The sequence below is a fragment of the Mesoplodon densirostris genome, chromosome 1, assembly GCF_025265405.1.
Source record: "Mesoplodon densirostris isolate mMesDen1 chromosome 1, mMesDen1 primary haplotype, whole genome shotgun sequence".
NCBI lineage: Eukaryota > Metazoa > Chordata > Mammalia > Artiodactyla > Ziphiidae > Mesoplodon > Mesoplodon densirostris.
The window spans coordinates 121,315,611-121,459,789 of record NC_082661.1 but is presented as its reverse complement, the minus strand read 5'-3'; the positions used below and the strand labels follow the sequence as shown (position 1 = coordinate 121,459,789).

The 144,179-nt window shown below is 41.9% G+C and overlaps 1 protein-coding gene across 13 annotated transcripts; it reads left to right on the top strand.

The window, feature by feature from the left end:
* The first annotated feature begins 46,025 nt into the window (after positions 1–46,025).
* Positions 46,026–116,587, top strand: RHOBTB1 (Rho related BTB domain containing 1). Of its 13 annotated transcripts, none has more exons than XR_009533407.1 (12): positions 46,593–46,835; positions 48,897–48,947; positions 77,480–77,681; positions 78,201–78,304; positions 94,786–94,971; positions 97,543–98,522; positions 100,213–100,331; positions 107,387–107,537; positions 108,946–109,030; positions 111,043–111,131; positions 112,114–112,386; positions 113,353–113,511. XR_009533407.1 is itself a non-coding variant. In XM_060108753.1 (12 exons), the coding sequence occupies exons 3-12, from the start codon at positions 77,490–77,492 to the stop codon at positions 114,446–114,448; spliced, it is 2,031 nt and encodes a 676-aa protein (XP_059964736.1). In that variant the 5' UTR covers positions 46,593–46,835; positions 48,897–48,947; positions 77,480–77,489; the 3' UTR covers positions 114,449–114,532. The 13 variants fall into 13 exon arrangements, 12 of the variants coding, with proteins under 12 accessions (XP_059964707.1, XP_059964781.1, XP_059964727.1 ...); XM_060108753.1 differs by lacking the exons at positions 112,114–112,386; positions 113,353–113,511 and adding exons at positions 113,798–113,903; positions 114,430–114,532; XM_060108724.1 differs by lacking the exons at positions 46,593–46,835; positions 108,946–109,030; positions 112,114–112,386; positions 113,353–113,511 and adding exons at positions 46,026–46,099; positions 113,798–113,903; positions 114,430–116,587.
* Positions 116,588–144,179: the final 27,592 nt, after the last annotated feature.

Below are 144,179 nucleotides of genomic sequence, written 5' to 3'. Positions count from 1 at the left end.
TTCCAATTAAAATGGAATTAATCTGTCAAATAAAAGACCATGATACAATAGAAATTCTGTGTACTATGTCTCGTGCACCCTTTCTTCCTTCCCACTGCTCCACCCCATGATGAAATATAAGAGTGAAGAGGGGGCTTCCCTGGTGGCGCAGTGGTTGAGAGTCCGCCTGCCGATGCAGGGGACGCGGGTTCGTGCCCCGGTCCGGGAAGATCCCACATGCTGTGCAGAGCAGCTGGGCCCGTGAGCCATGGCCGCTGAGCCTGCGTGTCCTGAGCCTGTGCTCTGCAACGGGAGAGGCCACAGCAGTGAGAGGCCCGTGTACCGCAAAAAAAAAAAAAAAAAAAGAGTGAAGAGGGTGGGAAAGAGGGCACTCCTTCACTTATGAGTTTCAACCATGGAATAACAGCATTCAAGAGGCAGGTGATCTACGTGCATTCCATGTCTGTAATTTACTAACTGTGAGACCTCAGGCATTTACTTCACCCTCCTGGGGCCACCATTTCCTCAATAGTAATATTACTAATCTAATAGTACTGACCTCCCTCGAGTTGTTGAGGAAGTAAAACAGAGGTTCTCTCTCAACTGGGGGCGATTTTGCCCTCCAAGGAGTCGTTTGGCAATGTCTGGAGATAGTTTGGGCTGTGACAACTGGAGGGGGTGGGTATGCCACTGGCAGCTGGGGAGTAGAGGCCAGGGATGTTTCAAATCTTCTTAAGATGCACAGGACAACCCTCCCCACTCCAAAAAGTCATCCAGCCCCAAAGGTCGGTAGTACCAAGACTGAGAAAGCCCGGAGCAAAGTGAAGTGGTGTATGCAATGAGCACAGTGTCTGACACACAACAGGCCCACAGTAAATATCAGTATAGTTACATTGTTATTGTTGTCATTATTTATTTGCGAAGGAACTCCAAGTAACCTGCCTGGTATCAGGACTGAATAAGCAATTCGGGAAGCCAATCCCAGCACAGTCAGTCGTGCCTGTCAGCTACGTCATCTACTTGGGGTGGCCAATTTTTAGGGACAGACTGACCCACTTAATACTTGACTAGCGTAGCAGGCTCATAAATAGGATTATACCAAAGTTCAAGGGCTATCATTTAATTTTTACCTTCTTAGAAATTCGAAGAAAATAGGAAAGACAAATAATAACTTACAGTAACAGGTGACTTTTACTTTTTAACTTCTGCTGTTAGGAATGGCTCAGGAGTCTCCTGACGATCATTTACTTTATAAAATAAACTGATGTTTGGACAAATAGCTAGGAAATATGGTCTTCTGATTAATATAAGATCCCGATTAACTGTTTTTTGTTTTTTTTTTTTTGCGGTACGCTGGCCTCTCATTGCTGTGGCCTCTCTCGTTGCGGAGCACAGGCTCCGGACGCGCAGGCCCAGCGGCCATGGCTCACGGGCCCAGCCGCTCCGCGGCATGTGGGATCTTCCCGGACCAGGGCACGGACCCATGTCCCCTGCATCAGCAGGCGGACTCTTAACCACTGTGCCACCAGGGAAGGCCCTGATTAACTGTTTACATGGTACATGAACATTATCAATTTCAAAACCAGTTGAATGCAACCATATAGTTTTAGCTTTGAGGGCAGGGGAACTCTTGCTTAATGCAAGATTATTTAGGTCAAAAAGACTTGAGTTTGAATTTCAGCTTTATAACCATCAAGCTGTGTGACTTTGAATAATTTGCCTAACTTCTCTGAGCTCAGTTTCCTCATCTGTTTAATAGGCATAAAATTACCTCATAGGATTGTTGAGGGAATTAAATAAGACATCCAGCATTTGACATATATTAGCAGTGAATAAATGGTAGCAGTTATTATTTTCATTATTATTATTTCTTCTGGGAACCTTGCATTGCTTTGCATGGCCATCAGTTCTCATTCTAAAGAATGATAACTATGATATATAGGTACTTTTTTTAATTAACAGAGGAAGCTCAAATTATTTCCATTACCTCAATAAACAAAATCTTAGACTTGCTTCAATAAAACTGATTTAAGATGAAAAAAGAAAACATACATATTATACATGGAATTTTCCAGTGAGAATATTTTTAAGGAAACAGTGGATTTCCTAAATTAAAGAACAAATGGGGCTTCCCTGGTGGCGCAGTGGTTGAGAGTCCACCTGCCGATGCAGGGGACACGGGTTCGTGCCCCGGTCTGGGAGGATCCCACGTGCTGTGGAGCGGCTGGGCCCGTGAGCCATGGCTGCTGAGCCTGTGCGTCCGGAGCCTGTGCTCCACAACGGGAGAGGCCACGGCGGTGAGAGGCCCGCGTACCGCAAAAAAAAAAAAAAAAAAAAAAGAACAAATGATGTGCACATCTTTGTCTCATATTTTAATACAGTTGATAATCCACTTTTTAATTAGCCACCTAATTATAATTCAATAGAAATTTCCCTAGGTGAATGTAGTAACCTACTTCAGAGAGAGAAATGGTGATGTGAGTAGGCGATCCTACTGTGAATTTTGACACTTTTTCAGGTCCAATTTGTTCCAAACCTAAACCACCCAGGAGAAATGGGGAGAGCTCTGTTGCATAACCTAATAATTCAGACTGCCAGGAAGGGTGACTATAAGGCTGAATTCACCTTCCGTCAGTATTTTTATTTCTCCATTTCTTTGTTCCCTGAAGGAGACTCAACTATTTTTTTTCTTCCCATCATTCGTATGTTTTAAATTTGAAAAAAAAAAACACAATTAATCCAAATTATGGCTTCCTTCATTTTTCTTGCTGGTTTGCATTCTTCTTAACTCTTCAAGTTTCCACAGCTTCCAACTGAAAGGTCTTGATATTTTGGGGTTTTTTTGTTTTTTTGGGTTTCCAGGGCCAAAAGGTACTTGAGGAGACAATTTCAACATCATAATAGGCATCTGTTTGATTCCACAACCCAGACCCTGTGTTAAGGAAGAAGATTTTTTTTAATCTATTCCTTAGCAATAGATATTCAAAGTTCCCAAGCCTTAAAATTTTATCATTGGTTATCCATCAACTTAGTTTAAAATGTTTTCAGACTTAACATTTGGTGCTGAGGAAATGGACTGCTTTATTGAATTCTCTCTTCCAACCAGTTTTAGCTTTGTGTAGTTACAACTTCAGTGTCTTTGCATATAACTCTCAACTGTCTCCCAATTCCTGGCTCATACTCATTAAATTTATGCAGAGAGGAGAGCTGAAATTTTCATTTTAATTATCTCCTTGCTTCCACCCTTGCACCCTATGGTCTATTTTCTTTTCTTTTCTTTCTTAATTTTTATTTTATATTGGAGTGGAGCTGATTAACAGTGTTGTGTTATTTTCAGGTGTACAGCAAAGTGACTGAGTTAGATATATACACGTATCTATTCTTTTTCAAATTCTTTTCCCATTTAGGTTATTACAGAATATTGAGCAGCGTTCCCTGAGCTATACAGTAGGCCCTTGTGGGTTATCTATTTTTTAAATATAGCAGTCTGTACATGCCAATCCCAAACTCCCAATCTGTCAATAAAGTATAAGTCGGGTCATTTTGTTCCCTGACTCAAAACTCTCCAGTGGTTCCCTGTTACAATCAGAGTAAAAGGTAGAGCCTAACAGTGGTCCTCAGGCCATCTATGTTTCAGCCCACCCTGACCACTCTCTCCTCCTGCCCCCATCCCTACACTTACTCCACTCCAATCACTACAGCTCGCTAGAGTTCTGCCAGCACAGCAGGCATGTTCCTGCCTCCATGCTATGTCCCATGTGGGACACTCTTCCCAGGGAATCCACATGACCTGCTCTCCTATCTCCTTCAAGTCTTCCCTCAAATGTCAACTTCGCAGTAAGATCTTCACTGACCACCCTTCTAAACATGCAACCCCTCCCCACCAATTCCTATTTTCCTCCCCTGATGTGTTTCTCAGCATGATAATCACCACTATCTGATAAATTATATAACTGACTCATTTATTGCTCATTTATTTACTGTCTGTCTCCCTCCACTAGAATGTAAGCTCTATGTGGGCAGTGATTTTGGTTAGTTTTGGCTGGTGTCAGGCACTTGATATTAGTTAACTTGAACTGAAGTAGAACTGTTGCCTTACTGACCTTATTTTGTTTCCCTCAAAGCCTTAATTTTGCCTCCCTGGCTTTTTCTTCTGGTGCTCTGCCCTATGATAGTTCCTTTAGGAAAACTTCAATGCCCCTAACCCCGAGTTGGATTTAGGAAACAGAGGAAACGGTTTCACTGTGTTTCCTTTTGATCTCTGATAAGCTTCAACTGGGATAAGTATGCATTTTAGCCATGTTCCTTTCCCTGTTACTTTTCCTATTAGACAAGAAGACTGTTATCAGCAAAAGGGTAAATTGACTGGGATAGATTAGATTCCTGATCAGAACACTCCTGGGTGAATCCTGATGCAAAAAAGAGATACTGATGAAAATGCCAAGTGCTAAAAATAGTTAAATGAAAGAAAACGTGATGGTTATTTTCCTTTGGACCTAGGTAGACTTTTTCTAGCACACACATTCCTAGCATAAATATTAGAACCTTAAACCTGATTCGAGCAAATACATACCTCCTGATGACAAGAAAGCCATAAATATAGTTCATGACCAAAGATTAGTCGCTGTGTATCATTGCTGATGACACATGATACATAGGGGAGATTTGGCAATATTTCAGATTTCTCCAGTCAGCCATTTGTCATTTCATAGTGGAAGATGAGGAGGTATTTCTGTATTAACGGCCGCTATAAAAAGGAAGTGAGTAAAGAAATGCCCGATGTGTTTTATCATTGAGAGTCAAAGGGACACTTGACAATGTTAAAAATGTGCTGAATGGATTACAGGTTTCGTACAAGTTGGTCTTCTAAATAATAAGATTCCATTAAAAAAGAAGAAGAAAAGGTAGAAGAGTGAGGGAAATATGTTTTATATTGCTTAGTTCTCCCTTGTGCCCTTGAACGACATTTCTGAACTTGAGCTGAGAAACAGGAGCTTGATTTATCTCTAAAGCCTGTAACGTTTTGAGCAGCATGATATCCTTGAAACCCTGCTGCTTCAGGCCATGCTGCTGAAGCACAGAACGTTTACATCTCAGATGAGTCCGATGCAATATGCAGAGACCCGACGTACCTCCCCACTAATTTAACATTGCTTCCCGATTTCAATCCATAATTTAGAATAAACCAAGCCAGAGAGCATGTTCATCACTTCCACCTGATTGAAAAATTCACACCGATGTCCCCTTCATAACTACTATGTCTATGCAAGTGAAAGACCTAAGTCCCTTCGGGAAAGAACTTTAAAAATGGGATTGGGGATGTGAACAGCCAAGAACTTTGTCTCAGAAATGTTGGGACTGAAAAGTTTCTAACATAACCAGTAATTTCTGCGATGCTCTGCAGAATTCCAAAGACACCAATAAAAATTAAATAGAAAGCCTCAGCTTGGTTACGTGTATACTTCGATAGGCAAAGAGATATATTTAAGGCAGAGGGTGTTGAATCTGAATTAGTACAAATATTATTAATTTAATGTTCATACTGTATTTTATGGTTTATAGACTGCTTAGCAATAATTTCATATATTTTCCCTCACAGCACCACTGTAAAATATATCAGCATTTTCCCCATTTTAATAAGTGATCTATTTCTTTCCTGTGCATATTGGTTAACTGATAAATGATTAATTTGTGTCTACATGAACTTCACCGTGAAGAGTATTTATTTTAGTGTGAGTTGGTATTTATTTTACCCTCAAAACATTACAGTATCCAGTTATATATGCATGTTTTAAAGGCAGTAAAGCAGCCACCAGTAGTTAATGCAACATTAAGTCAGAGACTTTAAATCCACAGTAAATTCTGCATTAGGGTATTTAAATCAACCGCCCCCCTTTCTCCCCTCTCTGGTCCATGTGGGTCATAAATGGTCCTTCTACAAAATGACCACATGGCACCTGTCCAGTGACAGTGAAAAGATATGCTGAGACTTTCAGAGTTTAAAATCTTAACTGTAAAATAAAGAACCTAAAGGCTTATAACTACATCTGGCAAGAGTGGAAGAGCAAGCAAATCTGATCAGTGACTTCTGCCCAGGGAATAACTGTGACTGTGTGGCTTCTATCTGGCTCTATTCCTTCTGCCTTCTTTATTTTTCTGCCTTCATTTCTTCCTTTCCTCTTCTTTATCAATTTTTTCCATCAGTGTGATGACTGTTGTGGCTGCTTATACGGAGAAGAAACTAATCACATCTAAGTGATATACTAAAGGTTTAATAAAAAGGGAAACATCTCTGGCAACACTATCGTTTGCATTATTTCTCCATAATGCACTTTGCTATACTATCCCTGTAACTGCCCCCTCACTGTGTGCAGCACTTACAGTCCAAGGTTCTCAAAAAGCTTCCTAAGCACTGACTCAGCTAGACCCCTCTACCATCATTCCGCTGTGCTTATCTTATAATTTAGAGGACAACGCACCACAAAGTTCAGTCATTTGATTGTAAGTCAAATTTTTTTAATTAATTAGAAACGTGCTTTCTTCTCATGATAATTTATAGTATGTAATTCTTCTTCACTTATTGATCTCAGGACTCTTATATTTAGCCAATAAAACTAAGAGTCTAAAAAATTCCTTGCAGAGGGTCCCTGCCCTAATTTCACATGCAAAAGTTTCTGATCAAGTGTAACTACTGGCGTGTTAGCTGTCAAAGGCAGATGATTCACAACACATTGTGTGTGCTGAGTATTTAAACTCTTCCCAGAAACTGTCTCTTTCAAAATTAAAACGTATTTCTTTTTATAAATTTATTTATTTTATTTATTTGGCTGCGCTGGGTCTTTGCTGCTGCGTGCGGGCTTTCTCTAGTTGCGGCGAGCGGGGGCTACTCTTTGTTGCAGTACATGGGCTTCTCATTGTGGTGGCTTCTCATTGTGGCGCACGGGCTCTAGGCACGCGGGCTTCAGTAGTTGCAGCACGCAGGCTCAGTAGTTGTGGCACACGGGCTTAGCTGCTCTGCGGCATGTGGGATCTTCCCGGACCAGGGCTCAAACCTGTATCCTCTGCATTGGCAGGCAGATTCTCAACCACTGCTCCACCACGGAAGCCCCTAAAATGTATTTTTTTTTTTTTTTTTTTTTTGGCGGTACGCAGGCCTCTCACTGTTGCGGCCTCTCCTGTTGTGGAGCACAGGCTCCAGACACACAGGCTCAGCGGCCATGGCTCACGGGCCCAGCTGCTCCGCGGCATGTGGGATCCTCCCAGCCAGGGGCACGAACCCGTGTCCCCTGCATCGGCAGGTGGACTCTCAACCACTGCACCACCAGGGAAGCCCTAAAATGTATTGCTGAAACTAAGAGAGCACCTAAAGATTCAGGAAGTGCTATGATATGAATTTTATGCAAGTATTTTTATTATTAAAAATGTTGTACCTACTGAAATATAAACTCCATTACATCAGATCTACCAGTAAGAGTGTATTATGAAGTAATATTTTTTAATTTGTGTCATTCATTATGGGATCTATTATACAGTACCTATTTAATCAAGGCATAGAAGTTTTGAAAATGAATTTTTTAAAAAAACAGGAGCATTACTACAGAGGAATGTCATTGAAATACTATCCCCATGCTACTTGCTTAGACATCAGTTATTAAACGAATCAGCACCTCAGTGTGCAGGTTTCTAACTCAGACTTAGATACAGTTGACCTTTAAATGGACACTGTGGATTACTTTCATATAATGAAGACAGAGAGAGAAATTGGGAGGTTTTAGCCATCTTACTCTGCTATAAAAATGGAAAAAAATACACATATAATTAAAAGAAATATTTCAAAATATGGGAGTAATATACAGAGTATACAAATTTCAACCTTCTAAAAATCCCTCCAACTAATAAAATACCCAAATGAAATGCCATTATAGCTTCCCTCACATACTGCAGTTCCAATATCTAATACCACAAGGCTTTTTCCAGTCCAAGACTATTTATTTATTTGTTTGTTTGTTTGTTTATGGCTGCATTGGGTCTTTGTTGCTGTGCACAGGCTTTCTCTAGTTGCAGTGAGCGGGGGCTACTCTTTGTTGCAGTGCGTGGGCTTCTCATTGCGGTGGCTTCTCCTGTTGTGGGGAACGAGCTCTAGGCACGGAGGCTTCAGTAGTTGTGGCATGTGGGCTCAGTAGCTGTGGCTCGTGGGCTCTAGAGCTCAGGCTCAGTAGTTGTGGCACATGGGCTTAGTTGCTCCATGGCACGTGGGATCTTCCGGGGCCAGGGCTCGAGCCCGTGTCCCCTGCATTGGCAGGCGGATTCTTAACCACTGTGCCACCAGGGAAGCCTCCAAGACTTTTTCAACAGCAGTTATTCTTCCCATTTACATTTATTTGACCCATACTGCTGCTTCTAAATTGGACGTATCATTTTCCTCTGAGAACTCCATGTCCTTACACAGCCTTACAGGAGAACCATGAATTTACGTCACTTTCTGGTTCAAAAATGGACTAAGTGGGTGGAGAGCCAGGTAAGACTCCCTTACACTTGCTCATTCTCCACCACCCTTCACAGAACATGAGACACGAATGTGCATCCCATTATTGTAAATGTTGAACTGGGCTTGATTCCCAGGTTCTCAGTCTTGTAACCCCAGGACCCACTATTACGGTATTTCTGTTTTCACTGATTGTCATCTTTTTATATAATTCTGTTAGTTTCTGTGAAAAAGAACCATTTCGAGGAAGGATTCTTATATGGAAAAACTGAAAACTAATGTTCATGCTGAGTAAAAACACTGTGCTCCTTTTCAAAAAGAGAACTTACCAAGTATTCATGATTTTTCGGAAGTGCATTTGGAGAAGTTGCTGAAACTTAATCTTGGTTCCAGATAAAGTCAGCCCAGCATTTATACAATTATTACCTAGCATTTCCATGCAAACTAATAAACGGTATTTCAGCCTAAATTTTCAGCTTTAGTGTACACTGAACTTAAAAACTCTTACAAGGAAACATTCTTGTCCATCAGAAGTTGGTACTGAAAAAGGAAATTCAAAGCAGCAAATATGGGCAGGGCCTTTCCAGCACCAATAGGGCAAGAAGATCCCGGCCCAAGAACATGGGTCTCTAGACCATGTGGCAAATGTATCCCTAGAAAGAGAAAAATCCATTAGGTTTCCATGGCTTTGAATCATCAGCCATTTATACCTTCCAACTTATTCCCCTGGTTCTGAAGTCAGATCCACTTGGTAACCAGTTTATTGATTATAATAATTCTTCACATATATTTATATCTACATCTATATCTGTACCTACAGGGGGAAAATACAGCAGTCAATATAACTCATTAGCTTGACAGATATATTTCTTACTGTAAAGTAATATATTGACATTCTGCTGTAAAAAGCTTTTTAATTAACGTGAATATAGTCAATGACCTCATTTTAAAGTCATGTAACTCTTGGCCACACATACGGAGGTAGAAGTTCCACTTCTGGAAATTGAGGCTTGAGGGAGATAGACATTTCTCATCCCATATATTTGTTTATAAAATACAGCCACTCCCATACATATTATCACAATGCCTTCTCCACCTCACCGGAAAGGGAACTAATGCTTGTAAGAAATGACAGTGAGTCTAACGCTGTCCTTAGAGAAATAAACTTCCTCATTCAGGTTCACCCAGTCAGTAGGTAAACAGAGGTGAGAATAAAACTCAGGTCTGGGACTTCCCCGGTGGTGCAGTGGTTAAGAATCCACCTGCCAATGTAGGGGACATGGGTTCGAGCCCTGGTCTGGGAAGATCCCACGTGCCACAGAGCAACTAAGCCCATGCACCACAACTACTGAGCCTGCACTCTAGAGCCTGTGAGCCACAACTACTGAGCCTGCGTGTCACAACTACTGAAGCCCACGCACCTAGGGCCTGTGCTCCGCAACAAGGGAAGCCACCGCAATGAGAAGCACACGCACCGCAACAAAGAGTAGCCCCTGCTCACCGCAACTAGAGAAAGCCCGCGTGCAACAACAAAGACCCAACACAGCCAAAAAAAAAAAAAAACTCAGGTCTGACAGATGTCCTTTCAACTAAACATATGTCTTTACTTACCTTCTACTACTAGCAACAAGTTCCATGTCTGCTAGAGAATGAACACTGGTCCTATGGGCTATTCTAAACAACTCTAAACCCAGATCTCACCCAACAACTGGGTGTTCTGTAAGTCAGGGGTCCCCAACCCCCAGGCCATGGACCAGTACTGGCCTGTTAGGAACCAGGCCACACAGCAGGTAGTGAGCGGCGGGCGAGCGAGCGAAGCTTCATCTATATTTACAGCCGCTCCCCATTGCTCGCATTACCGCCTGAGCTCCGCCTCCTGTCAGATCAGCAGCGGCATTAGATTCTCATAGGAACGCGAACCCTACCGTGAACTGCGCATGCGAGGGATCTAGGTTGCTCGCTCCTTATGAGAATCTAATGCCTGATGATCTGAGGTGGAGCTGAGGCGGTGATGCCAGCACTGGGGAACGGCCGGGGAACGGCCGCAAACACGGATTATCATTAGCAGAGAGGTGTGACTGCACAGAGACCATAATAAGTCAATTGCTTCCAGACTCGTATCAACACCCTATCAGTGAGTAGCAAGTAGCAATTAAGCAGCATCTGGTGGCAGGCTTTAAGTCAGAATCCGACACTTAGTTTAGTCTGCCCATTATTTCATTTACCACTTCCATCTGCGCCTTTTCCCCACAATGAGCACTGTCTCAGCCACAGTTATGGTAAGCCAACAAGCCAACCCTAGCCAAAATGAATAAAACACAAACGTCGCTGGAGAGCTTCTCTGTAAAGGGGGAAAGACCCAATGATGAGACAGCAGAAGACTCTAAGACTGCCAACAAAAAGAAAGCTGCGTTTAAAAGAAAATACCAAGAGTCCTACTTAAATTACGGGTTCACCGCAACAGGTAATTCACATTCTCCAAGCCTGCTTTGTATAATATGTGGTGACGGGCTACCCAAGGAAGCCATGAAACCTTCAAAACTGCTGCTCCACATGGAGACCAAGCATCCTGCATTAAACGACAAGACTTGGGCTTCCCTGGTGGCGCAGTGGTTGGGAATCTGCCTGCCAATGCAGGGGACACGGGGTCGAGCCCTGGTCTGGGAAGATCCCACATGCCGCGGAGCAACTAAGCCCGTGAGCCACAACTACTGAGCCTGCGTATCTGGAGCCTGTGCTCCGCAACGGGAGAGGCCACGACAGTGAGAGGCCCGCGCACCGCAATGAAGAGTGGCCCCCGCTTGCCGCAACTGGAGAAAGCCCTCGCACAGAAACGAAGACACAACACAGCCAAAAATAAATAAATTAAAAAAAAAACAAAAACGACAAGCCTTTGTGGAGTTTTTCAAAAGAAAAAAATGTGAACGCAAAGAACAGAAGCAATTACTGAAGGCCACCACTTCATCAAATGTGTCTGCACCAAGAGCATTATTCTTAGTGGCTAAATGCATTGCTAAAGCTAAGAAGCCCTTTACTATTGGTGAATAGTTGATCCTGCTTGCTGCTAGGGACATTTGTCGTGAACTTTTAGGAGAGGCTGCAGTTCAAAAGGTGGCACGTGTTCATCCTTCGGTTAGCACCGTAACTAGACAAATTGATGCAACAGCAGCAGAGGATGAGACACAATTGTCAGAGAGGATTAATGAGTCACCGTGGTACGCAATCCAGGTTGACGAGTCTACCGATGTTGGCAACAATGCTTCGTTTTCTGTGATGTATTTTTCAGGAGGATGTGCACAAGGATATGTTATGTGCACTTTTGTTGCCAACCAACACCACAGCTGCAGAACTATTCAAGTCTTTGAATGATTGATTACATATCAGGAAAACCGAACTGGTCATTTTGTGTAGGTATATGCATGGAGAGAGCGGCTGCCATGACTGGACGGCTTTCTGGGTTCACTACTCAGGTCAAAGAGGTCGCTTCTGAATGTGAGTATACGCACTGTGTCATCCATAGAGAAATGCTGGCTAGCCAAAAAATGTCACCTGAACTTAACGTTTTGGAGGATGCAATTAAAATTATCAACCACGTTAAAGTACACGCCCTTAACTCACGTCTGTTCGTGCAGCTCTGTGAGGAGACAGACGCAGAGCATACATGTCCTCTCTTATACACAAGAGTGGGATGGCTTTCTAAAGGCAGATCACTGGCCAGAGTTTTTGAGTTACGAGAGCCACTCCAGAGATTTCTTTTAGAAAAACAGTCACCACTGGCAGCACATTTCAGTGACACAGAATGGGTCACAAAACTTGCTTACTTGTGTGACATAGTCAACCTGCTCAGTGAACTCAATCTGTCACTTCAGGGGAGAACAACCACTGTGTTCAAGTCCACAGATAAAGTGGCTGAATTCAAAGCCAAACTGGAATTATGAGGGTGATGAGTGAACGTTGGGATTTTTGACACGTTTGAAACATTAGCAGAGATTTTGAAAGAGACTGAGCCAGGGCCTTCTTTCTCCCAGCTGGTGCATGATCACCTATCCCAGCTTTCAAAAGAGCTTGAGGGCCTCCCTGGTGGCGCAGTGGTTGAGAATCCGCCTGCCGATGCAGGGGATACGGGTTCGTGCCCCGATCTGGGAGGATCCCATATGCCGCGGAGCGGCTGGGCCCGTGAGCCATGGCCGCTGGGCCTGCGCATCCGGAGCCAGTGCTCCGCAACGGGAGAGGCCACAACAGTGAGAGGCCCGCATACCGCAAAAAGAAAAAAAAAAAAAAAAAAAAGAGCTTGAGCATTACTTCCCAACCATAAAAGACCCCTAACTGGGAAGGAATGGATCCACGACTCATTTGTGAATAAGCCAGGTGAATCGGCTTTGTCCGTGCTAGACGAAGATCAACTGCTTGAGATCGCAAATGATGGTGGCCTTAAAAGTTTGTCTGAGACAACTTCAGATCTCTATATGTTCTGGATTAAAGTCAAGGCAGGATTTCCTGAGATGGCCACAAAAGCACTGAAAAGCCTGCTTCCATTTCCAACATCCTATCTCTGTGAAGCAGGGTTTTCTGCAGTGACAGAGACCAAAACAAGATTACAGAGTAGACTGGACATAAGCAACACACGTCAGGTGTCACTGTCTCCCGTCACCGCCAGGCAAGACCATCTAGCTGCAGGAGAACAAGCTCAGGGCTCCCACTGATTCTGCATTAGGGTGAGTTGTATAATTATTTCATTTCATATTACAATGTAATAATAACAAAGTGCACAATAAATGCAATGCGCTTGAATCATCCAGAAACCATCCCCCCACCCCCAGTCCATGGAAAAACTGTCTTCCACACAACCGGTCCCTGGTGCCAAAAAGGTTGGGGACCACTGCTGTAAGTGGTACTCTTATCTCCGTGGAAATTGGAGAAACCCTGTCTGATCATTCACCTGTATGTATATTTTGGAATCTGATTTTTTTTAATTAATTAATTTATTTATTTTTGGCTGCATTCGGTCTTTGTTGCTGCACGCGGGCTTTCTCTAGTTGTGGCGAACGGGGGCTACTCTTCCTTGCAGTGCGCGGGCTTCTCATTGCAGTGGCTTCTCTTGTTGCAGAGCACAGGCTCTAGGTGCGCGGGCTTCAGTAGTTGTGACACATGGGCTCAGTAGTTGTGGCGCACGGGCTTAGTTGCTCTGTTGCATGTGGGATCTTCCCGGACCAGGGATCAAACCTGTGTCCCCTGCATTGGCAGGTGGATTCTTAACCACTGTGCCACCAGGGAAGTCCCTGGAATCTGATTTTAAACTAAACACTGTGAACACAACGACATGTATTCGTAGTGAACTTAAGAGTTTACTGTACGCTCCTTATCAGGGAATTGGAAAAGCAAAGAGAAACAATAGTTATTATACTAAGCAGTTTCATAACTGTCTTTCATTGTCTATTCATATCTCATTATTTGGTCTGGCTATAGAATTAGTTATGAGTCCAATTCCAGTGATCACATTTTGTTAATTGATCACATTTGTTTGCTTCCAAGTATACATTTATATTATTTACCAAAAACTAATCCGAAAAAAGGTCTTAAATCTGTTTAATTGGAGCTGGTAGGAGTGAGGGTACTACTAACTAATTATAAGCTTAGTGATGCACAGCTAAAATATTCTGGATTTTGACCATGCAGGTTGGGTATTAGGAGTCTTACAGTCAGCCCTCTGTATCCGCAGGTTCCGAATCCACAGACCCTGCATCCCCAGATGATTCAACCAACCGCATATCGAAAATATTCAGGAAAAAAGAATTCCAGAAAGTTCCAAAAAACAAAACTGGAATTTGCCATGCCAGCAACTATTTTCATAACATTTACATTGTACTCACAACTATTTACACAGCATTTACGCTGCATTATGTATTATAAGTAATCTAGAGATGATTTAAAGTACACAGGAGGATGTGCAGAGGTTATATGCAAATACAATACCATTTTATATAAAGGACTTGAGCATTCTTGGATTTTGGTATCTGTGGGGTCCTGGAATCAATCCCCTTGCTAATACTGAGGGATGACTGTATGTCAGGTTATGGAGATAGACGTAAAATTTTGGAGATTATTTTTTCATCTTAGAAAATAATAGGTATCAAATGTCATTTATTAAATCATTCTGATTTAATTTAATGAGGTCATCTTTCCAACTTCCAATAATTTTGCCTAAACTAGTTCAAATATTAGAAACTTTTCTTTAAAACAAAGGTCATCACCGAAGACTGAAATTGTATAACCTAAACAGGAACTCATTTCAGTGTTTACCATACCTCCCCACTTTGAGTAAATTCTTCCCAATATCTAACTCAGTTCTCTCCCAAAATGTTCTCTGCAAGCAATGTAATACTGAATCATCTTCCTTCATCTGGATTTTTCATGCTTTTAATGCTTGGTTTGAATCCGTATTCTTTTCGCATTCTCCCTGGACTCGGGTTTCCTCCAGACCAGTATTTCTATTAAGAAATTAGTTTCCTCTGTGTTACTGACAGCATCATTTCAGTTGCCAGGGTTGTTTCTTTGGAATAGAAGACCCAAAGGGTGTGGCCCTCCTCACTGTATTGATAGTTCCAGTGTTTCTATGATACAACCCCCAAATAATTTTTTCAGCATTCCTTCAGAAATGAGGCACTCATTAAAAACAAAAACAAACAAAAGAGGGCTATCTTCAAAAAGAGGTCTAAGCTTCAAGAAGAGGGTGGGGCTTCCCTGGTGGCGCAGTGTTTGAGAGTCCGCCTGCCGATGCAGGGGACACGGGTTCGTGCCCCGGTCCGGGAAGATCCTACATGCCTCGGAGTGGCTGGGCCCGTGAGCCATGGCCGCTGAGCCTGCACGTCCGGAGCCTGTGCTCCGCAACGGGAGAGGCCACAGCAGTAACAGGCCCGCGTACCGCAAAAAAAAAAAAAAAGAAGAGGGTGAACGCTTTTCTTTCCTGGATGCTATTTGGAATGCAGACAGGAAGATGAACTAAATGACCTCTTGATGATCCCACAGCCCTACGATTTCGTGATAATCTTACCTTCCAGCACCTCATTTTCTCCAAACACTAAAATCTGCCCTAAGATATGAGAGTGTTTAACTGATGAAAACCTTTTTATGGAGGAAAGATTCTGCCTGTTTCCTTGGAAGTAATTTCCTTAACAATTGCTTACATTTATATTCAAGGCAGCCCATCTCTAATCATTAAATCCAAAGAAAGTCATAAAAGAAAAATTAGCAGACATACTATGTAACGGTACGCAATTTATTTCTTGACTTTTCCCTTTGTTGCTCTTCATTAGAAACATTTATTCTTATAGGCGTGGTTAAAGGATTCATGAACTCTACTTTGTTAAACCTAAAAATTGTCCTTGCTTTCTACACCACGGTGATTGTTAAACAGGAGAGCTTTGTGAACACCAGTGGACATTTTACTTCCAAGGCTGCCTTCTGAGCAGGGTTGCCATAGAGCAAATTACACCTGACAAGGCTGTTTGGGGAAGATGAGCTGCAGTTAGATTAGGCAATCCCTGAGCCTGCCATTCAATCCACTGGTTTTGCACACCAAGCCAATGATGCTACTTGGAAGCACAATTAGGTTACTAGCTCTTATTACTTTGTAATCAGCTATTTGTGGGCCAGCAGAAAACTTTAAAAATAATTCCTACAAATGAAAAGTGAAAAACAGACCTCTTACATATCAGATGGATGACCTGCTTGACTCTAGATTCAGGTGCTATTGGTATTATTTATTACATTATTACTACTAATAATGGGGACGGTAGGACTGCTGCATAAAAACTCTCTACACTGAGCTCATCTCTGGCGGGGCTTTACATATTTTTATTGACTTGTGACAACAGTTCTTTGAAGTTTTACCAAAATAAAAGTGGTGAGTTACTCATATATTCTGGGATCTTTTTTCAGATACTGACTTTGTGTGTCCATGAATATTTTTACAATGAGCTGTTCAGTATTCGGCTCATTATTTTTTGTTGTTGTTTGGTCCAACTGCAGTTTGGATGATATAGAATGAACAGAGAAAACCGTAGCATTAATCTTGAACTGTAAAAGCCCTATTTGTATTGTGACACAAATATAAATGTAAAGCAAGCAGGAAAAAACACTAAGTAAGCTCTTTTCTGAGCTCAGTATTGTTAGAAAATATTTAACTCTTATGTTCTTGGGTAGTTTTTCTATTGTGTGTACTGTCAGTGCAAAAAAGAATTATGCTAGAGTCAAAAATGGTTATGAACTTTTACGGTAAACTATTTTTATGAAAATTTTACCAGTTTCTCAGGTAAATGTGCAGCACTGAATTTAATTACCAAGATCCATGAAATATAAAATTAACATTCAATACAGGTCTGAATTGTATGGATCAGCATATATTTTATATAAGGCAGTAAAAGAAAAAAAGATATGTTATTAGGCTCCCCTGGTGGCGCAGTGGTTGAGAGTCTGCCTGCCGATGCAGGGGACACAGGTTCGTGCCCCGGTCCGGGAGGATCCCACATGCCATGGAGTGGCTGGGCCCGTGAGCCATGGCCGCTGAGCCTGCACGTCCAGAGCCTGTGCTCCGCAAAAGGAGAGGCCACAGCAGTGAGAGGCCCGTGTACAGCAAAAAAAAAAAAATATATATATATATATATATATATATATACATTTTATCATTAATATTCCTGTCCCTTGAATAAACACACGTCTTGTGGATGGAATAGAGGGTTTATACACCTAAAGAAGGTAGCATTTAGTTGTGTCTACCACTCATATCACCTAAGCCCCACTGTATCTGAAACTGGAAAGCATTTTCTATGCAATCAGCCTGACTGGACCAACAAAACCTATTTTTTTTAATTGCAGCACTGAGAGAAAGGTTGATATTAATTATAATAGGCAAAGGACCACTGACCACAATGACATTCTGCTAAATGACAAACCACAGTCCATAGCCTTGAATAACCCCTCTGCCAGGTATCACCTGAGACCACACTGAAATGCAGTTTCCAGGGGATGGTTTTACCCAGTTGGCCTTATATGTATCAATCAAGCAGTTGCCTCAGTTTGCCAGTTCTCTCCTTGCTGACATCAGAACTGAGATGGTTAAAAATGTCTGAAGGTCTGTAGCCTGCTCTCTAGGGCTTTCACCTTGGGATGGCAGGAGGGATTATAAGGTCTCTATTATTCCATGTCCACAACTCCTAAGACTGCAGCTTAAAAGTGACCCCAAAAGCTACATCTATGTCACTGTGTCATAAATGGTTAGTTGTTTGCTAACGAAAGACCTAAAGACTCTCAAGGTTGAGGGGGACCTTAAAGGTCATGAATGACTATCCTACACTCTTCTGATGACTGAAGTGATGTTCAAACACCACTGACTATAGGAATCTCTTGGCCTCCCAACTTCAGACTGTTCTAGTTGATAGAAAGTCCTTAAATCAAACTATGTGTCTCCCTGTAAATTCCCCTTAGTGGTCCTAGATGTAACCTTTAGCACTCATGAAATGTTTACTTCCCCTTTGATGTCCTGACAAGCTCCTTTCCAATACTTCCTCATTCTCTTGGGTTTCCTTCCTTCAAAGTCCTCGTTACTTTCCTCTGCACCATGCTCCAATTTTTTGAAACATTTTGCACACATGGAGTATAATCTGACCTGCACAGGATGAAACACACTCAGCAATAGCTTTATTCTAAGCACTGTCTTTCTGTAAACACGGAACTGCTTTTATGGCAACTATATCCAAGTGGCACTTTAAATTCCTAAGTGCTACTCACATATCTAAGCCAAGTCAAACGCACCCCATCCTGTACCTGCGTAGTTGGCTTTCTGCCTTTCTGTTCTGGCCCCTATAACGGACTTCACATTTACTGCCATCAATGTCACCTCATCAAATTTGTTCCATCCTGTCAACTTCAATTTTTTTTTTTCCACTTGGAATGGGGAGTGTATTCTAATTCTGTCATCTCACTAAGTGAAATCTTAACGTGCGTCACTGGCAAATCTGACTAGCATACTTTCTATTTACTATAATACCTGGTTTTTTAAAGTGTTGACAAGACTGAGAACAGGGGCCTCACCATCTGACTGTCCTTCCAGACAGACACTGATCATTTCATTATTATCCTCTGCGTGGGGCTATTCAACAAGTTGCCAACACCCTTGACTTCTCGCTCCTACCTCCTCATCCTAGCCACAAGGATGCTGTGGTGCCGCCTTGGCACACATCCTGTAGAAATCCAGGTGCACTGAATTATCCCCACTGGTTAGTCCAGTCACCCTTTCAGAGAAGGGAAGGATGCTTATCTACATGATCTCTTCCTTGGTGAAGCTTTTGGAGCGCAGCTAGAAGCCTCACCACACTGATTTCAGGCTCAATGGTACGTAGGTTTTGAGAAGCCACCTCCCTCCCCCTTTTGAAAATCAGGTCCCCGTGTGCCAGTCCTTCGCTGTGTCTACATCTCCTGCTTCCCACAGTTCCTCAAGGATGGTCAGCAGTGGTTCAGCAGGTTTCATCTGCAGCAGGGACCTCACCTCACACAATGTCCCTAGAACCTGCCTCACTGTCTAGAACATCAGAGACGTCCTGTTCTTTTTAAGAATCTAAACACTCAGAATTTGGTATTTTGACCTAAATGGGAAGGAAACCCAAAAAAGAGGGGATACATGTATATGCATAGCTGATTTATTTTGCTGTACAGCAGAAACTAACACAACATTGTAAAGCGAAAATTAACTTTTAAAAATTCTGGAATTTTGGTTGTTAGATTCATGCTTTAAAACTCAGCAATAGGGCTTCCCTAGTGGCGGAGTGGTTGAGAGTCCACCTGCCGATGCAGGGGACACGGGTTCATGCCCCGGTCCGGGAAGATCCCACATGCCGCAGGGCGGCTGGGCCCGTGAGCCATGGCCGCTGAGCCTGTGCGTCCGGAGCCTGTACTCCGCAACGGGAGAGGCCACAACAGTGAGAGGCCCACGTACCGCAAAAAAAAAAAAAAATTCTAATGTGTAAAATGAATTTTTTCTTCAGACAGTTATATATATTTATTGCAGAGGGTTTTTAGGACCTGGCCCCTCTTCTACTAGTACAATCTAACCTGCACCTCTCCCTTCATCAACCCCTTAAGGGAAATTTAAGCCAGAAGGAAGAGAGAATTTCAGGAGAAACAGCTTCTAAAAACAACAAGTAAATGATGACCAAACCTCAGATTTCAGTGAAGCCCTGGCCATTGAGATTATTCAAAAGAATAATAGGAATGCTAACAATGCTAACATCACCTCTTTGCCCCAAGATTGCAATCATTTCTAAGGGATGAAAAAAAAAAATGGGACAAGGTTCCCACCAAGCAGAATCCTTGAAAGCATCTAGAACGTAGGCATCCTCTTACATTCTCTTTCTTCATCTTCTCTTCCCTCTTAGCAACAGTCGTCTATCATTTCCATTCCAAAGACACAAAGAAAACAGAAATCTTACAAATCTGTTCTCTTTCTCATCTACCCATGTTACCATCCCCTCTAAGCTGCAGGTCCATCTTTTATTGGAACAATGTGTTCCTTGAACTTGAAGAGCAGACAAAGAAAAACATGTGTATCCTGAGGTTTGCTGTGTTTTTTTTTTAACTGGTCTCAGATCATTTGGGGGTTTTCCTTTATATCTGCTATTCCCTTGTCTGCACAACTCTTCACTTGGATTTTCCCAAGGCCGATTCATACCATTCAAGCCTCCCATCAAGAGTCACTCCCTAAGGAGTTCCCTGGTGGTCTAGTGGTTAAGACTCCACGCTCCTACTGCAGGGGACCCGGATTCGATCCTGGTCAGGGAACTAAATCCTGCATGCTGCAACTAAGATCCCACATGCCACAACTAAGACCTGACGCAATCAAATAAAAAAATAAATATTAAAAAAAAAGAGTCACTCCCTTCTCAGAGGACTGACTTCCTTAACCAGCACATCTGAAACTACGACACCACATTGTTCCCTCTCCTCTTACCTTCCTTCATTTTTCTTAAAAGCACGATTGCTGCCTAGAATTAAAGACATGCTCTATTTGTTTGCTGTCTTTCTCCCCTACTAGAATATCAGCCCTCTAAGAACAGGGATGTGACCTTGTTCGTATCAGAGTCCCAGTGCCTGGAACACTGCTGCTACATGGAAGTTTCTCAGTAAACATATGCTTAATGAATGAAGCAATAAATGGATTATTTAAAGCAGAGATGCAGAGACACTGGAAAGAAGGTCATATAAAAACCACCACAGCAGAATGATGTGCAGCCACATGGCAGAAATTGTTTTAAAGTAACTTTTGTTTTATTTTTTTAGATGATAATATAATCAGAATTGCTCTGACCATCTGAAAACCACTTCATAGACAAAAATGTGGAGAGGTAAAATTTTAAAGAAATTACTCATAATCCTAATACCGAAAACAATGACGTTAAGAGCTTTAGGGTATGTTTAGAATTTTTGCAAGCTCCTCAATCTTTTCAAGGCATTTTTCCTTTTGAAATTTATATGCTATAGAATTCTTCTAATCTGTTCCCTGAACTTTTAAAAATCTGTTCTCATAAATTTACCATACTTCTCTGATATTTTTCAGAACTTCTATCCCATCACAGTTTTTAAAACTCTATTTTTATCGTTCTTTAAGATTCCTGTTACTTCCACCTGTTCAACCGGCTCTCCCTTATGAGTCAGAATTTGATTTTTTTGAGCTATCAGTTCCTCCATTCATTTCCTCCAATATTTGGACAATGAAATTGCCAAGAAGGCAGGTCAATGACCTATCTGATGTCCTGAGTTTAGCTGAAAATGTATTCCAGGATAGCTGGTTAGAGACCACCATCAATACCATATGTCATAAAACACTTGTCTCATTTAGTCTTCAGACTTTATTCTACCATTAAGGATATACCATAAGAATGAAGGTAATGGAAAAATGCTCAAAAGAGACTTCCTAAGAAATCTATATTCATTCATTCAACACTTAATTATTGGGGACCTGTTTGAAGCTCTTGAGATACCAAAATGAAAGCAAAGAATATACTACTTGGGAAAAGCACACCAATAATTCTTCTACAAATATTTATTGAACACCTATTATGTGCCAGACACTATGCTAGGCATATAAGCAGGGAGGAATCATAATATCAATGATCAGACACACCTGGATTTAAATCTCAATTATATTCTAGCTTATAAATTGCTGAATAATTTACTTTATCTAGAAACTAAGAATAACAACACACACTTAAAGGACTACTGTTAGGCTTGAGAAGTTAAATCATCCAAGGTACTGGTGATATAAAGATGAGCAAAATAAATTCCCTTTTCTCGGGATGCTTGAAGTCTAGTAGATAATATACATAAAAACTAAGCATTTCGATAATACTTATTGAATAAAATCAAATCTAATACAGGACAAAATGTGATACTATAATACTAATTAACTTTCCTACTGAATGGTAAGTTTCTTTGCACACCTAGAACCCCTAATATAGTATCTTTTGAGTAATGGAATACTCAACAAATGTTAAACGGATCAACAAGTAGCTATTTTATAAGTGACTCTTGCACAATATCACCCTAAAGTCATGAAATTTTCTCTTAAGGCAGAACATTTACTTCCAGAAGCCTCACTTTAGTATTATTTAAATTCTCCTTTAAGATTTAGAAATGAAAGCAGATTAATTTCTGCCTATACAGTAGGATTACAGTAGATCCTGTCCCTAATTTTTCAAGTTTTATATAAAGAAGGTTGAAAGCCCTGAGGGTATTTTAAGTTGTATCTCCCATGTAAAAATCACAAGTTGATTTTCGCTCTTCACTTCAAATTCTTCTGTCTAGAAATAAGTAACAATTTGGCAACTTCGGAAATGTTTGCATATTTTCCTCGGTACAAAATGACTTTATAAAGAAAGACTGAAAGAGCCGGGGTTTCTGGTTGTTGGAGCACTGAAAGGTAAAAAGTACAAACAGTGACTAACACGTTAGTCATAACAAGCAGCTGTTCCTTAACAGGACAAGAAATAACATGTTTAAAATTCTGCAGGAAAGTCAGGATAGACAGAATGAAGGATTTTTATCAGCTGAGAGTGACTCTAAATTAGGTGACCCTAGAAAAGCATGTGATGTAAAGATTTCTTAGGATGATACAGCTATCCTTGAAGTAATTTTAATTAGCTTTTCATTAAGCTTTCCTTAATAAAAGGCAGACAAGATGACTTTCCAACGTCTTAAATTTCTAGCAGAAGCATGAGAGACTTTGCTCATTTTCCATGTGTCCCCTAGAGGGCAGCGGTGGCCCAAAACACAGGAAAGGATTTTCTGTCAGTCTCATCCGCTGGTGACAACCTCCACGCCAGTCCCTTTACCATCTCTCACTGGTCTGCCTTCTGTAAGCAAGCTGGCAGTGCTATGTTTATTTCTGAGTATCTAACTAGTAAAATTATCAAATACTAGAAAAGAACGTTGCATGGAGTATATTTTTACAGAGACTGGAAGGAAAGAACATTATATGAAGATTGTTATTTTATGTTTGTGTATATCACTTCACACACACACATACCCTAGCTGGTCCTTTTTATGCATTTCCATGCATTTTGGAGTAGAGAATGGTGTTAAACATTTGGGGGGAAAAATAAGATGGGTCAAGACAAAGAAATCAAAGTTTTTTTCCTTTAGTTGGCTTGAAACAATCCATAGTTATTACTGAATGCCTATTCATTCATTCATTCACTCAGGAGTTAGCTACGTGTAAGAACCATCGTATTAGATGCTACATTTGGTAATGTGTGAAATAAAGCAACTACAGCAGGGAGCTTATAAATAAGAAAGCGATGCTAAATCACATGATACAGAGAAAAATGACACAGGAGTGTACCCAACTAGCAGCAATGTGCCATAAAAATCTTTGCTCCCCTAACACATGGTGTGGATTTCTTTTGGAGGCCCATGGGTCTGAAATCCTTGCCCAGTCCAACAGAGCACAAAACTTTCTATTTAAAAGGTGATGATGAAACACAGGAAGCTTCCTAAATGGGAAGGGAGAGCCTGAGTGTGTGCGCTGAGGTTTTCTTTTTTAGTTAATATTGCTTGCTTAAATATTTTATTCTGCTCATAGATATTTTTATGCAAAGGGTGCAACTTTCAAAAGAGACTTTTTGCAAGGCTGCCCTAAAAGTCTCTTATCATGCTTGTGGAATTTATCTTCCGGGATCTTTTTTATTGTATTAAGATTACTTGCTGATTAAATTTCTTCATTCACTTTCATTTTATGAAATTGGGAGCAAGATGCAAACCTCAAGTCTGTGAAGAAAAAGATTAACGATGTCAGAATTATAATTCAGTCAATATGTGCTGAGACATTTGGGTTTTCTGTATGAGCAGAGGGTAATGAAAACGGTCTACCTGTACGGCAATGAGTGGCTCTGAGGACATTCCTGCCATAACTTTGGGTCAAACCAAATGACATGGTTTGTGTGATTGCTTGTTTATACAGACTGCTTTGGCTGGAAGTTACACATATTTGCAATACTTCCTGGGGGACTTCTGCCATCACATCTGAATCCATGGTCTGCACTACAATCGAAGACTTTGAGACATGAGAAAATGGACTTCCAGTCCTAACGATATAGCAGATGGTCTAACTCACCATTTATGATGGTCCAACTCTAGATTAGGAATGATGTATTTGTTTAAGTACATTGAAACCTGTGGATAGCTTAAGTGATATTGCTTTGAAGAGGGCAAGTAGCAGAATCATAGCGCTGTCAGTTATGTACAGGTTATGTTTAGGAATCCAGGACCAACCCAGCAAGGGGACAAAATTGTTACAAGTGGACAAGAAACCATTGCATTTTTTTAATTATTTCTATTTGGCCAAAATTGACTAAGCCATATTTTATTTCCAGGGCTGCAGTAAATAACCTTAAATCTTCATCAAAGGACGGGTGAGTGTCTAAGTACTTGTCAAGTGTAAAACTTCTTTAGAAGAAAACAGAAAATGAGGACTGTTTGAGAAAGACTTAACCATTTACTCTAGACATTTTATGAAGGGGAAAAAAAACACTATATAATTTGCTTCTTCCTGAAGATGTGGAAATTTCCCCTAAAAGGTAAAAAAAAAAAAAAAAAATTGTTTGTAGAAAGAGTAGGTATTAGAGCTAATTTGCCCTCCTGATTTTATTTTGCATTTGTAGTTTGAGATGAGCCTATAAAGTGGCTACTCTTAGACATTAATCATTTCTCTCTCCACTACCATTTCTGAGTGCTATATTTAAAAGGAAAATAGAACCATTGTGTGTATTTTGATGTATTATCTGTTGTAGAAAAGTGTCTCTTTTCCTGTTCAGAAGGGTTATATTGGAGGTCAGAGATAGCCAGATGATTTTAATGTCGGTTCCAACAAAAACTACAGATCACTAACTGCAAATAATTCATCGGCAGACATTTTCTACCATGTGGCTCATTTTGAAAGTTTCTTCTCATAACACTCCTACCACTGGATCTCAGGTGCAGAAAAATGACCAGTTCCTTTAAAAATATTATAAACAATCACAACATTTAATAGCACTGCAATAACATATTAATAGAATAACCTATTTTACTTTTATAGCTTTTCTTTTTAAAGTTTAAATTTGTAGCTTTATTAAATTTATAGCTTTATTAAAAGCACTTCCACACATGGCAACTCATTTAAACTTCACGCTGATCCTAGATGGGTGTAGTTAAATCCATTCCAGAGAACTTGCGGGGCTTTCCCAAGGTCGCATAGCTAGGAAATGGCTGAGCTCATTCTCAGGCAAGGTCTCCCCACTTTGAGTCTAGATCTAAGTGACATTCTAGTGACTCTGTATTTACAATCATTGCATTCATTTTATCATACAAGGCAGCCTACTTATAGCTGACGTAACATAGTGCTATTATCATGTGGCGGGCAGCAGACTCAAAGCACAGGTCTCCTTTTTAGAGAGGAGGAAGCAGAGCCCCAGCACGTCTAAACGCATCCAGAATCACACAGCTAGTGAGCCGTGGAGCCAGGGACACACCAGGTGAGTCCGAATCCAAAGCCACACTGCCTGCCAGAAAAGCACTTTCTTTCCAGGGCGGCTATTATTCTAGACGGGGCTTTCACACTTCCCTAGTTGTTCTATTCTAAAACTGTCGGCGGGGCGGTTCTGTGCTGACTTCTGCCTTGATGTTGTACATTTTCATTGAATCTGAGGTTTTCTACATGTTCCAAATGATTGGTGTGGGCCCTCTGTTTAAAGTGTAACTTGCAAGGCATGGCACCTCCCAAACATCAACAGAGGACCAACTGAAGTAATGCCGGAAGCCTAGCCCTCTTAAAGTGACAGCCACCCCTCCCGTTCCTGTGGTTAGCTGAGTACAGAACAGAGTTAGTGACCCTCCCCTACCCACAAACCCAACCCCAAGTCACAAAAGATACGGAAGAGCTGTAGAAAGAAGTTTGAAAAAGACTCCGCAAGCCTGCTCTCACCACTGTGGCCGTGATGGGGATTGCATCTTCCTGAAGCCGTAATAACAAGTTCAAGGGTATTAGAGGTGGTAAGCAATGCAGCAGGCCAGTGGGGGGACGGCAGGGGAGGTAGCTAAGCTTCCAGCACTGCCCAGAAGGCCACAGAAAATGCAGTCCCACTGTAGCCATTACAAGTGCTTCATGACTTGGGCTGTGATTGCCCATAAGTAAGAATGTGTCGGATGGATGGTGGGGACGTGGTCCAAAAGTAATATCATTTACAACTCTCTCATGAATATTTCCAGTTTAACTATTTGGCCCAACTGAATAGTTCAAACTCTCAGATACTATGAATATGACTTTCGGAAAAAGCAGTCATTTATTTGATGCAACGTGCTGTGTTGCAAACACAGATCATTAAATTTCCCATTCTCTAAGGGGGTACTTTGTTCCTGTGGGCAGCTTATTTACAACTGGCAAAACCACATGCCTGACTGTGGACGTCAGACTCTTGTTGGATTACTTAGATAAACATACTATTTGATTAAATTCACCAGCGTAATCAATAGGGGTTCTGGCTGTCTCATTAATTACATTCTACGGAAATTCTATGGATGCATCATTTAATTAGATTTTTCACTTAGTACTTATCAGAGTATAGGAAACGTCATCACAGTTTCTTTGCACATAGTAATGAAATCACTGGTACATTACCAAGATTAAATCATGAAAGAATATCTACCCTTCTGTTTTCCTTCCTGCTAAAATTATTCAAGCTTCTTACAGCACCACCTGTGATAGGCGGGACATGCAGAATTTCAAAGCTTTCCACAACACTTACCAATCTCCATGTCGAAAAAAATTAGTATTTCCAGTCTACTATTTATCATTATGGCATTTTAGACCCTAATAGCTAATTCTTAAGAACATTAATAACATCTACCTTTATTTAGTGCTCAATATGTGCAGTGAATGTGTTAAGTGCTCCACTTACATGATCTCACTTAATCTTCAGAGGAACACATTGAGGTTTCTGTCCATTATACAGATGTAGAAACTGAGGCACCAGTCACATAGATGGTAAAGGACAGAGTCAGGACTGAAATCCAGATGTGACTCATACCAAGGCCCATCTAATCTAACCCACTTATTTCACAGATCCAGCAACAAGCCCCGGGGGGTGGGTAACCTGTCTTTCCAAAGGGCACACAGCTGGAGAGTGGCATACAAAACTAGGATTCAGGCTTCCATCTGTTACCTTTATTGCCATGAGCCATCACTACAGACCTGAGCTACTCAACTTTTAATTTGTTTCATTTCTATTTCAGCATAGAGCAGCCAGGCTCAGAGACATGTAAGCAATATCCATTAGCACTGCTGCCTGTGATGTGTAGAGCAATCACATTTTTAATGGACTCTGTCTGAGTCCTTCCTTGCCTGCATAGCTCTTAAGGAGGTCTGGAGTTAATTTATTGCTCACTTGGAGTCAGCACTTGGCATAGTTCCTCCAATGGTAGAGTTGGATGTCTGTGGATTTTGCTTTCTCCCATACCCCTGGAAACTTTTCCCAGAGAACATCATACTGTAGCTCCCTGTTCCAAGAACCAAGAACTGTGACTGCTTCATAAAGAGCCTTCTACTCTGAACAGCACAGATGTGGCCATGGCTTTTCCTTGCATTAAATAACTCGGATGAAAATTTTTATCATGAATGAGTGTTGAATTTTATCAATTGTTTTATCTGCATCTATCGAGATCATGTGGTTTTCTCTTCTACTAATGTGGTGATTTACATTATTGATTTCCTTAATAGTAAACCAACCTTGCATTCTTGATCACTTGGTCTTGATGGATCATCCTTTGTTCAGTTGCTGGATTTTCTAATATTTTGTTCGGGACATATGGCTCTATGCTCCTGACATCCTTCTCAGGGTTTCTCATATTACGCTGGCCTCACCTTGGTCCGAGTGGTGGTCACATAGGTATTTGCATACATTAAAAGTCATTGAACTTAAGATGTTAGACATTTTACTGTGTGTAAATTGCACTTCATTTAAGTACAATTTTAAAAAATCGTTCACATGGCTTTACCTTGTCCTCGAGCCAAATTGATGAGAATGGCCTTCAAGGCTTCTGTCTGCTTGGACAGCTGAGTAACCACTGTTGCTGCACCTTACACTGTGGCTGCAGAAGACTTCGCTTAGTTACTCTAACCATCACATTATTTCACGCTCTCAGAACTTTGCTACTGCTCTTCCTCTGGCACAGAATGACTCCCCCATACGACTCTTTCTCCACCTGGGAGAATTCCTTTCATCTTTCAAGGCTTAACACAAATGCCGTTCCTTCTAGGACATTTCCTGGAAGAGGCTGACACCACCACCCCCAGCCCAGCCCAGCCACTGGCAGATGAGTCAATCCCTTCTCCGTGCTGCCACTGCACTAGGCACACAGTGTTCTAGCACACAAAACAGATGCTGTGTGTGAATGTTTCTGTCTCCTCTGTTAGGCTAAATGATTTTCTGAGTCTCCTTCTCATCTTTGGGTATCTATGGCCCAACAGCACGCAACAGGAGGACTTGGAAACACTGAAAGAATGAATGCTTCCTCCAATACAAAGCTGGGGGAAGGGAAAGAGTATAATATGGTAAAGTTGTTACCACTTTATAAAACCAATAAACAAACAGATGAATGTCTCCTCCAAAACAATTTTGAGAGGAGGGGGAAAGATATGGTATAATTATGTCTATGTATTGTTGCATTAAAAATTAACTCAAGGGACTTCCCTGGCAGTCCAGTAGTTAAGACTCTGTGCTTCCACGGCAGGGGGCCGGGTTGAATCCCTGATCTGGGAGCTAAGGTCCCACATGCTGTGCAGCGCAGCCAAAAAAAAAAAAATTAACTCAAAACTTGTAGGCTTAACACAACAACTATTTCACTTATTTGCTCCCCATTCTGCAGCTTAGGTAGGACTCTGTAGGTGTACCTGCTCCTCATGGCATCGTTTTGGGGTGCCTCAGCTGGGGCTGGAGGAGCCACTTCCAAGACAGCTTCATTCAGCTGGCTGGCTGTCAGCTGGGAGCTCAGCTGAGGTTGTCTGCTAGGGCCTGCCTGTTTATGGATACATGGGGCCTCTCCACGTGGCTAGGCTACGCTTTTTAAGAACGGCAGTCCCAGCGCAGTCCAACTTCTTACATTGTAAGTAGTTTCCTACGAAGTCTGCAAGCAGAAGCTGCCAGGCCTTCTTAAGGCTTAGGCCCAGAAGTTCAACCACACTCTACTGGCTAACGCAGATCCCAGGGCCAGCCTTCCACGAGGGACCTCCCTCGTGGAATACTGAGAGGCAGGGTCCACTGGGGACCACCAAAGTAACATGCGACCACAATGAGAACATCACCATATAAATTGTAAAACTGAAGTCATTTTTACTTCAAACTCCTACTCTTTCCCCTCTGTTGATGGTTGATATTTTGTGAGATGTTTTTGAAAAAAAATTTAGAAGTTCATATCTACACAATCGTTTAATTCCCAGTTTTGCCTTATAGATCCAGTCATGCTTACTCATCAAATAAAAAGAAAAAACTTAGCTCCTCCGACCTGTGCAATATCAAGGTCCCAAACCCTTTAAAAACTAAAACCTGTTGGGTTTCTTTTGCAAGAGACCAGCTCAGAAATGTTGATTTCTAAAGGAAATGAGAGTTTAGCAATTTTATACTGGACAAATCTTCAGAAAATTTACAATCACATAAGTGTTCTTTACAACACACTGTGCTCAAAATTCAATGTTTTCAGGCTTCGATTGTATGCTTATAAAATGGTATCAAGTTCCCTGTGATTTCCTCATTTAGAGGTGCTTGACTTTCCCACCTCCCTAAATTTGGCATTAGCCTTCTTGTGCCCTGTACTCAGTCTTTTAACCACATGTTCTGAGAACCCAATTACTGACTTTGTAATCCGATTAACGGTGGGGGTCTGTGTCTGTCCTGGCAGAGAAAATACACTCACAAGTGATATCTGCTCGCAGTTAAGTCCTTCCACTTCGCAGAGGTATTGTATAGTGGTTATGAATTTGGGTTTGAATCTAGACTTAGAATTTTAATCCTTAAATTGCCCTTTCAAGGGATATGATCTTGCACAAATGACTTAGCTCTCTATACCTCAGCTTTCCCATCTGTACAGTGGAGAGGAGACTAGTACCTCAGATGGCTGCCATGAGGATTACATGATTTGATAAAGCTTGCAAAGCACTGAATAGAGTGTGTCAGGCATGGAGTAAACATTCAGTACATGTTATTGTTGTTATTATTATGACCAGTGGACAAACTGTTAAGAATACTCTTTCAGTTTTTCAGAAATAGATTACTCAGTTTGTGATTATCCTAAAACCTTGGGCTCCATCCCCTTACTTATTCTGTGGACTTGCTCTTTAGCATTTTCATTATCAATTAGCAATTGATTCAGGTTGGTTTTGAGGATGGGAGAAGGACAGAAGGTGAACTGACTTCTAAGGCTTAGTGGTGGTTACGCCATTGCACCAAATTGTTTGGGAACAGCTGTAGTCACTCCGAAGAGGATTACCAGCCTATTAACAGATGAGGTCCTCATGACAGTATTTCAGTGTGTTCACTGATAAAAATTAATGGCTAAAAATGGTTATGAATTTAATAACATGTTTAAACAAAAAATACCTCGTCTACCATGAGAGTACATATTAATTTTCAAAGTAGTGACATTCTTTTTTCAAACAACAAACAAGCTTGGTGTACACATGGGTTTTTGTTTCCTTTGCAATCAAACGCTGGACCCTTTTGAGGATCTATCATTAATAGGTTATAGATGACAAATTTAGACTGAGAATGCTTTCCAATACTGGGTCTGCTGCTACCGTGCTACCTTAACTACTTACAGTGTTTTATAATCAGCATTGCTGGTATATACTGAACTGGCATTTTAAATGAATATATTTGTGCTGTGTAATGATGGCTGGCAGTTATCTGTGGTTTGGAGTAACCCAGGACAGTTACTCCTTGACTAACTGACCACAATGACCCACATGTCCGCCCAATCAGGGAGGAGCCTCCGTGCTGTTTAGAAGGACTGATCCGCGCGGTACACTTGTGGTATTATTAACATTGATGTTCACAGTGTGTGTTTGAGGAACACTGTGGGTTGTTGATAGGTATTCTAAGACCACAAAGAACGGATCCTGGTCAAATAAGCACAGGTAGCTCAACATAGACTATTTCCCACTGAGAAATGCACAATTAAGTTTCACCTATAAATGCCCTGAGAAGTCTTGTAGTAAGAAAAATAACTTTGCTTAAGAGGATAAAATGTAAAGTATTTCTCCAACTGACTCTACCGTTTATAAAGAAGGACTTCTCTCCTTCATTAACAGAGTTTCACCCAGCGCCGGTCCAACAGAATCAACTTTGGGAAATGCTACTTGACTATTTTATCTCCTTCTGTTTATTAGTAAATTCACTACTAGATAATTCCAAAAATTCTTTGGTCTGCTTTCCTTCAATTCAGTTTTGCTCCCCTCTCCTCACCCTTTCCGACCCACTAAATTGCCAGATTTAGCAAATGAAAATACAGGATCCCCAGTTAAATCTGAATTTCAGAAAAACAATGAATAACTTTTTTAATGTAGGTCCCAAACGTTGCATGGGACAGCTGAATGTAATTGGGGGTCCTGTATTTTATCTAGCAACCCTGACCCCAAGCCGAATGAGAGCCATCAGTAATTAATGAAACTGTCAGCTTAATTTAGTAACAAGTATATGGAAAGAATTCATTCAATGTCTGTTGAATATGTTTTTTGAATCTTTCATAATAACAAAAGTGTGAAGCGCTTTTTGAGATCACCAAGTCTTTGATCTCTTTATCATAATTTCAACATGAAAAGTGTATTCACTCTGGACTGCCATGAACTCTGGTACTCCAGTCTGAGCACTTTCATTTTAGAGATGAGGAAATTGGGCCCTGAGAGAAGTGACTTGACTTGCCCAAGGAAATTCTCCCGCAAGGAGTTGATAACGGCCAGTCTCGAGTTCTCGTTACCTAACTCTCCAGCCAATGGTCTGAACCCCCAACCAGGCTGTCTTCATTGTTGTACACTGTATTTGGTAGAGCCAGAAAATATCAATTAAAAAACAAAAAGGTGATGAACGGGTTAATAAATGTTCTGAATAATAGAGTTAGCTAAGTTTACCATTTTAACTGATAAAATCACAATAAAATTGAATACATTAAAATACATTTAAAGCTTAAATTATACTGAACATAACTTAAATTTTTATCACTCATAAGGCACATGAGTATGTCCCAGTATCCCAGTCCCCCATTTTTGTATAATATGCAAGAATACAAATTTAAAGAGAATTCCAGGTATCTTTCGGGTGCCTATGTGTTTCTATTTGTAAACTATTGTTCAGGATATGTACACTTTTTTCCAATCCATTTGCCACCTCAAATGTGTTACTGGGAAGAAACATCAAGCTCAGCAATAATCAAACAGTACGAAAGTCATGCTTATAAGAACAGTTGTGATGGGTTCCTTTCCATAGAAAGCGGAAGAATTATTTACACGCACAGATGGTATATCATCTTTACTATTAAAAAGAGGTATTATTTGGACCGAGGTATAGAAAACATGCTGCACCGTGCCCAACACATAGTGGATGCTACCTAAATATTAACTAGTATAATTACAGATTAAAAAGTCAGGTGGGGGCTTCCCTGGTGGCACAGTGGTTAAGAATCTGCCTGCCAATGCAGGGGACATGGGTTCGAGCCCTGGTCCGGAAAGATCCCACATGCCTCGGAGCAGCTAAGCCCGTGCGCCACAACTAATGAGCCTGCACTCTAGAGCCCACAAGCCACAACTACTGAGCCCGCGTGCCACAACTACTGAAGCCTGTGCGCCTAGAGCCCGTGCTCTGCAACAAGAGAAGCTACTGCAATGAGAAGCCTGTGCACCGCAACAAAGAGTAGCTCCCGCCCGCTGCAGCTAGAGAAAGCCCGCGTGCAGCAACGAAGATCCAACACAGCCATAAATAAATTAATTAAAATTTTTTAAAAAGTCAGGTGGTCATGGATTCAACTAGAGTTTATCATACTAAGTGAAGTAAGTCAGAAAGAGAAAGACAAATACCATATGATATCACTCATATGTGAAATCTAAAATATGACACAAATGAACCTATCTGTGTAACAGAAGTAGAATCAGGGACATAGAGAATAGACATAGACTGGGGGTTGCCAAGGGGGAGAGGGGTGGGGGAGGGATGGATTGGGAGTTTGGGATTAGCAGATGCAAACTATTATATATAGGATGGATAAACAACAAGGTCCTACTGTAGAGCACAGGGAACTATATTCATTATCCTGTGATAAACCATAATGGAAAACAATATGAAAAAGAATATATATATATGTATAACTGATTTACTTTGCTGTACAGCAATAATTAATACAACACTGTAATTTAACTGTACTTCAATAAAAGTAAATTAAAATAATTATCAATATCTCAAAAAGAAAGTCAGGTAGTGATCATGGTATTTATTACTATTATTCATGCACACTAGTACCTTACCTGTTTATTATACTTTACTCTTTGCAGAATATTTGCATGATCTCAAAGTGCCCTTTCATGGATGATCAATGTAATGTTGGCAGTGGTTACAGTGGAACAAATAAAGCCATAAAGGATAATTTTCCATTAAAACTGCAGCTCTGTCTTAAGTCATATAGGTGGCCTTGTATAACTAAGGAAACTTGTGAAAGTTTTATCATTCACCTTTATTATAAACCAGTTACTTTGGGCTTTCTCGCCCACAGAGACACGACACTTTCACCAGAACTCCAGGCTCCTCTAAAGTTGATCTGTGATGGGAAGTGAGATTTTGTCCCTGGCCCCAGGAGTTATCGGCTTATGTTTACAAGCTAAAGGACTAGACTCCTGCAATGTTGATCACGATGTGTTTAACTGCTTATATCACTCACATGTGATTCAGTTAACTACTTGTTCATAAAGCGGGAAGTTTACGAAGTAGTAAATCAGAGGTCCTGTGAAATATTAAGATAAATAGAATATTTACAGAGCTAAGGAGTGATTGCAGTAGTATGCACGAGACATGGTCTTGACTCCAGAGCAAGGAGTCAGATCCTCAGTTCTTTTAGACAAGGAACCATGATGAAAGCAGAAGTGATGACAATTTAGAAAAAGCCTCACGATTCAGCTTTTTTCTGGGGACTGACTGGTAGGTCTCCTTCCAGGTCATTGGTGTTTCTAAAAAAATTTGTATTCCTTTTAAGGTGGTATCTATACATAAATTAGTGTACTATGCACTCAATTACTTCAGAATATTTACTTTCATGTGGTCAGAAGATCTGAGTTAGGATTCTGGGTTAGACAGAATTCAGGTTCCCCATCTGCTAACACACAGCAAGTCACTTAACCTCTAGTAAACTTCATTTCCCCATCTCTCAAATTTTGAGATAATAATTCTCAAGGTTGTCATGAAGATTAAGTGACATGTATATTAGAGATGCTTGGTAAGCAGAAAAATGTGATATGAATATAGGTGGAATTAGTTTTCTGAAATGAGCTGTGTGTGCATGTGTGTGTAGTCCATTTATTTTTCTAGTTTCCACATGTAGTTTAGCTCACTTCTAGGGAAATGAAGCAATTACAAGTCACTGGCACAGCAAAAACCTCAAATCTTAAAAACTAAACCTTCTACCTTATGGATAGAATTTGGTGTAGGCTATTCTGTATACTATTTATACAGTCAGCATTTGGGGCTGAGTTGTGGGAATGATATAGTTCCTATAAGACTGATCTTTGCTACGCCCAAATCCAAGGATACCCTGTGCTGTACAAGATTTTTAAATGGCTTCAGGATGAGTCATTTTACACTTACCAGTATGTATAAAGCTTCACATTTTACAAGACATTTTCCACAAACATTATTTCATTTAGTCTTAACAACTTTTTAGAAAGTTATTATTCTCATCTTCATCTTATATATGGAAATTTGAAATGCAATGGATGAAGGAACTAGCACAGAATTACATGACTAGTTAGTGGGATGGCCAAAACACAATTCCATTTTCCTACCTTTTCCACTACTCTATCCCCCTTTAATGTGTTTCCGTTTGGGGTTTTTCGGGGGTTTTTGTTTTTTGTTTTTTAACTTGTGTCATGAAGAGAAATACAGTTTTGTATTTTTTGTATGAAACAGTTGGTCAGGCAAGATAGCCTTAAACATGCTATGACACATAAATCTTGTCATTTATTTGTAATTAGGTAAAGTTGAAGCCTAATACAACACCTTTTGTAATATTAGGAACATAGCTTATTTTGAACAAATGTCCCTTTCAAATGCAGACTTTTTTCCCAGTACAGAGCCCCATTTTTACTTTTTTTAAAAAAGCAAAGATAATGTGCATTAGACTACTGTGTTTTTCTTCTTTCTAGAGGTGTGACATACCGGGGTTACGATTAGCAACGCCATACTAAACAAAGCCAGACAGAGGCCCATAAAAGCTGTTTGCTACCTCCTTTTTCACATGCTGAGCTAGACCCGTGGAATACCACCTTGGTAAGAGAGATTCTGACAGGAAGATGAATGTAGTTAGAATTGCCCAGCCCGCAAAACCACATTTTTACCAAACTTGCCCCACCATAACAGAAAACCTAATGAAGGGATCCATACAGAAAGGATTTTATGCAAACCTGCACAAATACATTTAACATGCTATAATCAAAGGATACTTTTTTGTCTATTTCCAACACATGGCCTATATCCACTGGTGCCCAGTAATACAGGAACTCCAATGTAAAAAGCATTTTCACCTTCATAAAACTGACAACTAAAAAGCACACTGTATTTAGCACTTCTGTCTTTAAATAGGTAACCAAGGAAATGCCAAGACTGGATCCACCAGATTACCCTGAGTGTTCTCCTATAAAAATACATATATTTTTTTCAATCATACTTTCAAAAAAAAAAAAAAAAGCTTCTCCTAGAAGCTGCATCAAGGACTAGTTAATTTACACTTGTAGCTTTTAGGTAAAAGCCAATCTCCTTCAGCTGATTCCCAAAGCCAAGATTAGCTCGGATTTCCCCAGAAAATAGGAACTCCAGGGACCACAAGGGCTGGTTTGAGTAACACCTGAGATAAATTCCCAAGTAGTCAAAACCCCACACAGCTAGGCTCCTGGAACTAAAGGGTCTTCACTCTAGCCAATTGAAAGCGATTTGGGCAAAGCCTGCCTGTGGTATTTGGGACAGAAAGGGTTCATGATGGTACGTAATTGCATGTGGCTATCAATGACACGAAAGCTGGCGAGGGGGCCCCAGAAACAATGCTCAACAGGCTGCAGAGCAGTCTGACATCTGGGAGAAGCACCTACTCCGGCAGAAGTACTAAAGGTCCTGAATACAAGAAAGAGTTTCAGGAGAAACAGAGGGCCCGGGAGGATCAGGTCATTTTCTTTTAGATCCCGCAATACTTTGCATTCATCTAGAGCCCCGAACAGGGGCTGTCTTACCTTCCTGCCACCGTTCGCTGGAGCCGCATACAGCCCCTCCTGCCAGCTAGGTCCAGACAGACGCCACTGCCTGCAAGTGGGAGCCAGAGCCCCGGTCCTCCCGGGCAGCCAGCAAGCAAGACGATTTGTACGGGACGAGGAAGTCGCCCCTCAGCCAATGCTGAAGTCCGGTGCCCACGGGCCTCACTCTGTTCTCCGGTCCAGAAGCATGTCTTCAAAAGCCAGAAAACCCGAAAACATGAGACAGCATGCCACTCACTAGGTCTCCAGCCACCATCTCTTTAGAGTACCGCAAAGTTGTTGGCTGTTCCACATTAACATGAGGAGACTGCTCCAATAGCTGTTTTTCAACATCGCTCTACCAAACACATCTCTCCTTAAAAGAGGGGCATGTCTTCAAACGCTGGTAATGCTTGTCCATGAAATTTCTCAGTAACACCTGGAACTCGCCACCCAGGATAACATCCTCTCAACAGCCAAGTACAGCATCCTACCGGGCATCCAAGGAGAAGGAAACAGACGAAGCAAAGACGGCCTCACTCAGGCTTCTGCTGCAGGCGTAGCTGCGTCGAGCGCGCACACACATCGCCGGAAGGGGCGTCTGCGACTGCGCGGAGACGAGACGCCCACTACTTGCCCTGCGGCCACGTGTGGGGCGGGCTCTGCGTGTTGGTTACCGACAGCTGAAAACCGAGTTCATTAAATAAACCTGAAAGACCCTCTCCATAGGAGTTTTATGTAAATACTTGAGAATACTTACTGTAAATACCTGAGAATATTCTCTATAAAACGGATGGCAATAGAAGTGTTGAACAATAGTGACTGACCTGAAAACGGACTTATCTTAAGGTACCATTTAATTTGTATCTGCAAATTCTGTGAGCCCAGAATATTTTTTATGTTTATTTTTATTTATTTATTTGTTCTTATTAGTCATCCATTTTATACACATCAGTGTATACATGTCAATCCCAATCTCCCAATTCACCATACCACCACCGCCACCCCCTGCTGCTTTCCTCCATATGTTTATTCTCTACTTCTGTGTCTCAATTTCTGCTAGGCAAACCGGTTCATCTGTACCATTTTCTAGGTTCCACATATATGCGTTAATATACGATATTTGTTTTTCTCTTTCTGACTTACTTCACTCTGTATGACAGTCTCTAGATCCATCCATGTCTCTACAAATGACCTAATTTCTTTCCTTTTTATGGCTAATATTCCACTGTATATATGTACCACATCATCTTTATCCATTCATCTGTCGATGAGCATTTAGATTGATTCCATGACCTGGCTATTGTAAATAGTGCTGCAATGAACATTGGGGTGCATGTGTCTTTTTGAATTATGGTTTTCTCTGGGTATATGGCCAGTAGTGGGACTGATGGGTCATATGGTAATTCTATTTTTAGTTCTTTAAGGAACCTCCATACTGTTCTCCATAGTGGCTGTATCAATTTACATTCCCACCAACAGTGCAAGAGGGTTCCCTTTTCTCCACACCCTCTCCAGCATTTACTGTTTGTAGATTTTCTGACGATGCCCATTCTAACTGGTGTGAGGTGATACCTCATTGTAGTTTTGATTTGCATTTCTCTAATAATTAGTGATGTTGAGCAGCTTTTCATGTGCCTCTTGGCCATCTGTATGTCTTCTTTGGAGAAATGTCTGTTTAGGTCTTCTGCCCATTTTTGGATTGGGTTGTTTGTTTTTTTGATACTGAGCTGCGTGAGCTATTTATATATCTTGGAGATTAATCCTCTGTCCGATGATTCACTAGCAAATATTTTCTCCAATTCTAAGGGTTGTCTTTTCATCTTGTGTATGGTGTCCTTTGCTGTGCAAAAGCTTTGAAGTTTCATTAGGTCCCATTTGTTTATTTTTGTTTTTATTTCCATTACTCTAGGAGGTGGATCAAAAAATATCTTGCTGTGGCTTATGTCAAAGAGTGTTCTTCCTATGTTTTCCTCTAAGAGTTTTATAGTGCCCGGTCTTATATTTAGGTCTCTAATCCATTTTGAGTTTATTTTTTTGTATGGTGTTAGGAAGTGTTCTAATTTCATTCTTTTACATGTAGCTGTCCAGTTTTCCCAGCACCACTTATTGAAGAGACTGTCTTTTCTCTATTGTATATCCTTGCCTCCTTTGTCATGGATTAGTTGACCATAGGGGTGTGGGTTTATCTCTGGGCTTTCTATCCTCTTCCATTGATCTATATTTCTGTTTTTGTGCCAGTACCATATTGTCTTCATTACTGTAGCTTTGTAGTGTAGTCTGAAGTCAGGGAGTCTGATTCCTCCAGCTCCGTTTTTTTCCCTCAAGACCGCTTTGGCTATTCAGGGTCTTTTGTGTTTCCATAAAAATTTTAAAACTTGTTGTTCTAGTTCTGTGAGAAATGCCATTGGTAATTTGATAGGGATTGCACTGAATCTGTAGATTGCTTTGGGTACTATAGTCATTTTCACAATATTGATTCTTCCAATCCAAGAACATGGTATATCTCTCCATCTGTTGGTATCATCTTTAATTTCTTTCATCAGTGTCTTATATTTTCTCCATACAGGTCTTTTGTCTCCCTAGGTAGGTTTATTCCTAGGTATTTTATTCTTTTTGTTGCAATGGTAAATGGGAGCGTTTCTTTCATTTCTCTTTCAGATTTTTCACGACTAGTGTATAGGAATGCAAGGGATTTCACTACATTAATTTTGTATCCTGCAACTTTACCAAATTCATTCATTAGCTCTAGTAGTTTTCTGGTGGCATCTTTAGGATTCTCTATGTATCACATCATGTCATCTGCAAACAGTGACAGTTTACTTCTTCTTTCCCAATTTGTATTCCTTTTATTTCTTTTTCTTCTTTGATTGCCATGGCTAGGACTTCCAAAACTATGTTTAATAATAGTGGTGAGAGTGGACATCCTTGTCTTTTTCCTGATCTTAGAGGAAATGCTTTTAGTTTTTCACCATTGAGAATAATGTTTGCTGTGGGTTTGTCGTATATGGCCTTTATTATGTTGAAGTAGGTTCCCTCTATGCCCACTTTCTGGAGAGTTTTTATCATAAATGGGTGTTGAATTTTGTCAAAAGCTTTTTCTGCATCTATTGAGATGATCATATGCTTTTTATTCTTCAGTTTGTTAATATGGTGTATCATGTTGATTGATTTGCATATATTGAAGAATCCTTGCATCCCTGGGATAAATCCCACTTGATCATGGTGTATGATCCTTTTAATGTGTTGTTGGATTCTGTTTGCTAGTATTTTGTTGAGGATTTTTGCATCTAAATTCATCAGTGATATTGGTCTGTAATTTTCTTTTTTGTACTATCTTTGATATTGGTATCAGGGTGATAGTGGCCTCATAGAACGAGTTTGAGAGTGTTCCTTCCTCCTCAATTTTTTGGAAGAATTTGAGAAGGATGGGTGTTAGCTCTTCTCTAAATGTTTGATAGAATTCACCTGTAAAGCCATCTGGTCCTGGACTTTTGTTTGTTGGAAGATTTTTAATCACAGTTCCAATTACATCCCTTGTGATTGGTCTGTTCATATTTTCTGTTTCTTCCTGGTTCAGTCTTGGAAGGTTATCCCTTTCTAAGAATTTGTCCGTTTCTTCCAGGTTTTCCATTTTATTGGCATAGAGTTGCTTATAGTAGCCTCTTAGGATGCTTTGTATTTCTGCAGTGTCTGTTGTAACTTATCCTTTTTCATTTCTAATTTTAGTGATTTGAGTCCTCTCCCTCCTTTCCTTGATGAGTCTGGCTAATGGTTTATCAATTTTGTTGATCTTGTCAAAGAACAAGCTTTTAGTTTTATTGATCTTTGCTATTGTTTTCTTTGTTTCTATTTCATTTATTTCTGCTCTGATCTTTATGATTTCTTTCCTTCTGCTAACTTTGGGTTTTGTTTGTCCTTCTTTCTCTAGTTCCTTTAGGTGTAACGTTAGATGGTTTATTTGAGATTTTTCTTGTTTCTTGAGGTAGGCTTGTATAGCTATAAACTTCCCTCTTAGATCTGCTTTTGATGCATCCCTTAGGTTTTGGATCATCGTGTTTTCATTGTCATTTGTCTCTAGGTGTTTTTTGATTTCCTCTTTGATTTCTTCAGTGACCTCCTGCTTATTTAGTAACGTTTTGTTTAGCCTCCATGTGTTTGTGTATTTTACGTTTTGTTCCCTGTAATTGATTTCTAATCTCATAGCATTGTGGCCAGAAAAGATGCTTGATATGATTTCAATTTTCTTAAATTTACTGAGGCTTGATTTGTGACCCAAGATGTGATCTCTCCTGGAGAACATTCCATGTGCACTTGAGAAAAAAGTGTAATCTGCTGTTTTTGGATGGAATGTCCTATAAATATCAATGAAATCTATCTGATCTATTGTGTCATTTAAAGCTTGTGTTTCCTTATTAATTTTCTGTTTGGATGTTCTGTCCATTGGGGTAAGTGAGGTGTTCAAGTCCCCCATTATTATTGTGTTACTGTCGATTTCCTCTTTTAGAGCTGTTAGCCATTGCCTTATGTAATGAGGTGCTCCTATGTTGGGTGCATATATATTTATAATTGTTATATCTTCTTCTTGGATTGACCCCTGGATTGTTATGTAGTGTCCTTCCTTGCCTCTTGTAACATTCTTTATTTTAAAATCTATCTTATCTGATGTGAGTATTGCTACTCCAGCCTTCTTTTGATTTCCATTTGCACGGAATACCTTTTTCCATCCCCTCACTTTCAGTCTGTATGTGTTCCTAGGTCTGAAGTGGGTCTCTTGTAGACAGCATATATATGGGTCTTGCTTTTGTATCCATTCAGCAAGCCTGTGTCTTTTGGTTGGAGCATTTAATCCATTCACGTTTAAGGTAATTATCGATATGTATGTTCCTATGACCATTTTCTTAATTGTTTGGGGTTTGTTTTTCTAGGTCCTTTTCTTCCCTTGTGTCTCCCACTTAGAGAAGTTCCTTTAGCATTTGTTGTACAGCTGGTTTGGTGGTGCTGAATTCTCTTAGCTTTTGCTTGTCTGTAAAGCTTTTGATTTCTCCATCAAATCTGAATGAGATCCTTGCCAGGTAGAGTAATCTTGGTTGTAGGTTCTTCCCTTTCATCACTTTAAGTATATCATGCCACTCCCTTCTGGCTTGTAGAGTTTCTGCTGAGAAATCAGCTGTTAACCTATGGGAGTTCCCTTGTATGTTATTTATCATTTTTCCCTTGCTGCTTTCCATAATTTTTCTTTGTCTTTAATTTTTGCCAATTTGATTACTATGTGTCTCAGTGTGTTTCCCCCTGGGTTTATCCTGTATGGGACTCTCTGTGCTTCCTGGACTTGGGTAGCTATTTCCTCTTCCTTGTTAGGGAAGTTTTCGACTATAATCTCTTCAAATATTTTCTCCTTTCTCTCTCTTTCTTTTCCCTCTGGGACCCCTATAATGCGAATGTTGTTGTGTTTAATGTTGTCCCAGAGGTCTCTTAGGCTGTCTTCATTTCTTTTCATTCTTTTTTCTTTATTCTGTTCTGCAGCTGTGAATTCCACCATTCTGTCTTCCTGGTCACTTATCCGTTCTTCTGCCTCAGTTATTCTGCTATTGATTCCTTCTAGCATATTTTTCATTTCAGTTACTGTATTGTTCATCTCTGTTTGTTTGTTCTTTAATTCTTCTAGAGCTTTGTTAAACATTTCTTTCATCTTCTCCATCTTTGCCTCCATTCTTTTTCCGAGGTCCTGGATCATCTTCACTGTCATTATTCTGAATTCTTTTTCTGGAAGATTGCCTATCTCCATTTCATTTAGTTGTTTTTGTGGGGTTTTATCTTGTTCCTTCTTCTGGTACATAGCCCTCTGCCTTTTCATCCTGTCTATCTTTTTCTGAATGTGGTTTTTCTTCCACAGGCTGCAGGATTGTAGTTCTTCTTGCTTCTGCTCCAGGATATATTTTTGAAGGAAAAAAAAATCTCAAAACTCAGTAGTTAAGAAAATCCAATTACAAAGTAGGCCAAAGAGATGAACCGATATTTCAGCAAAAAGAGACATGGGACGTGAGATGTTCAACATCATTAGTCATTAGGGAAATCCAGATTAAAACCACAATGACTTGTCCCTACAAAGCTATTGAACAATTGAAAACAAATTTTTTTTAATACTGATAATACCAAATACTGGTGAGATCTTGGAGAAACTAGATTTCTCATACAGTACTGGTGGGAATGTAAAATGGTACAGCCACTCTGGAACATAGTTTGACAGTTTCTTAGCATATGACCCAGCAGTGGCATTCTTGGGCATTCATCCCAAAGAAATAAAAAACTTAAGTTCACACAAATACCTACAATGCAATGTTTACAGAAGTATTATTCTTAATGGCAAAATACTGGAAGCCACTCAAAAGTCCGTCAATGGGAAAACGGATGAACAAATTCTGGTATATCCATCCAATAGAAATTTACTTAGCAATAAAAAGAAATGAACTACTGATATATGCAACAGCCTGGATGAACCTCAAGAGCATTCTGCCTAGTAAAAAAAAATTTTCCTTCAATCTCAAAACGTTACATACTGTATGCTCTTATTAACGTAAGCCTCAAAATGTCAAAATTCTAGAGATGGAGAAAAGATTAATGGTTGGTGGGGGGATGCAAATACCAAGATTTAGCATGAAGGAGTTCTTTTATGATGATGAAACTTCTGTATCCTGATTGTGAGAAATTTTTTTTAATCCTGTAACTTCGGTAAATAATTACCATAAAAGGTAGTCAAAAGTTTTTACACCACTTTTGTGCAGTACAATCCTGAGTGTTTAAATACACAGTGTTGGTTTAATTAAGCTTAAGTACCAAATTTTTCTTTTATTTTTGGCTGCATTGGGTCTTTGTTGCTGCGCTTGGGCTTTCTCTAGTTGCGGCGAGCGGGGGCTACTCTTCGTTGCGGTGTGCAGGCTTCTCATTGCAGTGGTGTCTCTTATTGTGGAGCGCAGGCTCTAGGTGTGTGGCTTCAGTAGTTGCAGCACACGGTGTCAGTAGTTGTGGTGCACAGGCTTCAGTAGTTGCAGCACGTGGGCTCAGTAGTTGTGGCTCGTGGGCTCTAGAATGCAGGCTCTGTAGTTGTGGCGCACAGGCTTAGTTGCTCCACGGCATGTGGGATCTTCCTGGACCAGGGCTCGAACCCGTGTCCCCTGCACTGGCAGGCGGATTCTTAACGGCTGCACCACGAGGGAAGTCCCACCAATTTTTATATTTATTAAAAGTGAATGGTATTGATTTTATTAGCAAGCCACAATTTTAGTATACACATGTGGATTATTTTGTGGTAATAACAAGAACAGGGCAATAACAAGATTCATGGCAGTGCTTCAGAGGACTATTTGCTATTGTTCTTTTCCTTTCCTGTTGGCAAAATATAGTCTGTACTCATTTTGTCCAACTTTTCTAGAATCCTGAGTTTTATGTGTAAAATTTGGGGGCTACATAGCACCATTGTGGCAACCTCTTTCTCAGATCACTGCCCTGGTTGGGAAGGACTTCCTTAAATCATGACCTTTCCTCTGCCACACCTGAATTATTGTTTACACCAATTTATTTTCCTGGACATTCTTCCGGTCATTTTCCCTCAGACGTAGGCATCCAACTGGGTAATTCCATAATGATTGTTAATTCTTTGTCCCCTGGAGAAGAAGCATCCTTTGGAAGGCCTATCTGAGCCTCAGTGCCCCCTAGGGGTGGAGGGCAACATCTGAACAGTTGCCTACCAACTGGGGTCTTTGTATAGGTGTCCTTCTGGTCCTACCACCTACCTGCTGCTTAAACAAGCCATTTAATTCTTTTTAATTTATAACTGGGGAAATGAAAGAAATTGAGAAGAGGCAGGATGTCAAAAAGCCAATTAGTGGTAAAATAAGGCCTTAGCACAGGCTGACCCAGGTGCAAATGCAACTCTCAAAATCTCAGGAAACTGCCTCTGTGTGCCTCAGTTTTCTCATCTATAAAATGGTTATGTTAACAATGGCATCTACCTCATCCACTGTTGTGAGGCTTAATTGAGACAATGTGTTTGAAATCTCCTAGCCTAACGAATTGCCTGCCACATATGAAGGCCATAATACATGTTGATTCCTATTTCTTTTGAGGTTTTACACTATTTCTTAGCACCTCTGGGCAGTTTGAAGAGAAATGGCTTGCAGTAAAGAGAACTGATTGCTAGGAGTGAACAGGGTTAATTAACTTTTCCCAAGAAAGAAATGTGTTCCTGAAAAAAATGTATAATATATTGATTAAACCTTTCAAAATGGAGTCACTTTTAAACAGACTAAGCAAAGTCTGTTTTGTGCCAAGTAAATGATCACCCCCTCATGTATCTGTGTTGAAGTTCTTAGAGTAGACGCCCATACTTGACTTTTCATTATCCTCTCCTCTGGGTACCAAAGATTAGGGACTAATAATTCCATTCCCAACAGACAGTTCAGTGAGGCTGGCTTAAACAAAGCAGGTTGCCCTTAATAACCTTCCTTGTAAAAACACTGAATTTCACTATATTCTGGGGTCTCTGGGAAATTCAGACTTGGTCCCCAAAGGGAATATAAACTAGTGAGGAAGAGTAGGAATATCCAATGTAGTAAAACTCATCTGGGGAGCCTAGGAAGGGAGAGCAAGTATTCCATCTGGGAATCTGAAGATGGTTTCTTGGAAGAAACTGAGGGACAGAGGGGTATGTTTGCATGTATAATTGTTTTCTAATGTTCTGTTTCTTGAGGGATAACACAAAGAGACAGCCTTTGCAATAGAATGTGGGTCCCTCTTTCTCAGCCCTGCAAACCTTCAGGAACCCATTAGCTGAGAACTCCTTGAGGACTAAGGACACACTGTTGCCATCTTTGTATCCCCAGCCCTTAGTACACAGACAGCCTCCTCGGTGAAGGTTTATTAAATGAACAAGCCCCTTAAGGTAGCTGAACACATCAATACCTTTATCTCCTAATTGCCTCTTTATAAGCTGGGAATAAGGAGGTTTAAAACACAGTAATTTTAATAGGCTGACTGAAAGCACGTTGAGGGCCGGCACCAGGTTGGTTGTGTTCGCTGTCACCTCCTTAGAGCTTGACAGGGTACCTGACACACTGTATGTAGACACTAAATAAGTACCTTTTACGTGCGTGCATGAAAACTGCCCCTGGTCCTGTCCTCAAAGCTCAGAGTCAGCCTGGAAGAGTAAGAAAGAGCTCACGAGGAAGGACAGACTGTCGTGGGCATCCAAGAATTCTGACAACCCACGAGCGGCCAGAAGTCAATTTCATTTCCTCACTCAGCCACTTGTAGGCGGTTGTAAATCGCCTACTTACTCGGGTGGGGGGGTGCAGCCCATGTGACCTTACCGCCCCCTGCGGGGACCCCCACGAGCCAAGTCACAGAGGAAGGTAACCCAGAGCGGGGAGCCGGCCAACACGTGCAGCGCCCAGGGGAGGAGGAGGCTGGCCTAACGCAGCCCTTAGTCAGCAGCTGGGCTCGGTTTTGAAACAAAAGCCCATGTCCTCCCTCGGAGTCCGCGGCCGGTCAGCTCCTAGGGGGAAGAAAACCATGCCGCCCAGCCGGTTAGTGGCCCAACTTACTTTTCCGGAGCCTAGGACAAAGGGCCAGCATTTGTACGGGAATGGGTGGAGTGCTGGGGACAGAGGACGGGGTGGGGTGGAGGTTGGGGGTGGGGGGCGCTGGTCGTCCTGCCCCTCCCTTCCCGGCCGCTAGCGAGCTGGACTGGGGTCTGCCAGGCCCTGCGCACGTCAGCCCCGGGCAGTCTGCCTCCGAGCCCGGGCCCCCCCCGGGTCCGCGTCAAGCGGAGGCACCTTTGCAACCCGCGCCCCAGCACACAGACACACCAGGCCCTGGTTTCATGAATGAAATCCAACCGTGTGGCTATAAATAGCCGCGAAGGCTGCTAACGTCACGGAGCGAGCGGCGGCAGCCAAGGCGGCGGAGCTGGGTGCCGAGCGCTCTGTTCCGCCCGGCCGGCCAGCCAGCCTGAGAGCCGGGTGGGGGCGGGAGGAAAAGGGGAGGGCTGGGGGGCGGCGGCGGAAAGGGGCGAGCCCCTCCGGCCCGGCACCGGGAAGAGCGGCCGCGGCGCCGGGCGAGCCCGGGAGGCGAGGCATTGCCATGCTGCCTTTGTGCAAAGTTGGGCGGCGGGCGGCGCGCCGCGCGCAGGGGCCCCGCACACCCGCGACCGCGCGCAGTCGTGGCTGCTGCTGAGTGGCGGGGGCCAGCGCCCCCCCCCCCCGCCCCCCGCTCCCCCAGCCCTTGAAGGCGGAGAGAGCTGGCGTCTCGCTCGGCTTCAGGGTAGGTTCTGTGTCGTGAGTGCGCTATGCTGTGAAACTTCTTCTCCGAGCGGCCGCCGCGGAGCCCCGCTCCACCCGCCCCGGCCCCGGCGGGTGGCCTGTGGGAGCCCCGGGCCGCGCGCCACGCGTCAGGCAGCGTCCCGAGCGAGAGTCGTGGGACCGAGCTGCTCTGGGAGCCGCCCTCGCCTGTCTCGCGAGGCCGGGAGCCCCGCCATCAGAGGCAAGCAGAAGAGATTCCTAGGAGCGCCCGTCCAGCCGCACCCCTAACTTGGAGCTGAGAAAATGCACAACAGGCACCCTTAGCAGGCGGGCGGGGCGGGGTGCCGCGCAGACCAGAGGGATCTTTTCCTTGGAAGGACGGTGGTGGGGCTGCAGAGGGGGATATCCGAGCCCTTTGGGCGCTTGCACCCCCCTGACCGGTCAACCCAGAGTTCGGCTCTCCCCACCACCAGCCGGTGTCCATGGAGTCTGTTGTGAGTTGCTGTGACAACAGTAGGAGCTGCCATGAGGGGCTGGCAAAACACCTTACCTTGTCTCTGCGCGCTCAGCTTTCGGGGAGAAAAACGGGGGGTGGGGATATGCAGACAGGGAATCCAGCCCCTACTACAGAAGACGAAGTGGAAGGAAGGCCCAACTATGTAAAAATGGACCACCAGATCCTGTCGCTCTGCCGTTTCTACCCTCAGCAGTATCAAACATCTCAACTGAGAAGCAGTGTCAATATTTAGACTTGGACGAGCCAGAAACTTAGAGGGGAGCGCCAGGCGCAGGGTTCTGACTTGGTTTTGCACGTCAGCACACGAGCTTTGCCTTTCGAGCTGACTGCACACGTTTGCTGGGGGTGGGGGCGGGGAAAGGCACGAAGATCGGTATATACACAAAGGCACCCAGACCTAGGAAGACCTAGGAAGACCTAGGAAGTTAGGACCAGAGGAGTCGCCTTGACTTTGAACTTCCCCCAACCCGTGCTGTTCACGCAGCTCTGTTGAACCCCAGCCAGACGCTCAGCTTGAGGTTTCACTAGTTTGGGGCTCCCCACCACCAACCGGGGCAGTGCTGCATATTCTACACCGTATTGTGGATCCTCTCCAAGCTGCAGAAGTATGTTATCAGTAGTTTTCATCTCTAACTGTGCTCTCTCTATCAGCAGATATAAATAGCCAATAGGTTGTGTGTGCAGCAAACGCTGGGCTTTTCTAAACATACAGATAAGTTTGTTTAAAAACACTCTTCAGAAATTTGGAATTATATGTCATTTCCGGTAACTCTGTAGATGCCCAAGAGGGTCACTGATTGCTAGAAAAGAAACACAAGTTCTTTTCAATGTAAATAATGTCTACACACCGCTCCACAGGTGAAGTGGGCAGCAAATTATTATTCAACTGGGTTTCCTCTGAGATGCCTGGATTGTATTTGGACGTATTCGTGGGAAGGGGATTTAACTTGTTCATCCCAGCGTGGAAGACTTTGAAAACTCAGTCGGAAGCAATGAAATCATAGTACTCTAAGCTTGCCCCGTTGATTGTTGTTTTGAGAGGAGCGTAAATTTAAGTACACAGGGGCTATGTGTGATCAGAGAGGTGAAAATAGAAACATAGGTAGTTTGATGTCACTGGCACAACAGCATAACTTATTAACTATACAAGTGTAATCAAATAGTAAAAACCAGAATCATTTGGACTTTTACTTATGATAATATGGTCCCAAAAAATGCTATTTTGGAGGAATAGCATGTCCGCTTCGTTGACTTCCATATTGTTAAATGCCTGTAAGGTTTTCCTTGTTCCTATTCCTGAGTTTGTGGTTAAATGCTTTTTTCTGTATCATCCCCAAAGGCTCAGAAACAGACTTTCAGAAATGCTGCAAAAAGTTAACCTAGCTATTTCAGGATGTATATGACCCCAAGAAATGCCATTTTAACACTGACACTTGGCAAAAGTAAAGCAGATTCTGCCCTTTTGGGGGGAAAAAAGGAAAACAATGTATGTTAAAAATGTCAGTGGCTCCCCATGTGCTCCTAGCAAGCAGTAGGATTTATAAAGTATTTCTCTCTTTTGTGTAGGTAAGTCCAGCTGTGAGCAGGGTGTTGTGTTCTTCACTTCCAGCAAGCCAGGTCAGTGTTCTTTGTGCAAACCCATGACCATAAATTGCTGACATCCTGTGTCTAATTCTGAGCATGCATTTCAGAACAAGTTTCTTAGTCATCTGTCTTAAAACAGTTTGTCTTTGTCATGTTTTTATTGACTCAATTATATCACAATTTCAATGATTATTAAAATTATTCTATTTACTCTGAGCCAAATGGTACTGAAATGGGCCTTGAATCAGTTTGTTCTTTATAAGACTTTTCATTTTCACTTTGGGGATCCAAGTGGTGCCAAAATAGCTGAAGATACTGGGGATTTGGGTGCTTGATAATTAAGATTTTACATCTATGCTAATCTTAGCTCTCTAAAGCTGAAAGAAAATTGATACAATAATACTTGACATTTTTGAGCATGAACCAAAGTTCAGGTAACGTGCCGCATTCTTTATACTATGTTCTCAATCTGCATCAAAAAAATCCCTGTTAGGTGTAACTACTCCCTTGGTCGCCAAAGGACAGGTGAGGAATTGAAAGTTCAGAGAGGTTAGGTAATAGGTTCAATTCCTGCTTCTCTAGTAAATGGAAGAAATAATATTTTTTTTCAAGTGCTCTCTTACTCCAAAACCTAAATTCTCTAATTGGAAAAATCTTATCTCCAGTAGAGAAACTGGGACCACGAAAGGTTAAGCGACTTGCCTAAGATAACTTGATAATTACAGCTTATGTAGTAACATTCAGTGGCACAGCTGTTACAAAAGAATAAATTCCATTCTCTTAAGTATTGTAAAACAGCAAAATATGAAATATTCATATGTACTTTCTGGCATGGCCCTGTCAAAAATTTAAGAAAGTTTTTACCATGGGGTCTCTGGTTTTAAGGATCTCACAAACAGATTTAAAAGACAAGATATTAAACTTTCATGTAGGAAAAGTGAGAAAATAAATCAAGATCTTACATGCCAGAAGTTTGAACTGAGGGTCAATGGTACATTTACGAGAAGTTCGGTGTTTTCCACCCTGTCGGACTACTTTGCAATTCTATGTATGCATGGAAAAAAATTTCCAAGCACATTTTTGTCAGGATAGATAATAAAAGGGTGAGAGATTGAAGAAAGACAGAATGTAGAATTTCAAACCAAGAGGGAGACATGCATTCATTTAGAACTGCTAAATTACAGTATCTCAAACTCAAGGTGTTATTGCTTCAAAAGCATTGAAACAAAATTGTGAGCTGTCTGAATCTTCACAGCATCAATGAGAAAGCATTACAATTTGGCATACTAGATTCCTTCTGAAACCTCAGTTTGTCTGATATGTGCCACGTAGATAGATTTGGATACCTAATAGTTAAATACCAACTAAAGTTCTGAAAATGGCCAGTATTTAAAGATTAAGCAGGACATTTTCAGTTTTTGCCGGGGTTGACAACCCTCTCCTTCCCCCCTTTCATACTCCCCTCCTACTTTTTGTAGAATAATTTGTAACAGTTGTTAATCCTTCTCAGAGGGTATTATATAAAGGGATAATAAAAAATAAAATGGGGAATAAATTACTAGAGAAAGCTTTACTATATCATCTTTTTTAATGTACTGAAAAACCCCAACTCAAGCTAATAATCCTAAAAGCTTAACTAGTTAAGAGATACTTTTAAGCATTTAAGGGGTTGTTATAAGCTGTCCTATTACACCTTTGTCCTGTGAAAGTTGTTATATAGTGTATCATTACAAAATAGATCATAAGAGCACTGTTAGACTGGGAAGATCCCATTACAGGTTAAGGCCTCATTATCAACTGATATTTGCTTAGCTATGACCATGGTATGTCGTAAATTATCCATATAACAACTATAAACCTATAATTACTTAAAGAGTAAAATTATACTCTGAATCATATAATGTTAGCACCAAAAGAAGCTTCAGAATGAACATGGTGTCTCTAGTAGTAATTTAATTAGCAATCATTTGTTTGCTTTTTTGAACTTCAGAGGCTTTGGTTAATACGCTTGACTTATCTTAAAACATGCCTGGAAATATTTGACACTTTACTATGTTTTTTTTTGCTCAGGAAATTTACCTGTAGAAAACAGGATTTTTTTCATTAACCTTTCTATTGGTCTTCCTTTTAGAAAACAGGCAGTTCAACCTCATTATGTGAAGGATAGGGTTCAAAGAGTACATGCGATTTGAATCTGGTTCTTGTGTTCATCTTCTTTTGTTCACCCAGGCTTCCCACCAACCTGGCAACACCAAAACAAAATTTGGACAGGGAAGGAAAAATAAGTCACAAAAAGTGTGGTGTATGTAGAAAGGGGGAGGGGGTGGGAGAGTGTTTGGGTGTTGGGGGAGGGGATGGGGAAAGGGAGAGCTTTGACAGGAAGGGCAAGAAGCAGTCACTCAAACGGATGGGATGTGTATGGATTGGTTATTGATATGTCAGCATCAAAACTGTTTGGGTTTTTTTTGGTGGGGCTTATAAACAAAGTAAAGTCACCTCCTCCTAGAATCTTTTGTTCTTTGTGTGCATTGGGCAGAAACTGGGAAATAGGCAAAAAAAAAAAAAAAAAAAGCCACTAAAATGAAATGTGGGTCTGACAGGCACTCTTCCAGATGTCCCAGGACACTCCTGTCTTCAGACACTCCCTCCAGCTGTCCTGTCAAATACATCAGCAATTCTCTTATAAGGTTTTATCCACTGAGGGTGAATTAGAAGGTTTTAGAACGAAAGAAAGAGAGAGATGCCAGTAGGGCCAGAAGAAGCATGATTACATTTCTCCACTCTGCACCTGAGTTTGTTATTGCATAGACACAGATTAATGGCAAGTCCCCAGTGCTAATGAGGTACAGTCTCAGGCTCCATACCTCTGTGGAGAAATTTCCTTTGAATTGTTACCCAGTGGCAGTCCAGACCCCTAATGACCACTGGAATAACAATAACCAGTACTTATTATGCTCCTACTAGATGCCAGACTCTTTACTGCATTACAGCTAATATTCATTGTTAATTCCAATTTTACAGAAGCCTAAGGGAAGCTCAGATATATTAAGTCAGAGAACTAATTAAAGGTAGAGCTTGGATTTGTACTCAGATCTGTCTGGGTACAAGAACCTGAATATATATTTGTTTTAAATATATCCTAGGGGGAAAAACACTTTAAAAACATTAAACTCCAGGTTATTCTTGCAGATGGTAGGGTACAGGAGTTAAGTAATTATTCTTATAGGGTTTTGTGAATTTGGGGGTTTTTTTGTTGTTGTTTTTTTTTGTTTTATATTTGGTAACTTGAACCACACAGCAGTCTTGTCTGGACAGACTTGTTAACTCTTCAGGTCATTTCTAATATATTTTGATGGAAGTCACAATTGTAAGCAGTTGAGTCATGGAGGGTTGAATCATGGACCCAGAAAGGTTCTTAAGGATACTTAATCCAACCTCATGTAGGTGAAAAAACTCTGCCACCAAGACAAGCAATGTAACTCACCACTCTTACAGTTCATAAGTGGCACAGCTGGAACTGAACCCAGGTTTCCAAGGCCCAGCCCAGGGCTCAATTCTATTACATAACACTGCCTGAAATGTGCCAAGTCTTCTGAAGCCTCCAACTTAGCCCAAATTACAGCTATCAAGTTTGAAATACATCTGAAACCTAATATACATCCGGAAATGGGTGATAAGAGGATTCCAGCAATATAAAAATAAGGTGGGTACTAGGAGAAGCCTCACTTATCTTCACTGACACCAATATAGACCAGTCTTGCCTCGTATTCGAAACATAACAGCTCCATACTCTTTTTTTTTTTTTTTTTTTTGCGGTACGCAGGCCTCTCACTGTTGTGGCCTCTCCCGTTGTGGAGCACAGGCTCCGGACGCACAGGCTCAGTGGCCATGGCTCATGGGCCCAGCCGCTCCGCGGCATGTGGGATCTTCCCGGACCGGGCTATGAACCCGTGTCCCCTGCATCGGCAGGCGGACTCTCAACCACTGCGTCACCAGGGAAGCCCACAGCTCCATACTCTTGATCCCTTCCAAGCTGTCTTTGTTGAGATACCTGTTTTCATCAAGTGTGGAGCTTTTTAATTTTGTCTGTGGAGTTCTGGCTTTTTATTAACTATGTGATGTGGGTGACATACTTCTTTGAACCTTATTTTGCTCATCTGTAAAATGCTAACAGTATCACCTCTGTCAGAGGATTATGAGGATGCTATGGAATCACACATGTAAAACAGATAGTAGGTGCTCAATAAGGGTGAGTTCCCTTCCTCGCCTTGCTAAAGTATCTTAACGGAAAATGTTATAACACATAAGGGCATTCATGTCATTTTGCTGCTAAATGTTCTTCAGTCATTTGGAGTCTGATATTGCAAGGGATGATTACAGTGACCTTTTTTCTTGGGTAAAAATGGGCCCAGTCGTGTCTCAGTACCAGTGGCATCTCTGAGTACCAGTGGCGTGGGCACGCCTGGGTACAATTACATTTGTCTTCTTCATGCTCTAGGGTTGCCAGGGTTTACTTGCATTATTTTATTGCTTCGGTTTCTGCCTCAGACTAGTACCAAGCTCCTCTTGGAGATTTGTGGCTCTCGTTTCCTTCCGGACACTGTTTAAGTATCTAACGTGTTTTCCACATAGACCTTTGCATCTCAAAGCATCCACTATGTTTTCAGCCAAATAACTAAGAAATGTTTCCAGAGAATAGTGTTACCAGTAAAACATTTTTGCTTTCAATTTCAAAACATGTGAGAGTTTCCTCCCATCATTTCAATTAACTCTAGTATTGAATCTTTCCTGTGCATTGGCCCTGTCTTTTCTCTTTGCCCTGGGTTGCTGACTGCTTTATTGATTGGGAAAAACATAACCACTACAATTTCCCCCTTTCACCCTCAGCACTTGATAGCTACCCTGGCCTGAATTACATCCCTGGGAAGTGTTTCATCACACTCCTCTCTCCAGCTACCACACTTTGTCATGTGGCACTTGCTGCCCTGCTTTGGGTTTTAGGAACCAAGCCTTTGGCAATGTGTCCTATTCATCATATACATACAGGAAAGCTACTGATAACGATTACTTTCTTACTTGTACTTTTCCCCCGTTTTTGACATTAAGAATCCAAGTGGCCTAGAATAGCCTTTATTTTCCTAGTGGCTCAGTTCCCCTTTTCAGTATTTGACAAATGTGACAAATGGCAAGATGTATGTCCTTTTCTTCAGGCTTAGGTGTAGCAATTAGTTGTTTTCCCCAGTGCTATGGCTCAATGGGTGCGAGATGCTTACAGATCACCAACTGCTAGATTGTGACTAGTCTCGAATCGGTTATATAAGTTTCAGTTCATAACAAGAAGTTTATTTTTAAAGCAGCGCTTCTCAAACTTCAATGTACATACACATCACCTGGGCATCTCGATAAAAAGCAGATTCTGATTCAGAAGTTCTAGGATGAGACCTGAGATGATGCGTTTCCCAGGGCTTCTCACTGATGCCAGTGCTACTGGTCCGAGGACCGCATTTTGAGTAGTGAAATATACTGTACTCTCTAAAGTATAGTCATTACTCTATCCTATGCTGAAACTCATGCCTTGGAGGCTGTAAGGCTCCCATCTTATTTTGTTTGCTTCTTTCTTAAATTGTAATAGAGAGTCATGGAATCTTAAACTTGAAAGGGATATGCTGGTAAATCAACCAGCACTCTGGGGAAAAAAGGAATGCATTTCTGTGCATACATAAGTTGATTATAAATTTTACTGACAAAGGATGTATGTAGCATACAATTTATAAATCATAATAAGATAAAGAATACTCTTTGTTGTGAACTCCATCTAGCTAATTGGGTCTCACAAAACGCTTGTTGGTTTTTGAGAACTCACCTATGGTACAACTGATGAGTGTAATTCCCATATAAACGTTGGCTGATGTTTTCCCTTATGTTAATGAGTAAGATAAAAGTGAGATAACGAAGACAGATGTCAGAACTGTATGCATTCATCAAATATATGAATGACTTCTTTGCTGAACCAGATAATAGCCTTTAAATACTATAAAGATATTTCCTTAAATGTACTATTCATTATGTAACAGCTAAACATATTACACACTTTTAAATTTAATCTGCATTATTAACATTTTAAAATCATTTTATTAAGTCAAGACAATCAACAGAACAATAAAGCAAGCCCTGATGTGAAGCGGTTGCCAATTTCACTGGTATAAATACTCCCATCATGGCCAATTTGAAGCCACCATTGTGACTGAGTTGGAATTGGAAAGAGATGGTACAGTAGCACACTGTTATATAGCATTTCCACCATACAGATAAAATTTGCACAAATAACCTCAAAATATAGATAACAGTAAAATAAATACAAAGTGGTGAGTTCTGAGTATTTAGTACCTTTGTTTTTAGTATACTTTATTGAATTGAAACTTTATCTACTTTAATTTTCAATACTGACCCTATTTTAACAGGCTTGCAAAAGTCCTGAAAATTTAACAGTTGGTTCGTGGGCCAGTAGAGGCTGGCTCCAGCACACCACTGGATATGGATCATCTGGTCCCAGTGATTCTCAACCTCTGCTGTACACTGGAATACCCCCAAGAATTTATAACCTACAGTTTTAGTAAATTCATGTTAGGGCCCAGGAATCTGAATTTTTAAAACATTTTTATTGAACTGTATCTTATTTAAAGAAAAATACACAAATCATAAGTATATAACTTAAAGAATTATCACAAACTGACCACACACCTTCACCTAATCTAACCAACACCTAAATATAGAAACAGAACATCACCAGCACCCAGAATCCCTTCTTAAGCCCCTATTCAATCACTACCCAATCAAGGCAACCACTGCCTTGACTTCTAATACCAGGGATTAGTTTTGCCTGGTTGTGAACTTTTATATAAATGCAATCTCTTTTGTGTCTGGCCTCTTCCCCTCAATATTATGTTTGGAAGATTCATTATAATGTATGCAGCAGTAGTTCATCCATTGTTTTTTAAAGAAATTCTTCAATTTTATCTTTTTTTAATTTTTATTTTATTTATTTATTTGGCTGCACCAGGTCTTAGTTGCAGCACATGGGATCTTTTTTGCAGCATGCAGGCTCTTAGTTGCAGCATGCATGTGGGATCTCGTTCCCCGTCCAGGGATCGAACCCGGGCCCCTGCATTGGGAACGTGAAGTCTTACCCACTGGACCAGCAGGGAAGTCCCAGTTCATCCATTTTTAGTGCTATATAATATTCCATTGTGTGAACAGGCCTCAATTTATTATTTCTATATCCATCATACTGTTGATGGTTTGTTTCCAGTTGTTGGCTACTACAAATAGTGCTACCGAGGACATTCTTGTGCAGGCAGCAGTATTTGAAACAAAACAAATTCCTCCAGTGATTCGAATGAGCAGCTGATTTCTTGACTGCCTTCTCTATAATTTCCCCTCCTGTCTTTTATTTCTCATATGATGTGACCAACGCTATTGCTTGTTTCATGTGAATGTACTTTTAACACCTTAGGCCGTGAAGCTGTGTGCTTCCATTCATTACAGCATGTTCTCCTGGCTCTTTTCAATATAGGTTCACCAACACTCCCTTTCATCAAGACATCTGCTCTTGTGCACTCTAAATAGAGATGAGATTTGGCCTCACATCAATAGCATGGAGGAATATTAGACATGGTGGAGATGGAGCCAAGGCTAAATTTGGCAGCCGATCGTTAAGGCTCCTGGAAAGAGGCTTCAAGGAAGGGAAATTGTTTCCCTTTGTGTGTATCAAACAAAAATCAACAGCAAACCTTTGGAATATTTCCGATTCTAAATTTTTAAAAAATTGATTTATTTGAAGTAGACCAGGGACTCTCTTCTGACACGAGAACTGACATCTCTCAAAGTCTCATGACTTGATCTGGAAAGAGTACAGAAGGAGGTGTTCCCCTGGGCTTGTTCTACACCTAGTGTGCAGCTGGTGTAGCCTTGCTGCATTGTTCTAGGCTGAGTGGCTGTGTAATTTGTGTCTTTGGGCCTATTGAGATATTAGTTCCTTTGATAGAAGTCAAAGGAGCTGAATGACCAGGAGCTCCAAGATGATGCTGTTGATGGAGTAGGGTGGGTGCTCAGAATGGAAAGAAAGGTGCCAACAGCAGCAAGGCTGTTTCCTGCCATATGAAAGACACGTCACTTACAGCTTTCATGATATGCAGAGAAAAAGTAAAGAATAGACACTAATTCCACTTAATGAAAGAAGAATGTATTCCCACACACATAAATATCATAGTCCCTGGTTTTCCTACCTCCCCACCCTCACTTTTTTGTAAAATGTCTTTGTTATAAAATAACATATATTCATTATAGAAAAGATGGAATATGTATGTAGATAAGAAAAAAATTAAATCAGTTATAATCCCAGTTGGCATTAATATTTTAATGTATCTCTATCCCAAATATTTTTGTGTATATTTAGTTCCATAATTTTTTTTAGGTACATGATTTTTAAGGAATGGTGTTGCTCATGAACCTCTAACTAAAATAGTAAATGTACTCCTATAACATATTTTTAACTGCTATATACTCTCCCATTATATGGACACTTCTTAAAAATCCCTCCCCTGTGGTTGGATTTCTAAAATTGTTTCCAATATTTTGTTTCCACAGTAATATGATGAACACTCCCTTAATGGAATCTTTTTCTAATCCTAAATATTTTTTTAGGAGTAAAGTCTTATAATTGGATGAAAGTTATGGACATTTTAAAGTCTTTGAGTGCCAGTGGCACTCCAAAATAATGGTACCATCTTCCACTCCCACAAACAGCGCCTCATCCTGCTTTTAAATAATGTACAATCTTTCATGTAATAATTCCTACCTGCAGTTGGAGGGTATAAGAACATGGCCTGAAAATACTAGCTAGAATCCACACATTGCTGGCAGCCAATAACCTCGAATAAAATAAGAGATTTTTAAGGTTTTTGTCCACCAGCATTTTTGCGTTTATTGTCTAATGTTGCTAAGAAATCCTGGGGGGCAGGTAGTGGTGGGGGAATAGTTTTCTTCATTTGCCTGAATGAGAGCATAAGCTAATCCTAACCGACATGTTATAGTCTCATAAATGATTAAATGCAATTGTTTGATTGTCATCATATCTGAAGGTTTCACAGCAGGTGGTCTTTCTGGTGCTACAGACGCTAACCCAAGTGACATCTTTAGAGAATACTTGGAATGAACAATTTATGACAGAGGACTATAGAGACTTCTCTATACAAGGACGGATTTTTAAGGGCATCTAGTCTGCAGACTTGACATGAGCTTTCTCAGACGAGCACTTTGACATCTCTTTAAAGACTTGACCAATATTTTAATTATCAATTCTTGACAAAGCTTCCTGATCCAGCCCTTAGCTAAGGCTCACCCACATCAGGACTACAGACCCTCTGAAAACAATGTATAGTGTCCTTTGTTGCTTTATATATATTTTTTGACTTTAAAAAAGGATATTGAAGTATAACATGCATAGAGAAGTGTGTCTAGATCACAAGTGTACAATTTGATGAATTTTTGCAAACGGAACATACGTCTGTAACCAACACCTAGATCAAGAACCCCACTTCTGGTCACCACCCCACTGCACCCTCAGTATGTCTGAACCGCTTCAAATTTTATGTCCTGGGTAAGTCACTCATTTACAGAATTTGATTTTTTTTTTTTTGCGGTACGCGGGCCTCTCACTGTTGCGCCCTCTCCCGTTGCGGAGCACAGGCTCCGGACACGCAGGCTCAGCGGCCATGGCTCACGGGCCCAGCCGCTCCGCGGCATGTGGGATCTTCCCTGACTGGGGCACGAACCCGTGTCCCCTGCATCTGCAGGTGGACTCTCAACCACTGCGCCACCAGGGAAGCCCCCAGAATTTGATTTTTGACTGAACCCTTCCTTAATATGAGCTAGCTGCAGTCAGCTTTGATCGAACTATCTCCCTTGTAACTGAGAATATGTAGAATCTGCCTTTCCAAGTAAAGATTATAACATTAAATTCATGCACTGAGTGTGCAACAATATTTGTGTTTGTGATTTGCAGGTATACAAATAACAGGCATACAAACGAACTTGGAACTTTTTTTCTTAATGAATATAAAGCTGATTGTACTACACTTATCCAACTTAAAAAAATCTTAACTACAATTGATGGCCACAGAATAGTTCATGGGCTGAGTTCCCAACAATTTCTTAAAATTGCTCATTTTCGTTACCATAAGTATTCCCTTTAAACACTCAAAATTTAAAAGCCAAGAATTTTTCGTCTCTTTGAGATAGAATCATATATTAAGTATCCTGGTTGTCCACAGCTGTCTGTTTTGGCTCAATTGCTATGTCTGATATTCAGCAAGATATCATTTAGGTTCCTATGTTCTTTTGAGTCGAGAGGTTGAGTCAGAAAAAAACAGGTTTAATAGGCTCACTGTGCTTTTTAAATACATGATTTTGAAAAACAATGTATCATCAAAACTCTTTTTTTTTTCTTTTTTTCTTTTTTCTTTTTTTTTGTGGTACGCAGGCTTCTCACTGTTGTGGCCTCTCCCGTTGCGGAGCACAGGCTCCGGACGCACAGGCTCAGCGGCCATGGCTCACGGGCCCAGCCGCTCCGCGGCATGTGGGATCTTCCTGGACCGGGGCACGAACCCGTGTCCCCTGCATCGGCAGGCGGACTCTCAACCACTGTGCCACCAGGGAAGCCCCAAAACTCATTTTTTATTATTACTGGAGTGTACCAGTGTACTCTTAGTAGAATTAACAATCAAGGGTTATGCTTATGTACTCATTACTTTTTTTAAAATAGTTTTCCCATTATAGAAGTAATACATCTAAGAATATTATTCAGCCAATAAAAAGGAATGAGGTACTAATACATGCTACAACATGGATGAACTTGAAAACATTGTGCTAAGTAGAAGAAGACAGACACAAAAGGCCATCTCTTGTATGGTTCCATTTATAAGAAATGTCCAGAGTAGGAAAATCCATAGCAACAGAAAGTAAATTAATGGTTTTCAGAGCTGGAGGGAGGAGGGAATGAGAATGTCTGCTAATGGGCACAAGGTTTCTTTTAGGGATGATGAAAATGTTCTAGAATTAGATAGTGGGAATAGGTGTACAACTTTCTGAATAAAAAAAATTAAAAAAACACCCCGAATTGCACACTTTAAAAGGGTGAGTTTTATGGCATGTGAATTTTATCTCAGTTTGCCAAAAAGAGGTAATATATGTTCACTGTAGAAAGTTTGGAAACTACAGGAAAGCAGAAACCTGGCAATAAGTTACAGCCCCATGATCCAGCCACAATCACTGGCATCTGTTTAGTGTACTTCCTTCCAATTTATTTTCCATGTATTGTTGCAGGAGAAGAAGACTGGTATTATTGCCCTTTAGATGGCAAGGGCACAATTTATTAAATTTTAAGTATTCACTTATCAAAACCCACCCATCTCTTCCCCTCCAAACAAAGGGCGGGTCCCCAAGGAAGATCCATTCGTTGGCTGAGGGGAATGCACGTGAGAGAGGCAGAGAGCAGTGGCCAGCCGTGTGAGAGGGGATGAAGCAACACCTGAAGGGAAAAGCTCTAGGGTCCTGAGAGGCAAAAAGACAGGTTTGAGCAGTTGCCATGGAGGCAGAACTCTTCAGGGAAACATCCCAAAGAGACTTTTTAGAAGTTTCGCTGCAAGATGCCTGATACATTATGTGAACCACATCTCTCTATTCTTCAATACCTGTATTGTTTTCAAGGCTTTCTGAAAGTCACATTTTTTGTCCCATTTAGATGTGTCACTGTGGTAAGGTGGTACTTAGAGGGAGAGAACAAGGAGGCTTGATTTTATTCGAGTTGCACATATTCATTTTATGTAGTTTTCGTCAACTATATTTCAGATGACTCTCCTGCACTTTCCCCTCCGTAGTGATACATTAGCACTTCTCTCAGTGACTGCAAACTTAATGTAAACATAATTTTTAAATAATGATGATCTTAACAGATCAGACTTACTGAATGTTCTCTTGATGGCTGGCATAGTGACTAAAATATTTTACAAGCATTATCTAATTTCATCTTCACAACAACCATTGAGGGAAGTCATTATCCCCAGTTTACAGATAAGGAAATAGAGGCTTAGAAAGATTAAGTAATTTGCCCAAGATCACATACCAAGTACCTTAAATAATTATCCCCCAACTTATCATAGACAGGTGGTTTGCAATTTTTCCTTATTCTTTTTTTTTTTTTTTTTTTTTTTTTTTTGTGGTACGCAGGCCTCTCACTGTTGTGGCCTCTCCTGTTGCAGAGCACAGGCTCTGGACGCGCAGGCTCAGCGGCCATGGCTCACGGGCCCAGCCGCTCCGCGGCATGTGGGATCTTCCTGGACCGGGGCACGAGCCCGTGTACCCTGCATCGGCAGGTGGACTCTCAACCACTGCGCCACCAGGGAAGCCCTCCTTATTCTTAATAAAGATGTGATAAATATATTTGCTTTTAAAACATTTTCCATTTATAAAGTTATTTCCTTAGATGGGTATTTTTCAAATTTCCAAGTGGTTGAGTTTCTTGCTTGCTGTCATAAAACCTTTCCTCTTAACTTTTTCATTTATTTCTTTGTGGCTAGAGAATTTGGTTGCTATAACTTACGTTTTGAAGGATATTTGTCTTTATGATCAGTCCATATATAGTCAACTTTTATAAATGTGCCAAGAACACTTGAAAAGAAAGCACTCTTTTATAGATTTTTTTTAAATATGGGTTATCTATTAACTTAATCCCACTTTTTATGCTACTCAAGGCCTCCATGTGTTGTATTTCATTTTTGCTTTCTTCATCTGATGGCGATTCTGATTATTCATCTTGTGTCAGTTATTTGCATTAACTTCTCTTTTTACTTATAGAATTTGTCTTCCTTTTTATTACATGCCTTTTAATCTATGAAGGGTAATTATTACTGCTATGCTTCTACTATGAATTGCCCTTTTTTACCTTCTAATTATCTTTTACAGATAATTTTTCTATATAAATTTGAAACCAAAGGCTAACTGTAGGCTAGTCTTATATTCTCGACTGGTTTTGGTTTCCACAGTTCTTTGAAACTGCAATGCCCATTTTTTTCATTTTTAATTATCTCTGGTTGTTTTGGCAAGTATCTTTGAGCAGTTTAATTCCTTAAAGACATTTGAGTTTTTGCCCCCTGCGTCTTTTTTTTTTTTTTTTCAGTAATGCAGATGACTTTTTTTTTTTGGTCTGCGTCGGGTCTTAGTTGCGGTACGTGGGATCTTTTGTTGCAGCGTGCGGTCTTCTCTCTAGTTGTGGCGTGTGGGTTTTCTCTCTCTAGTTGAGGCACACGGGCTCAGTAGTTGTGGCGTGTGGGCTTAGTTGTCCCACGGCATGTGGCATGTGGTATCTTAGTTCCCCGACCAGGAATCAAACCCGTGTCCCCTGCATTGGAAGGCGGATTCTTTACCACTAGACCACCAGGGAAGTCCCACCCCCTGAGTCTTTAATATCCAAAAATAACTTTATGTTGCCTTCACACCAATATTAATTTGACCTGATTCACAAATTTGTTATTATATCCTTTTTCTTTGAAAGCTCTGTGGTTTCTATTGCATTAAAATAATGTATTGGTGAAGCATATGGTCATCTGTATTATCATTTCTTGATAGAAATGTTTTCCGCCATTAGTTTTAGAAGATGTTTTGCTAAGATACTTACAGGATTATTATACAATTATTTTTTGCTGAAAAATGTATAGCTTTGGAGTCTTCTTATCTTCTTCTCCTTCTTTTTCTCCCCACTACATCCTCCTTTTAATACTGGGAAAAATTTGTTCTATTAAATCACATTTTGCCACCTTATTTCTTCAAGAGCCCTACTACCTATGGGATTGCTTTTCAACAGTTAGCCTCTTACCTGGTATCTTCCGTTACATCATTTTCAGATGGCCTTCCTTCTATATTTAGAGTTTCTCATGTATGGCCTCTACCTTACGAATTCATTTTACTACATTTTCAAGGCTGCTATTGACTGTTGCCAGTATGATTTTGAATTTGGCTGACTCATATTCCATTTATACATGGCCTTTACTTACCATGTTCTATTGCCTATGTATAGCCTCATCTGCTGCTAGTATACCTGCATTATCTCCTTTTGTGTGATCAAGTATATGGATAGGATTTTTTTTCTTATGTTTCTTAGAGCATATCTACTTCAGTAGAAGAATTTTCTCTATGTCTTTAGCTAATTGCTCGTACTTTTCTTTTTTTAATTAATTTTAATTGGAGTATAGTTGATTTACAATGTTGTGTTAGTTCCTGCTGTATAGAAAAGTGAATCAGTTATCCACATACATATATCCACTCTTTTTTTTTTTTTTTTTTTTTTTGGCTGCGTTGGGTCTTCACTGCTGCGCACAGGCTTTCTCTATTCGTGGTGCCCGGGCTTCTCATTGCAGTGGCTTCTCTTGTTGCAGAGCACAGGCTCTAGGTGCACAGGCTTCAGTAGTTGCAGCATGTGGGCTCAGTAGCTGTGGCTCGCGGGCTCTAGAGCGCAGGCTTAGAAGTTGTGGCACATGGGCTTAGTTGCTCCGCAGCATGTGGGATCTTCCCAGACCAGGGATCGAACCCGTGTCCCCTGCACTGACAGGTAGATTCTTAACCACTGCGCCACCAGGGAAGTCCCTCCACTCTTTTTTAGATTCTTTTCCCATATAGGTCCTTACAGAGTACTGAATAGGGTTCCCTGTGCTATACAGTAGGTTCTTATTAGTATCTAATTTATATATAGTAGTGTGTATATGTCAATCCTAATCTCCCAATTTATCCTTCCCCCCACTTTCCCCTTTGGTAACCATAAGTTTATTTTCTACATCTGTGACTCTATTTCTGTTTTGTAAATAGGTTCATTTGTACCATTTTTTTTAGATTCCACATATAAGCAATATCATATGATATTTGTCTTTCTCTGTTTGACTTACTTCATTCAGTATGAGAATCTCTAGATCCATCCATGTCGCTGGAAATGTCATTATTTCATTCTTTTTTATGGCTGAGTAGTATTCCATTGTGTATATGTACCAGCTCTTCTTTATCCATTCCTCCATTGATGGACATTTAGGTTGCTTCCATGTCCTGGCTATTGTAAATAGTGCCACAGTGAACACTGGGGTGCATGTATTTTTTTGTGTCCGGGTTTTTAATAGACCATCTGTTGAATGGTCACTGTTTAGTCCATCCATATAAAAAAGGATTTATGCTGGCCAAGGATTTAAGTATATTTACATTCCAAATGCTTGGAATAAGCTTAGGCTTTCAGAGACCAAGGCAGGGCTCTGTAGAGATCCAGGAACCCACCCAGTCCCCAGCAGACAAGCAAAGCTACCCAGTTTGGTTCAGGTTGAGAGGACTTAGGAGGCTGAGACAAGGACTAACGTGAGAAGTGTCACCACGGAGGATATACCGACGTCCAGCCTTGTACGCCCTCACCACACTCCCTCTGCCGTCAACATCACAAGCTGTCACTTCTGTTTGCGGTGTCAAAGCTGAAACAGCCTGGTAGAGCCAGCTGAAGGAAGCAAAAACCAGTCTCCTCCATGCTCGGTGCTGTCTGCCTGGCCCAGCCTCAGGAAGGGGCCATCACTGCAGCCTGCCGGTGTCATAATGGCTCTCCAGTGGCTCCACAATCTCCTCTTTCCACCCTGTCCCAGTGAGTCCAGCTCGCATCACTCCAGATCACAGGCATCTGTGGCAAAGAGCCTCCTGCTTCCCTCCAGGCCAACTCTTTTCCCCGTGGAAAAGAGTGACCTTCTCATTGGCTCCATGGAAGTGAATTGGGTGGAGATCTTTTCAGTTTCTGGTGAATGGGTACTTCTTATTCTTAGTTTCTGGTACTGTTTTGGAGTCTGCTATCTGTACAGGATAAGGTTAATTATAGTGAGACATGGGTAGAGGGGGATCCAAGGCATCTGTGCTTTCATGGCTAACTTGCCTTAAGTCCAACTAATTGCCTTTTGTGATGTGGCTCTTTTAGGCATAGACTGAACTCTGTCTTCCAGACTCATGTTCATATCAGTTATGAATCTTTCTCCCTATGTAGTGGATACATATGCCTCCCTTTTCCTCTTCTTTTTCAGTCAAGCAGTGAATAGAGTTGGGAATCCCTTGAATTAGGATGTCAAAGTCTAAAAGTGGATGAGAACTTTATATGTCCCTTATACATAAATATTATCAAGATTCATAAATTGGCTATAGGCACTAGAGCACAGTGAAAGACCACATTCTGTTATTTTTCTAAATCAGATCCAGCCCGAAGCTACTTTTATCTGCCTATATCGGGGCTCCTCCCTGCCCCCTGCCTTCCCGTTTGGTGGAGGGGCCTGGACCTTGGTCCGTGGTGGTTCCCATGGTTACTGATGCTCTTCCTGCTGGGGGAGCCATGGGTGGTGCACTGCCATCTGTCAGAAACAGCTCTCATGATGGGCCACACAGATGTCCCTCAACGTGTTCCTCTGCAGGCTTGGCAACATGCCGCAGCTTTCGAGGCCATGGGCTTAATGATCAGTCACCAGAGACAGCCAAGCGCCAGGTCTCTGCCAGCCCCAGGTAGAAGGTTTCCTAAGGAAGGTGGAATGACTGTGCTTGTATATGCAAGTGAACAGATATTTACAGCAAGCCACATACGGCCAAGGCACCATGAAAAGATCTGAGGATTTAAAGGTGAATAACAGTCTCTGTTGTCAAAAGTGCATAATCTTGATGAGGTGGAAATGAGATACATATAAGCCTAACTGTGAATATTACAAAACAAGGATTTGATAAATACCCTAGGAGACAGGATAAAGGGAGAATGTGTTAAGTGCATCTCATTCCAAAATGAACTTGAACTTGTCTGCTTTGCTCCATCTCTGCCGATTCCACCCTGGTCCCAGCCGCCACCCTTTCCCTCCTGGAGGACTTAGGAGCTTCCTAGCTGGGCCTCAGCCACTGCTCAGAACACCCCCCACATGCTCTCCACACGGCAGTCTCGGTGAAACCAATGCTCCTTTAAAAAAAGCAAATCAGAACCTGTTATTCCTCTGCTGAAAACGCCTCAGTGGCTTCTCACTTCATTGAGAATAACATCCAAACTCCTGACCATGGCCTAAAAGGCCGTGTATGACCTGGCCCCTGCCTGCCTTGCAGCCCTCTCTTGCCCCAGTTCCCTACACTTGAGCTTTTCCCACCTGCTTCGTTCCCATCTCATGACGGGGCCCTTCTCATTCTTCAGAGAGCAGGGAAATGGAGCCTCCTCGTGGAGACCTCCCACCCATCATTTCCTCTCATAACCCCTTTCGTTCTTCCTCAGGGAGCTTATCAAATGTACAGTTATGGCCCCAGGTTTAGTGGTCTCTCCCCACCTGACTGGGAGGGTCCCTGAGGGCCAGCACCACCCCTGGCCTGTCTGCTGCTGTCCACCTGTAGGCCTGGCACTCACTAAGTGCAGCCTCTATTTCTTTAACTATGACAGCCCGAGTCCTAAGAACTATTTCAGCGGATGGATCAGGGGCACGAGAAAGGGCATTTGAGCAGAAATAATGGCACAATCAACATCAAAGGCGAGGTTACATGGCATGTTTGTAGGCATGTAGCACACACTTTACTTATGGTGGTTTTGAAACCTACCCTGGAATTTGTATGCACCTTTTAAGTTGTTTTCGATTTGTTGTTTATTTTTTCACTGAGACAGCATTTATTAAGGGATAAATAGATAGATAGAAGAAGAAGTCTATTTCTAATCCTGGCCCACCTTCCCCACTGACACTGAGTTTTAAAAAATGAAGGAACGTGACCTGGTGTAGGTCTTTCCAGGGCTCTGCTGAGAATGAGTGAGTGTTTCTACAAGTGTCTCTGTATTATCTGTATTCCTGGACTTCTCTGCAGTGCTCTTTCTGTTACTTAATCTCTTTTTTGTTTTGATCACAACTTTCAATTGAAAAAATATTGTTGCTTTGAATGATGAAAGGCAGTTTTATCCTGGAGATATATTTCGGTGAAGTTTTGATTTAGGGAAGCCCAGCCCAGCCCAGCCCAGCCCAGCCCTGACTGTCTCTTTTCCCAGGTCTGGACCCATTCTCCATTCCAGCTGAGATGTTTATATAATGCATAAGGCAGCTCCTGCCTGACTAGGACTGGTGATTAAGAGCTCAGGATAATGAAATCTGCACAGTTGAAACTTGGCTGTTGGCTATAGTTATTATGCAACTCTTAACATTTCCCTTTTGTTCCTACCAATAATATAAAATTCTCAGTTTTTCTTTCGGTTAACTCTTCAGAGACGCTGAAATTTGTTCCACTAGCATTTTTAATGACCAAGTTAAATTATTTCCTAAAGTTCAGAGTATATGCTTTTCTAAAGGACAAGAAAGTTTAGTGGCTGTGCAATAGCCCTGTTCAAACTGTTAATAACAGCTGAATGGAGCTTAAAGTACAAAGGCCCCTCTATGGGCCTTAGATTTCTGTCTTTAAGCAGACTGCTCACCTGGCCTTGACTGCAGTAGCAAATATAACAAAAGATATGGAAAAAGTGACAGTAAGAGGTGGCATGTTCCGAGAGTGGGGTGATGAGGAGGAATTAGGAGATGCTCAGTGAGGCATCTTAGACAAGTGATAAATCTTTCCTTGCTCACCCTCTCTAATATCTGAATTTCTAGTGTTAGAAGAGATTTGCACCCTTACCTGAATTCAGATAGTGGCCCTATCCTAATGTGCACCCGCCTGGGACATGCAGAAACATCTAGAGTTTTATAAGCCACGGTGCCTCTGAATTATTCAGTTATGGAGACGAGACTCTGATGGTCACCTAGCTGTCGTATGATTGAGGAAGCGAACGTGTCTGAGACTTCCTGAGAACCTGTTTCTTAAGAGAAGAACAGGACAGTACAAAGGCCATCATCTCAAGGACTGAAGGTGGGTGTGGGGAGCCATCACAGGAAGGAAAATGCTTTGAAAAGGAGCCTAGGGCAACTAGGGTCATGTTAGGCTCCATCACTGTTTTGCCCATAGTTTGCCCAGGAGTAGATTAGGGGCCCATGACAGAGCTTTATAGAAGAGGGGCATTGTATGCTCATATATTCCAAGCACTTCCGTATATAGTAGTACCCCGGAAACAGCTGATGATTCATTCAGTGCACAAGACGGGCACTTTGAAGTTACAGCCACAGGGAAAAAAATTAAAAGGTCACAGACCACCATTCAGTGATTTGCTAATATAAGAAAAAATGAGTGTGAGAGAGAGGAAGAGAAAGAGAGTATTTATGTTTTTGATTGCTTCTCCTAAAACCGTTTATTGGTACGGAGGAGCAAGTAATTTAGTCTGTGGGGAGGTGGGGCAATTAGGAAAGCTTTTTAGAGGAGGTATTATCTGAATAAGATTTTAAGGAATGAATAGAATTCACCAGGCAGATGAAGAATTGTGGAGGTACACACAGCGTTTAGAATTTTTTTTTTTTTTTTTTTGGCCACGCTGTGCAGCACGTGGGATCTTAGCTCCCCGACCGGGGATGGAACGCGCACCCCCTGCATGGGGAGTGCGGAATCTTAATCCCTGGGACGCCAGGGAAGTCCCCAATGTTTAGAATTTTGAAAGCCATTTTGTGTGGCTAAAGCAAGCTGTGTTAGTTTCCTACTGCTGCTGTAACAAGTTACCCAAAGTTCAATGTCTTAAACCAACAGATTTATTATCTTATAGTTCTGGAGGTCAGAAGTCTGAAACAGGTCTCACTGGGGTAAAAATCAAGGTGTTGGCAGGCTGTGTTCCTGCTGGAGGCCCCAGGGGAGAATCTGCTTCCCTACCTGTCCCAGCTCCCAGAGGTTACCTGCATTTCTTGGTTTAGAGCCCTTCCCTCTATCTTCAAAGTCGTCCTTTATTTCTCTCCAACTCTGACCTTCTGCCTCCTTCTTCCACATGTAAAGGACTCTTGTGATTACACTGGGCCTACTCAGATAATCCAGGATAATCTCTTTATAGTACAGTCAGCTGGTTAGCAACCTCAATCCCATTTGCTACCTAATTCCTGCATGCCATGTAACAGAACATATTCACGGGTCCCAGAGATTAGAACATGGACATCTTCGAGGGACCATTATTTTGCCTACTGCACAATGCAGTACAGGAAGTTGAGGGTGACAGTGTAGATAAGAGTTGGCATGATTCATCAACCCTAGGTAGAAAAGATCCTCCAAGAGGGGCCTATAATCTGATATGGAAATGTATATATTTTTTAAATGGAGGAGTCGAGGTTCTGGAGATTTTCCTAAAGAATAACGAGTATGTTTCAATGAACTATCGCTCTGTAACAAACCACCCCGAAACTTGGTGGCTTAAAGCAACAGTTTATTATTTCTTACGATTCTGTAGGTTGGCTAGGTGATTCCTTAGCTGGTTTCAGCCGGTTCACTCATAAAACAACATTCAGCTGGAGGGTTGGCCGGCCTAGAAGATTCAAGATGGCCTCACATTATGTGGCATTTGGTGATGGCCGACGGCCGGACTGCCTCGGTTTTCCTCACTGAATCCTCATCTTCTGCTGGGCGGGCCTCAGAGGACGGCCTTGACATTGCTCCAGGAGCATGAAGGTGGAGATGCAGGGCCTGTGGAGGCCTTTATTCTGGAACTCACACAGCGTCACATTCACCACATTCTTTTGGGTTGGGCCAGGAAGTCACTCACATTCAAAAGGAAGGGAAATAGATTCCATCTCCTGATGGGAGTTGCTGCCCTGGCCATATTTCACCCAGCACGGGCTGTAAAGACAGGACTTTTTGCTCTTAGAGTAGGATTTTGAAATTGGAGAGTTCAGAGGTAAAATGTTTCTGAAGGACAGCAATATCCAGCACACGGCCAAAAGGTACGAATGTCTCTGGTACGGTGTGGTGTATGTCACTGGCACTGAAGAGGCAAGGAAGCTCTGAGGCTTGGGTGTGGGGTGCATCATCCTGTGGATGCAGCAAGAAGACTGAGTTGGTGGTGGATGTGCAGGAGTGACGAGAAGTCCAGTAGATGGCAGTAATAATGGCGGGGGCAGATATGGGATAACCAAGCCGATGGCGTAACCTGAGAGCTAGAAGATCAGGACCATGCTGTTCTAAGCCAGCCTTGTGGAGGGCACCGGTACCCAGAGCGGGGGCCTCCCTGCACCTCCTCACCAAGTCCTTCACTTCCCAACCTCCACAATATCTTGTTCACTTACCAGTTTTTTTTTTCTTTAATTGAAGTATAGCTGACTTACACTGCTGTGTTTGTTTCAGGTATACAGCACAGTGATTCAGTTATGCATACATATATGTTCTTTTTCAGATTCTCTTCCATTATAGGTTATTACAAGATATTGAATATAGTTCCCTGTGCTATACAGTAGGACCTTGTTGTTTCTTTTATATACAGTAATGTGTATCTGTTAATCCCAAACTCCTAATTTATCCCTCCCCCTCCCTTTCTCCTTTGGTAAGCATAAGTTTGTTTTCTATGTCTGTGAGTCTGTTTCTGTTTGATAAATAAGTTCATTTGTAACATTTTTTACATTCTGCATATAAATGATGTCATGAAATTTGTCTTTCTCTGACTTATTTACTTAGTAAGATAATCTCTAGGTCCATCCATGTTGCTGCAAATGGCATTATTTCATTCATTTTTTATGGCTTAGTAATATTCCATTGTATGTATATACCACGTCTTCTTTATCAGTTCCTCTGTTAGTAGACATTTAGGTTGCTTCCATGTCTTGGCTATTGTAAATAGTGCTGCTATGAACACTGGGGTGCATGTATCTTTTCAAATTACAGTTTTCATCTTTTCGAGATATATGCCCAGAATAGGGATTGCTGGATCATATGGTAACTCTCTTTTTAGTTTTTTAAGGAGCCTCCATACTGCTCTCCCTAGTGGTTGCACCAATTTACATTCCCACCAACAGTGTAGGAGGGTTCCCTTTTCTTCACACCTTCTCCAGCATTTATTGTTTGTAGACTTTTTGATGATGGCCACTCTGACCAGTGTGAGGTGATACCTCATTGTAGTTTTGATTTGCATTTTTCTAATAATTAGTGATGTTGAGCATCTTTTCATGTGCCTGTTGGCCATCTGTATGTCTTCTTTAGAGAAATGACTGTTTAGGTCTTCTGCCCATTTTTTGATTGGGTTGTTTGTTTTTTTTGATATTGAGTTGTATGAGCTGTTTGTATATTTTGGAAATTAGTCCCTTGTCAGTTGCATCGTTTGCAAATATTTTCTCCCATTCTGTAGGTTGTCTTTCTGTTTTGTTTATGGTTTCCTTTGCTGTGCAAAAGCTTTTAAGTTAGTTTAGGTCCCTTTTGTTTATTTTTGCTTTTATTTCTTTTGCCTTGGGAAACTGACCTAAGAAAACATTGCTACGATTTATGTCAGAGAATGTTTTGCCTATGTTCTCTCCTAGGAGTTTTATGGTGTCATGTCTTATATTTAAGTCTTTAAGCCGTTTTGAGTTTATTTTTGTGTACCATGTGAGAGAGTGTTCTAACTTCATTGATTTACATGCGACTCTCCAGCTTTCCCAACACCACTTGTCAAAGACACTGTCTCTTCTCCATTGTATATTCTTGCCTGCTTTGTCATAGATTAACTGAGCATAAGTGTGTGGGTTTATTTTTGGGCTCTCTATTCTGTTCCATTGATCCATATGTCTGGTTTTGTGCCAATACCATGCTGCTTTGATTCTGAAGTCTGAGAAGGTTATGCCTCCAGCTTTGTTCTTTTTCCTCAGGATTGTTTTGGCAATTCTGGGTCTTTTGTGACTCCATATAAATTTTAGGATTATTTGTTCTAGTTCTGTGAAAATTTTGATATGGATTGCATTAAATTTGTAGATTGCTTTGGGTAGTATGGCCATTTTAACAATATTTATTCTGCCAACCACCATATGATCCAGCAATCCCACTACTGAGCATATACCCTGAGAAAACCATAATTCAAAAGGACACATGTACCCCAATGTTCATTGCTGCACTATTTACAAGAGCCAGGACATGGAAACTACCTAAACGTCCAACAACAGATGAATGGATAAAGAAGATGTGATACATATACACAATGGAATATTACTCATCTGTAAAAAGGAACGAAATTGGGTCATTTGTAGAGATGTGGATGGACCCAGAGTCTGTCATACAGAATGAAGTAAGCCAGAAAGAGAAAAACAAATATAGTATATTAACGCATACATGTGAAATCTAGAAAATGGTACAGGTGAACCTATTTGCAGGGTAGGAATAGAGACGTAGGTGTACAGAACAGACAGGTGGACACAGGGAGGGAAGGGGAGGGGGGATGAGTTGGGAGATTAGGATTGACATATATATACTACCATGCGTAAAATAGCTAGCGGGAACATGCTATAAAGCACAGGAAGCTCAGCTTGGTGCTCTGTGATGAACTAGATGGGTGGGATGGGAGGTGGGGAAGGAGGTGCAAGAGGGAGGGGATATAGGTATGTATATAGCTGATTCATTTCATTGTACAGAAGAAACTAACATCACATTGTAAAGCAATTATACTCCAATAAAAAATGAAGCTAAAAATATATATATATATTAATTCTTTCAATCCAGGAGCATGGAATATCTTTCCATTTCTTTCAGTCATGTTCAATTTCCTTTATCAATGTTTTATAGTTCTCGGTATATAAGTCTTTCACCTCCTTGGTCAGGTTTATTCCTATGTATCTTTTTTTTGTACATGATTTTAAAAGGGATTTTTTTTTTTTACTTTCTCTTTCTGATTTTCATTGTTAGTGTCAAGAAATGCAACAGATTTCTGTATGTTAATCTTGTATCCTGCTGCCTTGCTGAATTCGTTCATCACTTCTAATAGTTTTTGTGTGTAGTCTTTAGGGTTTTCATATATAGAAATACCATGTTATCTGCATGTAAAGACAATTTTACATCTTCCCTTTCAATTTGGACACATTTCTTTTTTTTTTTTTTTTTTTTTTGTCTGATTGCTGTAGCTTGGACTTCCAATACTATGTTAAATAAAAGTGGTGAGACTGGGCATCCTTGTCTTGTTGCAGATTTTAGTGGGAAGGCTTTCAGCTTTTCACCGTTGAGTATTATATTGACTGTGGGTTTGTCATAAATAGCTTTTATTATGTTGAGATATGTCCCCTCTATACACACTTTGCTGAGAGTTTTTATAATGAATGGATGTAGAATTTTATCAGATGCTTTTTCTGCATCTGTTGAGATGATCATGTGGTTTTTGTCTTTTCTGTTGTTGATTATGGCATATCACATTGATTTTATGTATGGTGAACCAACCTTGTGACCCTAGGATGAATCCAACTTGATCATGGTGTATGATCCTTTTTATGTGTGGTTGGGTTCAATTTGCTAATATTTTGTTGAAGATTGTTACATCTATATTCATCAAGGATATTGGCCTATAATTTTTTTGGTAGTGTCTTTGTCTGGTTTTGGTATCAGGGTGATGGTGGCTTCATAGAAGGACTTTGGGAGGGTTCCCTCCTCTTCAGTTTTTTGGAAGAGTTTGAGAAGGATTGGTATAAGTTCTCCTTTATATGTTTGGTAGAATTCTTCAGAGAAGCCATCCCATCCTGGACTTTTGTTTGCAAGGAATTTTTTCTTTTATTATAGATTCTATTTCATTTTTAGTGGTTGGTCTGTTCAGATTATCTATATCTTCTTGATTAAGTTTTGGTGAGCTGTATGTTTCTATAAACTTGTCAGTTTCTTCTAGGTTTCCCCAATTTGTTGGCATAGTATTCTCTTATGTTTTTTTTTTATTTCTGCAGTATCAGATATTATTTCTCCTCTTTCATTTCTTATTTTTATCACTTACTTGTTTTTAAATAAACTTCTGACTTCCAGAGAGTGTACAAGTAGATTTTTCAGGTAGCATTTTAACTATCAGCATCCATGTCCTGAAGATTCAGTGAAAGTATGAAATAAAGTTCAAGTCGGTTTTGAGTGACATTACAGAGCTGCCACAGTATCAGGTTACCAGTATCAGTTCTGCCTAGCTATTCTTTCCCTTTTATACCTTCCTTGTCTCCCCAGATATGGATCTAAAGGCAAAAGGGTATCTTCATAGATCAGCAGGATTTATGGTGGTGAAATTTATTAACAATGTTAAAGGAATATTTATTACTGTCTTTTCCGGATAAATAAAAATCAGAAACCAGAGAGTCATTATCCAGATGGTCGTAAGCATGCATTCAACCATAAGAGTGCTAGATATGGATAAATTTGAGCCCATAACAAGCAAAGAAGGATACAGTTGCATATTTTTATAATTAGACCATAATATAATATTTACTTGTTTATGTGTAACAGATGAATAATTGGTTTACAGTACAAAAATAGCATGAGTTTACATCCTTGGCTGTGACTTCATACTCTTAAAGTACTTTTTAGAGTACCACTAAGTAAATTTCTACCCAAAAGGAAAGATTTGGAGCCTCGGATTTTGGAAACCCAGCAAACTCTTCCTGGAAGTACCCCATGTAGAGTGCATGATCCGGGCTATGAGAATTTAATTCTGCCTGCCTTTCACTTCCCTTATATGCTGTTACCTTTGCACAAAGTTCAGCACCTTTGGCAGTCACTTCAGTTTTGCGCAGATTGCTAGAGATGAGAGGACCAACGGATGTTATTCTCACCTCTGATACAGAAATTCTTTTTAGGACTGTGCATGAGATGTGTCTATAAATAAGTAAAGTGATGATATTTTTGTAATCATGGCCTTAATATAAAACCAGAAGGGCTTTTATCCCCCTCAAAGTCATCTTCTGTAAAAGCTACACAGCTATTCCACCTGAGCTGCCACTATTCAAATTATTTGGGGGACTCCTCTTTGGGGGGATGCTATCAGAGTAATAAGTTTGCAAGCCAACGAGAAAACCAATGTTACAGTTTTTGTGTCATGTCTGAATCTTTACTAAATCCAAACATTCTCCCAGATTTTATGGATTGGTTCTCTTTGACTTTTATCTATCTAAAAAATAAGATAAAATTCACTCAAAAGTATGAAATTTTGGGGCTTCCCTGGTGGCGCAGTGGTTGAGAGTCCGCCTGCCGATGCAGGGGACACGGGTTCGTGCCCTGGTCCGGGAAGATCCCACATGCTGTGGGGTGGCTGGGCCCGTGAGCCATGGCCGCTGAGCCTGCGCGTCCGGAGCCTATGCTCCACAGCGGGAGAGGCCACACAGTGAGAGGCCCGCGTACCACAAAAAAAAATGCCTCCAGACATTGCCAAATGTTCTAGAATTTAAGCACCACCCATCTACTGCCAAAGTAATGCTTTTGCCACATTATACTATTAAATTGAGAACTAATACAATCATAGAATTTTAAGGCTGGATTTTAAAGAGGTTGATTTTTGGAATCACCACACCTGGCTAATCACCAGAATTGGAGATATTTAAAGACTCTTTTCCCACCCAAGACCTTCAAAGTCAGCATTTACCAGGTGGGGGACAGGTATCTATTTTAAGCCTCTTCATGGGTGTAGGATCAGATCTTAACCTCACCACACATCTGTTCCTTGAATCACTCCACTCCATTCCTGCCAGATAGTTCTCCAGCCTCGGGTTTAACACCTCCTGTGATGGTGTTATCCACATTCAGATGGGCCTAACTGTGCAAAAGCATTCTTCTTTAACATTCTTCTGCTATCTCTCCCTCTATACCCTTAATCTCATATTATCCAAATTATCATTTTTCTTAAGCCAATTGAATTAAACATGTATTGAGGGACTTGCCTGGTGGCACAGTGGTTAAGAATCCGCCTGCCAACTCAGGGGAGATGGGTTCGAGCCCTAGTCCAGGAAAATCCCACATGCCACAGAGCAACTAAGCCCGTGCGCCACAACTGCTGAGCCTGCGCTCTAGAGCCCACGAGCCACAACTACTGAGCCCGCACGCCGCAGCTACTGAAGCCCACGTGCCTAGAGCCCATGCTCCGCAACAAGAGAGGCCACCGCAGTGAGAAGCCTGCTCACTGCAAGGAAGAGTAGCCCCCATTTGCTGCAACTAGAGAAAGCCTGCGTACAGCAGCAAAGACCCAACGCAGCCAAAAATAAATAAATAAATTTATTAAAAAAATTTTTTTAAACATGTTTTGATTCCCAATTATGTATTACGCCCTACTCTGAGCTTTTTTTTTTTTTTTTTTTTTTACCATGGCTGTTAAGACCATTATGGACTCTTTTTAAGAAAACAGTTTTCTCAGTTTAACAATAGACTTCCTCAGAAGAGCAATCATAATACATTAAAATCTTAAAATCTTGCATGGTTGGCCACCCATCCAGCTGCTACCGGGAAGCAGTCCGCTCTGCAGCTTGTGGGGTTCCTGTTTTGGGGAAGCAGAGCTGCCAGCAGCTTTCTTCTGCCTCTTCACCCCTCACCCAGCAACGCTCTTTTAACCTTTGTTATAGTTTCAGGAAGATTCCAAAGTAGCTCCTCATTCTGTTAAAATCATTCTCTACCACATGCTCCAGATTTCTTCTCTGAAAACAGAGAGGAAGGGAATTTTTTTCAAAATCTTTCTTAATAGTGCTCCTCTTAAGAATATCTTTTAATGAATTTGATTAATAAAAATTAATGAATGAATATAAGGATAAATTAATTTAAATAATGTATCAAGGGACTTCCCTGGTGGCGCAGTGGTTAAGAATCCGCCTGCCAATGCAGGGGACACGGGTTCAATCCCTAGTCCGGGAAGATCCCACATGCCGCGGAGCAACTAAGCCCGTGCGCCACAACTACTGAAGCCCGCACGCCTAGAGCCCGTGCTCCGCAACAAGAAGCCACTGCAGTGAGAAGCCTGCACACCGCAATGAAGAGCAACCCCACCCGCCGCAACTAGAGAAAGCCGGCACACAGCAACAGAAGACCCAACTCAGCCAAAATAAATTAATTAATTAAAATAATAAGAATGTATCCAATCTCACACTTACAGTTCACTCTTCTTTAAAGTCAAGTAGTCCCTTTCTGCTAACACTTTGGATTCTCCCCTAAGTCACCAGGATAGTTTAGAACCTATAGGAAATTGCTTTTTAATGAGAGATCTTGGATCACCGGAAGATTGTAATGGACACTCATATTGCAAAGGCTGCTTATGCCCGAATGTGTAAGCTTAAACCTGCAGGTGCCCAGTCTCCTTAGCAGGTCGACGTGAGTAGCTAGTGAGCTAGAAATGTGTGCAAGCAGCCCTGACTCGCCTGGATGGAGCTCCAGTAGGCAGGTTGTGTTTAGAGAAAACCAAGGAGAAAATAACATGTTAACCGGAATCAACCGTTTGGGGTCAAAATAACAATCCGGTGTTTTTGTACTTGTGTGAGATATAAAAAGAAAAGTTGAGTTTCAGTTTGGCTTAGTAGGAACTTCCAAACTTCTAGCTTCTGCCTGGGTACCTCCAAAGAAGTGCCTGGACCAAGGGAAAACCACCTGGCCCCCTCCCATCTTTGACTGCTCTGGAAAGCACCAGTGTCTTGAATGTGGTGTCCGCTCTCTTCTTCTAGAGTTTTATAAATGGACACTGACATGGACTACGAAAGACCCAACGTGGAAACCATCAAGTGCGTGGTCGTGGGAGACAACGCCGTGGGGAAGACGCGCTTGATCTGCGCCAGAGCGTGTAATACAACGCTGACACAGTACCAGCTGCTGGCCACCCACATACCCACAGTGTGGGCCATTGACCAGTACCGGGTCTGCCAGGAGGTAAGACAGACGGCGTTTCTTTAGAATCCTACGGGTACATCATTGCTGTTGCCAATCTGATTTTTATTTGTTTATTTTTTTGGATTTCTGTTTACTTGATTTTTTTTTATTGAAGTATAGTTGCTTTACAATGTTGTGTTAGTTTCTGCTGTATAGCAGAGTGATTCAGGTATACCTGTGTATACATTCTTTTATATTCTTTTCCATTACAGTTTACCACAGGCTATTGAATACAGCCAGTCTGATTTTTAAAAAGCAGGGGAAGGGGTTAACTTGTATATTCGAGACAAAACTCACCTTTTTAGTGTCACAAGAGAAAACAAAAGCCAGAAGGCCGACTTTGGAGTATGGCTATGGTATCCTGAGGGAGGGCTTTTGAGGCACGTGGTTCCAGGAAGAGAATCAGGACTTAGCTAAGTCCTGTTAGATAGAAGGAGAAGACTAAATGCAAGTGCGTCTCGGGGGCTCTGAGGGGGAGCCTCTGACTGATGGTGAGCGTGGGTGCTGTCTCTCCTGCAGGTCTTGGAGCGTTCCCGGGATGTCGTTGATGAAGTGAGCGTTTCTCTCAGGCTTTGGGATACTTTTGGCGATCACCACAAAGACAGGCGTTTTGCATATGGCAGGTAAACCAAGACTAGTGCAGTTCAGTTCAACTTCAGTACAATTTCCTTTCCCAAACCCATCTCTGCTTCGTAAATCAACACAAACCACATAATATGGCCTTGAGATATGTTGGGTTCTGCAATGTGTCTAAGAAAAGAGAAGACAAAAAAAAAAAAAGAACAACCCAAAACAGCATTGTTTCCTGATGTCAAGAAAAGCACTCTGCGTGGCCACTTGGTTCCTCCCAGGAAGTACTTTATTTAAAACAACCAGTGCTAGTTAAACTGGACGTTTGCTGGATGTGGATTCTGTTGTGCTCTCCAACCTTGGGCTGCTTTGATTGTTGTCTTCCTGAATAATACTTAATTTACCTTCTCTTAGAATGTTTTAAGTTTTTTTAGCACTTGGCCACCCCACTTCAAAAGGTCTCTTTGGTCTTTTTGTGACCATACTGCAGTCTGATGTTACTTGCTTTGGGCTTTGTTGTCTGAAAAGTCGATTATTTTTATTTGAAGGTCATTTTTAAAAAAGAAAGAAAAATATCTCTGAAGTCCTTCACAAAGGCACATTTCCAAAATGAACTGAAGCATTAATGTCTACTTTTCATTTAAAAGAAAAAAAGGAGGAGGAGGAAGAATCCAGTAAAGGGAAGATAAATCTAGGACATTAATATGAGTGGGAACAAGGTCAAAGTACCATAAAATATTTAGCAACTTCTCTTTGTCACCATAACTCCAAAGGAGTCTCCGGGACTCCAGCTGTCTTAAAGTCCATCTCAGTGAATCTGTTATAACTATCAAAATCCAGATAAGGAGGAGATTTCCTTACCCCTTAATTGTAAATGAAGACATTTCCTTTTAAGTTTAGAAAGTTTAGACTTTAGGTCTCTGTTAACGTCAAACATCATGCTACCTCACAGGATTGGATTATATACTCCAAACGAGTTACTCCTTTGTATTGAAATAAGCTTTTCTGAAAGGACCTCTCTTTTCTTCAAGCCAGTGGCCCTCTTAAGCCTCTGAACTTCTATTGGCATTTATCCAAGTGGTCTAAAATACTGAATAAACTGCTGAAAGGGTTTGCCCTAGTCCTGAGAAGTCGTTCACACACTGAAAGAATCTGCAATTTAGGCCAGTTTGTTCAAGGGGGTCTCACAAAGAGGCATGTAGAAGTAAGACTGTGATTTTAATGTCCCCTTGAACAACGAGAACTGTTGAACTTAATATCCAGCATTACAGATATGTTTCTTCTTGAGTTTCCTGGTTGTTTTTTTTTTTCCCTTTCCATGATGTTCTTGATTCTTATCTTAGTTGCCATTTGGGTTTTTTTCCGTTGTCTCATCATTACACACGCACAAAAATAAGAATCAGTGAACCTGCTTGTAAGTACTATGCAGTCAGATTTTGTAATACCTGTGGTTTTAAGGAAGCATAATAAAATGTGGACTGGAATCAAAGTAAGGACAGCACAATAGATTTCAAAGGACTGTTTGTACCCCAACTTCTAAACAGGTGTGGTGAATAGAGATGAGCTTACTGAGGTATTGGGTTTAGCTTCTACATGCTGTCTCAACAGCTCAGTGGTTTATTGCCACTTGAAATTTATGCATTTGGGATGATGAAGTTTAACTTGGTTCCACCATGTAAAACTTGTTTTGTGGTGATAGAAAGGCTGCTTCATTATCATGGGAGGTTCCTGCTTAGGGCTGATTTAATGGCACAGCGACCTTCATAGGTCTGATACTGACAGGCATCTACACTGGGCCTCATCCAGCTCCATCATGATGTATGTCATGCCTGTGCTTGGTCCCTCCCAACAGAAATAAGCTGGTCTCTCATGTGACTCTATCAGTTCAAAGTGCAGTGTTCTGGCTCTGACAGTGTTTGGCTCTGTCAACTGTAGCCATCCCCCGCCCCTTTGGTGGAAACAGGACGCGCTTTCCAAGCCAAGTCTGACTCCCTAAGCAACACAGAGGGGCTCAGGAAGCCCTCCCGTGTTTCTGACCGAGCTCTCTGTGGGCCTCACTTTATGTGCATGTCTGGCCTTGCATTTCCTCTGTCTTTTCTGATTCTCCGCAGCCTCCAGGCTTCCTGCCACAGACCCCACCACGGGTAAAGAACGAAAACCAGGGCTGTTCTGTCTCGGATTCCAGCCTCTGTCTATAAACGCTAAATATGTCAGACCGCATTGCTGTAGCACCAAAAAGTTACAGTGTATGGCAAAGTCTGGTAGTCGTAGAAGTTTCTTTTACTCAGTATAGGGCTCCAACCACTGGATCTCATTGCTGTGCGAGACCTGTTTAATTTCTGTATCACTTCCATTTTTAGCTCCCTATCATTCGTTACGGAGAAAAATCATAATTAAGTTTCGGACATTCAGTTTGGTTTGCAAACCTGTTTTTTCACTGATGTTTTTACTATACTTGGTATGAATTACAAGTCAGTGAGATGTGATATATTCCTGAGATGCAGAAATGTATTTGGAACCTTTTTAAAATAATTCATTTGATTCTTTTGGTGACAGTGAGAGAAACCAGATTCATACCAAGATGCCTTAGACCTCACCTTCAGTTTCCTCAGCTCCTTAGCACCAAGCTAGTTAACAAGTTACCGCCTCAAACCTTCTTTGGCACAGGCACGTTCTAGGTTGCAGGGTGGGCCAGGGTGGTGCCAGTGTGCTGACTTGAATTTTCAATTTTCCTCATGTGGTATAACTACAACCAGAATGTCAAAGCTCTTGTTATAATTTAAAGGTAATTATTCAACCCATTTTTTTAGCCAACTAGATTAATAGCTCCAATTCATCAAAGCCCTACAGTGTGTCAATCAAAATATTAGATGCTTTGCCAACACTAGTTTAGTTAATCTTTCCAGGAACCCTAGGAGGCAGAGATTATCTCCATGCCGCAGTTGAGTAGAGAGTTGAGTTCTTTTACTACCATAACCTGCCCAATAGTGAGTTTCAAAAACAGATTCAAACCCAGCTCTTCCTGACTCCAGGCTCCCACTCTTTCTATTGCGACAAGCTACCTTGACCTCATTTTAAACAGAATGCAACTGAAACCACCACCCCACATTGATGAGCTGGGTGTCCATTTGCTCTTCCATATTTGTGTGGTGGCTTAGAATGAGAAGAGATCTCAAAAAGTCATCTGGTCAACCCCTTTTCTCCAGAAAGGGAGATCATCCATCCAAGAAAAAGTAGTGACAGGAGTCCTTCTGTTCGATGGACATGAAAGGCAGCAGAGTGGCATTAGCATCCTGACACTTACCTAACATTTGAAATACTTCAAACCCTCTTTTGTCTGGAGCAAATGACTCCAACTTTTAGTAGCCTTTCTTCTTCCTACCACCTACTTTCTATCCATTTTCGCATGAACTTTTGAAGCTCTTTCCTGGATCTTTTAAAATGTCAAGAACAAAACTGTACATAGTAGCCATGACTGTGATCAGCTGCTCTTTTTTGGCAAGAAAAAAAAATAGCTTCTTTTTAAAGGGATATCACTCAAGAGTTTTCCCCTAGAACTATTAAAAGAAGGAAGTGTGTACACTTAGGTACCTGGCACTGAAAATGTAGGCATGTAGGATGGGCTCTGCCCTCAACAGAATACCTGGGCCCCTCTGCTGCCATCCTACAGTCACACCACACATAAATAATTACCCATTTTATTGTTCACTTTCCTTGAAAACCTTCACCATTGCTGTGTCTCGGGGTCACATAACCTTCAAACACATAAAGCCTATGGGGCTGGAGGTGGTGATAACAGCAGCTACAGTTTAATCAGGGCTCCCCATGAGCCGGGCCTGTGCTCATGGCTCTGCGTATCTTGTTGCCACGTCGTTCTTGTGGTGACCCTGTAAACTAGGCTCATTTCACAGTTGAGCAAGCAGGTACAGAAAGGGGCCAAGGTCAGATGGCTAGGAGAGAGTGGGACTGAACTTTTCCTGGTAGTTCTGTCTGGCTCCAAAGCCTGCTTCTTCCCTTCCCCCCAGGCTTCTGTGGCTGATGATGATGATTGATGGCCAGCTTACTTTACATTGATTCCCCGTCCAGTCTAATTCTTACACTATTCTGTGTGGACATGGAAGACCAGCGTTCACCATCTATCACCAGCTCCAACTTATATTCCATTGTTCCTCTTGAGTTCTTTAATACGTAGCAAATGACTTAATTCTCTGTATGCATCCATGAGTGACTAAACATGAGTCCTTTCATTTCCAGTAAAAATGTTACAACCCAGCAAACTTTCTGAGAGTGAGTGGGATGCTTGGGTACTCTCTATGGCATGTTTTCTCCCCCCAATTTTACGTAAGCATGCAGAATCACTGTATTTACCCTCACGCCAAAGAGTTTCTAGGCATATTTTCAGTGCAGTTGGAACTCTTATTATATAGATTACTCTTACACACTGATTTTTCTCAAGTGTTTTTACATCCAATGAGAAGTACACTACATGTTTTAAATGATAACATCAATCAGAGCCATGGTTTCTGTGTATCTGTTTAGATAAGACAGCTCTAGTTTCACGTTGAAGGCACATGTAATCAGATACAGCATGAATACATCTCATCTTGAATGCTTGGTTGAGGCCCTTTAAAAAATTCAGGACTGTGGGTGACCAGTGTTTATGTCTTTGGGATTGGCTGAACTTGTAGTTAATGGCATGGGAAAAAAGCAAGAAACAACTAATGTGCCTCAATAAAGTATTTTGAAGTAGTTCTCGTCCATGGCACTTTCTAAACGCTTGGCCAGAACTAACACTGATGATGATTTCAGGATGGCAAACAGCCTGTCAGACAGAGAAACATAGCAAGTGGAAGTGGACCAGGGCCAGGATGAGGGTGAGGCAAGTAAGGCACTCACCTTGGGTGTAAAATGTAAATAATAATAATTTTTAAAAGATAGGATCACTGTTAACTGATCTTTTCGTTCTGACTCAGGCTCAGCATGGCAAATGTTACTGGTCCTGACCTTATTTAAAATTTTGGTATTTTGCTCATCATGGATTTTTTTTTTTTTACCTTAATTTTGATTTTTGAAAAAATAGTGTTCATCTGGATTACTGAGGTTTGGGGCACCTCTTTAAATTTTGCACCTGAGGCCAGTGCTTCACTCTTCACCCAAGTCCTGGCCCTGAAGGTGGACTTTATAAATGGATAACAAAGCAGCAAAGGGAGGAAAGTTCCCAATGCGGGTACTTGATGGAAAAGCCATCCAAACCACACTTCTAAATGTGTGGTCCAGAGGGATCTAGGAAAACTACTGCAGCTTGTTTCCTAAAGATATTTAGTCCTGCTGTAGCATAAAGGACTAAGACTTGCCCGAGTTATAGAAAACAGTAGAAAGACATTAGAAGAGCAGCTAGTTGGACCAAGGGACAGGAATCGTTGTTCCCTAAGAGGTTCGACTAAAACTGCTCGTTCTCATACTTGATTATGCTGAAGCTACTGGTTATCTGATGTCAGAGATCTGGGGAGAGGTGAATCAGCATGTTTTAGCCAGTACCTGGATGATCAGAAAGCAGCTAGTCCTCAGGCCACGCTTTGGTAAACACGGTCATGGAAATATCACAATACTCTCTACTGAACCTCAGCCAAACGGGAAGAATCTCATGAAGACTGGAGAGAGCTTTTGAGTGAGGGAAACCAGGGGAAAAAAGAGCACATATTGTGTGTGAATCCCTTGCTGTGAAATTCTAGAAAATGCAGTGTAATCTATACTGACAGAAAGGAGAACACTCGCTGCCTGGGAAAGAGAATGGAGGGAAGGAGGGATTACCAAGGGACACAAGGACACTTTCAGGGTGATGGAAATATTTGTTTTATTGATTGGGATGACAGTATGGAGAGTGTATACCTATGTCAAAGTTAATCACATTGAGCACTTTTAGTATACAAAGTTTAGTATATTTCAATTATAGCTCAATAATTTTTTAAATAAAATATTTTTATGGACAATCTAAGTAGTCTATGATATGTGAGGAACTTTTCATGGCTGACAATATATGTTTTGATTATTTATAGAACTTAAACTTAGTTCTCATTGAAAATATCAATAGAAATCATTTGTATGAACTTAGGGGTGAAAAAAATAAGACGAGATCCTTAATAGCTGAACATGGGAAATGAAATGGTTCTGGCATCTCAAAGCTAATGATGGGACACTATCAAATTGTCCCCAAATCATGCTAGATCCCTTTTCCCAGAGACAGAGCCCTCAGCTGTGTGGATCATAATTCACCCAAGTGGCCTGTGTCTTTGGCTGTGGTTCTGTTTGTATCTTTTTCTGAGAAGATACATTTGAGCAGGTACCCTGTGATAACTGAATAAAGGACACCACATTCCTGAAAGTTTTCCGTTTCTCCATCAAATAGTAACAACTTTGTCTTTCGTAGTTGGTTCTTTCTGGAACTAGAGAATGGTGCGAGGCCAAGAGAAAAAGGAGGGAGGCATAGTAAGCCACACCACCCCAAACCTCCCCCTTTTTTGCCAAATTTTTGAATTTATAAATTGGAGCGGGGGGAGAATGCCTTGTTCGAATGAGTATTCTTAAACAGAATTACATGTATTAACACTAATGTTTTTCCAACTATAGTTTGTTTCTCCTCTGGGTATCATTTCCAAGATCTTTACAAGAATCATTTAAAAAAATAATTATATACTTATGGTAATCCATTTACCCATAGATGAGGGCATTAAGTAAAACAGTTGAAAGTGGATTATTACTGCTTTGTGCTAATCCAAAACAAAAATATGTTAGACTAAATGCATACAAATAATTAAAATTTTTAATGTACTGGAAATTTATGGATTCTGTACTAAAGTACTCAAGCATAGGATTGCAGTGATGCCAAATCATCTGGCACAGAGAAAATATGTCTGTGCCGTGCTCTGTGCCATCCTCAGCCTACTGTCCTCCACTGTCCTTCCTGCTCTGAACTGGTACATCTTTTATTGTAACCAGAAGACGCAATATCAGAAGAGCTGGGATTCCTGTTCCCGGGATGAAATTGTCCTTGGGAAGCAGCAGTGCCAAATGAGACAGGAACAGGGCTTGGTTGATGACTGGGGTCAGTCATGTTCTGGGACCTGGAAGGATGCTGGCTGCTGCCCAAACACTGGTCACATGACTGGGAAAGGTGGTCCGTTATGGTTGAGCCCAGAAAAGCACTTGTGGACCCAAAAGATGCGGCAGACATATGAATAATGAGTCCACTGAGATGGGTAAGGAGAATAAGGAACATATATACTGTTCAATACATTAACACCGTGTGTTCTGCCTTCTTTTTACCTTTTTGCTGTTACTACTTAATAACTTCAAGCTTGACAAGTCGGGTCAAATACAGCTAAGTTTGTTGACTTTTCATCCTTGGACAAAGAGAAAACATCAGTTTGTGATGTTTCTATACTGGAATCATCTGATGAAGAAATATGTATTTCAGCCCGTACAGTTTTCCCTTATAAATTAGGTGGTAAGAAGAAAGAGACAGCTGCTGGGTAATTCTGCAGTGTCCTCAGAGGATAATTCTATTACCATCTTTCAGCAATTCCATATCAATGAGCTAGTCAGCCAAAAGGGAAAGATCTCTCGATGAGAATGTCCTGCCATTCTTATTAGCTGCAATATACAAGATATGTCTTTGGTGACTTTTGAACCCATAATCGTATTTGTCTGACAATAATTGGTACCATATGGTTTACAGACCACTTAGATATTTTTCTTAGTGAATCTTAACAATAATCATATCAATAACTTTTAATTTTGACCATTTATTAGATTTCCAAAATTATTCCACTGCTTTGTTCTCTCCCCAGAACTCCTCTGCCTCTCAGCCTAGAAAATATAGTTAGAAGGACAAAGTACTGAATTACCAAAAAGATAAAACAAATAAGCAAAAATCTCTTCTAAACTTATCACCTTGGTTATCTTTCTATTTTAGTACTTTTGGGCTGGGGCGGGAGAGTTGGCATGTTTTTTAAAAAACAACATGGTCTGTGAAATAGAGGGTGATATCTTAAGCCTTAATTCTGTGAAACTAACCCAGAATTAATCCTGAAAGTAACCTGCCCATTTCTTTATATTTCCTTTGCTTCTGGATACAATCTAATTCCTAGAAGAGATCATTAATCCATTTTTATTCTGGCATTATGAAAGTATCCAATTAGATGGGTAAATAGATTTTTAAGATAAATTCAAATAATTTAAAGATATATATTTAGTGGATAATCTCTGCTATATACCAGAGAGTATTATATAGCTATCTTTCAGCCATAATTGTCTGAAGAAATGTAATAGCTCACATATCATTTTTTTCATCAAAACTTTAAGCATATCCCCTAACTGACTTATTTTAGGCCTAAATTTATTTCTTTTAGATTTTGAGTCTGCAGACATATTTGCATCTACATCCTGCAATATCTATAAGGCCATTTTATTTGATAAACAGTCCTTGAGGGCCTCTTTTGTTACAAACACTGTGTTGTGCACAATGGGAGAGAAACTAGTAGGAACAGAACAAAATCCCTAAAAATGAAACTCAAGAGTAGTGGGGAAAGACAGCAACATAAAGAGGTACAATTCAGTGTTAAAATGCTGAGCTAAAGATGTCAGTACCAGGAACAGGGAAGAAAGAATTGCTCTGAGCAAAAATTCCAGCATCATTCTTGACTCCTTTTGGTCATATCTGACACCTGCTCCATCAGCAAACCCTGGTGGCTCTAGCTTCCACGTGTATAAAGAATGCAGCCACTTCTCACCACCTGCACCACTCCCAGGCCGAAGTCACCACCATCTCCCTCTGGATTATTTTTTTTTAACCGGCCTCTCCTTCTATCTTATCCCTCCTGACAACCCACGCCCCACCACCATTTAGTCAGTTCTCATGACGGCAGTGGGGTGATCCTGTTAACACATAAATTAAATCATTCTGCTCAAAAACCCCTAATCGTCTACCAGTTCACTCCGAGTAAGAGCCAGACCCCCATTAGGCCCTCTGTACCTCAGCCCAGCATTGCCTCTCTGAGCTCAGCTCCTGCTGTTTTCCCCCTCGCCCTCAGGAAAACAACCCAGGAATGCTCCTGCCTCAGGACCTTTGCACTAGCCATTCCCTCTTCCACAGTGTTCTCCCCACAGATATCAACATGTCAGCTCCTTCACTTCCTTCAGGTCTCTCCTGAAATGTCACCTTCTCAGTAAGGCCCTCCATGGCCACCTCATTTCAACAGCAGCTTATGCTCCCCAATATTTCTGTCCCCCTTCCCCACTATATTTCCTCCTTAGCACTTGTCACCACCTAGCATACTAAGTATTTTACCTATTTGTCTTGCTTATTGTCTCTGTTCTCCAGCTGAATATAAGCATGACGAGGTTGAGCACAATGAGGACAGTGATTTGTGTCTTTAACTTGTTAACTTGTTAAAGACACAAATGTCTGGAAGAGCACCTGGCACATAGTAGGTTATCAGTTAATAGTTCTGGGAGGAATGATTGAATGATTGCTTATTGATACTGAATAAGTGACTTGGCAAGTCCTTGTACCTTTATCGATTCACAGAGGATTGGGGAGAGGCCTGGGTAAAAGTGGTGGGATGATCTTGCTGGTTCACACAGTTTCGTTTCAGAAGAGTCAGTGAGGTTAATCCCGGAGCCCTCCCATCTGGCCGTCTAGCTGACATGTAGGCATTGTTACATGTGCAGCTAGTCTTGCTCTTAGTAGAAAACAGTGCTGCAAGGCAGTTCCTCAGTCATGTAGCTTCAGGGCAAGCCGAAGAGAAATGAGAATGAGGTGGAGTTTAGGCAGAGAATTTATTACCACAATTTCACTTTCTCCTGTTAAGGAAGCTTTCTCTGTATCAGCGTTTCCTGCTTTCATTGATCAGGAGTTAAACGAGATTGCTTAAGCTATTTATTTTATTTTATTTTATTTTTACATCTTTATTGGAGTATAATTGCTTTACAATGGTGTGTTAGTTTCTGCTTTATAAGTGAATCAGTTATACATATACATATGTCCCCATATCTCTTACCTCTTGCATCTCCCTCCCTCCCACCCTCCCTATCCCACCCCTCTAGGTGGTCACAAAGCACCGAGCTGATCTCCCTGTGCTATGTGGCTGCTTCCCACTAGCTATCTATTTTACATTTGGTAGTGTATATATGTCCATGCCACTCTCTCACTTTGTCACAGCTTACCCTTCCCCCTCCCCATATCCTCAAGTCCATTCTTTTAATTAATTACTTGTGCTTCACCCAATTTCACATGCACTCCACTTTTTCTGATGATTGTGTGAGGTGTAAGAATACAGACAGTCTCTGACTTATAATAGTCCTATTTACAATTTTTCTACTTTACGATGGTGCAAAAGTGATACACATTCAGTAGCAAACATACTTTAAATTTTGATCTTTTCCCAGGCTAGCGATCTGTGGTACTGTATGCTCTCATGCTGCTGCGCATTGGCAGGGAGCCACGCAGTCACCAGGGTAAACAACTGATAAATTTACAACCACTCTCTGTACCCAGACAACCATTCTGCACATTCAGTACCATATTCAATAAGTTACATGAGATATGCAATGCTTTATTATAAAATAGGCTTTTTGTTAGTTGTTGCCCAACTGTATGCTAATGTAAGTGTTCTGAGCACATTTAGGGTACGTGAGACTAAGCTATGATGTTTGGTAAGTTAAGTATATTAAATGCATTTTTGATTTATGATATTTTCAATTTAGATGGGTTTATCAGGACATAACCCCATTATAAGTCAGAGCAGATTTGTACACTAAAGGGAGCATAGATAGAAAAATGGGATACCAAGTTAAAAAAATAGCTGGTTTCCATCAGATGATAACCCACAGCTTTCTATATGGTCAGGCCATTGCCTTCTGTGATATCTGCACTATGATGGCAGAACCAACCATTTTTAAGACTTGAGCATTATCTATTTTAGGATTTGGTGGCATTGGTGGGATGTTGACATGGCTTCCCTGTACTTGAGAGTGTGCATTGCTTGGTCCCATTTTTGGAGGGTGGGGGAAGACTGGTTTAAAATGTTGCTTCCTACTAAACATGCAGTTATGGGCTTGGAAGAAATAGTTACGCATGCTAATCACTCCCCAATCTGGATATATTTCAGGGTGTTTTCACAGTTTTCCCCACATAACATCTGTACTTAAGAAGCCTCACTGCTATTGGTAAAGTATTGACTTGATTTCTCTGCTCACATCCAGGGCACTGCATGGTACTGCCCTGCTCTCCCTAGATCCCCTGCCAGGCACTCCCCTACAGGCCTCTCCATTTTCCATGAGTGTGAGCTTACACAGCCATTCATCTCCAGGTGGTTATGTTCACCATCACTGACAACTCCCTCCACATCTCATACACACCGGGCTGCTCCCCTACTAAAATTTTCCAAAGCCACGTGTTACACATTCCTTTTCTCTGCCATGCTCCCAGCTGTTTTGTGCTGTTTTTATCTGTCTGTTTGCACAGCGCTGTCAGATTATATGCATGAAAGGTGTATTGCTGACATGAATGGTTTTGAAAACGTTTCCGTAGAGGCTACCTCGGTTATCAGTGGGGAGAAGGAGGTCAGGGACTCCTACTTGAGTCTTTGCCAGAAGAGGACTTGTGTACATTGACAAAGAAACCCACTGAAATGTGATCATGATCTCTACCAATATATAAAGGATATGGTAGTCTCTACTAAAGAAATAATAATAGGCAGTAGTGACATAGAAAGGCTTAAAAGTACATGTTAAAAGGAGATACTTCCAAGCAAGACTCAGGTAAATAGAATTGGTAGCTTACTCTTGGTTACCAAGTATTCATCAGCAAGAGACCCAACCAAAATTGGCACACTGGAGAAGGGCCCTTGGATGTCCTGCTCACAGCTATCTGGAGGACTGGATGGAATCCACTATCCTTCATGTTGCCCACGTTGGCCTGGTCTTACTTAGATAAAGGATAATTTAGCAATTATTTTTTTCACCTAACCAGATAAGAAAACCCAAGGCCCATGGCTCCTTAGCTGGACAATGATGGCAAAGTAGAAAACGGAAGACAAACTAAAAAGATGGAAAGCACTTTTGTGATAGGAAAGCACTTTTGTGATAAGAAAGAACATAGAAAATTTATTCCTAACAGCAAATTTTTGATAATGATTATCTACCTTTTTTAAAAAATTTTATTATTATTATTATTTTTTTTGCGGTACGCGGGCCTCTCACTGTTGTGGCCTCTCCCGTTGCGGAGCACAGGCTCTGGACGCGCAGGCTCAGCGGCCATGGCTCACGGGCCCAGCCCCTCCACGGCATGTGGGATCCTCCCGGACCGGGGCACAAACCCACGTCCCCTGCATCGGCAGGCGGACTCTCAACCACTGCGCCACCAGGGAAGCTCTATCTACCCTTTTTAATCACTTCTTCAAAGGATAAACTTAGCTTCTGTTTGCTTCCCTGATCTTTTCCCACCAAGTTTGCTAATTTGACCGTAGATATTATAAAGACAGGCCATGAAAACGTGTGGCATTTAATGTTTAAAGTCTAGCTTGAAAAAGAAAAAGAAATGTATATATACACACATTATTACCTTAAAAGGAAAATCCGCCATGTATTTAATTTCAATCTATTCTTTAAAGACTTCACATAAAAAAAATTTTACTCTACGCCCATAGCCGTATATAATAAAGAGTGTAATGAATAAAGTACACTTTTTAAAAAGTCTATCCCAGGCCAAGATATGTGGGTATGGTGCACCATTTTCAGATTTTGTTTTCTTTAATCCTCCAACAAAGATTGGTCCCAACTTTGCATGCACGCCTTATGTTATCCAAATATCTCTGCCAATCTTTCACATGCTATCTTTGGCCAGTGTTCTTGAAAGATAGCTGAAAAAAATATGCTTTTCTGTTTGTTTAATATCTGAAGAAGAACTGCTACAACTGAGGTTGGCTTTATCAGCTCAAGCATTTTGGGGATGACTAGGTCTCTCTCTGGTCCCACCCCTCCATGAAACTAGAGATCCGCAATTGTTTCAACACATAGATTTACTTTGGATTGTTTTTCACTTGTCTAATCAAAACATTATTTCATGGGCATTATTGGATGTGTCAGTATCCTAGTGAAACTTTTATATTGATATTTTCCCCTTAGAAACAATAAATCACATTTTTCTCCAAAAAATAAACATTCATAGGCAAGCAGCACTCTAAAATCCTTTGTAATCCTGGCTTTCTTTAATAAAGCCACTTAGCCCAGTCCAAAAAAATCCAAATCTTTCCTTTCCTTCTCAATATTTCAAGTTCTGGAGTTTAGAGTTTTGTCTCCTATGTGCTTTGCCTCTGAATTCTCGTGCTTTCTACCCCACATAGCTGTAGGACTCCACTTAAATCCCATCAGATTCTTTTTACAGCTGAAATAGGAACCCTGAGGTCATTTCTAGGCCAACCCTGCTGCCTAATCTGTGAGAATGTCCTCATCACACCTCCCCCTCCCAATTATTTTTAAACTCAACTCTTCAAAGTAAAAAAGTGTAACAGAGCCCATAGAAGCAGAAATGCTAGAACTTGCCTTTTTCTTTTTATCTTTTACAGGAACGGCATTTTTAAACACCAGCTTGTGTCAGACACTGAACAGTCTCCACCCAGGAATGAATGTTTTGATTAAAAGTTATTTAGTATCTCTGGCTCCTTGGAATTCTGCCTAAAGCTGGAGATATTCTTAGCTGCAGGTCTTGTGCCTTCTTTGACCAGATAGAAAAATGGCTCAAAATCTACAGGGAATAAATGGCATTCTCAAAATAGCTACTTGATTATATAGGTGTTTATATCATAGAGGATCCTGATGTGTTGAGAATTAGGAATTAGAAAAGAATGCTGGGATGAGAAGGAATATGTCAAAGCAGCGTCTTTCTATAGCTCTATCCCTACGGCCATTGATTCTCAGGCTTTTGCTTAAGATCAGGTTTAGAACACTACATTCATATGGCAGGCCTCTGCACATAATGTTTCTTAACTTGAATTTGTATTTAAATCAACAAGGGTTAAAGATATTTAAGCAGGTTGGTAGATAAAATATGATCTAATTTTTAAACTACTTTTAATGTAAAATCATGGGGACAGATTTTCATAGCATCTAAACATGCATTTCAAAAAAGGAAAAAGAATAACCTTATTCCAAGGATGCAAATAGAATTTTGACTCAAGTTATTTTCACTTCAGAGGTAGCGTTGCTCTCAGTACAGCCTCTTCTCTTTAACTATCATCCTTTTGAGGCAAAATATTTACAGAGCATTGAATTCTTTTTCTAGCTTTCCAACAGCATTTCATGCACTGAAACATTGATTTGACATAGTTAGAAGTTGGGCCCTCCGGACCTGTATTGTGCAATGGCATTGTGCTGCTATCATCAGGAGATGCCATTTTTTCCAGCCCCCAAGGTCCTGTCTGTACTTGTTTACAGGTCATGTGGATAGAAACTAGTATAGGTTCAGTGGCATGAGTGTTATCACGGTAACCTTGGCAACAGAGCTGCTCTGATTTCAAAACCTCACATGCTGTATCATAAAATTAGATAGCAGAATTGACATTTTGCTACATGTCTGTCATATAAATTAAACTCTGAGAATGATTTTCTTTATAGCCATGTGCCTTAATATGGAAATAGAAGGCACCAATTAGAAAAAATTTTATACATATATCAATATGTACTGTTCCACATTTAGGTGGTGGATACATTTTCTCAATTCTTTCCCTATGATTTTGAACCTGAGATACTGCCATATTATTCTCACTGTGCAGAATTCTTGGCAGCTTTATTTTATGATCAGGCTGAAGCTTACAGCAGAGCTGCATCAGATATCCTATATAAATAGGATTATGAATAATAGAAAACTCAGCTCCTAAAAAATGTAAAATTCAAAGCATTCTTGACTTTACTGGATACTATTATTTATGCTGATTAGAAGTGAGACTGTGCACAGAATATTCTGCTAACTAAATCAGAATCCCAAAGACAAGACATGCTTCCCTTTCATTTATATAGTTATGCATATTTTTACACACATTATATTTTCCAGTACCCAAGAATTTTTGATAAGATCTTTATTTCAAGGGCATTTTAAACATGCAGATTAATACACTCATCTGCTTTGAGTCCTAGGGTCCTCTTTTATAATTAGTAAATATTTTAATGTCAGGATTTTCCCCTCTATTTGTTGTGGTCTGGTGCAGTTTTTCTTGGATATAAATTTAAATACTCAACTTGTGAATTACATTTTATGTAAGCACCCTGCAGTTTGCTGCATTGCAAATGATTATTTTTAGAAATTTTATGGTTGCCTGGATATATTTGTTTGTCTTCATTGATATGTAGGGAGAGAAGCTCATTAATGATTTAAAAAGATGGTGTTTTGATTCATCGACTTGATTCTTCTCATTATATAAACAATAAAGGCAATAAATTAACATCTAATAAAATTGTAAGTTTATTTCTGAATGTAGCTGCAAAATAGTCTTGAATCCTTGGTTATAACTTTTTCTATTCTTTATATTCTTCTGCCTCCATGTTTTCAAAGTCATCATTCTACATATTTGAACCTAGAAAGATGGTTTATAATTCTTATTAAAGATACCTTTTAGCAGTTATCTGTCAAACACCATAATTGACAACTGTTTTGTAAAACGGTTCTTTGGCTCCTAGAATGATAGGTTATTATATAAAACATGGAAGATCCTTATGTCACAATTGACTATAAAACAATTTTCCTTTTTTCCATATATCTGCTCTGTGTCATATATCACATTTGAGAAATCTGCTTCCAACATTTTCTCATCCATCTTATTAGCTGTCTGACTAACTCCGGCTAGTTTTACGTTAAACACTGCCTTCTTGCCTTATACCTAGCAAAAAGTCGAAATTCCTGCAAATTCAGGACTTTTCCTTTTCAGAAAAAGATAAGTGGTTGTGCTCTCTCCATGTGTGCTTAAGGGAGAAGAAGGGCAGAAATCCTTCTGTGTATTTGCTGACCCTGTACAGCAAATACCTGTTACATTTTTTTGTAATGTTTAAACTGTTTGCTTTATCTCATTGAGTCATCATCACCTTTCTGTTTACAGTGGTAAATGGTATTTTTTATTATTTTCTTTTATCTTGAAACTATTTCTTGTGATGAACAGAAATAGTTCAGCATGTGGTGGTTCCAGACCTGAGTCTAGTTTGGATAACCATCTGTACTGTAAAATAACATCACTGGAAACCTTTCAATGCATAGGCCTTCTGCAGTGCAACATGGAAATGAACTCAGGCTGTGTGGGTGCTGGAATGTGGAGGCTTAATGGGCTGTTTGCATGACACCAAGATGTATTTTAATATCTGGTCTTTTTTTTTTTTAAACTGTGACATGATATGGCATTAGATGGATGGGGGAGGGGAGGAACCATAATGATAAAAGAGAAAATAACAGTTAAAAGGCAATACAGCTTCTTTTGTGATTTCCTTTTAGGTCCGATGTTGTGGTCCTCTGTTTTTCGATTGCTAATCCCAATTCCCTAAATCATGTGAAAACGATGTGGTATCAAGAAATCAAGCACTTTTGCCCTCGCACACCTGTTGTTCTAGTTGGCTGCCAGCTAGATCTCCGCTATGCTGATCTTGAGGCTGTTAATAGAGCCAGACGCCCTTTAGCAAGGTAAGCCGAGGGACGCAGTGTTTCACTGTGCCGGCCAAATTAAAATTTAGAGGTTGCAGTCGTCTCTGTAGCCTTGGGTTCTGTTCTTCAGTGGCTCTGGGACCCCATCAATCAGCCATATGCTTGAGGTTTGCTTGTTAAACATGAGGAAGGGGTGTATGTCCCTGACCCCTCTCAAGCTCACCATCACTTCTTAGGCAGGAACCCATTTTTGTAAAATGGTTGACCAGCGATTGAAGTGAATTCTCTAATTATGAGATGGAGTGTATTAAAGTGCTTTGAACTTTGCAAAGTATTAAACAAAATGTTAGCTACTCATAATAATGTCTTTCAGGAAATTATATTACAGTAAAGTTAACTGACATTCAGAGCCATCAGCCATAATTCTTGCCCCCAGGAACATTAGGTTCATGCAAACACATATATCCAGGTGTTTTTAATCTTCTCATTTTCCTCCATCCAACCTCTGAGAGTATTTCATTCCAAAGTTGGCAATGTCCAGTTTTTAAAAACTATATAGACCTATGGTTGCAAAACTGCAACACTGCCTTTTAAATGGCTCTAGTGGTGATATGTTTAAAGCGTCACACATTTAAAATACAACTTGAAGGAGAATTTGTTTCAGTCTGTATAAAATGTGGATACCAATCTTGGTGGCAGGGGCATGGAATAAGAGCTTTTCCAAAAGCTGTGCTCCTTCAATATTCTCTTTTAAAAAATAATTTTATACGTTTTATGCTCAACTCCGTTTTTTGCTGGTGAGCATAGCTTTTCCCAAAATGTTGATATTAATACCTTCCTTCCAGGTAGGTACTTGCCTTAATAGGGTTGTTAGAAAATTTTATACAGATACAAGTTTTTATGCTCTCACAGCAAAAGCAAATGGTACTTTGTTGAGATAATTTCTGATGTTCTAGGTATGTCTTGGATGAATGTTCTGAAAACAGTTCATGTTCCTTCTATTCTTAAATGCATGGACTAGGAATTGAATATCATAAGCCACGTAGAGGGAAAGAGGACTCCTGGCAAATGAGGGATTAGCCCCTGGCCTCGGAACTTTCTGTTTCAAAGGTTAGGATAGCCGGGCCTCACACCGTCGATGTGCGGAGGCCTGGAGGAGGGTTACAGAGCTTCAGGGGACAGTCCTTTCCATAGACAGTTCTGAGATTTCATGAAGGAGGTGGCATCTGAGCTAAGCCTTAAAGAGATTCATCAGTTAGTGATGAAGTTATCCCTTCTTCCTCTCCTCACTTCCCTTCCGCCTTTACAACAAGCTGCAGTTTTCCCCCTTTTCCATCTAGGTCCTCAAATCCAAATTCTACCCAGTGTTCTTATTGCTCCTAAGACCGGTGCCTGTCACACACATCACCCTTGGTCTTGTAAGCCAAGTATTTATTTAGGAAGATCATCTCCTAAGAGTGTGTCTCAGAATCAAGGATGTGTGTGTGAAGAGTATAACGACAGATCCCTTCTTGCCTACATTCTGGAATCCATCTGTGTCTTGACCACGGTTCTGCCATCATTACAGCACTATTCTGCCAGTACTGCATCCAAACATTTGGCTTCCTGGGGTTCGATTAGATTGTAAACGGGCCTTGTGTGCCAGTCTAAAGGGTGTAGACTTTATTCCACGGGCTCTGTGGAACCAGAGGAAGTTTTTTTAAAGAACTGCAGCTAAGTCGTACTTGTATTATGTGAGGAATTTTCGTGCAACCGTGAGCACTGTGAGCGAAAGTGTGGAGAATCTGAAGAAAGATGAGTTAAGAGGCTTATGTACTAGTCCAGGCAAAAGATGATGAGGGCCTGACTGAAGAGTGTGGAAGTAAAGAGAAGCGGTGAGATATGATAGAAGGCTCACAAACCTAATAGAGGAGACTTAATGAGCTGTTGGACATGGATCATTTAGTCTAGAACCAGGGAGTTCTAGATTCTCATTGCTTAGGAAAGGTCTCTCAGCAACTTGCAAATGTGACCTTAGGCAAACCCTTTAAACTCTCTGCCTCAGTTTCTTCAGAATGTAGAACAAATATAACACCCATAGAGTTGCTGTGAGCTTCAAGTGAGAAAATGAATATGGATTGATTTTTAAGGTATAAAGCAAAATGTAAGCATAAGGGGATAATGATGAAAATGATGCTGATGATGGTGGCAATGATGATAACAGCTAACACTTATCAAGCACTTACTGTGGAACAGGTACTATGCTGGGCAAATATCTCATTTAAACCTTCCAATCGTCCTTTAAGATGCAATACTCACTATTATTCTTCCTATTTTACAGATGGGAAAACCAAGGCTTAAAGAGGTTAAGTAACTTGCCCAGGATCACATAGCTAGCAAATGGCTGATACTTGAGTTATTGTTGTTACTACCAGAAGCATTTTATTTTTCCTGCAGTCGTAAGTCCTTTCTATTTGCAAGTCTTAAGGTTGGTAGATTTTTCAAGAGTCTGGTTAAAAGCCTGAATAGGATTTTAAATGTATAATCCATTTAGGTGCTTAGATAGGCCCTGGTTACTATTTTCTTTCCTGAAATAAGACTGATTCTAATTTTTAAGGTATTCTATTTCAGGCCCATAAAGAGAGGGGATATTTTGCCCCCAGAAAAAGGCCGAGAGGTTGCAAAGGAACTGGGCATACCCTACTATGAAACAAGCGTATTTGACCAGTTTGGAGTCAAGGATGTGTTTGACAATGCAATCCGAGCCGCCCTCATTTCCCGCCGGCACCTGCAGTTCTGGAAATCCCACCTAAAGAAAGTCCAGAAACCTTTACTTCAGGCACCATTCCTACCTCCAAAAGCCCCTCCACCGGTCATCAAAGTTCCAGAATGTCCCTCCACAGGGACGAACGAAGCCGCCTGTTTACTGGACAATCCTCTGTGTGCTGACGTCCTGTTCATCCTCCAGGACCAGGAGCGGATCTTCGCACACCGAATTTACCTCGCTACCTCCTCTTCCAAATTTTATGATCTCTTTTTAATGGAATGTGAAGAAACCCCCCACTGGAGCGAAGGAGCTTTTGAGCAAGAGAAGCAGAGAAGGGATGTCCAGGGGCGGGCCCTGAGTCTTGACCCAGACGAGGAAAGGGAGGAGGGCACCCCAAGGACACCTCAGGCTGATCAGTGGACACCCTCAAGCCAGAACCTGTCGCAACAGGAGACCCCGGGGCTGGAAGCTGAGGGCTCAGCGGCGGAGACACAGACCCTGTCAGGCTGGAGTAAGGGTTTCGTTGGCATGCACAAGGAGATGCAGGTCAACCCCATTTCAAAGCGGGTGGGCCCCATGACTGTGGTCAGGATGGACCCATCTGTCCAGCCAGGCCCTTTCCGGACCCTGCTCCAGTTTCTCTATACAGGGCAACTGGATGAAAAGGAAAAGGATCTGGTGGGCCTGGCTCAGATTGCAGAGGTCCTAGAGATGTTTGATTTGCGGATGATGGTGGAAAACATCATGAACAAGGAAGCCTTCATGAACCAGGAGATTACGAAAGCGTTTCACGTCCGGAAAGCCAATCGGATAAAAGAGTGTCTCAGCAAGGGGACATTCTCAGGTGAGTGGGTCCAATGGCAAAGTCACCGATACCTCTGGTTGCCTTTGATCAAACGTTAGCCAAACACGAGGAGGGGAAGGGTAACCATCGCTAGCATACATAAGTACTCTTCCCCCACGTACCTAAGTTACATGTATTTTACTTATTTCATTCTCACAGACTTGAGGGTTAAATGTGATGATCTCTGTTTTGCTGATGGGGAAACCGAGGGACAGAGAGGTTAGGTAACTGGCCCATGGTTATACAGGTAGTAAATGATTGAGCCAGGATTTGAATTCAAGCTGCCCCCTAAAGCCCCATGCTGTCACAGTGCTTCTCAAGGGTAGGTCGAGCTACCCCTGAGCCTCAGCCAGTCAGTTTGATGCTCACAATTGCCCTTCAGGATTCCTTCCCTGATCAAGTGTGTTTTGACCCTTTGGCACGTACCCATGACAAAAATCAGTGACCTTTGTTCCCGAGGCCACTGAAATCCTTGAGGCCGTTTTGGTGACCCTCTGCATTCCCATCTGGAAAGCCTCATCTGTCTCTAATCCCTCTCCTTTCACTTCTCACCCTCCTTTACGCTGCTTATCTGTATCCTTCTCCCCCTTCCTTGTCTTTGATAACTGTGCCGAGGGCTGCCCACAGTGCCCTTATGTAATTGCTTAAGCACCCTGGTGGCCTGTATCCAAGACGGGCGACTGGCCCATGCTTGTCCTATCTTACAGGCTTGTGCTATTTTTGTTCTGTAATTGTCCTCTCTGTGTATGTTTCATTGTAAAACTTTGACTTCCTGACTTCTATTTATAGGGATACTTCTGTTTTTCTCTTTCTCTTTCATAATGCCTGTCATAGTAATATACATGTAATAGGTGGTAGCTGAATCCGTTCATTAATTTTGAAGCTTTGAGTAATATTTACTCCAGACATTGACCATCATGGTACAGAAGCAGTCTTGAAAGTTAATGAAATGTTACAAACCCACAGTAAACAATAGACCTTAAGTGAAAGTGATGAAATCTCCCTTTCCTTACTACAGAGGTATATTAACCAAATACAGTGTGGGAGCTTCAATTGGATTCTGTTTAATAAAAAAAATACTTATAAAATACAATTGGGGGTAATTAGAAAAATTTGAATATGAACTAGATAATGGATTATATTAGGGAATTATTCCTAATTTTCTTAAGAATAATGGTATGGTTATCTAGGAGAATGTTCTTAGTTTTAGAAAATTCTTTATTAATAAAGTAGTTAGGAGTGAAGTATCATGCTGTTAAAAATGTCTACATAAATGTAAAATATATATAAATATACGTAGAGCTAAGGCAAACACGACAAAATGTTAAGCATGTGAAAAGCAAGTTGTCGTTGTACTATTCTTTCCACTGTTCTCTATGTTTGAAATTTTTCATAATAAGGATGAAAATATATTCCTCTCCTTTACGTTACTTTATGGTTCAGAGAATTTGTGTTGTGACCCTTTGTGTAATTTTAACTGCTTACTCCTTAATCCTCGGAGGACACGGTGAGAATTGGGTGTGCCCAAGGCGGGGGATCGGGGGGTGCCGGGGAGGATGGGGAGGGGTGGACACAACATCAGTGATTAAAGGTATGGAGGAGAGAAGATGAGAGACGTAGGCTGAGGCGTGTAGGTGGAAGTCTCTCGGGGACGTTGGCTCACGCTTATGCTTCCTCCATCCTTGGGCAGATGTGACATTTAAGTTGGACGATGGAGCCATCAGTGCCCACAAACCGCTGCTGATTTGCAGCTGCAAGTGGATGGCTGCCATGTTCGGGGGGTCGTTCGTCGAAAGCGCCAACAGTGAGGTAGGTGCCTCCGAAAAGCCCAAGCGTCATCTTTATGAATGTGCGTGTGTATTTATATTAGAAAATGTTTAACTGGCCAGAGGACTTCGATTCTTTAACTGCTAACTTGGAATAGGTTTGTTTGTTTTGTAATTTTTCTTTTTTTTTTTTTTTTTGGCCACACTGCCAGGCACGCAGAACTTCCCCGACCAGAGATCAAACGTGGTCCCCTGCAGTGGAAGACTGGAGTCCTAACCACTGGACCACCAGGGAAATCCGGAATAGTTTTTTGTTTTGTTTTGTTTTTTATATACTTATTTTGGCTGTGTTGGGTCTTCGTTTTGTGCGAGGGCTTTCTCTAGTTGTGGCAAGCGGGGGCCACTCTTCATTGCAGTGCGCGGGCCTCTCACTATCGCGGCCTCTCTTGGTGCGGAGCACAGGCTCCAGATGCGCAGGCTCAGTAGTTGTGGCTCACGGGCCCAGTTGCTCCGCGGCATGTGGGATCTTCCCAGACCAGGGCTCAAACCCATGTCCCCTGCATTGGCAGGCAGACTCTCAACCACTGCGCTACCAGGGAAGCCCTGGAATAGTTTTTTAGGCAGTGCTTCACTGTCAGGTCACCATCTTCCTTTTTTTTTTTTTTTTTTTTTTTGCGGTATGTGGGCCTCTCACTGTTGTGGCCTCTCCCGTTGCGGAGCACAGGCTCCAGACGTGCAGGCTCAGCAGCCATGGCTCACGGGCCCAGCCGCTCCGCGGCATGTGGGATCTTCCCGGACCGGGGCACGAACCTGTGTCCCCTGCATCGGCAGGCAGACTGTCAACCACTGCGCCACCAGGGAAGCCCCTTCACTGTCTTAATTCTGCAATTATGAGGAGCTGTTGTCTGTCGCTCACTTGTTCTGTGTGAGCCCCTATGTGCTCCTGTATCCTTCCATCCTCACAGCTCTCCTTGCCCCTGAAAACATGCTCAGCTATATTTTTTAACAAATGTCAGCACGCAAAGTACTCTCAAAATCACATCGAAGCGGGGCAGACTGTCTTCCAGAAGGTGGAGACTGAAAAGTGTCTTTAGTCACTTATGTCCTGGGCTCAGCTCTGCTAGTAACAGACGGGGGAATCTTAAAAAGCCACCTTCTTGGGCCTCGGTCCCCTTATCCACAAGACGGGGGATGCACTAGGTCACGCTCAAGGTGCCTAGAGCTGCAACTCTCCCTGAGGCTGTGCCCTGATCTGTCTCAACTCTAGGGTTTGTCAACTCTAGGGAAACAGTAATGGAGCAAAGTGTGACTCCTCTGAAAGTCCTCTTGGAGTGCTTGTTACATCTAGTAGAAGCCACTGGGTAACCTGACAAACGCTGGCCTTATCTCCAAAAGAGGGATATTCTTACAGCAGAGCAAGCAGTATCTTGGAGACCCTGTATCTCTACCTTTTTACAAACTGTTGGAAAAGACAGAAAAACTCCCTTCAAGCGTTTCTAACTTTAGTCTAGAGGTAGGCATTTTTTCTGTCGAGTTTTGCAGGTATTTCTTAACCATCTTTTTTAAGAAAAAAAACAAAACAAAACATGGGGACACAAGCTTATTGTCCTAAGAGGCTTGTTATGCTTATCTCAGCATCTCTCCAAACTTGTAACAGAAATACAGAAAACAATAGCTAACTTTTCCAAAGGGGTGCCCTCACACCAGAAATCCGAGCACTCCCTTTGTGACCCAGACGCCTGCATTTGCATCCCCAAGTAGGGAAACAGAATCCTAGAATCACAAGCCAGGATAGCCAGCTGTCACTAGGCCACACTCCTGCTTCCAGAAAAAACTACAGCTGCCCCTAAACCGACCCCCAGCCAAAGACTGTCTGCTGTTGGGGGAAAAGATGTTAGAATTATCCTGATGACCTCTTCTGGTGTCTGCCAGCCTTTGTAAACCAGGAGGTCCTTACCTGTAGCTAAATGAAATCTTTCCTGGGCCATCAGAGGTGTTTGGGAGCATCGTTACTGAGATGACAGCAGCTGGTAGACGCCGCCCAGTGAAGAAAGGGCTGTGAGGCTCAGATCCCCCAACTCCCCTACGTAAAAAGCTGAGTAGCCTTGGGCAAGTGATCGCCTTGCTGGGCTCCAGCCTCCCCATCTGGAAAAGGCGATCGTAACCCATAATGTGGTTGTGAGGTGTGAGAGTTGATACTTGCAAAGCACGTCGTAAGTGCTAAATGCAAAATGACCTCAGTCCTATTTGGATGCTGGTAGCGTTGATGATATTCCTTCCCTCTCACTTCCAAGAAAACTGGGGGAAGCCACCAATTCATAAAACCTCATCCAACTGGCGCGTCGCCGACTTCAGTAATCTCCTGAGATAAAGAGTCCAGAGGCTCGCTTCCCTTCTTTTTCCAGCTCTCTGAAATGTGTGCCACAGACAGCCTGCTCTTCACCCAGCAGAGAGAAGTTGATCGAGGTCAAGAGCCCACTGTCCCACAAAGGGACACTGTCAGAGCTGACCTCACAAATGCTAATCCCCTTTATCCCTTCCCGGAATGGACTGTAGTTGTCTCCAGATTAAAATGTGCGGGAGAGGTGACCAAAACAAAAACTTGGCAGCCGATGTGAACCACACGTGTATGCGGCGTCACAGCCTCTCCCAGGGACGGCACCTGTTTAGCTTCACCCTGCCCCCCACCCCCTAAGGACTAGGTCACTCACCATGGAGAACTGCAGCTGAGCCTGATAGGGATGTAGAGATTCAACCCAGCTCAAGAGACAAAGGCCGTGGAACCAAGCAACTGAAGGTCTGTGCCAGGGCACCTCATATACGAAGAATGGCATGAGCTGTGGATATGTCCAGCCTTTCCCGCCCTTTCTCGTGATGTCCAGGGTAGACTGTAATTTACATAGTTATGAACTCTAGTCTCAGCTTGACCTTGGGCAAGAGTCTGACCCTCTTTAGACCTGTGTCCTCATCTCTAAAATGGGGACCACAAGAGAACCTTTTTCAAAGGGCAGGTAAGGCATGAGGATACGCGTGTAAAGCATCAGATTTGGTGCCTAGAACATGCAAAGGCTCAAGGAGTGTCAGTGACGATTATTCTGGAGGATTCTTATTAAATTGTTTCCATGAGGAGCTCAAGATCTTTGTCCCCCAAAAGCCTCAGGTAACAAGCCCCCAGTTCCCTTCCTAAACTAGTGAAGTGTAGTAGAGATGGTTATGGGGGTAAGAAGAGGCATTTGGTTAAAGGCTCAATAAATGTTTAATGGTTAATTGAGATGCGTATTCACATGGGCCTTTTCTTTCTAGGCCACCTTTTAACTCTTTGTCTTCTGAAAATCTGACATCCTCCACAAAATCCAGTCTTTTTTTTTTTTTTGCATTAATAGAATTCACATGCATATCCAGAAAGGAATAAAATATGCCCACTGATGTTCCTTTAACTTTTTTTGTCATTTAATATTTAAGAAGACACTGTATTTTACTTCTGTTTTTCTCATTACTTTTAATGTAGCAGTAAGCATAATTTTCTCCCCAGAGGTACTCAGCAAGTGGTTCATTAAAAATGCATGCCTGGCTTGTAGGAAGCAATGCTCTGGATCTAGAATACTTTCTCATTCTCTATGAGACCATCTCTAATTATAAGCCTGATAGTCTGAGCTGATCTTCGCAATTAAAATTTTAAACCAACTAAACTGGAATATGGGTCGTTGTTTAGGGTAGCATTATATTCTTATATTTTTTAAAGCTACATTCAGCAGGTAGGGCACAACATTTTTTTTTTTTTTTTTTTTTTTTTTGCAGTACGCGGGCCTCTCACTGTTGTGGCCTCTCCTGTTGCGGAGCACAGGCTCCAGGCGTGAAGGCTCAGTGGCCATGGCTCACGGGCCTAGCCGCTCCGCGGCATGTGGGATCTTCCCAGACCGGGGCATGAACCCGTGTCCCCTGCATCGGCAGGCAGACTCTCAACCACTGTGCCACCAGGGAAGCCTGGGCACAACATTTTAAATTCCATTTCTTTTATTTGTATTATTTTTTAAAGTTCTATAAAAACGGTTGCTCTGTTGCTATTCAGTTCATCATGAATGTTGAAATCACAGAAACAGCCTTTTAAAGAAAATCAGCAGTGAGGGGAAAAAATGCGTGTTCTGAAAGTGTTTTAGTTTTTTCTCATTTGCTGGTTACTTCTGAGGGTCCCTAACATTATTTGCCAAAAAGAGCCATTGCTTTAAAAAAAAATGTTAGGGCTTCCCTGGTGGCGCAGTGGTTGAGAGTGCCCTGGTCCGGGAAGATCCCACACGCCGCGGAGCGGCTGGGCCCGTGAGCCACGGCCGCTGAGACTGCGCGTCCGGAGCCTGTGCTCCGCAACGGGAGAGGCCACAACAGTGAGAGGCCTGCGTACCGCAAAGAAAAAAAAAAAAGTTAGTGTTATAATAAGCAAGAAGGAAACAGTAGGTCATGGATGATTACAAATATCAGAATGCTCCGAAAACAGTGCAAGTGTTGGGCCAGGGCTGCTTGCTGGAATCCACTGTCATCTCCGGCTGCCAGAAACAACTTCTTTTCATTTAGGATGTCCATTTTGCCATTACTTAGAACACACTCAGCAAAAATTGCTAAAGTCATCTGGGTATCTTCAAAATCCATAATCTCAGTGAAGAGAAGCTTTAGATGTCATCTATTCCAAACCTCTCCCATGTCACAGATGAGGAGACTGAGGCTCAGAGAGGGTGAATGATTTGTCAGGTCACAGAGCATCTTAGCAGCACATCTCTGGGCCTGCCCCAGCCTCTTGCCCTGTCCTCCAAGCCATTATTTTCAGAAACAGCAGACATCCCCATCCCTGAGAGAACAGGTGCTCATAGGAAGCTCTGGGACTTTTTTATATTTATAATCACTAACACTTTAGAGCACTTAGCACTTTGTAAAATGTATATATTTTTACTATCACAATGGCCCAAATTTTAAAGTTTCACAAGTTAATTAACCTTCAGTTATCTAAAAGGTGTACTAATCCAAGCACCATTCTAGAGAAATGAAATTTTGCCATGTCATTTGCCATATTTGCCATAAATAAATTCATATCTGTATAAGATAAACACATGTGTACATAAACATATATACACACAAATATAACCAGTGTTAGATTCACTGGAATAGCAATTACCATATGACAGCTTCTTTATTTCAAAATGACATAAGTAATAGTTTCTACTTGCCAGGTTTTATTTATTGTAGAGGTTGTGCTAGAAACTTGAAATGATCACACTTGTCAAGTCATTGATGGTAGTAAGCCATGCAGCGTATTAATAGAATCATAATTGTTTTCGCTCTGAGAGGGGAGGGGGTAATTTTCTTAATATTTCTAGGAATTTTTCTGGGCCCTCCCTTTGATACACTTAGGGAAACTCTAACTGAAAGGATATTCCCTCTCTGAAGTGGCTGGTGTCTATGCAGGAAAATTATATAGATGGTTGCCATAACTTAAACAGTTCTGCAACCACACCACTAGAAGACTGCAATGGCCACAAGGCCCTTGTAGATTGTGGAGGCATTTTATGTGTGTGTGTGTGTGTGTGTGTGTATATATATATATATATATATATATATATATATATATGTATATATACACACACATACATACAAATGTATGGAGAGAGATTAGATATATATATATAGATATATAGATATATAGTATAGATGTAATCATATATAATATACAGATATAATCATATATAATTCATAAATGTAATCATATATAGATATATATTTTTCTATGCTGTATAGAGAGGTTTATTAAGTACCAGAGTTAAGAAGTGTATGACTGTTCATCCCTTTAAACTTACTAATCGAATTCTAAAAAACTGTTAATGAAATAAGGTGCTGTCATGGAGCTTTCTTCCTTACCATGAAGGGTTCCCAGTCCTGCACAGCAGTTCTGAACATAGACTTTAGAATCATATTTCCTGGGTTCAGATATCAGCCCCAACCTCCGAGCTCTGTGACCCTGGGCACCGGACTTAACCTCCTTGGACCTCCATTCCTTTACCTGTAAGATGGCAAAAATAAGAGTCTCTTCCTTCTAGGGAGGATATAAGGATCCAAATAGATAATGCATGTGGAAAGCTTATTAGCACAGTACTTTGTGCACAGGAGGCCTTCTATTAGGTTCATTCTTATCATTCCAAATAGCAGGCAGTAGTGGCACCGTTCTGTGTGATGCCAGGGTACGTCTCGTGGAGTTAGAATCCTAAAGTGAAGAATACCTGCTATAACGTGTATATCCCTGTTGATCCAGGCCCAGTCATTCAGAACTCTACTTCCCAGGCAGTCCCTTGCTTCCCAGCAAACTCTAGTTTGTAGGAATATGGGCAACAACTACAGGTACTCAGGAAGGAGATGAGGGGGATCCTCCAGGGGACAATTCCCCATACCCAGCCCTTCCCCTAGGTGTCCCAAGTGCAGGTTTCTCTGGATTCTCTGCATCTGCTGATATCTGATACTATCCCAATAGTTCTGTGTCTATGCCATAGGAAAAATAAAGTGTGTATGTCATGCTAACATATACTTTTTCATTTTTTTTTATTGACGTATAGTTGATTCCATGCTAGCATTTAGTGAAAGAAGGCTGGAATCAAGCCAGTCACTGTGGCAACTAGGGTGGCTGCTCATCCTTTGTTTTGACATCTTAGAGAGCTGGGCTCTGTCATGTGTCAGCAACAGTGCAGTTTGCAGCTCCCCCCAACACCTGTCATGTTGCTAGGAGATTTCTTTCCCCACAATAGAGTATTATAAGGTACTTGGCAAGGAGGGCCTATAATGTCATACATTTACAGCCCATTTGTCTGATTTATAAGCCCAAACAGCCATTTAAAAATTCCAAATCAGGCTTTGTCAGGCAGCCCCACTCTTTTGTCATCTACAAATCAAACAGTTATGTTTAAAGCCATAAATAGTAAATGACTTCCCTGCACAGCCTCAAAGCAAGGTGTCCCAGACTCACTAACAATGAATCACACAGTGGGGATATTTACAAGCAGTAGCGCCTGAAAATGTGCCCACTGCTTTCTTCAGCAGAACTTACCTTTTCAAATAACATTTCAGGTATATCTCCCGAACATAAACAAGATGTCAATGCAGGCGGTACTGGATTATCTTTATACCAAGCAGTTGTCACCTAACTTGGACCTGGACCCACTGGAACTAATTGCCTTGGCAAACAGATTTTGCCTGCCACACTTGGTTGCACTTGCAGGTAAGGCTGATGACTCAGGGCCATGTGGTGTCTGACTGTCATATTTATCAAAATCGCATTTAAGCAAAAATAAGATTTCCAGGGAATAAAAATTAATTTTTTATCACCCAATATAGGACTGTCTGGTACAGGGTGATATGAACTGATCAAATGTATCAAACAGTCCAGTTCAATTCAGCAACTATTTTTTAAGCACCTACTTTGTAGCAGGTCCTGCTGATGCACAATTTAAAGCTGAGTAATGCATGGCCCCTGCCCCCGAGGCCCATGCTCTATGCCCTCTGCCTCATTTGTGGGTGGACCACAGAATTGGAAATAAAGCTGTTGTGTCCAGTTATCCCCATAATGTGTGTTCAGACATAGTGTCTAAGAAAGAGGCAGGGGACTTACCCGGTGGCACAGTGGTTAAGAATCCACCTGCCAATGCAGGGGACACAGGTTCGATCCCTGGTCCGGGAAGATCCCACATGCTGCGGTGCAGCTAAGCCTGAGTGCCACAACTACTGAGCCTGCGTGCTGCAACTACTGAAGCCCATACGCCTAGAGCCCGTGCTCCGCAATAAGAGAAGCCACCACAGTGAGAAACCCGCACACTGCAACGAAGAGTAGCCCCTGCTCGCCTCAACTAGAGAAAGCCCGCGCGCAGCAACGAAGACCCAACGCAGCCACGAAAAAAAAAAAAAGAAAGAGGCAGTGGGAGGCAGTGGTTAAGAACACAGGCTACAGATCCAAATTGCCTGGGTTCAAATCCTGGCTCCACTGTTCACTGGCTGATTTCCTACTTGATTTAACTGCTCCGTCTCAGCTTTCTCTCTCTTTAAAATGGGGATCATAATATTCTACTACAGAGTTATGAAGATTACATGAGTTAAGAGATTATATATATATAAAGAGAGAGAGAGTCCTTAGGAACAGTGTCTGGCACCTAGTAAGCGTTATGTAAGTGGTTTTCTTAAAGCTATTTTAGAAAATGTTCTGACATTGTCGAGATCATTTTGGGAAAGAGAGAAAAAGGGAGACTTGGTTTAACTTCACAGAATCTTATGTATTATTTCTAGATTTGCTCAGTTGGTAAGCCAAAGCAGGTCAAAATAAGATATATGCTTTCGAATATATTTTTTCTTGAATTTAAACCTTGTGCTTCATTCACCAAAGGTGTCGATTAGCAATAAGTGTGTTTATTGCTACATTTAGTTGACTCTTATTAACCGTGAAAGCAGAATAGTGCCTGTTTTGCTCACTGGCTTATCCCCTGCACACAGAAAAGTGCCTGAGCATATGAGGTTCTCAGTAAAGATTTGTTGAATCATTAAATGAAAATGAATGTATGAACAAACCAACCAGTCATATCTGCCCTTGACTTTCTGCCAGTGTCTTTAGAGAAAAGATTTATTTCTCTGTATTCCAGGTTTCTACTATACTCAACCAACTGGAGATCAAAGTTTTCTCCTTACCTGCCGTCTTCACCAGTTGGATAACAAGAGATGGTTGAAGTATTGCTATTCATTTTTTTTAAACGGTTTTTAACCAATATACCTGAAGTCATAGATTCAAATGAGTATTGCTGCTTTTTAAATACTAACTCTAGGAGGCTGCAATGGGCAGTTCTTTTTTTCAGAAGTAAGAGTCCCAAGCCACTTGACTATCCAGTTTTTACAAGTATTTGTCCTTTGAAAATAAATTGAATTTTTTTAAATAGTCAAAAGTAATTTGGAGGCACATCTGTTGAACAAGGTTTGCGATCAGTCTTGAAGTAGTACCGTTTTTGCTTAAATATTAAGTGTGGTGATGAAAACATGGGACTGATTTCTCCATGAAAGAAACTGACCCAAAGAAACCTTCTTGTGTGAACTATAGACTTCTATATATGTTTACTTTTCTTATTAAATGCTATTATTAACTGTTATGTTTATTTAATAAATAGCTTCCTAAGGTGATTCCTTTAATCCTTTATATAGTGTTTGGTGTGTAGTATAGAGTGTTTAGACCATAGTGTTTAAAAGTCAGTTTCTGGGGTGAAAATGCCTTGCAAGGCAAAGTGTTAAATGATTATCAAGAAATATTGCAGTTCCCTAAAATTTAAAACCCAGTGACTGGACTTCCCTGGTGGCGCAGTAGTTAAGAATCCGCCTGCCAGTGCAGGAGACATGGGTTCGAGCCCTGGTCTGGGAAGATCCCACATGCCACGGAGCAACTAAGCCCGTGCGCCACAACTACTGAGGCCACGTGCCACAACTACTGAAGCCCACATGCCACAACTACTGAGCCCGTGTGCCATAACTACTGAGGCCGCGTGCCACAACTACTGAAGCCCGTGCACCTAGAGCCCCTGCTCCAGACCAGGAGAAGCCACCGCAGTGAGAAGCCCGCTCACCACAACTAGAGAAAGCCCGCGCGCAGCAATGAAGACCCAACGCAGCCAAAAATAAATAAATAAAATAAATAAATTTATTTTTAAAAAAAAAACCCCAGTGACTCCTCTGGGAGATTTAGTTCCAAATAGTTCTTTGTTTGTCAATCGAGCTGAGGAAGCTTGTGTCAAAGAAACCATCCCAATCTTGATACCCTGTTGACCAGATGGGGGTGTACTGACTAACAAGTATGGATGGATAGAACCAGAGCAGAAAGTAAGCATGATTTGGACCATATACTAGAAGAATAGGTGCAGTGCTAGAGGTGAAAAAAGAATACATTGGCATCAAGGAGCCAGAAATGCCGGGCCAAGACTGTACCCACACGTCAGTGCCAGCCTAACAGAGGCAAGAGACAGCTCAGTCTCAGAACCACAGTTTGAATTCATCTTAGAAGCCTGGAACACAGCTTCGAAGCAGAAATGGCTCTCCCATCTAGACTTGTCTGACTTCTGGCTGAAGGTCCCCCCCAGCCTTTGGAATCTGAGAGGTTGAGCATGTCCCTTGTCTGCTGCTGATGAGACACATGTACACATTCACAATTTTAATTCCCCATTTGGACTCATTCCAGTTACTCAGTCTCTCCACGGTCAGAGGGTAATGAGAATTGGAGGGATGTGAATGGGGAAACTGTCAAGCAGGAAGATATGACGGAGTCTAGAGGATTCTAGGCAGGTACTGGCCTGTCCAGAGCAGCACGCTCCAACAGCACTATCTGCAGTGATGGAAACCTTCTGTGTCCACATTGGCCAATACACATGAAATGCGGCTTGCGTGGCTGAGGACCTGAAGTTTTTACTTTGTTTACTTTTAATTATTAATTTAAGTTTAATAGTCTCAGGTGGCCAGTAGTTACCATATTGGACGGAGAGGGTCTGGAGGACTCTGGCTGTTTCAGAAGGCTAACAAGTATCCCCGGAGTCGCTGGTGCACTGGCTGGAGACCAGGACTCCCCGTGCTGAAAGGCCGCGCGTCCGAGTGGGCCCCGGATTCAGTTCACGTGGAGCTGTGACCCGTGCTTACTCCCCTCTTGGCTGCTGCCGGGCCACGGCTTCCAGGCACTAACTTTCTCCCGCTCCCTCTCCCCTCCCCAGAGCAACACGCTGTCCAGGAGCTGACCAGGACCGCCATGAGTGGCGTGGGCATCGATGGGGAAGTGCTCTCTTATTTGGAATTGGCCCAGGTTTGTAGCCATTTGCCTTCCACCTTTTCAGTGTGTTCAACCAGTTCGTTTAACGCTGCTGAAACATTCCACTGTTGCATCTGTCTAAATAAAGATGTCACCACCGAGTCACAGAGGCCCCCCACTGTGTGCAACGAGAAGATCTGAGAGTTTTACGTTTCATGCACCGTTCACCCTGCTGGGCTTTCTTTGAATAAAACAACAAGGACCCCACCCACACGGCAGCCCCCTTGTGCCCCCCTCCCCCTGCCCCGAGGCACCAGCTTCACATGTGGGAGAACAACTCAGGGCATGGGAGGAGAAGGCATTCTCTCTCCTTTTTTGAATTCTCAAACACGGATTGGCCGAGATCAGACAGTGTCTAGAATTTCGTGAAGTCCAGTGATGGATGCCTCGCATCTCACTGCAGCTGTCCTGGGTTTGTTTTTTTTTTACATCAGCACTTGTTACTGTTGACGTTGTGATTCCATAATCCCCATACACACTTGCCCTCTTCCTCTATAGAGGGTCTGAGATCCAGTCTCAGCTTTGTCGCTGCATAACTTACTTAAGGCACAAAGCTAAACTCTGCCACAGTTTCCTCATCTGTAGGAAATAAGGGTGGTAATTCACACCCTGTCAACCTTACAGATTATTTTGAGAACCAGGTGGGAGAGAATGTTCCAGAAAGAGCACCAAAGAGAGGAAGCCCTCTCATAATACAAGGCACGTATGCAGAGTTATCTAGTCCCTGGCCTAGACTCACTGGCAATGAGTTTACGCTCTGAAGGAACTAAGAATAAACTCTTTAGTTTTTTCTGTGGCCTATTAGGTTTGGCTTTCTTCATTCCCTTTCTCGGGGCAGTGGTTTACTAAGTCTTAGGTCAGGCAGTTTCAATCGAGATTTCTCAAAAGGGAAAATGGTGGATCAGGACTTCACAGCAACCTGCTCATTCTGACTTAACATTCAACAAGGATTTGTTATTTTCTCCCCCTGTACCAGGCACCACCCTAGACAAGAGGACATGGAGATACAAACACGGTAGATTCTCTGCCCTTGGGGCCATCCTAGGCCACTGAGGGAAACAGACACAAGCACAAATTATGAAAATCCAATGTGAAAAACAACCTCATAGGGGTTACAGTTAAAACTGAGAACAGACATCAATCACAAGTAAAATCAGCAAGCCCCCATCAACACTGACTGTCCAAATTTGGCATTTGGGGGTGTTTTGAAACAGGCCTGGAGGACAGCTTATGACTTGTGCCCTCTCCAGTAAGTATTCCTCCTTGAGAACAATCAAATGACCCAGAACTTCATATAGGGCCAGCCCACTTGAGGTAATGATTTACCGTTGTGTCTATTTGTTTGCTTTGTGTTCCCACCCTGTGCCCTCCGCTGACCCTGCCCACACATACACCCTGCAAAGAAATAATATGATTCCTGCTAAGCTCTGACAAACCTTGGCCGGAAGAGTTTAGGACAGAGTCTCCCACATCTTAGCTCATTTGTTAGACCCTAACCCAAGGGGTAAGTATTTAACAGTCAGCTTGGGGACAGGCGGGACCCTGATCTGTTGCATTTTCCAGTTTCTGGGGTGTAAATACCCCTACCTGGCCAACTTTAACAACTTGAAGTCACCGAGCTCAGAGTACAGAAGGGGTGCCCCCAAGGATGCTCTTAAGCAGGTACAAGAAGCCAACTCCAGTACCGCACTGCTCTGCTCTGACTTTCAGAAGGAAATCTATTAGCAAGACAAGTTGGAAGCACCTGCTAAAATTGTCTGTCATGTTGGGCTTGTGATCTGCAGAGAGTTTCTTGAGTTAGTTCCTGAGGACGTTGGCTTTTCTCTTGGCCTCTGTTCAGGGCACTGACGGGGGCCCTGGAGGAAGCGCCCTGTAGGTTTCAGGGGTTCACCTGCTCAAAGAAACTTCAAGAGCAACAGACAACAGAATGGGTGTCTGAAAGGGGCCTGGACAGAAAGAGTGAGGGATGGGGGGACCTGCCAAATTCGGGGAGGGAATGAGGAGTGGCCTCCGGATTTCTGAACATCGGGTGTCTTGCAGTCACAGCTTCCTCAGCTGCCACTGTCCTGAGCATCTGCTCAGAAAGGAGAGGGTGGATCGAGTGTCTCCCTCCCCGCCCACACTGCCTGCTCTTCTTATGTAACCAAACGACAGGTATAGGACAGTCACCCATGCTGCAGTGCTCCTGCACTGATCTTTCATGCTCCTCTTTTAGATCTCTGGCCCCAGCCAGCTGAGCTTTGACATGCAACACGGAGGATTCTGTTGCCGAGGCTTCCTTAAACAGAGATGACATCGCTGCTTTCTCCTGTGGGCTGGTGCCTTCCAGAGGCCACACCACTTATCATTAGAGGGCAGGTGGAAGGGGAGAGGAGGAGGGCAAGGCATTCTTCAGACCCCTGATCTGATACAGTGATTCTTTTTAGGGCACATATCCCAGTGCGGGGTGGGGGGGTGGGGAGGGTAGGAGCGTGCCGAATGCTTACACATGGCTGGTGTCGGAACCATGGCCAAAGTCAAAACCCTGTAGTCAAAACGAGAGGTTTCCGAATTAGTCATCTGGGCCCTTTATTTCTTTGACCCGTACCGTGGCTTTTTCTTTCTTTGTAGCCCCACTTTAGAAAACAGAGTCTGACCCCCTTTTGGTCACTTCCCTGCAGTTTCACAACGCCCACCAGTTGGCCGCCTGGTGCTTGCACCACATCTGCACCAACTACAACAGTGTTTGTTCCAAGTTCCGCAAGGAAATCAAATCGAAATCTGCAGGTGAGGCCGTGCGGTCCCCATCTGTCTGGTTCTCATCACCTGTGACTGCCCTCGAGAAGCAACACGGGCAGCCCCCAGCTCATGGAGAATTCCTTGTACGGTAGTCACAGATTCATGTGACGTGACCCAAGGAATTGGAGGTTGGAAATCGTCTCTGGAGAACTTCACAGCCGGGGGGATCTGGGCGGGGGGGTGGGGATCAGGATGCCCTGCTGTGGAGCGAGCAGAGATTGCTGGCTCGCCCTTGTCCGGGGAGGCATGCTTGGGAGCGAGCTTACGCTCTGAAATGAAGGCATCCTGGGTTCAGGCTCTCTGTGTCCAGCTGTGGGATTTTAGGCAAGTGATTCTACCTCTCAAAACGTTGGTGTCACAGTCTGCCACTGGCCCTACTCATAGTCCCTGCCCATTATTGGGTTGTTAAGATGAGCACACGATAATCATATATGAGAAGCCTAAGCACAGAACCTAGCACAAAGAAGCCATGAATGAAGAGCAGGTATCACCATCTGCATCTTTCCTTCCCCAGACAATCAGGAATACTTTGAGCGGCACCGCTGGCCCCCTGTGTGGTACCTGAAGGAAGAAGACCACTACCAGCGTGTGAAAAGGGAAAGAGAGAAGGAAGATATTGCACTAAATAAACATCACTCGAGACGAAAGTGGTGCTTCTGGAATTCATCTCCAGCGGTCGCCTGAGGCAGAAAAGAGAAAAATCAGCAATCTGACACACCACTTTTAAAAGCACTACTGTAAAATTGGTCTTACTATTAGAGATAAGATGTAGTTCAGGTGTCAGGCACTGATCTTCCTCCACTTTCATGCATTTATCTTTGTTGGGATCAAAGCACAAGCTCACCATCCATGAGCCTGGACAAAAAGGGAAGTTGACGCTCACTGCATTCCTTAAACTTGTATATTTTTTGTTAGAAGGCTTAATAAACTTTAGTCCGTTATCTCATTTCTTTTTATACAAAGGAAAAAAAATCCAGCTTTCATGTTTCGAATTCCAAATTGGAAGATATTTTTATATGGTCTCTTGTAAATGAAAATACTGTGTATTACTTTATTTTACAAGCCACACATTAACCATGAAGTCGCCCTGTGATTCTCTTTGCCCATGTGATCACCAAGCGTTATTACTTAGAGGGTTATCCTTTTGTCTTGAAGTAAAGGGTTGGAATGAAATTTCCCAAAGTGCAAATTAGGGAGTGTTTCATCTTTGTTCTGCCGAATGGCATCGGTATAATTACAAAGTCAACTCCAAGAATGTGTAATATTTACAATATTTGCCATGTAAGTGCTAGTAATTATATGGTTATATGTGCCATGTAAAATATAGTGATATCACATCTTCTGTTGTGTAAAACATCTAGATTTAAGAGGATAATCTTTATAATCATTAGAAGGGCTTATTAAATCCCAGCATTATCCAGGGCAAACTCTCTGGTGTACCTGAATACAGAAGATACCGTAAGAGCATTGGTGTTCGGATTGCTGTGTTAGGATGTACATCTCTCAGTGTTTCTTGATCTTGCCATGTTTCTGCATGCAGATTCTCCGCTGACTTGAATCGAGATGGGTAAGGGAAAGGGTCCCCGGACTCTGTCCCAACATCTGCAGGCTTGTCACACCTCCCCACCAGAAACAGGCTTCCTCAGGTCTCTCACCTGCGGCCAACTTCACTTTGTAAGACCCAGATTTTTAACTCTTCCCAGGGAAAACTCACGTTGCTGCAGAAGTATAAGAAGGCAGACCACCCACCGCTGCTGAAATTCAGCAGGGCCTGTGAAGGCACGAAGCTGGAGGCTGGGTCGTCTAGGGTCACTGCATTCTCCAACGCAGATGGGAATTTTACTCCAAGAGTCTAGGAAATGGTGCTATTGTGAGTTAGTTCTGACCCTTTGTCATTCTGAGTTTTCAGTGTTAAAAAAGAAAGTACTGAGCACGGGAGTTTTGAGAGGCCGTCAATCACTGCTTCTCTGTAAATTAAAATGTTACAGCACTCACGCAGAGCATTTTAAGGCCACACTTCCATACCTGTCATGGGATGTTGTATCGTGGAGGCTGGGAGTTATTCTGTCAGGAAGTCAATTTACTGATGCTAAAAGCTGTTGATTTTTTTTTCTAGCTTTCGGAAGTTGGAAAAGAGACAGTTGAATCCAAACTCCAATGTTGACAGCCAAATATATTTGAAAATCTATCCAGATTACAGATGGACATTTATTACTGGCAGTGGATACACACCAGATTCGAAAGCTGGGAGAGGCCCAGCAATAAAGAGGCTCCTTTATCACCCTCTCATGACAAAGAGGGGGCAGTAGAGTAGGGAAGGATGGGATGATTGTAAATGCATCTACTTTAATTTTGGGTCAATAGGTTGTAAGTCATTAATGGAAGGAGAAAGGAGACAGAATGAGAGGAAGAATCGGCATATATCCCATCATAAAATGGTAGAAGTTGAGTTTTCGATGAGTAGTCAGAATTGAATTTATACAACCAAAGCTCCCATGTGATTGTAATTTTGCCAGAATGTAATGGACATATAAATGAACCTGGGTATAAGCAATAATATCCACTAGTGTTTGTTATCAGCTACTGTAACCAAGTGGCTGGTTCATTTGGTTGATGCTGATTATGGCCTTTTAACCATGGTGGCTTGTTTTGTGTTTTTTATTTCACGAAAAGCCAGTAAAATCGTTTAGCTATAAAATGCCTCCAGTTTTTCTTTAAGGACTACCATCATTATCATGTGTATAATTTTCATTGCTTTTTAAAAAGAACTATCAGAACTTTAAAGGTGCTGGGTCATGGGGGCTGTGTGTCCTCTAGGAACCAGGCAGCTTGAATGACAGTCATCTTTGTCTTCAGTATTGCCAGCAGAGTGCAATGCCATGATGTAAATGAGGGGTCTGGATCTTTGCTCTTGGCTAATATGGTTATGTCATTAGACGTGGTACAGTTCTGGAAAAAACAAAAATGATGTCTTTACTCTAATGGACTTCTTATAATCGGATTTTGGGGGATTCCACCAGCAATTAAGTCAAAGTTTGCATTGGTGGACTCATGAAGATCAGTCTTTTCTTCAGAAGCAGATCTCAGAAAAGCCTTTGGAAAAATCTGTAAAAAATGTCTGGACTTCTAGGTAGTGTAATATTTGCCCAAGCTCAGAAGGAAGAAGGGTCTCCAGTGAGGTCACAAAGCGGGATTTTCTGAGTGGCAAATTCCCTATGACTCCATGGAAAGGAGTTGACAACTATAAAAAATAACCACAGGAAAAAGACAGTGAGTTCCCAATACATTTACACACCTTTTAAAGGTGGGTGGTCCAGATCAGACACCTTTTACGTAAGGCATACGAGTGGGGTCTTACATATAGAAAGTCTTGGTCTAAATCTCTCCTATGGCAATGCCTGGCAAACCATCAAGGATTTCAACAACCCTATATCAGCATTATAGGAACCACAAATTCTACTGGTTTAGAGGTAACTCAGGTATTTTCATTATAGACATTCAAAAGCAGGAATTCTATGCTTCTAAGATTTTTTTTCACACTTACTTCCATTGTATGGTAGGTATATCAGTTGTCAAAATTCAGTTTTTCATCACTGTGACATTGGCTAAGTAGAATAAATTCTACTAGTCAGAGGAAAAAACAAAGTGAATTCTGAATTTGGAAACTTAATGAGTGCAGCATTTCTGAAATGAATGCTTTTCTGCAAGCTAAAGATTTACCAGACTTTTTCTTATGGAAATATATGGGGTATTTCTTTCATTGAATGCCCTAATTGGATGCCAGTGGGCACGTAGCAATAACTCCTCTTTTCTAGAAGAATGTGACTATTGCATAAAAGATGTAGAGTTAACAGTTAGCCAGGGAGAATGTGTTTGTGTTCTGTGTGTGTGTGTATGTGTGTAAGTAATCAAGAAACAACACAAGGAAGAAAAAAAAAAGGCTAAACACAATTTTAAAAAATAAAGAGGGAGAAGGGGCACTGACCAGAGCCACCGAAGTTGAATTAAGCTCTGTAAGCCTTGGATGCACCTCTTTCTTCCAAGTGCTGATTTATGAGATTATTCCATATCTCATGACTTAATTTTCAGATGAAGACTTTGCTCTCTTCAATTTCCAATTAGGAGGCAGGTGATGTATGCACTGGCATGGCAACACTGCTGACCTCCTGTCAAAGGAGAAGCCATGCTCTTCCCTTTGGCTGCATTTGAAAATCTCACCCTGTGCTGCTAGTGCCTTTAAGTTGGGTATTTTTACTTAAGCCATTTAGATGCGGGATTTTTCACTGGGTTCATGTGCACGTGCCTCATCAGTTAGACATTTACAGACTATAGTCTACAAAATATGGAAATAATTTGGGAGCAGATAACTCTTGGGTGGAAACAAATCCATCATACAGTTGCACATCCACAGACGTGAAAGTGTTAGAAACGACAGTAGGAGACATGAAGTGACTTGCCAGCAACTCCCTCCTGTTGCTCACCAGTTCTCCAGGAACAGAACATGTAAGTGACATGCATTTCCAGAACGTAGATGAAATGGGTGATTCCCAAATGTGGCCCCATGGAAGGAGTATTTAAATTCTTTGAGTCTGAATACATTCTCAATCCCAAAGACAAGAATGGTTAGACGGAGCAGGCAATCAATAAGAAAAGAACTTGATTCATATCTCTCTGCTTGGATGCCAACCAAAGTTTGGGCATTTTTTTTTTTTGTTTCCTCCCAATCTGATAAAAATAAACATCCTTTTTATTTGATGATTCATGGTAGTCCCAACCAGAGGGACAATACCCATGGAATGTTAAGTTTAACTGGTGTGGGAAAAGATACACTACCTCTCCAAGCTTTAGTCGTCCAAAAAAGAATGGAAACAACTTTCACTGAGTTTTTAGTGCAGATTAAGTGAGATGATTTACGTAAAGAACTTGGAACAGTGCTTGACACATAGTTATCATTCAGTAAATAAACCTGTGTACTCAGCATGTGAAATACCCAGGCAAGAAATCCAGGAGAGAGGACAACTCTGCACATTACAAAATGGAAGAGTATTGTCTTTTCCTGCATTTCTCTGAAGCCGTGTGCCAGCCTGGCTGCTTAGTGCTTCACGACAGTGATTAAAGAGTTACAAAATAAGAGCTATGGAAAGAGAAAAGGCAAGTGGTAGGAGGATGGAGGAGAGTATGGCTCTTTCCAAGAAGACACTGCCCTCACTGTTCCTCCCTTCTCTCCATGGAATAAGGCCTGGACCACCCTAAAGTGAAACTTGGCTGAGCCAAGTTTGAGATGACCTCTCAAAAGCCCCTTGAATACTAAGATTACTGATTTTCTGCCTGTAAAAAAACCCCTAGAGATAAAAAAACCTTTCCCCCCAAACCATCAAACAGCTTCGGTTTTTTGAGCACAAGCCACCTGTTCTCCTTGCTTGTCCCTGCAATAAACCTTTCCAAAAAAATAAATAAATCCCTAGAGAGCTTGTGCATATGCATTGAAGGTTGCCTTCTAATTTTATTTCACATATGAAGTCTAAAGGAAAAGTAACCTACCAGTACAAATTCTACAGATTTTTCAAAGAGTCTCTTGAATTCTGTGAATCATATCAACATGAATATAAAACTTAGTTTTCCATTCTGGGTGGTGAACCACAGAGCAACACTACCTAATTCATGAGATGGAGGGTGTTCAGACCACTGTGATTTCTCCCCCAGCCTCACGCCCATTGGGATACTGGGACCTCATGACCACCACTAATATATCTTTCAATTTATGTATTGGAGAGAATTCTTTAAAAGTAAGTAGAGTAAATGGCCAAATATTTGAAATTTCCAACTCTTAGAGAAATGGGCTTACCAATCTTTTAAAAAATAAAAATAATAAGCTGGACTCTCTCCGCAGCAAATTCTGTACTGCTGGTACCCTTGCACCCATTTTGCTGACATTTGCATAGGTAGCCAGGGTGGTGAGGCCTTGGAAGGCTAAAATGCACTTTCAGATGCTCTTCCAGTCTTATTCCACTGTTTCTTCACTGTGCCCAACCCGATGGATTGATGTTCCAAGTTTGACACCAATCTATCAGAGTCCAAAACACAGATATGAGAACCATGATAATAATATTTAACAATTTTTAGTACATATTGTGGCCAAACAATAAGTGTTTTACATGCACTTACCTCATTTAATTCTCACAACACTGTCTTATGGGGAAGGTAATGGGTTCCCCAGAAGCTAACCCTGAGTCAGAGAGTCACAGGTGAGTGATTTATTTAGGAAGTGCCCTTAGGTGAGACCAACATGGGAGGGAGAAGGAAGCAGGAAGGTAAGAAGCCAAGCAGGGGCACAGTTTCAGACAACCCCACTCTCAGCCTGGTCTTGAGGTGTGCCCTGCAGTATAAACTACACCTTGGAGTTGGCTTTCCTATTCCTGCACAGATAGTCAAAGGTTAAGTGCTCTGGGCAGGGGAGGGGATTAGTGTAAACTTCTGAGCATTTTAGGCCTGTGTTGGCGAGTTGAAAAAAGTGGCTCCAACCATACAGAAGAATAAATTCAAAATGGCTTAAAGACTTAAACATAAGATATGACATCATAAAACTCCTAGAAGAGAACATAGGCAAAACATTCTCTGACATAAATCACACCGAGGTTTTCTTAGATCAGTCTCCCAAGGCAATAGAAATAAAAACAAAGATAAACAAATGGGACCTAATCAGACTTACAAGATTTTGCACAGCAAAGGAAACCATAAACAAAATGAAAAGACAAACCACAGAATGGGAGAAAATATTTGCAAATGACACAAACAACAAGGGCTTAATTTCCAAATATACAAACAGCTCATACATTGAACAACAACAACAAAAAAAACCCTATCCAAAATGGGCAGAAGACCTAAGTAGACATTACGCCAAAGAAGACATACAGATGGCCAACAGGCACATGAAAAGATGCTCAACATCACTAATTATTAGAGAAATGCAAATCAAAACTACCATGAGGTATCACCTTGCACCAGCCAGAATGGTCATCATTTAAAAGTCTACAAAAAACAAATGCTGGGGAGAGTGTGGAGAAAAGGGAACCCTCCTACACTGTTGTTGGGAATGTAAGTCAGTGCAGCCACTGTGGAAAACCGTATGGAGGTTCCTCAGAAAACAAAAAGTAGAATTACATATGATCCAGCAATCCCACTCCTGGGCATATATCTGGACAAAACTATAATTCAAAAAGATACATGCACCCCAAAGACGCAGACCTACTACAGAATGGACTTGAGGACACGGAGAGAGGGAAGGGTAAGCTGGAACGAAGTGAGAGAGAGGCATGGACATATATACACTACCAAACGTAAAATAGATAGCTAGTGGGAAGCAGCCGCATAGCACAGGGAGATCAACTCGGTACTTTGTGACCACCTACAGGGGTGGGATAAGGAGGGTGGGAAGGAGACACAAGAGGGGGGAGATATGGGGATATACGTATACGTATAGTTGATTCACTTTATTATACACCAGCAACTAACACACCATTGTAAAGCAAGTATACTCCAGTAAAAAATGTTAAAAAAAAATAACTACATAAAAAAAAGAATTAGTGGGAAAGTAGCATGCTTGCATCACATAGAGTGAGATTGGTATTCAGTTACCTCTGTTGCGCCAGTTTGTGTTGCAGTTTACCAATTCAATATAGCCGTGCATTTAAAATTCCTTTTTAAGATTTGTGGATTTTATTTTTATTAAGAATATAGATATTAAGTACTGTAGTTTACAGCTAGGCCTTGAAATGTCTTTTTAGGATCTGTTAGGAATAAGATTGATATTGTACTGTGTGTAACCTGCACAATGTGGAAAGCTGTGCAAAATCTTTGCCTCTGTGCTGTCAGTGTGATGTGTTTTCTGCATGGTTAGATACTACTAGTGATTTTATCAAAACTTCTAAAACTTAAATTACATGGTAAAAGATCTGTAAGAGGCTGCATAAATGTTAGTTGGCACGTAAAGACAATTGCAGAAGTTGAAGACATGATTGCTATATCTCAGTGTTTATTCCCACTCAACATATTGCCTTCTAAGCTTTCTTTTTTGTTCAAAGCATGATCTTAAAGATATGTTTAAGTTAATGGATGTAATGCAGGGTTCCTACACTGTACTGGCGCATGTTGGTGGCCCTCTGTGCCCTAGATATATGCACACAGGGTGCAAGTAAAAATCTACAGAGTGGAAAAAAAAAAGGTATATGCACCCCAATGTTCACAGCGGCACTATTCACAATAACCAAGGTATGGAAGCAACCTAAAGTGTCCATCAGCAGAGGAATGGATAAAGATGTGGTACATATATACAAAGGAATATTCCTCAGCCAACAAAAAGAATGAAATAATGCCGTTTGCAGCAAGATGGACGCAACTAGAGATTATCCTAAGTGAAGTAAGTCAGAAAGAGAAAGACAAATATCATATGATATCACTTATATGTGGAATCTAAAATATGACACAAATGAACTTATCTATGAAACAGAAACAGAATCACAGACATAGAGAACAGACCGGTGGTTGCCAAGGGGGAGGGGGTTGGGGGAGGGCTGGAGTGGGAGGTTGGGGTTAGAGGACGTAAGTTATTATGTATATATAAACAACAAGGTCCTACTGTCTAGCAGATGGAACTATATTCAACATATATAACTGAATCACTTTGCTGTACAGCAGAAATTAACACAACATTGGAAACCAACTATACTTCAATTTTTTTAAATGAGTTGTAAAAAATAAAAATTAAGTGGCTCCAGTAGCATGTAGGAAATCCTCTGAGGTGAGTCATGGGTGTAGGCTGTTAAAGGTAAGCAGAAGAATGCAAAAGCCGGGGAGGGACACCCAGAAAATTGAAATGGACCTAACGGCGTCAGATTACTCTGGCCACTAACCTCTGTCTTGAAATTCTGAAAAACAACCTGGACTATTTGAGGGGGCACACTGATGGAAGTCTTGTGTGCTGACAAAACATTGCATCCTCTTTTGCTTCCCATCAAAAAGCTTCAGAGATCAACTTGAAGAGCATAAGAAGAGAAATTAATTTTGGATTAACTTTTCAAAATTACCGAATCTCAAACATAACCATCCTCCCCCAAAATGTACCCAAGATCTTATTGGAAAGGGCGTCATTGAATTTCCCCTAGATTGTGCAAAACAACTTTAATAACGATTTAGTTGAACCTCAACAAATTTCTGCCGCACAGCATTTTCTAGATTTACAGCAATTTCAGAAAAACGCCCAGGATGGCAATTCTGATTCTCCCTCAACACACCCACCATCTCCCTACACACACCAGAATCAGTCCAGAGGAAATGATCAAAGTCTAAAGATTAAGTCTTTTAAAATTTTTATTTCAATACCAGCTGCTTGATTTCCACGGCATTCACTGCCTGATTTTTACTGAGCTAACCATAGGACCTAAAGTCAAGTCACTGCTCAGAGCCTACACAGTGGAATCTAGACCTAACTCCTCATTTTAGGATGTTAACAGAGTATTCCTCCAACTGCCCAAATGCTAAGCAATGCTTCCAGCTGCAGCCATAGAGCAATGCCTCCCCTTGGATCATTTTTCTGTTTATTCAGACAATGCTGTGGGAACAGAACGGTTTTATCGGTCCATATATCTTCTTGCAACTTGCTGAGGGAGGCTGGGAGGAGTAAATATCTGAGCTCTTCCTAATGGGGTATCTTTTTTTTTTTCCAATACGCGAGCCTCTCACTGTTGTGGCTTCTCCCGTTGTGGAGCACAGGCTCCGGACACGCAGGCTCAGCAGCCATGGCTCAAGGGCCCAGCCGCTCCGCAGCATGTGGGATCTTCCCGGACCAGGGCACGAACCCGTGTCCCCTGCATCGGCAGGCGGACTCTCAACCACTGTGCCACCAGGGAAGCCCCCCAATGGGGTATCTTTCTGTTTTCTTTTCAGAGTTTGGGTTGTTTCTGATTGATGGATATATTGGTAATAAGGGTGAATGATGTCTCTATGTGTGATGATCATCTTTGTTGAAACTAACTCTTTCCAAAAATGGTGTTCACAAACGAATGGATACAAGGAGGAAAGAGGTTCGTGGGATGAATTGGGAGATTGGGATTGACACATATACACTCTTGATACTATGTATAAAATAGATAACTAATAAGAACCTACTGTAGAGCACAGGGAACTCTAATTAATGCTCTGTGGTGACCTAAATGTTTAAGGAAATCCAAAACAGAGGGGATATATGTATATGAGGATGTATCCCCAAAAGAGGGCATATATGTATAAGAGTGGATATATTCCTGATTCACTTTGCTGTACAGTAGAAACTAACACAACATTGTAAAGAAACTGTACTCCAATAAAAACTATAAAAAACAAGAAAACAAAAAATAAACAAAACGAAAATGGCATTCATCTCTCATTTTCAACAGGGACATTCTTCTCGACTTATGTATGCCCTAAAACAGAAATGATTGCCTTCATAACCAGTTAGGATATATCTCCCTTATCTTAAAAACACTTGGTATGAGTGGGGCCCTCAGATGACAGCCATGAAAACATGCTTCTATTGAGGGCATATTGGACCCAAAATCCACCCAGCGAGTTAGGGCCTTCCAGGTTCAAGATCATTCCGTATCTCATTTCTCCTAAAACAGACCCCACCCATTCCCAGCAAAATCTGTTAACAGGGTCCCTTGGATCCTCAAGTCTGAAGCCATGCATTATAGCTATCACGTTCCCAACCCACCCTCTCCCTCACCCCAAGCCTGACCCTGCTTCTAGGCCTGGCCCTGTAGAAATCCTATTTGACCAACATCATACCATACCCAAATAGCTGATGCAAATAAAGGTCTGGATGCCTTGTGGCAGGATAGGTGAAAAAGGTCCACTTTCCAAATACTACAGAGGTTCATACTGAACACCTTATAATCCAAAATCTCTGACATCAGAACTGACTTTCTCATCTACCATATTTTGCCAGGAGGTAGCTTCATTTCATTCAGTCTTAGAAATGTCTTCTACTGGTGTGGTGCAAATCATCCACGCCTTATCTTGGGAAGCCTCATGATTATATGTTGATATAGTCCTCCTTCTACTTTACCAAAGGGTTGATCTAAAGCTTATCACAAATCAATTCAATTCACCTAGGACTTTCTGAACTTCTACTATGTGCCAAAAATAGTATGAGACTCAGTCTCTACTATGTGCCAAAAATAGTATGAGACTCGGTCTATGACCCGGGTGAACACATAAAATCTGGTTGGACACACCCAAATAATAACAACAATAAGAATAAACATGCCAAAATTATACTCTGTAATGCATGATTATGTTGTGAGTTCCTCTGAAGCATAATCTAGGCTCCAGGGCAAAGAGTGCTGGGATAGCTTAACATATCATGTGTCTGACATGACTGGGAGAAAGAGCTGGTAGTATAATTGTCAAGTTTTATTCATTCCACAAATATTTATTGCACAGATACCTGCCTAATATGTGCAGCCACTTTTCTAAGTACCAATGTCCCTATCATTATGGAGTTTACATTCCATTGTGGGAGGCATGCAATGAAAGGGGGGGGAGGGATGGGGAGGGTGGGAGGGAGGGAGATGCATGAGGGAGGGGATGTGGGAACAGATGTATATGTATGACTGATTCACTTTGTTATAAAGCAGAAACTAATAAAAAAAATATAAATAAATAAATAAATAAATAAAAAGAAAGCAAACCAATATGTATTTTTATCAGATAATTGCTATGCAGGAAAAAGGAAGAGGATAGAAAATAATCAAGAAGACCATTTCAGACAAAGGTGGTGAGGGAAGTCCTCTCCAAGGAGGTATTACTGGAGAAGACACCCAAATTAAATGAGTCAGAAATTCAGACATGCCATAGCAGGGCCAGCTTGTCTCTAATTCCCAATGTTTGGGCCTTAGCCAAGAATTGGAGGTCAAGGGTTACTAAATGGCTAGGGGTTGGAATCATCTAGAAGTGTCTACCCTCACATATATGGTGGTTAATGCTGGTTCTTGGAGGAGACCTTAGTGGGGCTGTTGACTACACCACCTCTATAGGGTCTCTCCATCTGGTCTCTCTGCACGGGCTTGTTTGGGCTTTCTTATAGAATGGCAGCTGGGTTCTAAGAATGAGTGTACCCAGATAAAGAAGTAGAAGTACATGGTATATTTTTGATCCAGTGTCAGGACTCACATGGTGTCACTTCTATGATACTCTATTGTTTGAGGCAGTCAAAAAGGTCCACCAAGTTCAAGGGGAAAGGACACAGACTTTACCACTCAATGGGAGGAGTGGTAACTTGTAAGAAGAACATGTGGAATGGGAGATGTTGTTGCTGTCTTCTGCCATGATAACGTAGAGTTCACTGGTTTTCCAGAGCTGGCTTTTGATTGGAGGAGAGAGAAAAAGGAGATGGAGAGACATGAAGAATACTCTATGCCCAAAGGGAGAAAAGGAGAGCCTGAGGTGGAGTCAGGGCTCAGAGCAAGGAAGCAAAGCTCTGCCACTGCTTGCTTTATTATGTGACATCTTCTTTTTCTTGAAAAAGAAAGAAACTGCCTGGACCACTCTCTATACTTCCTTGCCCGATTCCTGCATTAACCCACGTTCACTTAACTGACAGGAACTCCACCCACTGCACCCAAGCTTCTGGTCATCAAGATGGTTACCTCCCCCAAAACAGAGTTGCCATATGATCCAGCAATCCCACTCCTGGGCATATACGCAGAGAAAACTAGAAAAGATACATGCACCCCTGTGTTCACAGCAGCACTATTTACAATAGCCAAGACATGGAAACAACCAAAATATCCATCAACAGAGGAGTGGATAAAGAAGATGTGGTGTGTGTGTGTGTGTGTATGTATGTGTATATATATATATATATATATATATATATATAATGGAATATTACTCAACCATCAAAAAGAATGAAATAATGCCATGTGCAGCAACATGGATGGACCTAGAGATTATCATACTAAGTGAAGTAAGTCAGAAAGAGAAAGACAAACACCATATGATATCACTTATATGTGGAATCTAAAATACGATACAAATCAACGTATCTATGAAACAAAAACAGACTCAGACATAGAGAACAGACTAGTGGTTGCCAAGGGGGAGGGGAGGTGGGGGAGGGAAGGATTGGGAGTTTGGAATTAGCAGAGGCAAACTATTTTTTTTTTAATTTTATTTTACAAATTTAATCAGTTATACATATACATATGTTCCCATATCCCCTCCCTTTTGTGTCTCCCTCCCACCCTCCCTATCCCACCCCTCCAGGCGGTCACAAAGAACCGAGCTGATCTCCCTGTGCTATGTGGCTAGCAGAGGCAAACTATTATACATAGGATGGATAAACAACAAGGTCACACTGTATAGCACATGGAATTATATTCAATACTCTGTGGCAAACCATAATGGAAAAGAATATAAAAAGAATATATATATATATATATATATATATATATATATATATACATATGTGTATAACTAAGTCACTTTGCTGGACAGAAGAAATTAACACAACATTGTAAATCAACTATACTTCAATAAAATTTAAAAAAAAAAGATGGTTACCTCCCCAAGAGGGGCAGCTACTGTATTTGAGCAGCTTCAACTGTGTGAAAATTATTCACCTGGAGGCCCAGCTATTTTCCTATTGAATCTCCCATGAAAGACAAAACCTCTTTAAAGGCTATGTCCTCTCATTATCCTCACACAAACTCTTCAGAGAGGGTCTGACCTTCTTGAGCTAACGGCCTTTTGTTCAGTAAAAGTTCAAAGAACAAATCTTTCTTCACAAACAACAATAGCAGGAACAATATTCTTTTCAGTAGAGGAACCAGACAGCCCAAAAGTCAATTCAGATTGAGGGGATGGTGCCAGGGTATCTGTGTTTTGAAAGCATTCCGGGTGATTCCAACGTGCATGGAGGCTGAGCAGCTCTGTCCATCTGATGTGTCCTGACTCCCTTCCTGACCCTGCTTCCCCTGGCTACCATGCTTCAGCCAAACAGGGCTTCTTCCTCTTTTTCTTTTTAATTAAATTTTATTGGAGTGTAGTTGATTTACAATGTTGTGCTAGTTATACATGTATATATATCCACTCTTTTTAAAATTCTTTTCCCATGCAGGTCATTACAGAATATCGAGTAGAGTTCCCTGTGCTATACAGCAGGTTCTTATTAGTTATCTATTTTATATATAGTCAAACACATCTTTTTTTTCTTTTTTGCCGGGGTGGGGGGCATTCTGATCTTACCCTGACCAGGAATCAAACCCAGGTCCCCTGCTGTTGAAGCGTGGAGTCTTAACCACTGGACCACCAGGAAAGTCCCAAAAAGGTCTTCTTGACGAGCTTTTACTAGGCTGTGTCCTTGTCCTGTGATCTCTGTACATGCTGTTCCCTCAGCCATCAGAGGCTCTTTCCCCGGTTAACTGCTCGACTCACTCCTCAATTCAGGGACCTGCACCAGAACCATAAAGCTTCAAGAAGCACCCTCTTGCTCCTTGGATGTCCCACCATATAAACCTCATTGAGTTTCTATCCATTTGTATAACCATCTTCAAGGAGGCCCAAGAGGCTCAGGTGATAACTAGAAGAAACCATCTCAGCTTAGGGTTGAAAAGAATTCAGTCTGGAAGTTCTGTAATTACACACATCAGGGCTCGCTTGTCAATTTTACCATCAGTGCAATGAAGCAGCAACCCAGTCTCCCACACGCCTGAAACGAGTGCTGATGATTTCTAGATAAACTCATTGTTCCACCTTCAAACTAGCCCTCTGGCCTGGCTGCAGCCCCAGCTGCTCTCTGGCTTCCCCCCTCCCTCTGGGTCTAAGGAGGCTGAACGCAGGTGCAGAAACAGTGGAGGGCAAAGAAATGACCAGCAGGGAGACCAGTTAGGAAGTCCTAGTACAGCAGTGAGGGCCAGAGGACGGGCATGCTGGGGAGGAAAAAGTCCCCCTTCCCCCAGGGTACCCTTTCCAACAACAGATATCCTGTTTCTTTCTATCAAAATCACCAACTCATTATGTATTCTTGGGCATCTGGCACTCTAAAGCTCCAGCTGTTCTGCCCTTGGCTTTCACAAACTTCAACAGGAACTGATATTCAGACCATGCAAGGTGGATGGACACGTGGCAGATTATGTCTAAGACAGGTGTCGGAAAGGGTATTCATCCAATAGGTTTCCTGGTGCCACCCAACCACCAGACTTGCAAATACCTCGAGCCCAAGCTCTTCATAAGAGTCTAATTGTTATTTTCATCACTACAGGCATAACCACCTTAGACGGGAACCCTCAGCCTCCTGTCCCTGCTTCGGCAGAGTTTTCACAGCCCCTCTCCATGGTGGAAGATTCCTGGTGCAAAAGTCCCGGAGCCTCTCTGTAGCCCTGTGGTTCCTCCCCACAGAGCAGCAGAGGATGGGATGGCTCAGTCCCTCTCCCTTGCCTCCAGGAAGTGCAGAAAGGGAAAGGACCCTTTCTATTCCCTGCCCCAATGGAGAGAACACCTGGGTCAGGACTTCAAGAGGCTGCCTGGGGACCGCCATTCTCTCAAGGACCTTCCTTTCTCTGCCAGCACCGGATGCTGTAAGCAGGCTCCCACCCTGCTGAAGCCCACTGGGTAAGAATGCCCGGAGCCCACTGTGCCACCCAGCGCTCCCCACAGACAGGGACGAAGACTTGGGTTTGAGAAGCAGCAGGAAGCCCTCGCTTGGTCTCCAGTCCAACTTCACCAGGAAACCCTGAAATTCAGGATTATTGCATACTTGACACTATGTAGCTAACAATGATCGCCTTCTGGGTGCTTATATCTTTCCTCTAGTGGTTAGAGCCTGCAGACAGGAAGAGACGGTGGAATGGCTCCCCAGGCACACAACTACCTTTTTTTCTTCCACTCACTCAGAGCCTGCACGGTCCTCACAACAATTTACAGTGCTCTGCGATGCATCTTCCTATTTGTTTTACAAATGGGAAACCAGACCCAGAGAGGCGGGATCATTCACCAAGTTTCCACACTTAGTACCAGAGCAGGGATTTTAACTCGCTTCAGTACCTCATTTGCACCCTTTGCTTGTTTGTTTACTTATTTACTTTTTAATTAGAGTTAGACAAATTTATTCTAAAGTTCTTAGAGACAGATAACAATAGCCATGTGCTATAGGCTGAATATTTGTGTCCCACCCCCAAATTCATATGTTGAAACCTACCCCCACCCAGTGTGATGGTACTGGGGAGTAGGGCATTTGGGAGGTGATTAGGTCATGAGGATAGAGCCCTAGGAGTGGGATTAGTGCCCTTGTAAAAGGGACCTCAGAGAGTTCCCTCCCCCCTTCTGCCATGTGAGGACACAGAGAAAAGACAGCCATCTATGAACCAGGTAGCGGGCTCTCACCAGACACAGAGTCTGCTGGTGCCTTCATCTTGGACTTCCCAGCCTGCAGAACTGTGAGAAATAAATTTCTGTTGTTTATAAGTCACCCAGTCTATGATTTTTGTTATAGCAGCGCAAGTGACTAAAACACCATGAAAGCTCTAAAAACAAGGAGAAAAAAATAGGAGGAGATGGATAGCCCTATTTGATACGAAAATGTCTAAGGAGGCTTTACAATTAACAGTTAATGCCAGCCCAAGAACAGACATAAAAATAGAATACAATAGAAAGTCTAGAAATAAACACCTGCAGAGTATATTTAGCCTATGATTAAAGTTGTACTTCACAGGACTGGGGAAGATATGGAATTTTTTTTTTTTTTTTTTTTTTTTTTTTTTTTTTTTGCGGTACGCGGGCCTCTCACTATTGTGGCCTCTCCCGTTGCGGAGCACAGGCTCCGGACGCACAGGTTCAGCGGCCATGGCTCACGGGCCCAGCCGCTCCGCGGCATGTGGGATCTTCCCGGACTGAGGCACAAACCCGCGTCCCCTGCATCGGCAGGCGGACTTTCAACCACTGCACCACCAGGGAAGCCCAAGATATGGAATTTTTATTACATGGTGTTGGGACACCTGGATAGCCATTTGCAAAGAAAAAAAGTGAAACACATCCATACTTCCACATCATTTTTAACTTTAGAGATCTCAATGTAAAAATAAAACAAATATAACTAGAGGGAACTAATACAAAACTGTGGGTGAATTTCCTGAGTGGGATGACATTTATAAGTCTGATTCAAATCTTTAGGAAATAAAAGAAACAACTGATAGTTTCAACTATATAAAATCAAAATTATATCCTGAGAGCCAGAGAATGTAAGTGACATCGCCCAGGCCACAGGGAGTTAGTGTAAGCTCCTGAGGGTAAGGCCAGGTTCTTTGACTTCACTCTTGGGTACTTCCATATGCTGTCCCCGTGACTTTCCCCTACTGCCCATAACCCTCCTGTTCTCTTCTCGAGGCCACGACTGCAAACTGTCTCTCACACCTACAAAGCCCTCTTATCACTATGTGCACAGAACCCAGTGTTAGGTTCCAGGATCCTTTGAATGAAATGTGCATCTCCTTTCCACCTCACTAGTTGGCTAAAGTTTAACCTATAATGGGATTCTGAAGTCATCCAAAGTTCACCAGAGCTGTAATCTGCAGCTATAGATAACAGAGGAGCCCCGAGTCTGGCAGACGTGGGCTCTGCAGTTGAATCTTTGTTCTCTGGAGAGGTAGGAGGCCAGCTGGACACAGTATTTCTCCGGTAACCCCTGTTTAGGAGACACTTCATCGGGAGACGTAACAATGACAGAAAACCTATGCCCTGCCCTCAAGTGTCTTGGCAGCAAATTTGGAAATTACGAGGATGGAAGGGACCCGTGAGGTCATGTAAACAAAATGCTAGCTAGCCTTTAAGGAGGCCATCAGTGTGAACCCAGTAAGCAATCCTAGTAATCAACGCTGGTGTGTGCAGCACAGAATGTGCTAGAGTTCAGAGAAGGACAAGATCAGAGGAAGAGAGAATGAGGTGCCACATGCAGAGACAGATGGCTAGTGAGAGGCTTACCCAGGTTTCATTCATGATTTATCCCCAGCCCTAGCCATAAGCCCTCAGCCTTCTTCCTGTAAACAGCCTTGCTGTTCTAACCCACCTTGCTCATAGCAGGCTCTGTAGCCTGGGTTGTCACTTTGGGTGAGGACTCTGAAACGTTTCAGACCTCCCCTCACCCCGGTCTCTTCCCACTACAGCCCCCTTAGTTCTTTTGCCCTTTCTACCTTCTTTGCCTGTGTCTGATATCATTCTCTCTTAGGCCAGGCTGAGAAGAAAGCTCCTCTGCCCTCTGGAGAAGCACAGTATCCAAGCTGTGCAGCGGGCATGCAAGGTGCCAAGGAAGACTTAGGGAGAAAGGATGAGGGAGGAGGGCAGGGTTAGCAGAGCCCGAGGGAAAGTCCAGCCACAGCCCAGGGGCACTGGGTGATGGTCATTGGGAATAGATGGTTCATACAGATGACCAAGAAGCACATGAAAAGATGCTCAACATCTCTAATTATTAGAGAAATGCAAATCAAAACTACAGTGAGGTATCACCTCACACTGGTCAGAATGGCCATCATCAAAAAGTCTACAAATAATAAATGCTGGAGAGGGTGTGGAGAGAAGGGAACCCTCCCACACTGTTGGTAGGAATGTAAATTGGTGCAGTCACTATGGAAAACAGCATGGAGGTTCCTTTAAAAAACTAAAAATAGAGTTGCCATATGATCCTGTAATCCCACTCCTGGGCTATAATTTGAAAAGATACATGTACCCCTATATTCATAGCAGCAGTATTTACAATAGCTAAGACATGGAAGCAAACTAAAGTGTCCATCAACAGAGGAACGCATAATGAAGATGTGGCACATATACACAATGGACTATTACTCAGCCATCAAAAAGAATGAAATGATGCCATTTGTGGCAACATGGATGGACCTGGAGATGATCATACTAAGTGAAGTAAGCCAGACAGAGAAAGACAAATAGCATATGATATCACTTATATGTGAAATCTAGAAAAATAATACAAATGAACGGACTTACAAAACAGAAAGAGACTCACAGATATAGAAAATAAACATGATTACTAACGGGGAAAGGGTTAGGGAGGAATAAACTAGGAGTTTGGGATTAGCAGATACAAACTACTATATATAAAACAGATAAACAACAAAGTCCTACTGTATAGAACCGGGAACTACTATATTCAATACCTATAATAAACCATAACAGAAAAGAATATGAAAAATTCTCTCTCTCTCTCTCTCTATATATATATATACATATATATAATATATATAACACTGGATCACATTGCTGTACAGCAGCAACTAACACAACATTGTAAAGCAACTATACTCCAATTAAACAAATATAACATGTGGTTCAGAGCTACTTAGGCACCTCACTCTGCTACTTAGCTGCTGTCTTGGATTGTGGTGTGGCTTTCTGAACCTGCTCTGCTATAAGCAGAAGGAAGATACAGTCTTATCCCTTGGATTCACTGCTTCACTTCTTAGGACATCATTCCCATTGAGAAGCAGATTTGATGGCGCTGACTCTTCTGGAAGGGCTATTAAAGGCTATGCTCCCTAACTAAACTCCTTCCCAAAGCAAAGATGCATGGTGACTTCCAAACCTGTCTCATCAAGAGAATCACCCAGGGGGGCCTCCCTGGTGGCGCAGTGGTTGAGAGTCCGCCTGCCGATGCAGGGGATACGGGTTCGTGCCCCGGTCTGGGAGGATCCCATATGCCGCGGAGCGGCTGGGCCCGTGAGCCATGGCCGCTGGGCCTGCGCATCCGGAGCCTGTGCTCCGCAACGGGAGAGGCCACAACAGTGAGAGGCCCGCATACCGCAAAAAGAAAAAAAAAAAAAAAAAAAAAAAAAAAAAAAAAAGAGAATCACCCAGGGAACTTTAGATAATTACATTTTTCCAGGCTCCATACCTTATCTACCAAATCAGAATCTCTGGAGAAAGGAGCAGCACAGGATTCTACTTTTTTTATGGCCCGCCATTAAATTCTGATGATTGGCCACTTTGCAGAAGCAGCTAAATTTAAACTGAGATGGAAGGGTGATGATCTAGAGACCCCATGAGGGAACTATTAGCACACGTGGGAAGGTCTCTCCTGAAATGGTGAGTGTGTGTTCCAATTGTGTCCAGAGCCAGGAAAACACTGTGCCATGGGGATGAGCAAGAAGAGGGCATGCCACCCCCCAGACTGCCCCAGAACTTCAGACTGGTCCCCCGTGGAAAAGGGTGCCACTTGCAGAAACCCAGTGGCTGCTCTCACAATGCATTCCGTTCACAAGAAGCAGGGGCTCTGAATGACAAAGAGAAACAGTGAAAACGTCTTTCCAGGGTGTGCTGGGGCTGACCTGTACCTGTTAATGTCTCAGGAATTCGGCAAGCCAGCTGACAACAAGTTGGTAGCTTGCAATCAGCCATGGTGGAAGTATTTATACCACAGAAAGTGAAAAATACTATAAATCAGAAACTTTCTTCTTTTTTTCTGGAGAACCTGTGACTAAACATTTACTAGCACCCTCCTGCCTTCTTCCCATTCTTTGGGACTACAGTGCATTTGGTACATAAAGCATTTGGCAATCAGCTGCATAGACGGAGCCGTGATGGGCATGAGAGGCCCTCCTCTAGCAACTCACAGGCACATGACATCAACAAGCAGGATGATTCAAAAGAGCACAGGAAAGGCATATAGCCAGAGAAAACCATAATTCAAAAGGATGCATGCACCCCAGTGTTCACTGTAGCACTATATACAACAGCCAGGACATGGAAGCAACCTAAATGTTCACTGACACAGGAATGGATAAAGAAGATGTGGTACATCAGAAAGAGAAAAACAAATACCGTATGCTAACACATATATATGGAATCTAAAAAAAAAAAAAAGGTTCTGAAGAACCTAGGGGCAGGACAGGAATAAAGATGCAGACGTAAAGAATGGACTTGAGGACACGGGGAGAGGGCAGGGTAAGCTGGGATGGAGTGAGAGAGTGGAATGGACATATACACACTACCAAATGTAAAATAAGTAGCTAGTGGGAAGCAGCTGCATCACACAGGGAGATCAGCTCAGTGCTTTGTGACCACCTAGAGGGGTGGGGTAGGGAGGGTGGGAGGAAGATACAAGAGGGAGGAGATATGGGGATATATGTATATGTATAGCTGATTCACTTTGTTATAAAGCAGAAACTAACACTACATTGTAAAGCAATTATACTCCAATAAAGATGTTAAAAAAAAGATGTGTTACATATACACAATGGAATATTACTCAGCCATCCAAAAGAACGAAATAGCACCATTTGCAGAGATGTGGATGGACCTAGAGACTGTCATACAGAGTGAAGTCAGAAAGAGAAAAACAAATATCACTTATAGTATACTATACACTTATAGTATACAGATTCCACTTATATGTGGAATCTAGAAAAATGGTACAGATGAACTTATTGGCAAAGCAGAAACAGAGTCACAGATGCAGAGAACAACCTTACGGTTACCAAGCGGGGAAGGGGGGTGTGGGACAAATTGGGAGATTGGGATTGACATATATACACTGGTATGTATAAAATAGATAACTAATGAGAACCTATTGTTTAGCACAGGGAACTCTACTCAATGCTCTGTGGTGACCTAAATGGAAAGGAAATCTAAAAAAAGACCAGGGAGGCCCTGATTCACTTTTTTGTACAGCAGAAACTAACACAACATAGGAAAGCAACTATACTCCAAGAAAATTTTTTTTAATTTTTAAAAATAAAAAGGAAAAATAAATTAAAATAAATAAAAATTGCCTTGGAAAGTTAAAAAAAAAAAACCATAGGAGAACTGATTTGAGCATATACAAAACACCTGGGGACTCCAGAAGTAACCCAGAAGGCTTCTACAGGTGGAACACACTTTTCAAGTGTGGACTTAGAGGCTATTGTCGCCTTCTTTAAACCCACAAGTGGGCTTCCCTGGTGGCGCAGTGGTTGAGAGTCCACCTGCCGATGCAAGGGACACAGGTTCATGCCCCGGTCCGGGAAGATCCCACATGCCGTGGAGCGGCTGGGCCCGTGAGCCATGGCCGCTGAGCCTGCGCGTCCGGAGCCTGTGCTCCGCAACGGGAAAGGCCACAGCAGTGAGAGTCCTGCGTACCAAAAAACATAATAATAATAATAAAAAAAATAATAAAAATAAAATAAAATAAACCCACAAGTGAGGGACTTGGAGATTACAGTAGAAACTCCTTCTCCAGACTTCCTAACAGATCTGTGTGTGGCCTCTCCTTAAATAATTCTGAACACAGAGCTCACTGCTCCCTGTATTGGCCCATTCCATCCATGGGCAGCTCTAGGTGCCAGAAAGCTCTTTCCCACATGAAGCCGAAGTTTGCTTCTCTGTCATTTCCCCCATGAACCCATTTGGTCACTGGCATCTCCCAGAGCTGCTTCCAGGAGAACCATACAGAGATGCTCCCCAGTTTCTAGGGACGGAGCAGACCCCCTGCCCGTACAAGAGCGCCTTCATCACAGTCACTCCTGGGGCTGTTCCCTTCGCCCATCATCCCATCGGGGAGGGGCTTTGCCCAAGTTTGTTTGCACTCTTGAATATTCTCTCTCCAAGAAAACAGCACTCTCGCCAAACCATGTTTCTCTCTCCTGCTGTTTAGTGTGATTTCCATTATTCATGAACTCTTCCAGGAGTCTTAATGCCAAAAGCTTTGCTGCCAGAGGGGCCGAATTGATTTTGTGGAGTGGTTTGCACACTATATATAAGATCTTCTCATTTATTTATGTGAAAGGAGCCTACCCTGGGCTGAGCATCAAGCTGGGCCAGGCAGTGCAGGGCACTAGGTTTCTGGGCCACATTGCCTTGGAAACCACGGGGCTTTGAGATGAAGCCCAAGGTGGGGGGGGTGCCCATAGCAAATGGAGACCTCTTCCCTAAGGGGCTCCCCCAGCCCTCCCCTGCACTGGGTAATGAGACTCCAAAGGCTACTGCCAAATTCCACTCTGGCCAGCTCCCAGCTGTAGAAATATTCAAGCAGTATTAGTAAACATGGATTCCAGGGAGGAGGTTTAGCCTTCTGAATGAGCGTGCCTCGCTGGGCTCTATTTACTCTGAAAAAAATCATGGCGCCACGGGAAGAGGATGGGCTTTGCAATCAGACACACTGGAGTTCAAACACCAGCTCTGCCACCAGAGTACGGACCCATCTCTCCCAGCCTCTGTTTCCTCATTTGTAAACTGGGTTAGTATGCAAATTCAATGCTAAAAACCACAGGAGCACCTATAGCAGAGCTTGGCATATAGAAATGCCCAACAACGGTAGTGCCCTCTGATGACCAAGAGCTTCTTACCAACCTCATCTGAGCATTGACATGGGTTTTCTTCATTTACTTAGCGAAGTAAACTGCTGCTTAATCTTTTTAGCCTTTGTGGTAGGTAAAATAATGCTTTTCTCCCCAAAATATCCATGTTCCAGTCCCTGGAACCTATGAATGCTACTTTACACGGCAAAAGAGATTTTACAGAAGTGATTAAGTGGAGGATTGTGAGATGTAGAGGACGTCATCCTGGATTATCCAGGTGAGCCCAGTGTAATCACCAGGGTCCTTACAGGCGAAAGTTGAAGGTAGGGAAGTGAGAGGGAAGGACAGGTTAAAACCGAAGCAAAGGGAGAGATGCAAGGGAGGTTTGCAGATGCTAGGCTGCTGGCTTTGAGGCTTAAGAAGGGGGTCATGAACCAAGGAATCCTCTAGAAAATGGAAAAGGCAAAGAAATGAATTCTCTCCTAGAGCCTCCTGAAGGCACTTTGCTGTGCGGATACCTTGATTTTAGCCTGGTGAAACTCACTTCAGACTTCTGACCTCCAGAATTGTAACATAATAAATTCGTGATGTCTTAAACCACTAAATTGTGGTAATCCGTTACCGCAGCAATGGGAAACGAATACAGCCTCTAATCCCTGTCCGCCCTGGAAGACCTGCCAATCCCCTCACATCGTGGAGCATCCCTGGAATCCTCCAGCTTAGCTCTGGCCCTAACCCAATGTGCCTGGATGAAGGAGAGAAGAAGTCAAGTCTGACGTGGGACACAACCGCCCCAACAATAGGTAACATTAGTTGGTTGCTTCTAAGTACGTGACAAGTCTTAATTCATTTAATCCTCACCACACATCTATAAGGTAGGTACTTTATATCCCCCTCTTACAGATGGGAAGCTGAGGCACAGAGATGTTAAGTAAAATATCCAACGCCCATACCACTGGTAAGGGACAGGATGCAGATTTGCACTCAAGAAGGCTTTCTTCAGAGTCCAAGCTCTAAACCACTTCTCTGTGCAGCCGAAGTCCCCACCCTTGAGAGTGAGAAGCTGGAAGCACCATCTCAGGTTCTCCCCTTCCAGAGATTCACCCCATCGGCATGACCTGAGATTTAAAACAGCATTTTCCCCTCCCTCTAGAGGTTGAAGAGTGGTTGGAGAGAGGATGCAAGCCAGTCTACCAACCCCATTTCTGAGATGCAGTCACAGGCAGAATCCAGAAAGCTTTCCACAGCGCTTAGAAAAGGCTGGTCCAGATAGGGTGCCCCCTCTCACACAAATCTCCCCCCTCCCACATTATGCTCTGCCTTATGATGAGTCCCAGAAAAAGGCTCCAGTCATCCCCCAGCTGGCCTGGCCAGTATGGGGGCTCCATGGGACAAGGCACCTGTTGCCCTCCGGGTGGCCCTGACACAGGCATCAGGTGAGAGAAGAGTGCAACGGTATGACTGATGGGGTCTTAGAGAGTTAATATCAGAAATGTGTTCAGAACGTTGCCTAGTCCACAGTACGGCTATGCGAGCATTTGTTTACTGTACTGAGTTTCTTTTCCTGGACAGAAGGGTGCCAAGGGGCATGTCATGTAAGGCAGTGCTTCTCAAGCTTTCATGTGCACCCACATCACCTGGGGAGCTTCTTACAATGCAGACTCTGATTTAGAAGGTCTGAGATGGAGTCAAAGATTCTGTGTTTCTAACAAGGTAATGCAGATCCAGCCGGGCCGTGGATCGGACTTTGAGTATGGAGGGTGTAAAGCACAGATAACATTGCCAAGAAGCCAACCTCCTTATGAGAAGAGGCCCTGAGGGTCCAGTGTGTACCCTGATCGCAGCTATAAGTCTGGCCTTTCAAACCTTTCTCCCTTTCTGGGCAAGTGGCTCTGGGCAGGAGGCGTCCCTCAGTCTGGCCAGGATGGTGGCAGCCGGCCATTTCCACCGAAGACCTGGCCATGTCTCAAGTACAAAGGAGGCACGTAGCCAGGAGGTCAAGGAAGGAATTGACCAGTAGAAGCTTAAACCCTCAAAGCTTGCCCATCCCCTACAAGGTAAACACTAAGCTCCCTAAGATTCACACCCGTGTCAACAAGACTCAAAACCCTGACCTCCTTTTCACCACAAAGCTTCCCAAATATGACTGGCTCTGACCAGATGGCCTCCCACTTGATGAAACAATGTCTCCTGTCACTCGGAAGTCCCAACAGCTTGCAAGCTCAGACAATGAGGTGAACTGCACCCACCTCTGCCTCCCAAGCCCTCACTTCTCAAAGTGTGGTCCGTGGGCCGACAGCATAGGTACCACCTGGGAGCTTGTTAGATAAGCAGACCCTCAGACCCTACCCAGAGTGACTGGATCAGAAGTCGCGTTTTAACCAGAGCCCTGGGGGTGGGGGGTGGGGGCGGGGATTTGTGTGCCTGTGAAAGTCAGAGCAGCACTGGCCTAAGCCACTCCTATTTCTGCATTTGCCACACGGTTCACGCTCAGCCCCAATCTCAACTTCCCTCTCCCTCCGGAGCAGGTCAGCCTGACCCGCGAGCTGAGTGTAAATTTAGCCTCGTCTCCTGCTCTCTTTGGTTACCTCTCCTTTCAGAAGCTTCCAGTCCCTTCCTCATCTTCCTCTATCAGGGCCAATTCTGAAACCCTGCCTCCTTCTTAAATTAGTCCCAGAATGTGTCAATAGCCCTCACTTGAGAAGACTTGCCATTTTTACTTTCTAAATAAGAAATTATTTGCCTGAAGGTTTTAAGCTGTGGCCAGTCAAGTCGCTTTGCACAGGCACATGGTTGTGCTACGTTTGCCACTCTGGCCTCTGAGGCTGTCTGTGTACCTGCAGAAGGAGTCGGCGGGACAGAGGGGAGGCCACCACTTGGGGCCAGTTCTGTGTAGAGTTCTTGTCCTAATGGCACCTTGGACTGCAACAGGGAAAACAGCAAAATTGCAAGCAGCTGCCATGCCTCACATGGCACCAGCCAGGTTGACCCCGGTCGTCCCGGGGCAGGTGGGGTTATTCCAGGGAGTTGCTTTTAGAAATGAAACAGCAGAGGGTTCCTTTAAGGCGCTCAAGGCCTGAGGATAAATTTCGAATTTACCCTTGGAGTAATGAATGATCCTGTTCCCCTTTGTATTCATCATGAAAACAGCCTTCACAGCTCTTCAGGAAGGCTTCTTAGATTGTGTTTTATTTTTTTAACCCAGTCCATCAATTTCTCGCAGAACATAAAAACACATGTAGAAAATTTGTAATATAAATGCAGACACTTTTATCAAAGAAAATTACAATTAGTTCACCAAGCAGAGATGATCACAGATTATATGTGGGTCTGTTTCCTTCCTACCTCATGTATGTCCTGTATGTCTAATATATACACACAATTATGTTTTATGCCCTTGCATACGTATGCACCAAGATATAGAACATCCTTTATAAAATGGGAATGATGCCATAGAGTTTTATACACTGCTCTTTAACTTAAGTATGTACTATCTCATGTCATTAAACTTTCTTTGAAAACATAATTGTTCACATCGTGAAGTTCTGTTGTGTGGTTCTGGTCATAATGTATCTATCCACACCTCTAATGTTGATTATTTCTTTTGTTTTGATTTTTTGGCTATTTTAAATTTTTGATACCTTTACCACGTGGTTTAATAAAAAGTGACTTAAATCTTTCATTTATTTACAAAATGTTTATTGAGCACCTACTCAATGCCAGGTGCCCTGCCAAATGGTAAGGATGTAAAAATGAAGTACTGAGGGACTCACGGTCTTGCAAAGAGGCAGGCGGATAAGCAAATGCACAGACTCTAGTAATACCTGTAATAAAGGTAAGTACAGGGTAGGAAATGAGACTCCTAGTCACAGACAGCAGGATTCCCCAGAGAGTCCTTAGTGTGGAGGATAATTTCAGAGAGTACTGAGTAATGCATCCCCTCCAAGATAAAAATCACTGTCACTTACGTATATGTCCTGTCTTCTGCCACGTCTGTGTTTATGGTGGCAATATATTTTCATGACCTTTTCCATTTCTCTCTCATTTTCAATATCAGCACAAAGCTTCTCAAATCTCTAGAGGCACCAAGAGTCCTCTGCAGTTCCCCGTCCCACATAACCACATTTTTTTCCAATAGAAACCAGTGCCAGGATGACAAGGATAGGATCCATCACCCTGGAGAGCAAGATCCACAAAGGTAGGTGGGTGGCCCGAGTTCCCACCACAAGGGCAGGTTCAGAGTAGGACTCCAGATCCAGCTGCCAGCACATTCTAACCATCTGTTATGGGTTGAATTGTGTCCCTCCCCAAAGATGTTGAGGTCCTAACCCCAGTACCAGTGAATGTGATCTGATTTGGCCATGGAGTGTTTGCAGATGATCGAGTTAAGATGAGGTCATTAGGGTGAGACAATCCAATATAACTGGTGTTCTTCTAGAAAGAGGAAGTTTGGACACAGAGACAGACACATACAGAAAGAATGCCATGTGAAGATGAAAACAGAGATGGGGAGCATGCATCTACAAGTCAAGGAACACCAAAGATTGCCAGCAAACCACCAGAAGCTAGGAGAGAGGGATGGTACGTGTTCTCTCTCAGAGCCTTCAGAACAAACCAAACCTGTCAACACCCCGATTTCAGGCTTCTAGCCTCCAGAAAATAAAAATTTTTAAGCCACTCCATTTGTAGCACTTTGTTACATACAGCAGCCCTAGCAAACTGATGTCATCATATGACCCCAAGTTGCTATCAATCAACTGGACGATTCATATAACGTTGAACTTCTTAGCTAGACTTAATTCTAAAGTGCACTCAGTTTTGCGAATCACGGATTTTAGAATCAAGCACACTGTACATCATATCTTTAATAAGGAAACACATAGCAAGAAAGAAGGCCAGGTAATAGCAGTCCCAAATTCTTAATGAGAATCACAGTTTGCCATCACAGTTTGAAGATGGACATGTGCAGAAAGGAAACTCTAGGTAAACCTTTGCTCCAAATCCCAAAGTTCTTGTCTAATGAGCCACATTCATTACATGGGAGGTACTAGAACTTTTGTCCCTCCAGCCTGAGTCCTAAAAGCTCTGTGAAGGTAGGGACCCTTGTTTCTTATCATATCCTCAGTGCCTAGTAGCTTTGACCCTCAATATTTGCTCAAGAAGTATAATTTTGAATAAATGACTGAACAGCCTCTTTATTTCTTTTTAAACTCACAAGCTATTCTTAGCCATTTTAGATCACTAGTATCCAGATTCGGTTGTGTACCCCTAATACATGTGTATCTATTATAAACATGTGCAACACTACGTGATCAAATACACAGAAATAGAAACATCCAAAAGATAAAATGAAAAAAATCAACATAATTAGAGGTTCTAGTCAACTCTCCTAAAGCTCTAGTGGACATTCTTATACACCCCAAAGCATCCTCAGCCACCACCACCGCTGCAGATTTTACCACTTAATGACAAAGAAGAGCAAGAAAACGGAGATCCAAGGCAAATGAAGGCTTCTCCCTCAGACCCAGATAAGCAACCCCTGCTCCGACACCCGCTTCCTACTCATTTGGCTTTTGTAGGAAGAGGCAGAGTCAAAGGAGGGAAATGCCTCTGGTTGAAGAATAGAAGGTCATAGGTACCTCTCCAGATCACACCCACGAAAAAACGTGAATAGTACGATCAAGTGATTTGTTAAAAAGATTTAGCAGGGTTTCTCTGGCGGCGCAGCGGTTGAGAATCTGCCTGCTAATGCAGGGGACACGGGTTCGAGCCCTGGTCTGGGAGGATCCCACATGCCGCGGAGCAACTAGGCCCGTGAGCCACAACTACTGAGCCTGCATGTCTGGAGCCTGTGCTCCGCAACAAGAGAGGCTGCCATAGTGAGAGGCCCGCGCACCGCGATGAAGAGTGGCCCCCGCTTGCATTCGAAGACCCAACACAGCAAAAATAAATTAATTAATTAATAAACTCCCACCCCCAACATCTTCTTTAAAAAAAAAAAAATTTAGCATAGGACCTCCCAGAGCTGTTAATATGCTAATACGCTTCGGAAAGCCCCGGGAGGCTGGAGCCTGGTTCCCCTGGAAGAGATTGAGAACCCTACAAACTGCGAATATGGGATTATATGATTCAATTTGTCTAAACTATTCAGAAAAAGCCTTCTTCTTTTTGCCTACCATCCCCCTGAGTGCTTTCTCCCAACATTTTTGATCACGGAACTCTTTTCTTCAGTGAATCCTTATTAACATTTTGAGAGAAATTAGTTTGAGGCTGAGGTAACCAGAGCAAACAGTTATCTAAAAGTATTGAACTTCATTAGAAACATTCAATTTTTAATTCAAACATAACTAAATTTTTTTTCACTTAAGTTGGGAGTAAATTACTGTCTTCTAACAAATTCTCAGAAAGTTAATAAATTTGTCATCAGTTGAATTTAGGTTCACATCTTTAAGCCCTAAATACATAATGGACATTAAAAAATAAATAAATGCAAGCAAAAACATTTAGCTCTAGCTCACAATGAAAAAACACACATTAAAAATGGCTATTATTAAATTAGAAAGAAAAAAGAGAAAGACAAAATGCTAGTGAGTATAATGAATGTGCTGGTTTGATATACTGTAGTGTTTTATTTCAATGGAACAACCCTTTTGAAAAGTAATTTAACAATAAATATTCAGAGCCAAGAAAATGTCCTATACCATTTTACCCATTAATCCCTTTTCTTAGAAATAATTGAAAGTCTGGAACCAGGACAAGAGATGAAGGAGGGGCACTTTATACATTCATTGCATTTTTTTAATGGAAAAAAAATCTAAATGTTTCATCCTACAGAAAACAGTGAATTTTGGCACATCTCCTAGAAGGAATATCATGTAACCACTGAAATTTTAAATTAAAATGTGGAATATGTAGCAACATAAGAAAAAACTTATTTTATAATAAGGAAAAA

Excerpts from the sequence above, each read along its gene's own strand:
- RHOBTB1 (XM_060108724.1), top strand. The coding sequence starts at position 77,490 with ATGGACACTGACATGGACTACGAAAGACCCAACGTGGAAACCATCAAG. Across the intron at positions 107,538-111,042 it reads ACACTTGGTTGCACTTGCAG|AGCAACACGCTGTCCAGGAG; the intron begins GTAAGGCTGATG and ends TCCCCTCCCCAG. Across the intron at positions 111,132-113,797 it reads CTTATTTGGAATTGGCCCAG|TTTCACAACGCCCACCAGTT; the intron begins GTTTGTAGCCAT and ends ACTTCCCTGCAG.